This window comes from Henckelia pumila, chromosome 3 (genome assembly GCF_033568475.1).
Source record: "Henckelia pumila isolate YLH828 chromosome 3, ASM3356847v2, whole genome shotgun sequence".
NCBI lineage: Eukaryota > Viridiplantae > Streptophyta > Magnoliopsida > Lamiales > Gesneriaceae > Henckelia > Henckelia pumila.
Genome location: NC_133122.1, coordinates 43227582 through 43371760, shown reverse-complemented (window position 1 = coordinate 43371760; position 144179 = coordinate 43227582). Strand labels below are relative to the sequence as shown.

General features: G+C 35.0%; 9 protein-coding genes and 1 non-coding gene across 14 annotated transcripts; 3 read left to right on the top strand and 7 right to left on the bottom strand.

Annotated features, from left to right (window-relative positions):
* Positions 1–21481: 21481 nt before the first annotated feature.
* Positions 21482–22015, top strand: LOC140888585 (uncharacterized). The gene has a single exon (XM_073296277.1). The coding sequence runs from the start codon at positions 21482–21484 to the stop codon at positions 22013–22015; it is 534 nt and encodes a 177-aa protein (XP_073152378.1).
* Positions 22016–26521: 4506 nt separating this feature from the next.
* On the bottom strand, positions 26522–26950 carry LOC140888584 (protein AGENET DOMAIN (AGD)-CONTAINING P1-like). Its single transcript, XM_073296275.1, has one exon. It carries the CDS (start codon positions 26948–26950, stop codon positions 26522–26524), a length of 429 nt encoding a protein of 142 aa, XP_073152376.1.
* Positions 26951–38965: 12015 nt separating this feature from the next.
* Positions 38966–39400, top strand: LOC140888583 (protein AGENET DOMAIN (AGD)-CONTAINING P1-like). Its single transcript, XM_073296274.1, has one exon. The coding sequence runs from the start codon at positions 38966–38968 to the stop codon at positions 39398–39400; it is 435 nt and encodes a 144-aa protein (XP_073152375.1).
* A 3047-nt stretch (positions 39401–42447) lies between these two features.
* Positions 42448–44238, bottom strand: LOC140888582 (uncharacterized). Its single transcript, XM_073296273.1, has 5 exons — positions 43156–44238; positions 42964–43035; positions 42770–42850; positions 42599–42669; positions 42448–42484 (listed from the first exon to the last, which is right to left on the bottom strand). The coding sequence occupies exons 1-5, from the start codon at positions 44236–44238 to the stop codon at positions 42448–42450; spliced, it is 1344 nt and encodes a 447-aa protein (XP_073152374.1).
* Positions 44239–83733: 39495 nt separating this feature from the next.
* On the bottom strand, positions 83734–84228 carry LOC140888581 (uncharacterized). Its single transcript, XM_073296271.1, has one exon. It carries the CDS (start codon positions 84226–84228, stop codon positions 83734–83736), a length of 495 nt encoding a protein of 164 aa, XP_073152372.1.
* Positions 84229–84920: 692 nt separating this feature from the next.
* On the bottom strand, positions 84921–89820 carry LOC140887977 (glutamate receptor 3.2-like). The gene is made up of 6 exons (XM_073295628.1): positions 88926–89820; positions 87335–88674; positions 86983–87260; positions 86421–86452; positions 85951–86345; positions 84921–85612 (listed from the first exon to the last, which is right to left on the bottom strand). Exons 1-6 carry the CDS (start codon positions 89179–89181, stop codon positions 85130–85132), a joined length of 2784 nt encoding a protein of 927 aa, XP_073151729.1. The 5' UTR covers positions 89182–89820; the 3' UTR covers positions 84921–85129.
* A 914-nt stretch (positions 89821–90734) lies between these two features.
* LOC140890979 (uncharacterized) lies at positions 90735–102894 on the bottom strand. Its single transcript, XM_073299175.1, has 16 exons — positions 102596–102894; positions 101579–101712; positions 101011–101068; positions 99873–100088; positions 98399–98671; positions 97185–97319; positions 96967–97092; positions 95891–95935; positions 94250–94357; positions 93742–93884; positions 93540–93663; positions 92555–92629; positions 92053–92412; positions 91854–91946; positions 91614–91749; positions 90735–91200 (listed from the first exon to the last, which is right to left on the bottom strand). Exons 1-16 carry the CDS (start codon positions 102821–102823, stop codon positions 90929–90931), a joined length of 2526 nt encoding a protein of 841 aa, XP_073155276.1. The 5' UTR covers positions 102824–102894; the 3' UTR covers positions 90735–90928.
* Positions 102895–104061: 1167 nt separating this feature from the next.
* LOC140890882 (F-box protein At3g07870-like) lies at positions 104062–106958 on the bottom strand. 3 transcript variants are annotated; one of them, XM_073299023.1, is made up of 3 exons: positions 106891–106958; positions 106130–106227; positions 104062–105538 (listed from the first exon to the last, which is right to left on the bottom strand). In XM_073299023.1, the coding sequence occupies exon 3, from the start codon at positions 105509–105511 to the stop codon at positions 104159–104161; it is 1353 nt and encodes a 450-aa protein (XP_073155124.1). In that variant the 5' UTR covers positions 105512–105538; positions 106130–106227; positions 106891–106958; the 3' UTR covers positions 104062–104158. The 3 variants fall into 3 exon arrangements, with proteins under 3 accessions (XP_073155124.1, XP_073155123.1, XP_073155121.1); XM_073299022.1 differs by having other exon boundaries at positions 104062–105621; positions 106104–106227; positions 106891–106955; XM_073299020.1 differs by having other exon boundaries at positions 104062–105621; positions 106891–106955.
* A 13457-nt stretch (positions 106959–120415) lies between these two features.
* LOC140893914 (U1 spliceosomal RNA) lies at positions 120416–120576 on the top strand. Its single transcript, XR_012153474.1, has one exon. It is a non-coding gene; the product is annotated as a U1 spliceosomal RNA (small nuclear RNA).
* LOC140886914 (uncharacterized) lies at positions 120445–128348 on the bottom strand. 3 transcript variants are annotated; one of them, XM_073293831.1, is made up of 10 exons: positions 128065–128348; positions 126664–127042; positions 126293–126517; positions 125928–126187; positions 124413–124624; positions 123766–123891; positions 121989–122165; positions 121515–121652; positions 121221–121283; positions 120445–121127 (listed from the first exon to the last, which is right to left on the bottom strand). In XM_073293831.1, exons 1-10 carry the CDS (start codon positions 128237–128239, stop codon positions 120951–120953), a joined length of 1932 nt encoding a protein of 643 aa, XP_073149932.1. In that variant the 5' UTR covers positions 128240–128348; the 3' UTR covers positions 120445–120950. The 3 variants fall into 3 exon arrangements, with proteins under 3 accessions (XP_073149932.1, XP_073149931.1, XP_073149933.1); XM_073293832.1 differs by having other exon boundaries at positions 120960–121123; XM_073293830.1 differs by having other exon boundaries at positions 120445–121283.
* Positions 128349–144179: the final 15831 nt, after the last annotated feature.

The following is a 144179-nucleotide window of genomic DNA, read 5'->3' as shown; positions in this document are numbered from 1 at the left end:
TCCATCCGACACAAGTCTTTGAATTCTTTATTTAGAGATATGACCTAAACGCTTATTCCATAAGGTGATGGAATCTTTGTCATTTAATTTTTGTTTTGTACCACGTGAACTTGTGTGCAAGGTTTCATTAAATGAGGTAATAGTGTCCAATAAATATAGGTTGTAATTTAATGATAAAGAACCAGTACCGATGAGATTTGAATCTTGAAAAAGACTAAATTTATTATTTCCAAGTGAACAAGAATAACCAAATTTGTCCAAAACAGAAATTGAAATTAAATTCCGTCTAAAAGACGGTACAACATAAGTCTCTTCTAAGTTCAAATAATGACTTGTCTTTAATAACAACCTAAAAGTCCCTATAGCCTCAACTGCTACTGTTTCTCCATTGCCCACATATATGAATCTTTCAGCATCATTTGGTCGTCGGCTCCACAGGCAACCCTGCATAGACACACTTATGTGATTAGTAGCACCAAAATCTATCCACCAAGTGTGTTTAGGTACAAAACTCAAATTAGCTTTAGAACAAACTAAATTGAGAAGCGAACCTTTCTTGACACGCCAATTGGCGTACTTGGTACAATCTTTCTTTATGTGATCATTTTTACGACAAAAGAAACATCTAATTTCTGAATGTTGTTTCTTTTCTTTCTTGTTGCTTGATGTCCCAATTGCAATTTTTTTCCTCGCTTTCTTTTCTTGTCCTTAAAGGCAGTTGCTAAGTTCGCACTTTCAACTCTTTTTCGCTTTATCCTTTCCTCCTCTTGCACACAGTGAGATATGAGCTCGTTAAGAGTCCATTTATCCTTTTGAGTATTGTAACTCACCTTAAAATGACTGTATTGCATAGAGAGAGAAATCAAAACTAAATGCACCAGCAAATCGTCAGATAGCTGTAACTTTAGTGCTTTTAGTTTGGAAGCGACATGAGACATCTCCATTATGTACTCTCTTATATTTCCCTTTCCTTTGTATTTCATGGATACAAGGTTAGCCAACAGAGTACTTTTCTCAGCCTTTTCATTTTTCGCAAATGCTGTTCTATTTCCTCAAGGAACTTAGTGGCAACCTTCTCTTCGGACATAGAGCCCCTAAAGGTTTCAGGAATAGAGCGTTTCATGATCATAAGACTCATGCGATTAGAACGATCCCATTTTTCTATGTTCGCCTTTTCAGGGGCAGAATCTCCTTCAATAAGAGATATAGGTCGTTCTTCCCGAAGCGCAAGGTCCAAATCCATACAACCCAAAACAATCATGACATTCTCTTTCCAATTCTTGAAGTTTGTGCCATTAAGCACATGAATAGAGTTGATACTAGCAGATATTGTAGAAGCAGAAGTATTGACTGAACAAATAACAAGATAATATATCATGCTCACATTTAATAATCATATCATATTCATAAAATAAATAAATAAACATGCATATGATAGATCAAATAATTCACATAATGGTGGGCCCTAATCAAAATACCTAACACAACATTGATATTTAATCTTTGGACAAAATATCAATTGCAAATGGTACTCTTGATATGGTAACAAAGTGCTTATGTAATTAATTTATTCAAACAATAAGCCTTTCTTTGGATCGATTTATTATTCATCATGTAAACATAAAAAAATTACTGCACTAATATTAAGAGAAATATGTCTATTATTTGGTCAAATAATTATCTACCTTTGGGTTGATAATTATTATACATAAATAATAAGCATACATTATCATATTTCAAAATAAATAAATCTACATTATAGAGGTTACTTTGGAAACATATAATTTTGATGAATTTATAATGAAATATCATAACAAAATAATCCAAGATCGGACACTTTATATGAATTAAATAAATTTTTACATACAAATTATATCTTAATTCATAATGATTGAACATGGATAAATTAAAAATATTCCAATCCATGATATATATAATAAACAGATCACCGGGTAAAATTAAATAATTAATTTAATTGTAAAGATATTATTAGAGTTAATTATTAACTAATTAATTCAATACAATACAATTAATTAATATTTATATATATACACTATGTATATGTATATATAACCGTATCCTAATCCTCCACTTTCACCAACACAAGAGCCGCCGCCGACCTATGCCGGCCAAAAAACGGCCGATGACCGCCGAACTACGAACAGTGCCCATGGCCGTCCAACCACTGTCATGGCCTTACCACCCATTAATCTGTCTCCGATTGGATCTGTTCATGGCGGTAATGCATCGCCGGTCGCTACGACTAGCAGGCCGGGATTTATCCCAAAAGAGGATTGACCACAAAACCATTTTCCATATGGTCGAAATCGACCCAAAATCTGAACAAAACAGAACTGGAAACCAATCGTGTGGCACGAAAGGTCGCGATTTTCCGGCTATATACGCGACTGGTTTTCGGAAATCGACAGCGAATGGTAGAAAACGTATGTGTTGCCGGCCAGTATAATGATCGATTGTTAGAACCAAGTTTTATACTCGGTAATTACAAACCCATGTATGGCAGTGATGCGTGGAGAAGGAAGGAAGAAAAGCAACCATAATAAATACACGTTAACAGTACAATGCAATTGTTCAATTCATCCCAAAATAATTCAACAGGAATGACGGCTCTGATACCACTTGTTAAACTTTAAATTTCATAACAGGATCTTTAGCATTCACATCAAATTATCAGAATTATTGTAAAACATACCCGAATCCATATTGTCGAATTCGTTTGGATGAAGCTTTCCATGACCAAATCTTCTTTATTTTTTTACTGATCAATCTCACGTTAATCTAGTATAAAATATCTTGAACTCTCTCTTGAATGGGGAGAAAGAATAACGATCAATGTATTTATAGATTTGGTTTGGGGACTACAACCTTTCAACGTATCCGTTCAATGTACCCTTTCAAAAGAGGTCCATTGGTGACACCCTTTCATTAGAATCCCATCAATCCTAATATATGGTTTCTACACATTAAATTTCATACATATAAATAAATATTGGGCCAACTTTATAAATCACTTATTGGCCCAATTAAATTAGATAATATATAATATAATTGATATCTAAATATGCAAGCCCAACATTATATAGAATAAAATTCTAACAATCTCCCACTTGGGCTTCATATGTATCTTGACCAATTATATTATATAGACTTTAATGCGCAAAAATAACTATCTAATTTCCTTAGCAACAATCAGGTCCATTTCTTATATCCGTATGGAATCAAAACGATCTTTGTTACATTTATTCGTAACTAGATCCATCAATGGTCACCTTACTAATATATCAATGACATAAATCATGTATGGATGTGTATCATGAAAATTACATGCAATGTGATCAACATGTCTATTTTCAACTAGTCCAACTTTATTCTTTAAAGAGATCAAATAAACCATAAGTAATATTCAGAGTTTAAGAATTGAACCATATAATTTATTCTGCAGAATACAACCATAAAAATGTATATAATAATATTAAAATTTTAAATATATATTCATTACATATTATACTAAAATTTTAAATGATTATTTAAACCACAATACTTACTAAATTTAATTATTAATTTTATACAAATTGTGAGACGATCTTATAGATTTTTAAGCGTAAGATAGGTTAACTATGCTTATATTTATAATAGAAAACAAAACTTTTTTGCTGAAAAAGTAATATTATTTCATAGTTGACTTGAACGATTACATATTATTACATATTCATCACATAAAATTATTCGAAAACTGTGTCACTGTAAAGATAATTCCCAAGAACAGCATGCGAGAAAGAGAATACAAGCACATCAACTATACGAATGCAGAAAACTAAGAACACAAATACACAAGAATTTACTTGGTTCAGATATTACTATCCTACATCCAAGGTTCTTGGGTTACCCCCAATAAGAATCCACTATATCGACAAAGTAATTGAATTACAACCACTCTTCCACATTCTTCACAGACTATACAACCGAGCCTTACAGATGCTATAAACTCAAGAACAGAAGGAAGATAGCACCAGACTTCGAATTCAGAGATCTTTCGTCTCTAATGCTATGTTCCAGAAGACTCTCGTGTTTCTTGAAGGAAGCAGACTTTCAATAGCTCTTGATTCTCACTCAACCAACTTAACTGCTGATTCACTTATAAACGATGGTTATAAGCCTTCTTCTTTAAATCCCAGCAGTTGGATGAATATAGATTAAATACTTTTAATCTCAGCCATTAGTAATTACTAATTGAGTCAAATTAGTCTTCACAAATCTCCACTTATTTGGATCAATTTCCTTACATGTCAGTGGTTCTATTAGGAGTTCCCCAATGTAACAGTAATCAGTGTTCATTCCAAAACATTTAGCATGCCCAAAGCTTCTTTGAGCTTGCCCACTCGAATCACTTTTGTCAGCATATCAGCTGGATTAACTTGTGTGTCTATCTTCTTCACATGAATTAGATCCCTTGAGATAATATCCCTCACAAAGTGTAGCCTCACATCAATATGTTTTGTTCTTTCGTGAAACATAGCATTCTTGGATAGGTGAATAGCACTTTGGGAGTCACAGAAAATAGTTGCTGACTTCTGTTCCTGTCCCATTTCAGTTACGAATCCTTTAATCCACAATGCTTCCTTCACTAGTTCAGTGAGTGAAATATACTCGGCTTCGGTTGTCGAAAGAGCTACTACATGTTGTAGACTTGACTTCCAAATAACCACATTTCCTCCGACTGTAAAAACATATCTCGATAATGATCTTCTTTTGTCAAGATCAGCGGCATAATCTGAATCACAATATCCAATCACTTTGCAAGATGATTGTGATTTTCCTAAGTGTAATAATTTCATATTAGTTGTCCCTTTTAGATATCTAAGTAACCATTTTACAGCTTGCCAATGCTCCCTACTTGGTTTGCTCATGAATCTGCTCACCAATCCCATGCCATAAGCTATATCCGGCCTTGTTGATACCATAAAATACATGATGCTGCCTACTAAATTTGTATAAGGAATATTCTTCATTTGTGCAGATTCATTTTCAACCTCTTCATCTTTGACATATCTCAGTTTAAAATGTGCACCAATCGGAGTATTTACCTTATTTGCATCCTTCATGCCAAAAACCTCGACAACCTTTTGTAAATACCTTGCTTGAGATATTGACAACGTCTTGAGCTTCTTGTTCCTTAAAATATCCATACCTAAGATTCTATTTGCCTGTCCAAGGTTCTTCATGTCAAATTCAGAGCTGATAAGAAGCTTAACTTCTGAATTTCCTTGGAATCTTTGCATGCTATAAGTATGTCATCGACATAGATAAGTAGGTAGATGTAGGACTGATTTGGAAGCTTCAAAAAATAGACACAACTATCGAATTTTGATCTTTGAAATCCCTTTTGAAGCATAAATTCATCAAATCGGCAATACAATTGTCTTGGTGATTGCTTAAGGCCATAATTTGATTTTTGTAACAGACACACTTTCCCTGCTTCCCCTCGTTTGATAAATCCCTCGGGTTGAGTCATTAGAATCTCTTCTTACAAATTTCCATGCAAAAAAGCTGTCTTGACATCTAATTGTTCCAATTCCATGTCATGGATAGCTGTAATGGCCAATATGATCCTAATAGAAGTGTGCTTAACAACTGGGGAGAAGACATCATGGTAATCAATACCTTCAACTTGGGAAAAACCTTTTGCAACCAATCTAGCCTTGTATCTAGCTGCCTCTACTCCAGGAATCCTTGATTTTATCTTAAATACCCATCTGCATCCAATGACTTTCTTGCCTTGATCTCTATCAACCAGCTTCCAAGTATTGTTCTTATGCAACGACTCAATTTCTTCTTCCATAGCTTTCTTCCATTTCGGCCAGTCCTTACTTTTAAGAGCTTCATTGTAACTCATTGGCTCTTCCAATTCAAGTAGGTCAGCCACATTTAGGGAGAAAGCTGTAAATTCAGAGCTTGCATATCTGGGAGGTGGTCTGATTTCCCTTCTCACTCTGTCTCTTGCAGGAAGATAATCATTAAGTTGCTGGTCTTCTGAAGTCTCATTATGATTTCCTTCCTCATTTAACACTTCGTGAGTTTCAGTGTCAACAACCTTTTGATCAAGATCGGAGTTAACATCATATGAGTTATCAGATTTACTTTGATTTTCTCCACCTTGATTCTAATTTTTGGCAGCTCCAGATTCTGAGAAGATGTCCAAATCCATTTGCTCCACCTGAAACTCAGGATCTTTCTCAGCTTGTTTAGAACTGGCTGTTGCTAGTTTATTCATGTTAGTTTTATAAGAATCACTTTAATTAAAGATTACATCCTACTAATTATACATTTAAGATCATATAATAACCAAATTTTGTAACCTTTAACTCCATTAGGATATCCTATAAAAACTCCCTTCAAGGCCCTAGGATTTAATTTGCCTTGATTAACATGAACATATGCAATACATCCAAAGATTTTCAAATGATTATATTCTGGTTTCAGTTTAGACCATTTAAAATCGGAAACCATAAAATCTATAGCTGAGGAAGGTGATCTATTTATAAGGTAGCAAGCTGTTGAGGCTGCTTCAGCCCAAAACTTGCTAGGTAACCCACTTTCACTTAGCATCCATCTAACTTTATTCATAATGGTTCGATTCATGCGTTCCCACCCCATTTTGTTGTGGTGTATAAGTGATGTACTATGCCTTGCAATACAAAATTCCTTGCAAAAATTATCGAATTCATGATTACAAAATTCCAAGCCATTATCAGTTCTCAATCTCTTAATTTTATTCCCTGTTTGATTTTATATCAAGGTTTTTCATTCAACAAATTTATTAAATGCTTCATCCTTAGTTTTGAGAAAGTAGATCCACACTTTTCTTGAGTAATCATCAATTAAGGAAATGAAATATTGAGATTTTGACAGTGAGAGTGGTACCTTTCGTGAACCCCACAAATCAGAGTGTATGTAGTCAAGAGTTGATTTAGTTTTGTGAGTTCTAATACTGAATTTCAGCCTATGAGACTTACCAAGTATGAAATTTTCACAGAACTCCAGATTGTTGATCTGCTTTGGATCCAGTAGGCCTTGCTTGCTAAGCTCCTGTAGTCCTTTGAGGCTTATGTGACCGAGCCACTTATGGCAAAGCTCAGTTTGATACTTGCTAGCTACCACTGTATTTGTTTCGGCTGTGATAGAATTTGCTCGTAGGACATACAAGCCTTGTTCCAGAATTCCTTTCATTACTACTAAGGATCCTTTAACAACCTTTAGAATTCCATTTTGAGCCTTGTAGTTATAGCCTTTTTGATCCAAAGCGCCTAAGGATATCAGATTCCTTTTGAGATCAGGGATAAATCTTACATCAATTATGATCTTTACTGATCCATCCTCCATTTTTAACCTTATAGAGCCAACTCCATGAACCTTGCATGACTGATTATTCCCCATCAAGACTTGTTCAGCAGTAACTTCTTTGAAATCAAAGAACCAATCCTTTCTAGGTGACATATGGTAAGTGCAGCCTGAATCTAGAATCCACTCCTCCTTTGGATCATTAGAGGAGATTGTTAGAACCTCAGCTTCTTCGAAGTCTTCAAGAACATTTGATGCTTCGGTTACAGGGGCAGAATCATGTCTAGTATTAGACTTTCTTTGAGGACAATTTCTTCTAATGTGTCCTTCTTTCTTACAGAACCAGCAGGTTTTCTTTGGCCGAGACTTTGATCTTGATTGCCTTCTGCCCTTCATACCATAATCCTTCCTTTCCACAGATCTTCCTCTAACATTTAAACCTTCTCCAGTAGGTTTGTTAAACTTTCCAGTTGCTTTCAGATCCAATTCCTTCGAATAGGCTGCTCCAATGACTTCTTCAAGGGTTAAAGTTTCTCTCCTATACTTGAGAGTGTCCCTTAGTTGATCATAAGCCTTAGGCAAGGAGTTTAGTAAGAAGATAGATTGGTCTTCCTCATCAACTGTAACATCCAAGTTCTCCAAATCTGACAGCAGCTTTGTAAACTCATCTGTGTTTTCATCTATGGATTTATTCTCATCCATTTTGAATCCATAGAACCTTTGTTTCAAGTAGATTTTATTGGGAAGCGTCTTGGTCATGTATAGTTGTTCCAGTTTCATCCACATCTCACGGGCAATCTTTTCCTTCACAACTTTTCTGAGGATTTGATCGCCTAAACTCAAGAAAATTGTGTTTCTTGCTTTCTTGAGGATCTCCTCTTTATTTGTGATTGAATCGGACATCTTAGTTTCACCCTTTAGAGCTTCGTCCAGCCCCAAGTTTCCCAGGTGAGCCATCATCTTTTCCCTCCAGAGATTGAAATCGTTTTTTCCATCAAAATTCTCCACCTCAAATCTTGACGTTGGCATTTTGTGAGATTTCCCCGGGCCAGTAGACATCCTCTCAAGAAACCAATTCAATAACTTCACTCAGGCAGAAAGTCGAAGACCTCAGGAGCAGAACAAGATGAATCCCTTGATCAATGAATAACCAAGCTCTGATACCAATTTGTAAAGATAATTCCCAAGAACAGCATGCGAAAAAGAGAAAACAAGCACATCAACTATACGAATGCAAAAAACTAAGAACACAAATACGCAAGAATTTACTTGGTTCGGATATTACTATCCTACATCCAAAGTTCTTGGGTTACCCCCCAATAAGAATCCACTATATCGACAAAGTAATTGAGTTACAAACACTCTTCCACATTCTTCACAGACTATACAACCGAGCCTTACAGATGCTATAAACTCAAGAACAGAAGAAAGATAGCACCAGACTTCAAATTCAGAGATCTTTCGTCTCTAATGCTCTGTTCCAGAAGACTCTCGTGTTTCTTGAAGGAAGCAGACTTTCAATAGCTATTGATTCTCACTCAACCAACTTAACTGTTGATTCACTTATAAACGATGGTTATAAGCCTTCTTCTTTAAATCCCAACCGTTGGATGAAGATAGATTAAATACTTTTAATCTCAGCCATTAGTTACTAATTGAGTCAAATTAGTCTTCACAGTCACGAAAGTTTCTTTGTTTTAATAATAAAGGCGGGGTGGTGGAGTAATGTGGTTGCTTTGCTTGCACAACTAATTAACCGGCATCAATTTTACGCCACGTTGGTTCTAACTAAATGGGGTAAGTGAGACCCTACCTATACAGACACTGCCTTTACATGAATCTAACTGTTGATATTTATCAATAAATGTGGGGTCCATGATTTTTTAATGGACCCCGCATGTATTGATAAATTATGACCCTTAGATCTATCATGGGGGTAATGCCTGTATAGATAGGTTGAAATGATCCAACTAAATGGATATGAGTGTGTCAGAGATTGTAAACCATAGAAAACATGTGCATTTAAGGGAAAATTCTATGCCACCCTCCGGGGCAGTGCCCGAAGGGTGATCTAACGGTCCCGAGCCGTGACACATCACCATGATGTGATGTGCAAAATGGCCCGAGACCTTTGGATTTGGCAGACCGGGTAATACCGGTCTGCCAGCATAGAATCTCCCGCATTTAAGTGACGTCCACTGCTATTGTACCCGATTTAAATCATTTTCCGTAAACTTAAGAGTTTTTTTTAATTATTATTTAATATTTTTCATATTTTATATTTCGACACTTTTTATATCTTTTCTGGCAATATTACTATAATTTTTCTATCCAAAAATATGAAAATAACCCAAATGACATCTGTCTATTTAATATAAATAAAATTTTTACATTTTTCATCCATTTTTTATATGTACATCAATTGAAATCATGTTCGGACTTGGAAACAATTTCATAAAACTTTTTCTAATGTATCTTCGATAATGATCGATTCACGAAAATATATATACATATATATATATGAATTCTATTCTAATATTTTAACCTTTTTTGCACACGTTAAACTTATATAAAAATTTATTTACATATAATTATAATTAATAAATCATATGTTATTTAAGTACTTCTTTTATAACTTTATCATGTGTACACAAATTAATTAAAAGTTTAGAATATATGTATGTTTTGTATATGAATTATTATTGATAAGATTTGAACAATTTTGTGAAATTTTGTAAAATTTAGAACATGATTTCAGTGTTGTATATAAAACGAAAAGTATAAAAATATTATATTTTTAATAAATTGAATGAGGGCATTTAAGTCATTTTCATATTTTTGTCAAACCATGCATGCCTTTTAAGATGCGTGTAAAAATATTTTGAAACTATAAAATTTTAGACTCGGATGTGGAAATAGTAAAGGAATATTCTTTAAAAAAGCTTCTACACATTACCACAATCAAATTTGGGTCACTTATAAAATAATATTATTTTTTATTTAAAATATAAGTAGGGTTGACATGTCTCACGGATAAACAAAATAATATATTTTAATTGTTTTTATTTAATTTTTTTGTTTCCCTAATAAATAACAAATAAAATCAGATCTAGCAAATACTAAGGTTTTCTGATAATTTTTAGACAAAATATTTATCTCTAGTATATTTAGCAGGGTTAAAGGTGGTTGTGTACACGTTTTTCAAATTCTTTGAATAAGATGTTGTCTGTCGCGTATATTAATTATGCCACATTGAATTGTGATTAATTGGTTATTGATATTTATTAAGTTGAGCGAGTACATACAATGTCTTGGATTAAAACATGATGCCACGACACACCTAAATTTTATGGCACGGCAAAAGATTAATGCAAAATAATAATTGTGGCAAGGGACAGAACATGTTATGAAAATAATAACTATTTTGTGTCTCGATTTATATTCATGAGATATGTCGATTCGATTTATATATGTTATGACAGTAATACATTTTCACGAGTCAGGTTATATGTACGTAATCCGTATCACAAAATTGATCCTAGACGATTTTATTGGAGTTTTTTGTTACGCGAGTAAGTCTTTTGTGAGACAGTATCACGGATCTATATCTATGAGACGAATTGACTTGACCTATATTACAATGAAAAGTAATAAAAAAAAAGCTATTTTATATGAAAACTATTCAATTGATATTCAACATCAAAAATTAATACAACTTTTTATGGTCAAGAAGGAAAATCAAAATATATCCAAGCAACACGTACAATTCGAAGAAGATAAAGCAAAGTTCGCCAGACGAGCAGACTTGTTAGTTAGTCTGCGCATATGTTGGATCGATCCCAAGCAACCATCATCTGCCAGAATTTTTTCGGCCAAAGCAATTTTCCTCGATCATCCCAAATAATCACCCCAATATAGAACGACCCAAGCGCTCATTAAATCCCTCATCTGCATCCAAACGAAAAAGTCCTAGCAATGTTTTAACCCACATAGAATTTGTCACAACTTCTGGATTAATTTCAGGCAGAATAATCATATTTGATCATTCATGGATAAGCATCATGTCGTCTAAAACAAATTTCTCTCCAAGCCTAATTAATAATAATGGGAATGTTGATCAGAGTCGCATCATGTCGTGGTCTAAACAAATTTCTCTCCAAGCCATCCATGTTAACACAACAAACAAACCCAACTCTTCAATTGTCACCGTTTTCGAGAGGTCATACCAATGATATATATGACAAAAGAGACCATCTATGATCTATGAAAAATAATATTTTAGTTTTTTTAACATAAAATAATAATATTTTTTTATGGATCGATCAAATAACATATATTTCTTACAAAATTCACGTGTGAAACCCTTTTGCAGTAGTTTTTGGTGTATACAAATTAATATATAGGTATATTTTACTCTTCACTAGGTTAAACTTCATTTAAATTACTTAGATAGTGTTTGAGAGAGTTTCTAGGAAGTAGTTCTCAACTTTTCCTTAACAAAATTTCAAAATTTTGTTAATGAAAAGTTGAGAAGTGCTTCCTAAAAACTCTCCCAAATACTACATTACTAACTTTGGGGAAAAAAAAAAAAAAAGCTTTTTGGGAGCTTGTCTGTCCCTTTAAATTTGCACCTGTTTAGGTTAAACTAAGTTCACATCTTATTTTTAAATGTATTCTCATGTTTGTATTACTGATCGAATAGTATAAATTTTCCCATGTATAATTTTAAAAATAATAATTTTTAATATATATCAATGTTTACTCCATATTTTCAATTTTAATTCTCTATATTATCAAATTTCAATTTTACTCTTGAATTTTTTTTCTTATCGATAATTTTAGTCATTTTTCATCGCAAATGATGACTATTTACGTCAACACTATATCAATACCACATCGGCAAAATTTTTACTAAAAGAATCGAGTTCAAAAACTTTTTTTACAAAAATCATGAAATTTATGTAAAAATATTTCATATTGGGGAGTACCGCGTACCCTAGCTACCCTTTACATATGTCGGTATTGACGTATTTTGTGTCATAATGTTATTATGGTTAAGCTTTTAATGCAAAACTGCCAAATATATCTACCAACTTTGACCAAGAGATTCATCGCTCCCTAACCATTTAATTTATTAAATGGTGAAATTAATAAAACCTTTGCGCCCATATTAATTGAATACAACATGCTCATTATTACGTTTAAGCAGGATTATTACGTCCAAATTCGCCTTCCGTTTATCGCAATCTCGGCTAATTAATTATGTGACAAGCTTCGTCCATACACACACAACAACGATGTCGACCATGGATCCGATTTGTTCGAATTCGAGATTATCAAAACACTAAAGTAGTTTTTGATCTAAAAAATAAGTGTTTATGTATTTTTTTAACACATTTTTTATATAATATTTGTAATATTTGATGTAGACACGCATCCTAACTTTCCAGATAGCATAGTTGGATCCATCCAAGATTGGAGGACGTTGAGCAGTTCCTGAATAAGGTATCTCCATTGTGATGTCCTGTCAAACACAAAAATAGAATCACACTCAGTATCGTTGTAGTAGCCCGTAACCAAAATCAGTAATTAAGGAATTAATCATAATTACTTGGGTAGGGTTCGGAAGCTCCGATCAGGATCGAAAGCTCCGAACAGGATCGGAAGCTCCGATCGATATTACGTCAGGCATGACGTGTGGCAAGATCGGAAGCTCCGATCAGGACCGGAAGCTCCGATCACCCCTATCCGGAGTCAACAAGTGATATTTTGACACGTGGCAGATCAGGATCTTCGAAAGCTCCGATGGCAGGATCGGACGTTCCGATCGAGGTTTGGACGTTCCGATCAAGGATCGAAAGTTCCGATCGTTGTCTATAAATAGAAGGCCGGGGCTTCACTTTTATTTGTCAATTCCGAGTTTTTCTTTCCATTCTAGTCCTTTTTGGAGCTGTTCTAGTCTTCTTAGGCTTAGTCCGGAGGTCGGCGAGACATTCGGGAGTCGTAGCGGAGTTGTGCCCAAGTTCTGGAGGCATCGACATCAAAGGGATAACGACGGACGAAGGTATAGCTTTTGCTTCCTATAAATATTTAGGAGTATACAATAGCTTAGTTAAGGCTTTTAGAGCACTTTAATGATAGTAGTATCATTTGGCAGTGTAGAGCAGACTATAGGCGTGGACCTAGAGTTGGTAGAGCTTGCACTGTTTTGAGGTACGAAAGTACTGTTCGAGATATCCTGACTGAGTATGCATGTATTATGTGACTGCATGATTTATATGCCATGATATTATGCTGCATTCATTTGCATCTTGCTGTATCTCTTTCGAGATGTCTGTTAGTAGGGTTGTACCTAGTGGATGAACTTCCATCGATTTGGGTCCGGCGTATCCACGGTTATCTCGGTATGGGAGCCACCTCCTGAAGCAACGGCACAGCTAGCTACATACCAGGGCCCGGTCTGTCTCTGTTATCTGATCCTTGACCTCGAGTCTATAGGGAGTTCACTTTGCATGCATGTATACTCATACTCTCGTACTGAGCGTTTTATGCTCACGTCTCGTACTCTGTATTTTCTGGACACCCTATTCCATGGGGCAGGTTTGCGAGGGTGGATCCAGGAGGGGCTAGTCAGTGGTTGGCCAGCTGGGGCTTCGTCTAGGTTTTATTACTGTTGTTTGGGTTTATACAGCTATTCGATTTGGTTGTATATTATTGGATAAATTACAGATTCCTTTACTTGGGATTGTATATTGTTTATGATTTCCGCAGTTTTATTCTGATATCTGTTTAATTAATTTAATTGCATGCATAAGTTTTGTTTAGTAGGTGATCCGGGTAAGGGTCACTACATTTATGGTATCAGAGCATGCAAAAGAATTCTTGGGATTTAGTCTCATCATGAGGTATTTTTGTAGATGGCAAATCGTGACGACCGGAGTTCTCATGACAGTGTTGGTGGGCGTTGGGGTGATGCCGACCGGGAGCCTCGTCGAGAACGGCGTCATCGTCATCATGACGACGAGCGTTTCACTGTGCGTCGATTCTTAGCTATAGGTCCTAAGCCCTTAGTTGGAGGTGAGTCACCGGAGGATGCGGATAACTGGTTAAACCGCATGGAGACGACTTTTCAGACTTTCTAATGCACCGAAGAGCAGAAGGTGGAGACCCTTGGCTATCTTCTGGATGGGCATGCGCGCAGGTGGTGGAGGTTTACTTCTGCATCTTTTGTTGCAGCGAGAGGAGTGGCCACCTGGGCCGAGTTCCGCACAGCTTTCCAAAAGCGGTATTTTCCTCCTGCACTCCGACAGTCGAAGGCAGTCGAGCTACTGAGTCTGCGACAGGGAGCCATGTCTATTGATGAGTATCAGCAGAGGTTCTTTGATCTGCTATCCTATTGCCCCGAGATTGCTGATAGCTCAGAGATGAAGTATAATCTGTTCCTTCAGGGCCTTAACCCTGAGATCCATGACCGTGTGGCGGTTGGCGACGACATGTCCTACGAGGGTTTGGTGAGCCGTTGTCACCAGGCGGAGGACAGCATTCGGCGGAACAGGTCTTTCCCTCAGTCGAGGCCTGCTAGTTCTTTGGGTCCCCGTGCCCAAAATTTCAAGAAGTCTGGATCTTCTTCTTCCTCTGGTTCTGGAGGTGTTGTCCGTTTCGGTAAGAAGGACAAGTGTGATCACTGTGGGAAGAACCATCCATCCGACAAGTGCCGTAGAGCTTCTAGAGCTTGTTTCCGTTGTGAAGAGACTGGTCATATCCGGAGGGATTGTCCACTGTCTGGGGGAGGCGGTTCTGGTTCTGGTTCAAGATCGGGCTCTCAGGCCACCGTTCAGCAGAGGTCGCAGGGACAGTCTGCTGGGAGTTCTCATTTGAGGCCACGAGCTTCTGGCCAGGTGTTTGCCCTAAGACATGATCAGGCTGTGGAGGAGAATGAGAAAGTCATCGCAGGTACATTTCTGCTTTATGGTATACCTGCTCTTGTACTTATTGACACTGGTGCATCTCATTCCTTTATTTCTGCACGTTTTGTTAAGAGGCATAAGTTACCATGCATTGCACTAGACGTAGTAATGCATGTTTCTACTCCGATGGGCCAATCTTCTTTGGCTAAGCGTCTAGTGATGGGTTGCCCTTTAGAGTTCGAAGGGAACATTCTGTTAGCGAATCTCATGGTCCTAGCGATGGACGACTTTGATTGCATTCTGGGAATAGATATGTTGACTACCTATCGAGCTTCAGTGAACTGCTATTAGAGATTAGTACGCTTTCATCCAGAGGGGAGTGAGAGTTGGTTTTTCTATGGTGAGGGAGCGCGACCCCCGATGCCTTTGGTATCAGTTTTGAGAGCCTGTCGAGCTCTAGAGTCTGGCAGGGAAGGCTACCTTATCAATGCAGTTGATTTGTCCGCTGAGAGTATTGGGATAGAGAGCATTCTTGTTGTGGATGAATTTCCAGATGTATTTCTTGATGAGATTCCGAGTTTTCCTCCTGCTAGGGAAGTCGAGTTTGGCATAGAGTTGATACCGGGTACTTCGCCTATTTCTAGAGCACCGTATCGTCTGGCTCCGTCAGAAAAGTTGAAGAATCAGCTACAAGATCTTTTGGACAAGGGGTACATTCATCCTAGTGTATCTCCTTGGGGAGCTCCTGTTCTCTTCGTGAAGAAGAAGGATGGGTCGATGCGGCTGTGCATTGACTATCGACAGCTGAATCGAGTCGCTGTGAAGAACAAGTATCCGTTGCCTCGTATTGATGACTTTTTTGACCAGCTGCAGGGCACATCAGTTTACTCCAAGATTGACTTGAGATCTGGGTATCATCAGTTGAGAGTCCGTGATCAGGACGTAGCCAAGACTGCATTCTGTACTCGCTATGGGCATTACGAGTTCCTAGTGATGCCATTTGGTTTGACTAATGCGCCGGCTATATTCATGGATTTGATGAACCGTGTCTTCAGGGAGTATTTGGACAAGTTTGTCGTGGTCTTAATTGACGATATCTTGGTGTATTCACGTAATACGGAAGAGCATGTTTCTCACTTGCGGTTGGTACTACAGACTCTTCGAGATGAGCAGTTGTACGCCAAGCTGAGCAAGTGTGAGTTCTGGATGGATAGAGTGGTCTTTCTTGGCCATATCATATCCAGAAAGGGGATTTCTGTTGATCCAAGCAAGATTGAAGCGGTACTTAATTGGTCGCATCCGACGACAGTTGCTGAGATCCGTAGTTTTCTGGGTCTAGAAGGGTATTATCGTCACTTCATTCTGAACTTCTCTCAGTTAGCTCGACCGTTGACGCAGCTTACCCGCAAGGGTGTGGATTTCGAGTGGTCCTCCGAGTGCGAGGAGAATTTCTGTGAGCTTCGACGGCGGTTGACTTCTGCGTCGGTGTTGGCATTACCTTCAGGATCTGGAGGGTATGTAGTTTACACGGATGCTTCTCTTCAGGGGTTAGGTTGTGTCCTGACTCAGAATGGGCATGTGATCGCATATGCTTCTAGACAGCTGAAGCTTCACGAGGACAACTACCCAGTCCATGATTTGGAATTAGCAGCCATTGTGTTCGCTTTGAAGATCTGGCGTCATTATCTGTATGGCGAGAAATTTGAGATCTTCACCGACCATAAGAGTCTCAAGTATTTGTTCACTCAGGCGGAGTTGAACATGAGGCAGAGACGTTGGATGGACTTGCTTAAGGACTATGATTGCGAGATTAAGTACCATCCGGGAGCTGCTAATCTCACCGCTGATGCTTTGAGTCGCAAGGTGCGACTATCCGCACTTCAGACTTGTTCGATGTCTAGTGCGATCAGTGACTGTTGTACTTCAGGTTATACCTTCAAGCATAAGAAAGGTATGCAGAGTATCCAGATGTTTGCGATATTATCTGAACCAGCCTTGTATTCGCGGATCCGAGATGCTCAGATGTCTGATTCGAAGACCCAGCGTTTAGCTCGTCTAGCTAACGAGGGTAGCTCGTCTGGATTTCATTATCAGTCAGATGGCTTTCTGTGTTTGTCTGGTAGGCTTGTGATTCCGCAGGATGAAGAGTTGCGAGAGGAGATTTTGTCTCAGGCGCATCGCACTAAGTTGAGTATTCATCCTGGGAGCAACAAGATGTACAAGGATCTACGTACTCATTTCTGGTGGAAGGGAATGAAACGCAATGTTTATCAGTTTGTTTCGAGATGTTTGGTGTGTCAACAGGTCAAGGCAGAGCACCGACGACCTGGAGGATTGCTTCACAGTCTGTCTATTCCTGAATGGAAATGAGAGTTTATAACAATGGACTTTGTGACCCATTTGTTGGTATCCCCGAGGAACTGTGATGCTATCTGGGTTGTGGTGGACCGACTCACCAGGTCAGCGCATTTCATTGCCTATAGCCGAGAGCACTCTGTGGATCGCATGGCACGGATGTACATTCAGGAGATCGTTCGACTTCATGAAGTGCCTGTGAGCATTGTCAGCGATCGGGACCCCAGGTTTACTTCTAGATTCTGGGGGAGTGTTCAGCGTGCGATGGGTACTACTCTCAGTTTGAGTACAGCTTATCATCCGGAGACTGATGGTCAGTCAGAGCGCACTATCCGTACCTTAGAGGATATGCTTAGAGTGTGCGTCATGGATTTTGGTTCAGCCTGGTAGGATCATTTGCCGTTGATCGAGTTCCCTTACAACAACAGCTATCACACTAGTATTGGGATGTCACCTTTTGAGGTGTTGTATGGGCGACGTTGTCGTACTCCACTCTTCTGGGAAGAAGTGGGGGAAAGACAGGCTGAGGGACCGGAGTTTATCCAGCAGGCGATAGATATTGTTGATCAAATCAAGAAACGGATTAAGACTGCACAGGATCGTCAGGCCAGCTATGCTAATATCAAGCGTAGGCCATTGCAGTTCGATGTCGGGGAGAAAGTATTTTTGAGAGTGTCACCTTTTTGCAAGATTCTCAGATTTGGCCTTAAGGGCAAGTTGTCTTCCAGATTTATCGGTCCGTTTGAGATCTTGGAGAGCATTGGCGATTTGGCTTATCGACTAGCTTTGCCACCGCATCTATCCAGTATTCACGACGTGTTCCACGTATCTCTGTTGCGACGGTATGTGGCGGATGAATCTTATATTCTACAGCGGTCTGAGGTTCAGGTAGACAAGGATTTGACTTATGTTGAGAAACCTCTTCGTATCCTGGATTATAAGGATAAGGTTTTACGGAACAAAGTCATTCCTTTAGTTTTAGTTCAGTGGCAGCGCCGAGGCACTGAAAAAGCTACTTGGGAGCTTGAGGACAGGATGCGTAAAGACCATCCTGAGTTGTTTTGATTTCATTCTTTAAGTTGTATTCAGTTGCAAACTCTGTAAACGTTTGATTTGAATAAAGAATGTTTCTGATTTCTGTATTTGCATTCGGTACTTAAGATCTGATTTCGAGGACGAAATATCTTAAATGGGGGAGAATGTAGTAGCCCGTAACCAAAATCAGTAATTAAAGAATTAATCATAATTACTTGGGTAGGGTTCGGAAGCTCCGAAGGTGAGTTCGGAAGCTCCGATCATGATCGAAAGCTCCGAACATGATCGGAGCCGATCGATATTACGTCAGGCATGACGTGTGGCAAGATCAGAAGCTCCGATCAGGACCGGAAGCTCCGATCACCCCTATCCGGAGTCAACAAGTGATATTTTGACACGTGGTAGATCAGGATCTTCGGAAGCTCCGATGGCAGGATCGGACGTTCCGATGGCAGGATCGGACGTTCCGATCAAGGATCGGAAGTTCCGATCGTTGTCAATAAATAGAAGGCCGAGGCTTCACTTTTATTTGCCAATTCCGAGTTTTTCTTTCCATTCTAGTCCTTTTTGGAGCTGTTCTAGTCTTCTTAGGCTTAGTCCGGAGGTCGGCGAGACATTCGGGAGTCGTAGCGGAGTTGTGCCCAAGTTCTGGAGGCATCGACATCAAAGGGATAACGACGGACAAAGGTATAGCTTTTGCTTCATATAAATATTTATGAGTATGCAATAGCTTAGTTAAGGCTTTTAGAGCACTTTAATGATAGTAGTATCATTTGGCAGCGTAGAGCAGACTATAGGCGTGGACCTAGAGTTGGTAGAGCTTGCACTGTTTTGAGGTACGAAAGTACTGTTTGAGATATCCTGACTGAGTATGCATGTATTATGTGACTGCATGATTTATATGCCATGATATTATGCTGCATTCATTTGCATCTTGCTGTATCTCTTTCGAGATGTCTGTTAGTAGGGTTGTACCCTATCCTGTTAGTGGATGGACTTCCATCGATTTGGGTCCGGCGTATCCACGGTTATCTCGGTATGGGAGCCACCTCCTGAAGCAACGGCACAGCGTGCTACATACCAGGGCCCGGTCTGTCTCTGTTATCTGATCCTTGACCTCGAGTCTATAGGGAGTTTACTTTGCATGCATGTATACTCATACTCTCGTACTGAGCGTTTTATGCTCACGTCTCGTACTCTGTATTTTCTGGACACCCTATTCCATGGGGCAGGTTTGCGATTGAACGAGGAGGGTGGATCCAGGAGGGGCTAGTCAGTGGTTGGCCAGCTGGGGCTTCGTCTAGGTTTTATTACTGTTGTTTGGGTTTATACAGCTATTCGATTGGTTGTATATTATTGGATAAATTACAGATTCCTTTACTTGGGATTGTATATTGTTTATGGTTTCCGCAGTTTTATTCTGATATCTGTTTAATTAAGTTAATTATATGCATAAGTTCTGTTTAGTAGGTGATCCGGGTAAGGGTCACTACAATCGTCAAGTGAATCTCTCTGACGCCAATTGTAAGGTTTGGACAGTCTGTAATCACAGAAATACCAGAAATAAATATTCGAGAGTGTGAATCATTCAGTGTTGTCAACACTTCACGATAACACTATGCAACAGAATAATTAACTAACAGTAAAAGTAAATAACACACAGATAATTATGCACAAGTATCAAATACTTGTGCGATGCCTTATGGCGAAATAATCACTAGAAAATCAAATCAGTTTACAAAACCCAACTAGTGATTGTTTTATGAAAAACTACTTTTCTCAACAGATTGAGAAAATAAACGACTTCCTAAAAACTAGTAATACTAGAATAATAAACCAATAGGAAGTTCTAAGCCGAAAAACAAAAACCAAAAAAACACTTTCTGAACAACACTTCACTCGTGTGTTCTTCAGTGTTTCCAACACTACTCGGCAACACGACGTAGCAGTAACAAACAGTCCAGAAATTCTTCAACAATTGATCTTCAAAGCTCTAGAATTTCTGCAGTAATTCTCTATGTATTTTGCTCTCTACGTTTTACTCTCTTGATCTCTCTATCTCGTTCTCTCTCGTTCTTCTCCTAATCGATCCAAGCACTCTTATAAATAGATCTTCGATATATTTCCATAAATAAGAACCTACAAAGCATGGAAACATTATATCATCAGAATCAAATATTTCGAATCAAGATATAACTGATATTACCAATTTTAACATTTGTTCTAAGAAAGGAAAAACTATAATTATAAAAATTGAATGCAATAATGAAATAATTAAAAGACATGTGCACGACATGTTCTTTCAATAACAAACGAGGTACATTGCCAACACAATCTACCTCTCAAAATGACCAGGCAAAAACGCAAAATGCTCCAGTTAGGGAATCGGAGAAGTCAACTGAGTTAATGCCCTTAGATAAAGGTAATCGTGACATCCTAAGCAATGATATTAATCTTCTGGACAGTAACCCATCTTCTACTTTGGAACCCTCGTCCAAAAGTTTGGTTGGGAACAGGGGAACTCAAGAAACAGACATTGGCAAAGGCAAAAATATTTTTACTCCGGACTTTTCAGAGGAGGACAAGTCAAAAATCAAACCAGAGAACCAGATGTTATTGGTCATACCTCAAAGCGATCAAGATCTAGTGAATGAATCGGTTTCAGATAGTTCAATAAACAGAACTAACCCAAGGCTTTGGAAACGTCGAACTAGACATTCTCATAATACTAAACAAAAATCGGAGAAGAATCTAAATTTCAGAGGGACGAAGAGGCCGCTGGACCGTTTGACTGTAACAGAGGATTCCAACGCTTTTCATTATATATGAGTTGCATTGTGTGGAACGCTCGGGGGCTTATCGTCAAAAAGAATCCCTCCCTTGTCTTCATCTATGAGACAAAAATAAGGGAACATCACAGTAAGAACTGGAAGCACATTCTTGGTTTTAATGGCTGTTTTACGGTAGATTGCCAAGGGAAACGGGGTGGTCTTATACTGATGTGGAAATATCCTTTGAATGTGATTGTAAAGTCCTTCTCAATGAGGCATATCGATTGTTATGTGGAAGAGGGTGAGAATAAATGGAGATTCACGGGCTTCTACGGAAACCCGGATTCCTCTAGTAGACAAGCATCATGGACACTACTTAGACGATTATGCAATATGGATAATATGCAGGGACTTCCATGGCTTGTAGGAGGAGACTTTAATGAAGTCTGCTATGATAGTGAGAAGTTTGGTGGACAAAGTAGAGCTTTTCGTGAAGTATTAGAGGATTGCTCCTTACAAGATCTATACAGTGAAGGAGAGTTTTTCACTTGGTCGAGAGGGCAGCAGCTTAATATTAGAACGCCTTGACAGATTCACTGGAACTTTCGAATGGAGGCTTCTCTACCCAACAACCTTAGAATTTTATCACTCGGATCACCGTCCTATTTTTCTTGAGTTACGAAGGGATATTTGAGGTGTTCCGAACCAACCTGTACATGTCTCCAAACCATTCAAATTTGAATCATTTTGCCTTCTTGAAGAGGATTGTGGCGCAGTGGTTGAAGTTGGCTGGAATACAGTCGGACCAGGAGCAAATTTCCATGATCGTATACTTTGAATTTCACTTTTAAGATTGAGTTTTTTAGTTATTCATATCTTATATTGAATCTTTGAAATACAAGATTTGAAAATTGTCCTTCCGAATCATTTTTTACCAGTCATTCTGTTATTGAACTTTTTTTGCTTGTATGCATCTGAAATTGATATAGATGTATGCACATCAACTTAAAATGATACGTAGATGATTATCAATATTGACCTCTTTACATTCGACAACGAATAAAAAAAATATTTTTTTATTGTTAACTGGGTTTCAAGATAAGAGCAGAAGTGGCTTTAAATTGTGAGCATATGAATTAGTCTTGCTCGGAGGAGCATTCTACATATATAGTTTAATTCTTGCAAGGAAATGTTGTTCTAATTATAACATAAATATCAATCAAACCAAAGGTTCTATGAAATATGGCAAGGAAACATGTATTCATCGATATATACATGGAATGTTTTTCCAAAATCACAAAAAATTCTAGATCCGATATGAATAAATGTTAATATGACATATTAGTAAATACAAACGTTATATTTAAGGAAGTATTTCAAAATTTATAATATAATTTGTTTATTTTCTAATTATATGATATATATAATTAATATTTCGATTATTCGTTCAAATGTTTATTTTTATTATTTTTTTATTATTAATTGTATTGTATAAAAAAACATTTCGTGCATCGCACGACATATTTTTGTTTTTAAAATTTTTTAACGTTATTCTTATTACTCATTGTAAAATTAAATTTGTTTGCATTTTAATTTTATAGTCAAAATTTTCATTTTATCCAATTTAATTATATTATATACAAGATATAGTTCGTGCATCGCACGAGTGAAAAAGTAATATAAATAGCATTCTAATTGGATATATTAAATTATTAACGTATGGTATGTGATGCGAATCACATTATGACAAAACAAACCCTATAGGCATTGTTTGGTTTGATGTATTATTAATCTCATTCAATTTCGCGTTATTTTCATCATATGATTTATCAATTTATTAATTATTAATTTTATATCAATTAAATCAAATAAATTATAATCTATTCATCAAATTAAATAATGTATTAACTATTATTTCTTATTTATTTTTTAATTACATTATATTACTTAACGGTGCCCATATATTTATATATTTATATATATATATAAATGATATGGTGAGCAACCACCGTGAGCACCCATGTGAGGACCTGCTGATGTGTCACTCACCTATTGGATGTACATGATGTCACGTCAGCAGGTGCTCACATGGATGCTCACGGTAGTTGCTCACCATATCATTTATATATATATATATATTGTCATGGACCCAAACTTGTCATGTAAGATCAACTAGCGACTTGGTTAAGCAAAATTATTTTACTTGTGTTTTATTTTACGTTTTAAAATTTCGTTGCACTGCGTTGTCGTTGGTGTTACAATACTGCCTGTTTTCAAATAACAAACCACACACGTCGCGATTTTCAAAATGATTATTTTTATATTATCATAATATTGAATTAAAAATAATATTAGTGCATCTATATGTTTGTTTTTTAAATTTGAACTATACGTTATATGATTTAGTTTCGGAACTTGACGAGTAATTATTTTGTTTTTTTTAATTTGTCTATATATTTTATTTTATTTACATTATGTTATATTTAAATTCTCAGTATCGTTAATTATTTAATTATTTTCAGAGTTTTAAATAATTTTATGAGAAATTTATGCAATTTAAAAATTAATAAATTGATTAATACAAATTATACAATATCGAATTGAAATTAAATAATACACTTTTAAAAATGATAAATTATTAAACGTTAAATCATAACACGATTTGCGTTGTTTATATAAAAAAAATGAGAAATTTAAAAAAATTTGTCGTTGTTTTTAGGATTGACAACGAATTATTTGGAATAACTGATATATTCAAATAAAATTTTATATATGTTTGCGTTGTATTAAATAAAAATTATAAATATGAATTTATTTAACTTTGCAAGAGGTAAAATAATAAGATGCAAATAAAATTATTAAATATATATGTATCATTTTTATTTTTATTTTTTTTAGTTTGATACATATCAATTTTTTGATCTATCACCACTGAAATTGTTGTTTATACTCGGAAATGCGTAAAACACCGGAAATCATCATATTTCTGAACCATGCATACACGTAAAACAATTGGAAACACTAAACAATATATTAATTTCTTTCCGGAAATCCTTATAAATATTATATATTTAAATGATTATTTTTATATTATAATAATATGGAATTAAAAATAATGTTATTCTGTAAATTCTCTTATTAAAATTAAATTAGTTACCATTAATCTTTTGTTATGTCACAATGTTATTTTTAATTTTTCGAACCAAAATATAACGTAAAAATATAATCAACCAAAAATACCACTTTTCATGTTTTCAATCTAATAAACATAAATATTTATTTATTTATTTTTAAATTGAATGTGCTGAACAAATCTCATCGGTTATCACAATGTTTCTCTCTATTTTCTTTCTGTTTCGACAGAAACGTTAACCATTTTCAAAATAATAAATTATTCGGTAAACGAAATTTCAGATAAGATACAATTTATTTCTTGAATTTCAAAACTAACTACTAAGAAGCTAAATTCGAATGAAGTGTTAATTCAATCTTTATATTATGAAGTGTAGAAATATAATAATTTTCTCTATTTTTTCGTAGTTAAGCTTATCACGTGAAACACACGTGTTTATTTTTACTAGTGTACATTAAAACATGGCAAAATCATTAAAAAGGATGAAGCCGAGAGAAATTCACTTTTTGAGATATAAATTATACGAAAACGAAGAGTGATCACCGAATTTTTAAAATAAAAAAACAAAAACAAAATCGAATCCAATTGACCGATTTTTTTAAAAATTAAAATCGAATTTTTGAATTAAACGAACTGAATTTCAAATTAGATCGATTGATTCGATTTAACCTAATTTATTACCATCCCTAATTGCTAGTGGACGTCTCTTTATTACATGGTGGCTCGAATTAAGCAACTCACATGCTTTAATATTTTGGATTTTTTTTTTTAAAAAAAAAGCTATAGTAATTTTAATTTTATGCAAAAAAAAAAAAATCGCTATAAAAAATTAAAAACAAATACGGATTCCCAAAAAAATCAACAAAATTTGAAAAAAGGACTGCATGCAAGGTTGGCTATAATTATTCGAATTAAACCCCAAAAGAATAAATTAAAAAAAAATTGGTCAAATCCAAAACTAATAATTCTTTTTTTTTTTTCGAAAACTAATATTCTTAATAAAAGGCCGTGAGTAATTTACAAGGTATGAAAGAATTGAGCTTTTTTACGGGCCAGATCTATATAATTTAAACTTTGGATCCATTATTAATTGTCCATGCCCATTTTCATAATCGCTTTTACGATACAAACAAATACCCATTTTCATGAATTTTATTTACAAACAATGATCAAATAACGCGCGGAAAGATAATTGGCAGGAATATCAGTAATTTGAATAAAATTCTTAACCCATGCAACAATCTGCACGTACGAGAAAAAGTTTAAACAAACCTCCAAGAACATGCAAGTACAAAATCCAAAATAATCGTGATCTTCCACTAGGGTTTTGTATTCCACAACGTACTGTTGCTTCGTGGTAGGAACCCAAGAATCCCTCCTCTTTGCTTGCGATTTCTACTCGGTCTCCTTGTTGAAAATACATGACGACTTTTTTGGATTTGAATTTTCTTTCTTTCTTCTTTCTTTTTTCTTTTTTCCCTCGATTGTGGGAGGATATAATTGTTTGGGTTTATGGGAACTTTTTACGGTTTTTGTTTGAGTATTTATGGAAGTTTTGGAAAATATAGCAATCTTTATATCGTAATAATATTTAAGCGATACAAATTATACTTTTCCTGTGATTATGATTAATGAAAATTCATGATATAAGAACAATAGTTTTAGAATAAGCTAGGAAAAAATTCGTCATCATTCCTTAACAAAATAATTGGACAAATCTAATTAAATACATTCGTCGAGAGAGAATTTTGAGGAACCCACATTGGAGTACTGAATATACTATTTTTAATGGAATGATCAATATTATATATATACGGCAAATTAAATTCATAACAACAATCAAATTATTATTATTAATAACAAAAGGTATGTAACATAAAAGTACATACTAAACACACCGATTGACATTATAAAGAAAAAAAGTTTAAACAAATTTAGAAGTAAAAAAGTGGAATTCAGCTTCAAGTTGAAAGGGCAGACATATTCTTCCATCTTCCATTGTTCCAATCTTGATGAACTCTCAATTTCTTCGCATCGTAGCCAATCTCCACCCCGAAAATCTCAAAGTAAACATAATACTTTTCTTCATTGAGATCCGCTCCACTCACGGTCCCGACCCACCATCCGTCGTTATCGAAAGCGTCGACACGGTCGCCGAGCCTGAATTTGGCCTTGTACAACACGGGGGGCCGTGGCCGGACTTCGGTGGCGTCGGCAACCTCTCGAAGTGGCGTGGACATATCATGATCTTCAACGAGGGTTTTGTACTCCACCACGTATTGGTTATGTCTCGAAATCGGCGCGACAATGGTGGCCTTGTAGTAGGAACCCACGAACCCATCCTCTTTGCTTGCGACTTCCACACGGTCTCCTTGCTGAAAATACATCATCTTCGAATGTGCGAGTGTGAAATTAATTTGTTGGGGTTAATTATATTATATATGGGAAAATGTGGCTTTATGGTTCGGGGGATGTGCTATTTATAGGTCATGTACTTAATTTGTCGAGTATTATAATTATACTAGTATTCTTTTTTGGAATGAAATCTCCAAATAGATTGGGACACTTCCCGGATATTTGGAATGCGGATGAATTATTTTTTAAATTAAAATATTTTAAAGATAAAAAATAGAAGTTGAAAGCTGTATGTATTTTATGATGTAAATCATTAATCAATTGAGCGTCGATTTTTATTATTTCAATGTCCGACTCTTTAATTTACAAACATATTTCTTGATTTTTGTATTTTCCATTTTTATAATATCTTTTAATAATTTGTTCGGCAAGTATAACTGCTACCTCAATTCAATATCCCCGCTCGTAGCTATATATTTATAATTTATATAATAACTTGCATAACAATTAAAACGTGAGAAACTTTTGATTTCAGAGATAAAAATAAACATTTTTTTTTAAAAAACAGCGGATTAATAACTAAGTTACTAAGATATCCTAACTAATTAAGGAGTTTATTGATTCGACATACAGTAATCTTCGTGGTATATATATATATATATATATATATCAAGTAGGAATATTAGTAATTTATAAAGAAAATTGATAATTTAATAAATTAATTATTTCTTTTATTTTTTTAATTACAGATAACATATAATCATGTGCGTGTTCATACTTTCTACATTTAATTTAATTTTAATTTTAAATAGATAAATACATATTTAACAACTCAAATTCTACCATTCAAGTTTCCTTATTTAAATTATGTAATCAATACCGATTAGTTTTGATAAAATTGTGACCTAAACACAACTTCTTACATCAAAATGGTAGTAATCATGCATGTGTTCATACTTTCTACATTTAATTTTATTTTTAATTCTAAATAGAACAATATCCTTCGATATGATTTGAACAGGGTCGCGACCATGCATCTTCCATTATTTTATTTTCTTGCATCAATTGGGATTTTGCATAATATTTCCAACAAGAAGATAATTGTGACACTTCCCGTATCTTTTGGGTAAGTGATCTGATTTAGGAGCGTATATTTAATTGGACAGATAATTTGAAAATTATGAATTTAGATAATATTTATATTTTATAATATACTTAAATGTTATAACAATAATTTATTAATATAACAACCTAATTGAATTTTATATGTAATATATATCTAAATCATTTCTTTACAAATATCTCTACTTTCGTTTTTATTTTTATAATTTCTTTGAAATGTTTTTTGGAAGTTGGAACGCATTATTATATTTATTCCATCAATTTATCCTCATACCATACGATGTAAAGTGAAAATAGGCCCAACTGGTATGAAATCTTCGCAACGTAACCTTGGACCCGATTCAAATCCTTGGATTTCCGTACCCGATATAAAAACCCAACCCAAATTGCCTAGACCAAATGGATCGGGTCAGAATCTCAAGTGCCTGATTGAACTTCAGGTTTTAGCATCAAGGAAGAAAGCCTTCAAATAATATTGATATTGGCACAATGTTATGGATTATGCCGGAGCGATCATGACGATAATAATTGCGGAATAAATAATCAATAAGGACACCAAGGATTTACATGGTTCATCCAAAATAGGCTACGTCCACGGAGCTGCTGCAAATATTTATAACCGGAGAAATATTACAAGTGTATACAAAACACTATATCTCTCACACAATCCCAACCCCCGAGTATTACCGAGAAAATATTTCTTTAACTCACACAAGAGAACACTCAAGAAAACCAAGAAACTCTATTCTTTCTTTTTTTCTTTTTCTTTCTATTTAAGAAGCTGTTTTGCTTCTTGTTGGGATATATAGGAGCTCAATTTATAGAGCTCCTCTCCGCGTTAAATTAAATGCTATGCATTTAATTCCTTGTCCAACCAATAAACTCTCACATGCCATCATTTGCCACCTAACAAATCTCCCACTTGAAGACTTGATTTCAATCATGACTTCACACAGTCAATACAGCAGTTCATGCCTCTTCTCTTATATTTGCAGTCCATGTCGTCTTCATGGCTAACTCCCACTTGATTGAATCATCATTTTGCATCGCTTCTTCAAAGGTCTCCGGTTCACCTTTATCTGTCAGCAAAATATAATGAAGTGTTGGAGAGTATTTCTGAGGTGGTCTGATTGTTCTAGAAGATCTCCTGAGTTCAATTTCTGGAGTTTTCGGTTCATCATCTTGTGCAACAGTTTCTTTATCTTTCAGGTTACTGGTTTCCGACTCATTCACAAGAATATCCATCAATGGTATTTCATCCGTCTTCTTGACTTCAGGACATTCATCACCAGCTCCAACGCTTGACCTGTCCTTATACATCACATACTCATTGAATATTACATCTCTGCTCTGAATGATCTTCCGATTTTGGTCATCCCAGAACCGATAACCAAACTCATTATCTCCATAACCAATAAAGAAACATTTCTTTGATTTCGGATCAAGTTTTGTTCTGCTAGCTGAATCAATGTGAACATATGATAAACATCCAAACACTTTCAAGAAAGAAAGGTTTACTTCTTTTCCGCTCCAGACTTCTTCAGGTATTCTGTAACCAAGCGGTACCGAAGGTCCTCTGTTGATCAGATAAGCTGCAGTGTTAACTGCATCAGCCCATAATGATTTCGGCAGTCCAGCGTGCAATCTCATGCTCCTGGCTCGCTCATTCAGGGTTCTGTTCATTCTCTCAGCTACACCATTCTGTTGAGGAGTACCGGGAATGGTTTTCTCCATCTTGATCCCGTTATGTGCACAATACTTTTTGAACTCAACATCTTCATATTCTCCTCCGTTATCAGACCGTAAGCACTTCACCTTCAAGTTAGTCTCATTCTCCACCATGATTTTCCACCTCTTAAAGGTCTCATAAACATCAGATTTTTTTTTCAGAAAATAAACCCAAACTTTCCTGCTCGAATCATCGATAAATGTGAGATAATATCGTGAGCCGCCAAAGGATGTCACAGAAGATGGCCCCCACATGTCAGTATGAACCAGCTCCAACTTTGCTGCTTTTGGTTCTCTACCGCCTTTCGAAAAGCTCACCATTTTCTGCTTTTCAAGAACACAACTTTCACACAGTTTGTGTTCAACGGTTTTTAACTCCGATAGCTTCCCTTTTGATATCATCATCTTCATTCCTTTCTCACTCATATGTCCAAGTCTACAATGCCATAGACTTGAGTTAGCTCAAGAATCCACAACTGCTAACATGTCTCTGCAACTGTAAGTCATTTACAGGGTTCCAGTTTTTGTTTCTCGAGCAATAATCATGGCTCCTTTGCTCACTTTTCAAGAGTCATCACCAAAGGTCACTTTATGGCCTTCGTCATCGAGCTGTCCCACTGAGATCAGATTTCGGGTCAACTTTGGTACATGTCTGACTTTATTGATTTTCCAGACAGATCCATTTGACATTTTCAACCGGACATCTCCCATACCAACAATCTCCAAAGGTTTTCCATATGCCAAGAAACTTTTTCCGTAATCGCCAGCATTGTAATTATCGAATACATCGTGATTACCCATGGTATGAAACGAGGCTCCAGAATCCATAACCCAAGAGTCAACAGGGCTTTTCATGGATAACACTAAAGCATCGTGTACTTCATCAATCACAACATTTGAATTGTTTGTTGATTTGTAGTTTCTTTTCAGGTGGCCAATCTCACCGCAGTTCCAGCACTTCAACTTCTTTTCAAATGTAATTTTATCTTTACCATTCCTTGACTTGGACTTGCTCCGCCATCGGTTAGAACCTTTTTCGCTACTCCTTCCTCTACTTCTATTTTCGAGATTTAGGGCAGATCTCGATGATGTTGCTTCTCCCGAATCCATCCTGCGAACTTCTTCACCAAGGATTCGATCTCTGACATCATTGAATTGTAACTTTCCTTTTCCAGCAGAATTGCTAACCGCTGCCCGCATCGGCTCCCAAACATTTGGTAAAGATGCCAAAAGAATAAGTGCTCGAATCTCATCATCAAATTTGATTTCAACCGATGTTAGCTGGAAAATTGCATTTATTTGGCATTATTATGTGACATGATGTATGTTTTACCGCTTTCTATACTCATATATCATGTGCACATACACAGCTGGTGGTTCAAGGCAGAACTAGGGAGCTGGAGCCTTGATGAGATTTTATACCAAGATTTTTTTAGCTGTATAATGTTTACTTTTGTATCACTACAGTATTAAGCCTAGACTTATTTTACTAAGCTGATATATAAATTATGGATATGTTTCTGCACGTTTTTACTCTGTTAAGCATTTTGCTTTATTAAGTTATTGCATGCTATTAGTTGCCAGTTAGTAGGTGATTCCATGCAGGGTCACTACATTTTTGGTATCAGAGCATGCTTAGATTTTGGGATTAGTACTTGGGATTTAGAATTAGTCTTGAATAATTTTTGCGCATTTGGGATTTTTAATGTGCAATTCTTTTCAGGATATGGCTGACGAGAGTCACGGTAGTGTTGGCCAGGGAGGTGGTCATCATCATCGTCATCATCGTCATGATCAGCATCGTCCTCATGAGGGTAGACGTTGCTATAATATTAATAAGTTCATGCAGGTAGGACCGAAACCCTTAGTGTGAGGCGAGAATCCTGAACAAGCACGGAGTTGGATGTCTAAACTCGAGAGTACGTTTCGAGCTTTTGAGTGCACTGAGGAGCAGAAACTGGAAGTTCTGGAATTCGTTCTAGAGGATCGAGCACGTTTTTGGTGGGATTCCAAGGCTGCTCAGGCACGTACTGAGAGAGGACAGGTGACTTGGGGGGATTTCTGTCAGCAGTTCCAGAAACTGTATTTTCCTCCGGCTGTTCGCCAAGCACGATCTATGGAGTTGCTTACTCTGAGGCAAGGATCAATGACTATTGATCAATATCAGCAACGATTTCTTGATCTGCTACCTTTCAGTCCTCATATCAATGAAAGTGATGCATCGAAGTATGATCTCTTTCTGCAAGGCTTGAACCAAGATATCTACTCACAAGTTGTCATTTGTGATGATCCGGTATCTTATGAGACTTTGGTGAACCGTTGCCGTCTTGTGGAGACCAGCAATAGGCGGGGACAGTTGATGATGTCAGCACAGCCTAGTGGATCTTTTGAGCCTAGAGCTCAATCTGTTGTGCCATCTGGACCTACGTCTTCTTCTACTCCTACTACTTCGTCTAGTTCTCGTGGTTCACGAGGTACATTCCGTTTCGGGAAGAAGAAGAAGAAGGAAGAATTTTGTAGCCACTGTGGAGGGAAGCATCCTGCAGCTTCATGTCGGAGAGCTACTGGTGCTTGTTATATTTGTGGTCAGCAGGGACATCTGCGGAGAGATTGTCCTCAGCGCATGGGTTCTGCTAGTGGATCGGGATCACAGGTTGGATCTCAGGCTTCTACCTTTCCACGTCAGCAGCCAGCACCACAAATTTCTTCTGGTTACCATCCACAGACTCAAGGGCAGGTGTTTGCTCTGTCTCAGGACCAGGCTACTGAGGGAAGCGATCGCATGTTGGCAGGTACCTTTTTGTTGTGTGCTATTCCTGCACTTGTTTTAATTGATACTGGAGCATCGCATTCCTTTATTTCTAGCCGTTTTGTCAAGAGACATAGATTACCTTATGTATCATTAGATATGGATTTAGTTGTATCTACTCCGTTAGAGCAGGAGGTAGTGACTAAGCGTCTAGTGATGGGTTGCCTTCTAGAGTTTGAGGGTAACGTGTTATCGGCTAATTTGATGATATTAGCGATGGCGGACTTTGATTGTATTTTGATAGCTGGTATTTTACCCCATCTATGCAGTTGATATGTCCATGAGTAGTCTTCAGACTAATGAAATATCTCATATGATTCAAAAGTGTTGTTCATTGAGTTTTACGCTCAAGCACAGGAAAATTCTGGTGGAAATGAAGCGAAGTGTTTATCAATTTGTTTCGAGATGTTTGACGTTCTTCTGTCTTGGACTTTGGCTTATCTTGGATCGAATTTCTACAATAACAGTTATCATCGTAGTATTGATAGGCATTGTACGGTCGACGATGTCGTACTCCGTTATTTTGGGATGAAGTCTGGGAACGACAAGTCGAGGGTCCTGAATTGGTGCAGCAGATTGTAGACAAGGTAGATTTGATCAAGCATAGGATCAAAGTTGCTCAAGATAGACAAGCCAGTTATGCTAATATTCGCCGCAGGCCACTTCAGTTCGAGCCTGGTGAATATGTGTTTTTACGAGTATCACCTTTCAGAAAGGTGATGAGATTTGGTGTGAAAGGCAAGTTGTCTCCTCGTTATATTGGGCCTTTCGAGATACTGGAGAAGATCGGAGATGTTGCTTATCGTTTGGCTTTACCGCCATCTCTTTCCAGTATACATAATGTTTTTCATGTGTCGTTGCTTCGACAGTATATAGCTAATGAATCTCATGTGATTCAGTCTACTGATATTCAGCTAGAGCCAGATCTGTCTTTTGTTGAACGACCAATCCGTATCCTAGACAGGAAGGAGAAAGTTCTTCGGAACAAGACTATACCACTTGTGATGGTACAGTGGCAGCGTCGAGGCGTTGAAGAAGCAACTTGGGAAACAGAGAGTCGTATGCGAGCAGAATATCCTGAGTTGTTTGCTTTATACTTTTGATTACCATGTAAAGATGTAATTACAGTTGTTGTAATAAAACATGGTTTGATGATTCATGTTGTTATCTTAATATGTCTTTAGATTTTATTTCGCGGACGAAATATCTAAAGGTGGGGAGAATGTAGTAACCCAGATTCCATTTTATGATAATAATATGTTAAATATGATTAAGGGTTATTAATTAAACAAACCAGAGCACAAGTCAAGATCAAAAACACATGGTATGAGAATGAGTTAGGGTTGATGGATTTGACCATCGGCTCGGGTCGGACATGGTTGGCATCAAGAGCTTGGCCGTGTGTGTGACTTTGACTAGGGCTCGGGCATTGAGCTAGAGCTCGGGCATGGAGCTTGGATTGAGCTCGGGTCTTCCTTTGGGGGCTCAGGTCGGTCATGATGGGAACCAAAGGAGGGTTCGGCCATGAGGGGTTCAGCCAAGGAAGGACATGGCTCGGGTCGGGACTTGGGTGCTCAAGAAAATGGAGGGTTTGGACTTAAGATCTCGGCCAAAAGAATTTGTAGCTCGGGTCGGGTCTAGGAGTTCAATAAAGTGTTGTGCAAGGCCAAGGTAGTGTTCGGTCATGGGAAGAGCACATTGTGTTCAGGTCGGGAATGAACACTTGTCAACAAAAACAAGCCTGAACCCTCAAGGACAGGCAGGCAGGTGTGTGAACGCTTGCATGTGTGACTGCTGGCGCCTAAGCATGAGCTGTCAAAAATGATAGTGACTCAGCTCAAGCCTTTGATACGTGGCGTGCATACATGAGCTCGGACGTCTCGACATCGACTCGAGAATACCGAACACCCTAGTTTATTTTGTCTATAAATAGGCCTTATTATACCTGATTATAGAGCCGCTCAGCTCTATACTCGATAGTCTGTCACTGAGAGTACCGCGACGGCGGGGGCATTTATGTCTGTCTACTCTGGTGTATTAGACGAGTGTGGTTGCACCCAGAGGTTGATCCGTGCGGTAGCAGCACTCATGTGGCGTCGGTACTGAGCATGACTTTTCAGATGACCCTTCGTCTGTCATCATGTTGCATGCATTATATACATATGTTTACTCATGTCTATGTACTGGGCATTAGCGCTCACGTCCTAGTTGTTATCTTGGACACCCTATTTCACGGGGCAGGTCGTAGGATGGACGGAGCTGGTGGTTCAAGGCAGAACTAGGGAGCTGGAGCCTTGATGAGATTTTATACAGCAAGATTTTTTTAGCTGTATAATGTTTACTTTTAAGATTTTCGATATGCTTGTATCACTACAGTATTAAGCCTAGACTTATTTTACTAAGCTGATATATAAATTATGGATATGTTTCCGCACGTTTTTACTCTGTTAAGCATTTTGCTTTATTAAGTTATTGCATGCTATTAGTTGCCAGTTAGTAGGTGATTCCATGCAGGGTCACTACAAAAACAATCGTGTTGAATTCATTGATGTGTGCCATCACCGAAGCACCTTCTTCCATCTTCAAGTTGAATAAATTTTTCATGAGGAACACTTTATTATTTGCTGATGGCTTCTCGTACATGTCTGACAAAATGGACAGTATCTCCTCCGTAGTTTTTTCCTCCGCCACATTGTGTGTCACGTTCTTTGTTAGGGTCAATCGTATTACCCCTAACACTTGTCGGTCAAGAAGCTCTCACTCATCATCCTCCATCTTTTCTGGCTTCACCCCGAATATAGGTTGATGTAAAATAAAATCCATCAAACGTTCATGACCTCTAGCGATTGCCCCCACTCAACCAAAATTAACCTAATGTATGCTCCTTAGGAAGCATTTTTTGAGTTTTTCATTCACAATATTTTCAAATTTTGTAAAAGAAAAACTCAAACGTACATGTAGATCGAATGATACAACATGCATGTCAAATCTCACGGATAAAAAAATAATATATTTTAATTGTTTTTATTTAATTTTTTTGTTTCCCTAATAAATAACAAATAAAATCAGGTCTAGCAAATACTAAGGTTTTTTGATAATTTTTAGACAAAATATTTATCTCTAGTATATTTAGTAGAATTTTTTCGGCCAAAGCAACTTTCCTCGATCATCCCAAATAATCACCCCAATATAGAACGATTCAAGCGCTCATTAAATCCCGCATCTCCATCCAAACGAAAAAGTCCTAGCGATGTTTTAACCCCAAAGTAGTTTTCGAACTAAAAAATAATTGTTTATGTATTTTTTAACACATTTTTTATATAATATTTGCAATATTTAAAAATAAGTAATTATAAATTTTTTATTAACAAATTACGAGAGACTCGCATACTTTCCAACGATAAAAGTCTAAACCCAGACCAGATAAATAATTATATTATGAGTTTTCTAAAAACTCTCTAATATCGAACATGTGTATTCATGACATGCAACAATTATTAAATATTCTTAAAAAGGTTCAAATTCAAGTTCTTCTTGTCGCCAAATTAAGACGATCAAATTAAATAGGCAACAGCTATTATCATTTATCTCCCTATATCTTTAATTCATAGATATAACCTCGAAAAAAAAAATTTGTGGATATCACTTGATGTCATGTATGAAATCAATGATGTCACGTAGCGTGAGATGAAATTAAGTTAACCAAAAAATGAAATAACATGATATAAGTAAAAACTTGTGTTCATTTTATTTTCATCTATTGTACCAAATGATATTAACTAAGCGAAGAAAAATATACAAATCCCGGATAATTATATATTAGTGAAACCAAGTCTTAAGTATTAATTTATATTTTTATAGGAGTCAATGCAAGAATTTCCATTAAAGAATAATCGAGGCCTTTTAGCTGAAAAAAGAAGGGAAAGTTAGGTTATTTATTTTTTTCTTCAGCCAAAAGAGTTGTAAAAGGAGGAAATTCATCATTGTATTTTTTTCACCCGCAACCAAGTACTTAATTTACTGGTCCTTTTTCACTTTTTCTGTAATTAAAAGGAGGAAAGTTTCAAAAAAAAAAAAAAAGGAGGAAATTTTATATGTTTTATTTTTATTTATTAGGAGGGAATATTAATATGCACTATATACTGAAAATATCTGGAATAAAATGCCTCTTTAATTTTAAAATTTAAACATTATGAAAAAAATATAAATTAATCAAAATTAAATTTGTATTTTATCTCATACATTTATTCTAATTACTCATAAGTCATACGACTCATACCACTGTTTTCATGTTAGAAATTTAATATAAAAAAATGTTTTTAAAAGTAAAAGAAAAATATTATAGTATCCACCGCGAGGTCCGCGAGTTCCAGCTAGGACATATAGTTAACCATATTAGAAGATAGATCATTGTATATATATATATTTTGCTATATATATTATATCCATCCTATTTGTTGTTTTGAAGTCAATTTGACCTTAAGAAAACCTATATCATACAAAATTGAAATTCTTTTATCATGAATTTGGATCGATAGATTTGAAAGGACGCTAGATTTGTTTGAATGACCTAAATTTAAGCGGATTTCATAATTCAATTGTCGTCTCGCGCGTCGCTATATCTATAGCGTTTTGAAGTTCTTCGAACGACCTCAATTTTTTTCCAGGAGATTGGAGTGAAAATAGGAGTACGTACTCAAGGTTCTGATGCCAATCAACAAGAAGCACACTCTTGCCAAGAAATATATATAATCTCATGTCCAATTCAAACAAAAAAAACCAATTTCAAGGAATATAAATCCCAAACATAAAAAATGTCTTTTTCCATTCTCAGAATTGTAATATTGTATGAATGGAAGGAGTTGGTGTCATGACTTGTGATCATTCATAGAATATTAAGAGAGTAAAACATGCATAATGGTTATATACTATTATTTCTAGACACGCGCGAGATGTTTGCACATGCAAAAACTTTCTTATGTAAAAAAATTAAAAATTATATACGATATTCTTGGGAGGTTTTTTGATAAAAAATTTTAAATGATAGATTATTGAATTAGGATATATAAGAGTTACATATATGGCTGATAAAAAATATCGAAATGTCGTCATACCGCCTTTATCGTACAAAAAAAAAACCAAAAATATCGAAAATTTCGGTATACCTCATACCGTACCGAAATTTTCGGTATCGTTATCAGTATAAGATTTTTGAATTTTCGGTATTTCGGTATACCGGAAAAAAATCGGTATAAAAAAATCGATATACACGGTATCATACCGATACCGTACCGAATTTTGATATTCGGTACGGTATCGGTATGGATTTATGTCATACCGAAATTTCGGTATACCGGCATGTCGGTATACCGAAATTTTCGGTAAGGTATCGATATCGAAAATTTCGGTATCGAAATTTTCGATACGGCATGCGGTATACCGTACCCGTACCGAACCACCCCTAGTTACATAAGATTCAAATAAACTTGTGTGATGATAGATTTACAATAGTATATACTTTTTGGAATTAATAGTGATTGTTAAATGAAATGAGTTAGGTAAATTTGGTAGGCAACATCAAGGTTTGCCATTAGTATAAATAAGGTCTCACGTTCAAAGATATAGTATAGATTTATATTTAAAATTTTTAGTTTGGAGTCATCCATTTGATCCGGGCCGGGTCCCTAATGTGTTCGATGATTACATTAAGGACTCGGATTGTAGAATTTGAATTATTTTAATATGTATTTATCTTGATTCAAAAAAAAATGTATTTATCTATTTAAAATGAAATTTAATGTATAAAGTATGAACGCATGATTAGTACGTACTACCATTTTTCGTGAAAAATATAAATGAAATAATTCAACAATTATTTTATATAAGCTATCGATATTTTTTATTAACTATATACTCATATTCCTACTTGATACATATAGTCATATACTCACGAGGATTACTGTATTCGAATCAATAGCCTCCTTAATTGGGATATCTTAGTAATAAATAAATTGATCCGCTGTTTTTTCAAAAAAAAAAAAAAAAAATCGTTGATTTTTTAAAGATTTGTAAATTGAAATGATAAAAATCTACCTGCAATTGATTAATTCTGCATACATCAGAAAAAAAATCGCTTTTCAAATTCTATCTTCATATTGTATTTTAAAAATATTTTAAATTTTTAGTTACTCACATCCAAATTATCCGGGAAGTGTCCCAATCGATATCTAGTTGTTGGGAGATTTCATCCAAAAAAAATCCCTAAAATAAAAACCTTCCATATATAATAATAAATAAACACACACTCGACAAAGCCTATAAATAGCACATCCCCGAACCATGCATAAAATTTCACACTCGCGCATTCGACAAGAAAATTAAGCATTGGAAGATGATGTATTTTCGGCAAGGAGACCGTGTGGAAGTCGCAAGCAAAGAGGATGGGTTCGTGGGTTCCTACTACAAGGCCACCGTCGTCGCGCCGATTCCGAGACACAACCAATACGTGGTGGAGTACAAAACCCTCGTTGAAGATCATGATATGTCCACGCCACTTCGAGAGGTTGTCGACGCCACCGAAGTCCGGCCACGGCCCCCCGCGTTGTACAAGGCCAAATTCAGGCTCGGCGACCGTGTCGACGCTTTTGATAACGACGGATGGTGGGTCGGGACCGTGAGCGGAGCGGATCTCAATGAAGGAAAGTATTATGTTTACTTTGAGATTTTCGGGGTGGAGATTGGCTACGATGCGAAGAAATTGAGAGTTCATCAAGATTGGAATAATGGAAGATGGAAGAATATGTCTGCAGGCCCTTTCAACTTGTAGGAATTCCACCTTTGGTTTTTATTTACAACTTCTCGTTTCGTTTCAACTTTTTTTCTTCTTCTTTTTTTTACGTTAATTGATCATGTGTTAAAGCTCGCACTTTTATGTTGCAAAGTTTTTGTTATTAATTTGATTGTTGTTGTGGATTTTGTCTTATAATATTGACTATCGTATTGAAATAGTATATATATTAATGATTATTGAATGGAAGTCCCACGAATGACCTTTAATTTTCTCTAGAATGTATCTTAGATTTGGTATATTTGACCTATTTTATGTTTTATTAATCAATTTTATGAATGATGATGATTTTGATCTTTGTTTACTCTAAAATTGTGGTTATTATGAATTTCATCATTTATATTATAATTACAAGAAAAAATTTATGTATAATTTATCTTATCCAATCTCACGTTTTTTTGTCATATTATTTATTCATCTATTAATTATTTATCATACATCAATCAAATCATTGAATTTAAATTACTATATTATCCTTTATAAATATTAAATAATATTATTCATAATTTTTAATTATTAAAAAAACAAAATTTTAATTTTATCATTTTATCTAAAATTTAATCAACAAATTAAATCAAACAAACTATAATCTATCAATCAAATCAAATAATATTTTAACTATCATTTCTTATTTTTTTATTTTTTTATTACATTATATTACTTATCTCTATATTACTTATCTTATCTCTATATATATTTTCTAAGGTTGTGTTTACTTTAAAGTTTAAATGATGGGATTGAGCAAGGATAAAAATTAAAATATGATTACTTATAAGATAATTTGATAGGATATAGAGTGGTTATAGATAAATAATAATAGATTAAAAAATTTTTCACTCTCTTTCCTTGTAAAGATTTATAATCCCAAGAAAAATTTAGGACTAAAAATCATTTGTGAATCCTATCATTAACGGGCCGAAAGATTTATACTCATTTTCAATTTTGCAAGTAAACATAGGATTAGTCGGTATTAATTATGTATTCATTTATCAAAACAAGTAAACGCAACCTAATTGTTTTATAAATGTCATTTTATTTAAATTTAAATTTCCTTGCATTATAAGATAAGAAAAATATTTGTTGTGATTTTGTGTCATCAGTTTCTTTAAAAACGACTCATCTGTCTTAATGTCTCAATGAACAACCTTCTTTCATTTATCAATTATCACCACCACATTTTTAAAAAAAAAAAAACTAAAAATAAAAATTGTGAAATACAATTTTTTTGCTTTCGACCCCAACATTTTTTCAACACTCGACAACAAAAATCAGCAAATATATTCTAACTAACTTACTGCAACTGTTGATATTCACATGTTATATTAAAGCAACAAACATCCTATACAGATGAACTACAAGGAAATAATAACAGGATCAACATAATTAGAAAACGTTTCCTTTTTTGTCTTTCCTTGGCTCATCAAGAAATTCTAGATGAATTTGATTTCGAATATCATTCAAGGAGAGTATGTATCGTCATCATGCCTCTCCGAAAAAAGGCTTGGCTTGTTATTTTCGATTCCATTCAAATATTGAATCTCTGCACTTCCCCTGGATGGTTCTCCCATGTCCTTTCTTCTCAACTTGTTTTTACATTCTTCTTCCTTTTCATCAATGAAAGATACATACATTTGGATTCGTAAGGACCGTAAACTGCTATGCGTAGAGGGTTCTGATTATGAGCAATGCTACATGTACAACCAAATTTGTACAACAATTTTTACACCACAAAAAATTCAATACAAAATTTTAATTTATCAAATCTCACAATACATTGAATGCAAAATATCACGATATCATATCAAAATCTCACGAGATAATAGCAAAATATCACGATATAATTATTGTAAATATCGTTGTACGATATATTGGTTGTACCTCTAGCATTATTTTCTGATTATTCAGACAAATATCGTTTGAACTTGTTCACGATCGAGCAACAATGTAAAAAAAGTGATACAGAGCATACTATTCCGCATATGATGAAAAGTCCAGAGAAGCTTTGTAGTTGAAAATGATCAGAACTTGATCAGAACTTTGTACACCACAAGTTCTTCTTTTCAGCCATTGGTCATGTATCTTTCGAAGTTCTTCCTTCTCTAATAAAGTTAAAATGGTCGTTAACAAGTCGATGGCTAATGGAGAGTGGGTGAGGGGATTGTCATAATTGAATGAAAATTGTTCTTTTAAAATAGAAAATTATATATCAAATTTTAGTAAGAATATATTTTTTCTCAAAATTTTTTCAAATAAATAATAAATATACGTGATTAATCTTAATAGTTATAATTTATATAATAACTTGCATAACAATTAAAACGTGAGAAACCTTTTGATTTCAGAGATAAAAATAAACATTTTTTTAAAAAACAGCGGATTAATAACTAAGTTACTAAGATATCCTAACTAATAAGGAGTCTATTGATTCGACAGACAGTAATCTTTGTGGTATATATATATATATATATATATAAAGTAGGAATATTAGTAATTTATAAAGAAAATTGATAATTTAATAAATTAATTATTTCTTTTTTTTATTACAGATAACATATAATCATGCGTGTGTTCATACTTTCTACATTTAATTTAATTTTAATTTTAAATAGATAAATACATATTTAACAACTCAAATTCTACCATTCAAGTTTCCTTATTTAAATTATGTAATCAATACCGATTAGTTTTGATAAAATTGTGACCTAAACACAACAACTTACATCAAAATAGTAGTAATCATGCATGCGTTCATACTTTCTACATTTTATTTTATTTTTATTTCTAAACAGAACAATATCCTTCGATTTGAACAGGGTAGCGACCATGCATCTTCCATTATTTTATTTTCTTTGCATCAATTGGGATTTTGCATAATATTTCCAACAAGAAGATAATTGTGACACTTCCCGTATCTTTTGGGTAAGTGGTCTGATTTATGAGAGTATATATTTAATTGGACATACAAATAATTTGAAAATTGTGAATTTAGATAATATTTATATTTTATAATATACTTAAATGTTACACTACAGATGCAGATTCAGAACTAAAGTAAACTGAAGTCTGAATCATTTTATATCAACACAAAGAAATCAATGACAAAGAAAACATCGATTATTAAATGCTCGTATATTAATTTTATTTGCTGGATTCTGGCATTGCTGGAACTGAGCATACATTGAAGGTGGTGGGACAACATCATTAGCGGAATTTGAGTGTCCCCTGAAGCTAAAGTTGTTTGGAGTGTACTGGAATTATTTTTAACCTATTCAATAACACATAAAAAGAGAGTGTTAACACAATTAATTTAAAAATATATAGATGAATATCAGATTACTAATTAATTACAGCGTTCATGATTTCAGTTTCAATTTGAGATGATATGCTTGTTTTGTTCATAGTTACAGCCGTAGATGCATCACCAAACACCTGCAAGTGTCGATAAGATAAAATTCTAATTAAAAATACCATGATAGTATGTTGAAAATTAAAATTACTATTAAACTGAAATTTATAAACAAAATTTTATCATATTTACTTACATTTAACATATCAAAAGAACTTGAGGATTGTCCAATAAGTACATCCTTATGGAGAGACGATTTCCTCCTCACCTAGATCATCAAGTTCATGTGTAACACTTAGGAAACACGATGGACTATTAATCGTGTTAATTGACTTTGAATTTGGTCCTCTTCTTCAAGTCCTGTTTCCACATGTGTCAGATTTTTTACTATACCAGTGGGAGGACAAGTTCTTTTGTTATGGCCTTCGGCCCCACACCGACTACACTTGAGTGTATGTTGTTGTCGTTTCATCTTATTGGCATTTTCAATCAACTGCGGTTTACCCTTATTTCTCTTTCTTCTCTTTTGTGGTTGTTCATCACTTTCCCTACATCTTGCTTTCTTAGGCCTACCAACACTTCTTTCAAATATTGGTGGAAGTGGAGAAATATAGTTAGAAGCTTGCCACTCACGCCTACCATTTATAGGTATAATAACAGGAGCATACACTTTTTTATAGGTCTCAACACTGTAATATGGATGTGTGAAGTCATGGTAATCCAGCATTTGTGTGTAGATAGCACATAAAGCATGATTGCATGGAATTCCAGACAATTCCCATTTCCTACATCCACAGGTATGATTTTTCAAATCTACACTATATTTGGTTCCAAGTGCATCAAAGCATGAAATTTGATAATGAAATGCATCAGCTTTAATAGGAAGACAATCTCCAACTTTTTTACTTGTCTTTTCTATGATTTTTTCAATCTTGGGACAAAGTATCCCTTTCCACTTCTCTTGAGCTCTATCTCTATTAGTTTGCATTCTTTGCATTAAATACTCCAGTATCCATTCCAACATAGAAATTAATGGTTTCTCCCTTGCTTCCAAAATGACACTGTTGAAAGACTCACATCCATTATTAAGTAGCATGTCACACTTAGGAAATTCTTGAAAGTGTGATCTACTCCACTGAGTAGGTGTCTTATCATTGAACCATTGGTAGGCATTTTCATCGAGTTCTCTGAGTTCTTTCATTTTTCTATCAAATTCATTAACAGTTGATGCCCTAGCACACTCCCACATAGCATGTTTGAATGCTTGTCCCCTAAAACCGGCGTTTCGGAAGTTGGCATGCATATGCCTAACACAAAACCTGTGTTCAGCATTGGGAAAGACTTCTCGCATTGCTTGGATAAAGCCTTTCTGTTTATCTGACATGAAGGTCCATTCATAATCCCTCTCGATTTTGAATTCCAACTTTAGCAAAGACAAAAACCAACCCCAAGTTTCTCCAGTCTCTTTCATAACCACAGCATATGCAATGGGAAAAATGTTGTTGTTTGGGTCAACACTTACAGCTGTCAAAAGAACTCCAGCACTTGACCCTCTCAAATGACATCCATCAATCCTATGAAAGGTCTACAACCTGTACTTGGTCAACAGCTTTTCTTTGGCAATATAAGCGATAGTAAGAAACATTGCATCTCAAATCTGCAATTGCATCAAATCTAGATGAACGTGAGAATGATTTAATTCAAAATAAGGATCGATGCAAATGAAAGCGAAAAAACACAAAAAATAAAAACACATAAAGATTAAACATTTCATACCATATTTCGGTGGTGGTAGATGAAGATCGGCTACAGCCCGAATCCGCATTCGTGTAAAACAAATTATCTTATCGTGTAGAATTACTTCTCTTCTTCTTAAACCTTTAGGATTTGTCGAGAGTGAAAAACAAAATGGATTGCTTACGTTCTATGCATATAAGATATGAAAGGTTATAGGACCAATATATCAATTTTCCCTAAATGTTATAACAATAATTTATTAATATAACAACCTAATTGAATTTTATATTTAATATATATCTAAATCATTTCTTTACAAAGATCTCGACTTTCGTTTTTCTTTTTTTAATTACTTTGAAATGTTTTTTGGAAGTTGGAACACATTATTATATTTATTCCATCAATTTATCCTCATACCATGTAAAGTGAAAATAGGCCCAACTGGTATGAAATCTTCGCAATGTAACCTTGGACCCTATTCAAATCTTTGGATTTCCGTATCCGATATAAAAACCCAACCCAAATTGCCTAGACCAAATGGATCGGGTCAGAACCTCAAGTGCTTGATTGAACTTCAGGTTTTAGCATTAAGGAAGAAAGCCTTCAAATAATATTTGATATTGGTACAAAAGTTATTACAACTCAAAAAAATCTAATACAAAAATTCTATTAATAAAAAATCTCATGATAAATTCAATATATAATCTCACACATAATAACAAAAATTACAAATATCATAATATAATTGTTGTAATATCGATTTACGAGACATATTTATGAAAATTTTAGCATTATTCAATAATATTACCACACTTAGGGCTTGGCATTTATGAGACAATTTTAAGCTAATTGATGACCGCAAACTCACAACAAATATATATATACTTCTCGTAGCTTATCATGCAAGGCAATTTAAATTTTAATAAATATATATGTCACTTGTACAAGTATGAAATAATTGGAGAAATATTATAATCGAAAATGAAACTCTCTACAATATATTATATTAGCCACGGTTTTAGGCACAGTTTTGGCCGTGGCTAAAATTGAAATTTTTTGGTAATGATATAAGACTAGTAACAATATTAATACTCATGTAATCATTATATATATAATACATGATAAAATAATATCCACAACATGTTCCATCAGACATGAATTCTCCGCATGCAGGCTGAACAAGTGAGAGCTTCGATGGTTCCATCAGACATGAATTCTCCGCACCCGTCGACGGCGTTTCCTCCCATGGAGGCTGCATGGTTCTTGAGGCATTCTCTGTTAATTGATATATCCCTTTCTTCAAGGGTAGAATATTAATATTTAATTTGTTTGTGGGGATTTGGGAGTACTACTGGAGAAGGGATTATTGAAACCTTAAAAATATGAGATGATATATTTTATGTAGGAATAGGATCATAATAACTGAATAAAATAATCTCGTGAAGTTCGAGCTAGATTCACCTATATTAAAACAATGCAATCCAAATAAAATTTTTAATGAGTTCGTATCATGATATGAATCTCGCGATTTCAAATTAGCATATGGGAAATTTTTTAACTTACTGAATTTTAATTTTTTATTCAGGTAAAAAAAAAATCGTTTTTTTATTTCACGTCGTATTTGCAAACAGATATATGCTACTTCCGGTTAAAATATAATATTTTTGTTACGCGAGTAAGTTTTTTGTAAGACTGTATCACATATCTATATCTATGAGACGAATTGACCTGACCTATATTACAATAAAAAGTAATAAAAAAATATATTTTATATGAAAACGATTCAATTGATCTTCTACATCAAAAATTAATACAACTTCTTATGGTCAAGAAGGAAAACCAGAATATATCCAAGCATGCAACACGTACAATTCGAAGAAGATAAAGCAAAGTTCGCAAGACGAGCAGACTTGTTAGCTAGTCTGCGCATATGTTGGATCGATCTCAAGCAACCATCATCTGCCAGAATTTTTTCGGCCAAAGCAACTTTCCTCGATCATCCCAAATAATCACCCCAATATAGAACGACCCAAGCACTCATTAAATCCCGCATCTCCATCCAAACGAAAAAGTCCTAGCGATGTTTTAACCCACATAGAATTTGTCTCAAATTCTGGATTAATTTCAGGCAGAATAATCATATTTGATCAATGGATAAGCATCATGTCGTCTAAAACAAATTTCTCTCCAAGCCTAATTAATAATAATGGGAATGTTGATCAGAGTCGCATCATGTCGTGATCTTAACAAATTTCTCTCCAAGCCAACAATGTTAACACAACAAATTAACAAACCCAACTCTTCAATTGTCATCGTTTTCGAGAGGCCATACCAATGATATATATGACAAAAGAGACCATCAATGAAAAGTAATATTTTAGTTTTTTTAACATAAATAATAATAATTTTTTATGAATCGATCAAATAAGATATATTTCTTACAAAATTCACTCGTGAAACATGGCCTTTTGCAGTAGTTTTTGTGTATACAAATTAATATATAGGTATATTTTACTCTTCACTAGGTTAAACTTCATTTAAATTACTTAGATAATGTTTGAGAGAGTTTCTGGGAAGCAGTTCTTAGCTTTTCCTTAATATCAAAATTTTGTTAATGAAAAGTTTGAGAAGTATTTTCTAAAAGCTATCTCAAATACTACCTTACCAACTTTGGGCCGGGGAAAAACAAAAGCTTTTTGGGAGCTTGTCTTTCCCTTTAAATTTGCACCTGTTTAGGTTAAACTAAGTTCACATCTTATTTTTAAATGTATTTCCATGTGTGTATTAATGATCGAATAATATAAATTTTCCCATGTATAATTTTAAAAATAATAATTTTTAATATATATCAATGTTTACTCCATATTTTCAATTTTAATTCTCTATATTATCAAATTTTAATTTTACTCTTGAATTTTTTTTCTTATCGATAATTTTAGTCACTTTTCATCGCGAGTGATGACTATTTACGTCAACACTATATCAATACCACATCGGCAAAAATTTTACTAAAAGAATCGATCGAGTTCAAAAACTTTTTTTACAAAAATCATGAAATTTATGTAAAAATATTTCATATTGAGGAGTACCGCGTACCCTAGCTACCCTTTACATATGTCGGTACTATTGACGTATTGTGTGTCATAATGTTATTGTGGTTAAGCTTTTAATGCAAAACTGCCAAATATAACTACCAACTTTGACCAAGAGATCCATCGCTCCCTAACCATTTAATTTATAAATGGTGAAATTAATAAAACCTTTGCGCCCATATTAATTGAATACAACATGCTCATTATTACGTTCAAGCAAGATTATTACGTCCAAATTCGCCTTCCGTTTATCGCAATCTCGGCTAATTATGTGACGAGCTTCGTCCATACACACACAACAACGATGTCGACCATGGATCCGATTTGTTCGAATTCGAGATTATCAAGAGACTAAAGTAGTTTTCGATCTAAAAAATAAATGTTTATGTATTTTTTAAAACATTTTTTATATAATATTTATAATATTTAAAAATAAGTAATTATAAATTTTTTATTAACAAATTACGGGAGACTCGCATATATACTTTCCAATGATATAAGTCTAAACTCGACCAGATAAATAATTATATTATGAGTTTTCTAAAAACTCTCTAATATCGAACATGTGTATTCATGACATGCAACAATTATTAAATATTCTTAAAAAGGTTCAAATTCAAGTTTTTCTTGTTGCCAAATTAAGACGATCAAATTAAATAGGCAACAGCTATTATCATTTATCTCCCTATATCTTTAATTCATAGATATAACCTCGAAAAAAAAATTCGTGGATATCACTTGATGTCATGTATGAAATCAATGATGTCACATACCATAAGATGAAATTAAGTTAACCAAAAAATGAAATAACATGATATGAGTAAAAACTTGTGTTCATTTTATTTTCATCTATTGTACCAAATGATCTTAACTAAGCGAAGAAAAATATACAAATCCCGGATAATTATATAATAGTGAAATTTGTTGAAAATATATTATATTATATTAGAATTGTTGAAAATTGAATTGTATTATTTTGAAAATTAGTGTATGATAATGTAGATGATGATGATTTAATTTTTGGACTAATCTCTCATTGAGATATATAAATAGGTCTCTCCATTTGTGTAAAAAAATACAATTTGAGAGAATAAATTTAAAGTGTGGAGTTTGAGAATATTTTGAGTTTTTGAGTTTTATAAATTTTACTTTTCACAACACGTTATCAACACGATCGCTCGAAGGTTTTCTATAATTTCCGACGCTCCAAAATACAAGAAGAAGTCAAAAATATTCAACAAGTAAGAATTTTTATTTTACTGTTTATATATTTTTATTGTGTATATATTAATATATAATATCATGTTATGAATTTTTTAAAAAAACTTGTTATAAATCCTGGGAGGATGTTAAGACGACATCCCACACTCCCGGTAAGGGATACGACAAGTATAAAAGCCTCTAAGGTTTTTAAACATTATAATCATATTTGTATAATGTCATGTTATTATATAAAAGGTTGTCTATGACACCGATCTTATAATAATGTGATATGATATACTATACCTGACTTTATACTAACTATATTGGTATAATTTCACAATATTATATAAAAGGCTGTCTACGACACCGATCTTATAATAATGTGATATGATATACATAATTATTTAATTATGATTATCATTATATACATTGTATCATTATCACAAATTTTTATTCAACACATACTCGATTTTTCTTTACCCCCAACGGTCACAAACGGCTAGTTTTTGGCCTATAAATATTTTCACTCAAACTCATTTTCAATCACACCAAAATTTATTCTTCATCTCAAAACATTTTCTCCTCGGTTTTTTTTTTTTGAAAAAGAAGAAGATGGAGTTTTTGGCTTTTCTAAGGATTTTTTTCATAACGATTATGATCATCATGCTCACGAGTTTTGTACTCACCAGCGATATTCCACCACATGTTTTTTCTCTATTTGTACACTTACTTATACTCATCATTTATCCATTATTTTGTATTGTCATATTAATGGAAATTAACTAATAAAATGCATTGTTATTTTTCTAGTACCACCATGTCAAACTTGGCAAAGCTTGAATTCGTTGCACTCGATATCACTGGAAAAAATTATATGTCATGGACTCTTGATGTTGAGATGCATCTTGATGAAAGAGTGGGTGCCCGGTTTGCCAACTTGTGGCTAAGGGCTTTTATGACTCTATGTAAAACAATCTTTTGTTTAATATAATTTACACTTTTATAATGACATTGAATTTATCTTTCTTCATATTATTATATTATGATATACTATTGTTGTTTTGATAAAGACCTTGAATATACTATAGTGTATGTAAGATGTGGTAGCACATGGGGATGGCTATCATGAAACACATCTTATAGTCACTGTATATTCTAAACTGTTCCTAGTCAATTGAGCCGTCCGCAAATAAAGATAAGGATCGCTCGAGATTGAGACTAGAATTTGCGATGCCGAGTACCACGTTTCATTGGTATGGAACATAGAGATGTTCAAAGCATGTAAATGGATATTCATATGATGAATGATCGAACTACCCTATTCGAACTTTTCAAGTGGTTATCACTTATCGAGTGGATAAAGTTCGCGATTTTGGTTATACACCATTAGTCCTTATTACTTGAAACATCATTGAGACTCTATATGCTAGTACTGTACTTTGACTCATTTACCGACTCTATTGGGGTCATCAGGTGTCGGGATTGGGTACAGTTACGACACATATAGGAGTCGATGCTTTGTTGTCAAGGATTCACCACATACTTGCGAGTGTGGATATCTTATGCGATCTGAGGAGATATTAGTGTGACGAATCTCTGGCCAGAGTACATGATGTGTTTTAGGTTACTTGGTATTCCTAGTAACACATGTGATGTCACTAATAGATCTCCAAGATGTTATGCATAGTTATCAAATCTCGAACGACTCTCGATGCACCAATGGTTGTTGATTCGATCGGGATATTTGGTTGAAGGGACCGTACTGTACGCTAACTAAAATCTACTGGTTATTGCAGGCACTATCAGTAATACCTAGAGAATCATGGGGCGATGTTGCTAGGCGCTCTTACCATGATTCGATGGGTAAGTCGGAAATTGTTGTTCCGAGTCACAAGGAGTTGTGAGCCCACGGCTAGCTGTATTCCTGAACCATTGAGGGTTACACAAGTAATGGATTACTAAAACCCCGTAGAGATAGTTAAATTTAAAGAGTTAAATTTAATGAAAGAGAAGTTGGACTTCTTAACTAAAGGGAGTGGGATTTCCTAAAATGACATAGGGATGGGCATTTTTGGAAATCACTGAATTCGGATTCAGAAAAATTATCTTGACTCTAAAAGATGCAGAAATGGTTTCTGTGCACATTGGTGAAATCAGTTTATCAATCGGAGTCACGATGAATTTTATATTAATTTCTATAACAACAGGCTTGGCTTGTTGGGCTTAAGTTATGGATTGTGGGCTTTAAGGAGTTAGAGTCCTGATACAATTATAACTAAAAATTATCTATAAACAGAGGTGTTGGGTTCAAAAATCACACACATTATATATTGCAATTTTCGAATTTCAGCCTATATTATTCAAGGGGATTTTCGAAATCCTCTGTCCCTTTTGGAGAAAATTCAGGTTGTGATTTTTGTGAAAAATTACAATCTGAATTAACAGATCATATCTGTTTATTCTCTACGCAAACTTCTGATTGATTTCTAGTGCAGTCAATCAGAGGGTTCTGTTTTTCATTCGTGGACCTAATTCCGGAGTTAGATCATGACTGTCATCGGTTCCCGGGATTTACAAGAAGAGCAGATTAAATTCTGTTGGAGTCCACGATCAAGCCTTTGCTTGACGAGGTAAAAATTTAACTGTGTTTTATTTTTACTTGAACAAATTTAATCGTAAAAGTTTTGATACCCATATATGGAATCGTTCTATATAATAAAATAAAAATTTTAAACTTCCGCTGCATCGGGTATCAATTCTTAATTGATCTGAACACCGTTTTCCAACAGTGGTATCAGAGCCAGGTTGCTCAGATCAAACGATTAAATTAATCGATTGTACAAAATTTTTAAGCCTCGGTTTTTGAAACAAAACGAAAATTTAAAATTGAATTTTAATGGGAAAATCGGGCAGCGAGTCCATCGCTGCCCAGGGCAGCGACGGGCTGCCCAGCCCGGGCCCCTTTTTGGGGCGCGGGATGCCTGGATTATCCCGGGCAGCCCGGAAAAATTATTTTTAATTTTTAATTAAAATTTTAATTTTTTGAAATTCTAGTTTTTTATCCGATCGAAAATTGTTTTTGATTGGTTCACGAGGCATCGGATCGAATTGTTCGAGTCCGAAAATTTTAAAATTGATTTTTGGATAAATTTGAATTTTTGGAAAATTTATAAATTTTATCCGTTAAATTAAATTTTATAAAATTAATTATTTTGGTACAATTGATGATAAGATATGATCTTATGGATGGATAAGATAAAATATGATTTTATCTTTTAAATTATGATGTCTTTGCATGTTTATCCAATTATTTAATTATTGAATTAATTAATTGATAAAGGATGATCGATTGCCATGACCAATGTTTTAGGTGTATGTTAGGTGATTTACATTTGTCTTATTGTTGTTGGTGTTTATTAATGGGCTTGGTTTATAGCCCAATATGATTGTCATATGTAATAAAAGTGGGCCTGGTTTATGGCCCGTTCCCACCCCTAAAAATGTATCCCATATTTGTCATCGAAATTTATTGTAAATTTATTAGACTTAATGGGAGACAAAGATTTGAAAAAATGGTGGGCCCAGCAGACAATGAAGACCGAAGAAATGTAAATTGGAAGCACAATGTAATAGGATTGCATTGCATACTTGCATATCACCTAGGATTGAACTTAGACTCGTGATTGGCAACCACGGGTCGATTAGTTAATGTGATCGATCATCCTTAAATAATATATGATATTATTGATGTATGCATATTTAGACTAAATTATATGAATCCTGCAAGCATACATAAATTGCATGATGAGACAAATTTTCAAAATTAAAAATCTCTCATTTTAAATATGATTTAAAATTGATATCAAGATTAATAAAAAGGGAATTTAAATATTGTTTAAATGTTCCTACCTTACATCAACGATCAATGTATGAGATGTTACCCGCGGATACGGTCCGGCTCATATTATTGGGGGGGCCCGTTCGTCGAAAAGTTGTACATTGGATCGACACATGTTGTAAGTTGGGTGGAACTCCCATGGGATTGGCTCATATTATTGGGGGATCCACATGACGACCGTCCATCACAACTTAATATTGATGGGTTATCTTGACATGTCACAATAAACGGCGTCATATTATTGGGCCCTTATTGGACATGAGGTAAAAACATGGGGGTTACTTTGAAAGTATTGGGCTCTACCTTTTGAAAATTATGGTTGGCTGATATTATTCGGGATCATGATTTGTCAATTGGACTCCATGTTCTCACTAAGGAAAATAGTTTCCCGTTTTCACTAGAGGGTAGTGAAATCGTTAAAATAGTGGGAGTGTAATTCATAAAATAAAATTCGCCATATTTTATGTCTTAGTAAATTAATTAAACAAATCACTGATTATTGTCTGGTTCCTTTTCAGTATTATATTACGATGAATCCACGCAATCCACTGTTTTCAATTCTCGAACAAAACAAATTGGCTGGCGCAAACTATACGGAATGGTTCCGTAAGTTGAAAATTATTCTTACTTCGGAAAAAGCTTTCTACATGTTAGAGAAGCCGCCTCCGAAGGAAGCCTCGGCTAATACAAGTCCGGAAGAGTTGGCCAAACTTGATTTATGGTGGGACCATGATATCAAGGCCAAATGCTACATGCAGGCTTCGATGTCTGATGAGCTTCAAAGGAGATTCGAGGATGCCGTGAATGCTGCTGACATTCACAAGAACCTCAAGGAACTCTTTGGAGCTCAGTCAAGGTCGGAGAGGTATGCCACCGTCAGAGAGCTCATGACGAGCCGCATGCGAGATGGGACTTCGGTTCGTGAGCATGGGGTGCGCATGATTGGGCTCATTGAAAAGTTGGTAACACTCGAATTAACTTTGGAGCATGAACTTAGCGCGGACTTGTTGCTTCTATCACTTCCTTCATCATTTGACGGTTTTGTGATGAACTTCAATATGAACAAGATAGAGGCCACCCTTGAAGAGATGGTCAATATGCTTGTCATATATGAAGCCACACTAAAGAAGGATAAACAGGTACTCTTGGTTGGCTCCTCTCTAACTCTAAGAAAGGACCAAGTGGAAAGGGTAAGAAACATTCTGCCCCGCCCAAGAAGATTGTACCAAATAAGAAGGGAAAGGCCAAGGCTTCAATTGGGATAAAAGATGAAAACGTTTGCCATTACTACAAAAAACCCGGTCATTGGAAACGTAACTGCAAGGAATACCTCGAACAGTTGCGAACTGCAAAGGGTATGTTTTACATTGAAATAAATGTTTCGCTTAATATTTCTTCTTGGGTATTGGATACCGGATGTGGATCTCACATTTGCAATGATTTGCAGATGATGACAAGAAGTCGTAAGCTAAGGATGGGTGAGACCCAACTAAGGCTCGGAAATGGTTCTAGAGTCGAAGCCAAAGCTATTAGAGACATTTATTTAGTTTTGCAGAACAATTTTAAGTTATTTTTTAGAGATGTTTTATATGTTCCGGATTTGGTCAAAAACATTATATCTATTTCTATGCTTGATAGAGATGGTTTTTCTTGCAATTTTGTGAATGGGATTTGCAATATTTACAAGAATGAATGTTTGATTGGAAATGGACAACTTGAAAATGATCTATATAGCTTAAAATTAAAAGATGTTCCAATTAATTATGTTGATAAACCGGTAACAACAATTAAAAGGAAGGACGATAGTCAAAACCCGGCAAACCTTTGGCATGCTAGGCTAGGTCATATTTCCTCAAGGAGGATGAACAAGCTAGTGGGAGAGGGCATGTTTGATATGTCTGATATTAACTCTCTACCTACTTATGAGTCCTGCCTAAAGGGAAAAATGACTAAATCTCCTTTCAAAGGGAAACCTGAGCGTAGTCAAAATCTGTTAGATTTGATCCATACAGATGTTTGCGGTCCATTTAGGATTGGTACTAAATGTGGCAACACCTACTTCATTACCTTTACTGATGATCATTCTAGGTATGGATATTTATATTTAATGAAATATAAGTCTGAAGCATTTGAAAGGTTCAAAGAATTCAAGGCTGAAGTAGAAAACAAACTAGGTAAAAGTATTAAGGCACTTCAATCGGATCGAGGCGGAGAATACTTAAGTACCGAGTTTTTGGACTATCTAAAAGAGAATGGGATTCTCTCTCAGTGGACTCCTCCTATGACACCTCAGCTTAATGGTGTTTCGAAGCGTCGCAATCGAACTTTGTTGGACATGGTTCGATCCATGATGAGTTTCACTGATCTTCCACCTTCGTTTTGGGGCTACGCACTTAAAACGACGGTATTGTTGTTAAACAATGTCCACACTAAAGCAGTAAATAAAACACCATACGAGTTATGAAATGGCAAAGCTCCTAAGTATTCGTACTTGAGGATTTGGGAATGCCCTGCTTACGTGAAGCAGACAGTGGGAGATAAGTTGGATAGTCGATCCACCTTATGTTATTTTGTAGGGTATCCAAAGAATTCAATCGGATATTATTTCTATCATCCTGTTGAAACAAAAGTGTTTGTTTCAAGGAATGCCACCTTCTTGGAGAAGGAGTTCTTATTGGATAAGAAAGGCAAGATGATGGAACTCGAAGAAATTCTAGAAGAACCCGAGATACAAAATAGCGATCCTACACCTCAAGAATCATCACAAGACACGCCTATTACTAGGAGATCCGAGAGGACTTCTAGGCCTCCTATTAGATATGGTCTTCTTCTTGAAGGGGGTCAAAGTGAACCCGACATTGGATGTGATCCAAGAAATTTCAAGGAAGCAATTTTTGATGCGGATTCGAAATTATGGCTTGAAGTTATGCAATCGGAAATAGACTCGATGCATTCAAACCAAGTTTGGTCTTTAGTAGATCCTCCCGATGGAATTGTTCCAATTGGGTGCAAATGGATCTACAAGAGAAAGCTTGGACCTGATGGAAAGGTATTGACCTACAAGGCACGATTGGTGGCAAAAGGTTATACTAAAAAACAAGGAGTTGACTATGATGAAACCTTTTCACCAGTCGCAATGTTCAAGTCCATAAGAATCCTTATTGCCATAGCAGCATGGTATGACTATGAGATATGGCAAATGGATGTAAAGACTGCATTTCTTAATGGAAACATTAAGGAAGAGATCTATATGATGCAGCCTGAGGGATACACATCCATGGGAAGCGAGCATAATGTATGCAAGCTTCAGAGATCAATCTATGTGTTGGAGAACGCGGCGATCAGATCAATCAGAATTGATATCCGGTGCAGCGGAAGTTTAAAAATTTTATATGGAACGATTCCATAATGGGTATCAAAACTTAACGATTAAATTGTGTGTGTAAAAATTAAATAACAATTATAAATTTTTACCTTCAATCTCAAAGCGAGATTATGGACACCAACAGATTGCTCTGCTCTTGTTGTATATCCCTGGAACTAATGGACGAACTGTTTTTCAATTAGGTCCACGAACGGATAATTAATCCCTCTGATAGATTACACTAGAAAATCTATCAGAAGTTTCTACGAAGAGAATTAACGAATTTGATCCGTTAAACCAGACTGTAATTCAAAATTCACAGACTGGATTTTACCGAGCAGAGGGGGAAAGGGGGCGGCCACTATTGAGAGAAAATAACTAGGTTTTCGAAAATTTGTGACCTGTTGTGTGTAATTTCTGTACTGCAATAACTTATTTATAATGTAGGCCGCTAACAGCTTAGGGCCCATTAGTCATAAGTTCAAGCCCGACAAGAAAAACCCGCATGTTCAGAAATTAATATAAAATTCATCATGACTCCGATTGATAAACCGATTTCACCAATGTGCACAGAAACCATTTCTGCACCTTTTAAAATCAAGATAAATTTTTCTGAATCCGAATTCAATAGTTTCCAAAAATGCCCATCCCTATGTCATTTTAGGAAATCTCACTCCTCTACTCATAATTAAGAAGTCCAACTTCTTTGTTCATTAAATTTAACTCTTTAAATTTAACTATCTCAACGGGGATTAAAAATCCATTACACTGTGTGACCCTCAATGGTTCAGGGATACAGCTAGCCGTGGGCTCACAACTCCTTGTGACTCGGAACAACAATTTCCGACTTGCCCATCGAATCATGGTAAGAGCGCCTAGCAACATCGCCCCATGATTTCCTAGGTATCACTGATAGTGCCTGCAAGAACCAATAGATTTTGGTTAGCGTACAGTACGGTCCCTTCATCCATATATCCCGATCGAATCAACAACCATTGGTATATCGAGAGTCGTTCGAGATTCGATAACTATGCAATACATCTTGAAGATCAAATAGTGACATCGCATGTGTTACTAAGAAACCATTTCTTAAAACACATCATGTACTATGGCCAGAGATTCGTCACACTAATATCTCCTCAGATCGCATAGGATATCCACACTCGCAAGTATGTGGTGAATCCTTGACAACAAAGCATCGACTCCTATATGTGTTGTAACTGTACCCAATCCCGACACCTGATGACCCCAATAGAGTCGGTAAACGAGTCAAAGCACAGTACTAGCATATAGAGTCTCAATGATGTTTCAAGTAGTAAGGACTAATGGTGTACAACCAAAACCGTGGACTTTATCCACTCGATAAGTGATAACCACTTGAAAAGTCCGGATAGGGTAGTTCGATCATTCATCATATGAATATCCATTTGCATGCTTCGAACATCTCTATGTTCCTTACCAATGAAACGTGGTACTCTGCATCGCAAATGCTAGTCTCAAACTCGAGCGATCCTTATCCTTATTATCGGACGGCTCAATCGACTAGGAACAGTTTAGAATATACAGTGACTATAAGATGTGTTTCATGATAGACATCTCCATGTTCTACCACATCTTACATACACTATAGTATATTCAAGGTCTTTATCAAAACAACAATAGTATATCACAATATAACAATATGAAGAAAGATAAAGTCATTGCCATTAATAAAAGTGTAAATTATATTAAACAAAAGATTGTTTATACAAAGAGTCATCAAAGCCCTTAGCCACAAGTTGGCTCACCGGGCACCTACTCTTTCAATCTCCCACTTGCCCTAAAGCCAACTAGTCATACTACGTAGACCCATTGCTTCGCGATGTTTGTCAAATAATGGTCCTGGCAAGGGCTTAGTAAGTGGATCAGCGATATTGTCTGCAGAGGCCACTCTTTCGACAGTGATGTCTCCTCTTTCCACAATCTCCCGGATGATGTGGTATTTCCTCAGTACGTGTTTGGATCTTTGATGAGACCTTGGTTCCTTTGCCTGAGCAACGGCACCCGTGTTGTCACAGTACACCGGGACTGGACCAACAACTTCAGGAATGACGCCCAACTCTTGGACGAAATTCCTCATCCAAACGGCCTCTTTAGCAGCAGCTGATGCTGCAATGTATTCTGCCTCAGTGGTGGAATCCGCTGTGGTGTCCTGCTTGGAACTCTTCCAAGAGACAGCACCGCCATTGAGCACGAATACAAATCCAGATGTTGACTTCGAGTCATCCACGTCACTTTGGAAGCTAGAGTCGGTATAGCCTTCCAATTTTAGTTCTCTTCCTCCATATACCATGAACATATTCTTAGTCCTTCGTAAGTACTTAAGAATGTCCTTCACGGCTTTCCAATGCATTTGACCGGGATTAGCTTGATATCTGCTCGTGACACTCAGAGCAAATGCTATATCCGATTTGGTAGATATCATCCCATATATGATACTACCTATGGCTGACGCATATGGTACATGTGTCATTTTCTCTATCTCTTCATCCGTCTTGGGACACATAGACTTGGATAGAGAAACTCCATGACACATGGGTAGATGTCCTCTCTTGGACCCATCCATTGAAAACCGTTTCAATATGGTGTCGATGTAGGTTGATTGAGTGAGTCCTATCATACTCTTAGATCTATCTCTATAGATCTGTATCCCTAGAATATAGGATGCCTCACCCAAATCCTTCATCGAGAATCTACCTGATAACCATATCTTTGTTGACTGCAACATCCCTACGTCATTCCCAATGAGTAGGATGTCATCAACATAAAGTACTAAGAATGTCACAGCATCCTAAACTACTTTCTTGTACACGCATGGTTCCTTCGGGTTCTTGATGAAACCAAAATCCTTTATTGTTTCATCAAATTTCTGGTTCCAACTTCTTGATGCTTGTTTTAGACCATAAATTGATCTCTGAAGCTTGCATACCTTATGCTCGCTTCCAATGGATGTGTACCCCTCAGGCTGCTTCATATAGATTTCTTCCTTAATGTCTCCATTAAGAAAAGCAGTCTTCACATCCATTTGCCATATCTCATAGTCATACCAAGCAGCTATGGCAATAAGGATTCTTATGGACTTGAACATTGCAACTGGTGAAAAGGTTTCATCATAGTCAACTCCTTGTCTTTGAGTATAACCTTTCGCCACCAATCGCGCCTTGTAGGTCAATACCTTACCATCAGGCCCAAGCTTTCTCTTGTAGATCCATTTACACCCTATTGGAACAATTCCATCGGGAGGATCTACTAAAGACCAAACTTGGTTTGTATGCATCGAATCTATTTCCGACTGCATAGCTTCAAGCCATAAATTTGAATCCGCATCAGAAATTTCTTCCTTGAAGTTTCTTGGATCACATCCAACATCGGGTTCATCTTGATCCCCTTCAAGAAGAAGACCATATCGAATAGGAGGTCTAGAAGTCCTCTCGGATCTTCTAGGTATAGGCGTGTCTATCAATGGTTCCTGAGGTGTAGGATCGTTATTTTGTATTTCGGGTTCTTCTCGAATTTCTTCGAGTTCCATCATCTCGCCTTTCTTATCCAATAAGAACTCCTTCTCCAAGAAGGTGGCATTCCTTGAAACAAACACCTTTGTTTCAGCAGGATAATAGAAATAATATCCGATTGAATTCTTCGGATACCCTACAAAATAACATAAGGTGGATCGACTATCCAACTTATCTCCCACTGTCTGCTTCACGTAAGCAGGACATCCCCAAATTCTCAAGTACGAATACTTAGGAGCTTTGCCATTCCATAACTCGTATGGCGTTTTGTCCACTGCTTTAGTGTGGACGTTGTTCAACAACAATACCGCCGTTTCAAGCGCATAGCCCCAAAACGAAGGTGAAAGCTCAGTGAAGCTCATCATGGATCGAACCATGTCCAACAAAGTTCGATTACGACGCTCCGATACACCATTCAGCTGTGGTGTCATAGGAGGAGTCCACTGAGAGAGAATCGCATTCTCTTTCAGATAGTCCAAAAACTCGGTACTTAAGTATTCTCCACCTCGATCCGATCGAAGTGCTTTAATACTTTTACCTAGCTTGTTTTCCACTTCAGCCTTGAATTCTTTGAACTTTTAAAATGCTTCAGACTTATATTTCATTAAATATAAATACCCATACCTTGAATAATCATCAGTAAAGGTAATGAAGTAGGTGTGGCCATATTGAGTACCAACTCTAAATAGACCACAAACATCTGTATGGATCAAATCCAACAGATTTTGACTACGCTCAGGTTTCCCCTTAAAAGGAGATTTAGTAATTTTTCCTTTTAGGCAGGATTCACAAGTAGGTAGAGAGTTAATATCAGACATATCAAACATGCCCTCTCCCACTAGCTTGTTCATCCTCTTTGAGGAAATATGACCTAGCCTAGCGTGCCAAAGGTTTGCCGGGTTTTGGCTATCGATTTTCCTTTTGTTTGTTGTTGCCGGTTTATCAACATAATTTATTGGAACGTCTTTTAGTTTTAAGTTATATAGATCATTTTCAAGTTGTCCATTTCCAATCAAACATTCATTCTTGTAAATATTGCAAATCCCATTCACAAAATTGCAAGAATAACCATCTCTATCAAGCATAGAAACAGAAATAATGTTTTTAATCAAATCCGAAACAAATAAAACATCTCTCAAAAGTAACTTAAAACCGTTCTGCAAAATTAAATAAATATCTCCCACAGCTTTAGCTTCAACTCTGGAACCATTTCCGAGCCTCAGCTGGGTCTCACCCATTCTAAGCCTGCGACTTCTTGTCATCACCTGCAAATCATTGCAAATGTGAGATCCACATCCGGTATCCAATACCCAAGAAGTAGTATTAAGTGAAACATTTATTTCAATATAGAACATACCCTTCGCAGTTCGCAACTGCTCTAGATATTCCTTGCAGTTACGCTTCCAATGACCGGGCTTCTTGCAGTAATGGCAAACATCCTTGGATTTTTCCATGTTTGAAGCCTTTGTCTTGTACTTCTTCTCGGGTTCGATTTTCTTGGGTGGGGCAGAACGTTTCTTACCCTTTGTACTTGGCCCCTTCTTAGCAGAAGAAGAGGAGCCCACCAAGAAAGCCGTTTTATCCTTCTTTAATGTGGATTCATATGTCACAAGAATATTGACCATCTCCTCAAGGGAGGCCTCTATCTTGTTCATATTGAAATTCACCACAAATCCGTCAAACGAAGAAGGAAGAGATAGAAGTAGTAAGTCCACGTTGAGTTCATGCTCCAACACCAAATCAAGGGTTACCAACTTCTGTATGAGCCAAATCACTCGTACCCCATGATCACGGACCGAAGTCCCTTCACGCATGCGACACGTCATTAGCTCCTTTACAGTAGCGAACCTTTCAGCCCTCGATTGAGCCCCAAAAAGTTCCTTGAGTTGTACGTGAATGTCAGCAGCATTCACGGTGTCCTCAAATCGCCTCTGGAGTTCATCAGACATCAAGGCTTGCATATAGCATTTGGCCTTGATATCATGGTCCCACCATGTATCATGTTTGGCTAACTCTTCCGGACTTATGTCAGCTGGTGCTTCCTTCGGAGGAGATTTTTCTAACACGTAGAGCATCTTCTCCGAAGTCAAGACAATCTTCAACTTACGGAACCATTCCGTATAGTTTGCGCCAGTCAATTTATTTTGTTCGAGGATCGAGAAAAGTGGATTACGCGAATTCATCTTTATGAAATACTGAAAAGAAACAGACAAATATCAGTGATTGTTTAAGCAATTTACTAAGACATAAAATAGGCGAAATTTATTTTATGAATCTCACTCCCACTATTTTAACGATTTCACTACCCTCTAGTGAAAACGGAAAACTGTTTTCCTTAGTGAGAACATGGAGTCCAATTGACAAATTATGGTCCCGAATAATATCAGCCAACCATAATTTTCAAAAGGTAGAGCCCAATTGCTTCCAAAGCAACCTCCACGTTTTTACCTCATGTCCAATAAGGGCCCAATAATATGACGCTGTTTATTGTGACATGTCAAGATGACCCATCAATATTAAGTTGTGATGGACGGTCACCATGTGGATCCCCCAATAATATGAGCCGATCCCATGGGAGTTCCACCCAACTTACAACATGTGTCGATCCAATGTACAGCTTTTCGACGAACGGGCCCCCCCAATAATATGAGCCGGACCGTATCCGCGGGTAGCATCTCATACATTGATCGTTGATGGAAGGTAAGAACATTTAAACAAATTTAAATTTCCTTTATTTATCTTGATATCAATTTTAAATCATATTTAAAATGAGGGATTTTAATTTTGAAAATTTGTCTCATCATTTTTAAAATTTTGTATGCTTGCCGGATTCACACAATTTTGTCTAAAACATGCATACAACAATAATATCACATATTATATAGGATGATCGATTCCATTTCTAATCGACCCGTGGTTGCCAATCACGAGTCTTAGTCCAATCCTAGGTAATATGCAGTCTGCAATGCAATCCTATTACATTGAGCTTCCAATTTATTGTCTGCTGGGCCCACCTCCGTCTTCAAATCTTCATCTCCCACTAAATCTAATGTATTTACAATAAATAACAATGACAAGTAGGGGATACATTTTTAAGGGGTGGGAACGGGCCATAAACCAAGCCCACTTTTATTACATATGACAATTCATATTGGGCCATAAACCAGACCCATTAATAAATCCAACAACAATAAAAACAAATGTAAATTCCTAACATACACCTAAAAAATTGGTCATGGCAATCGATCATCCTTATCCAATAACATTTAATTCAAAATTAATTTATTGGATAACATGCAATGGCAATTTAAATTTAAAAGGATAAAATCATATTTCATATGTAAAATCTTATTTTACATACAAAATCATATTTTATCTTTTTATCAAATAAAATCATATTTTATCTATAAAATCCAATTTTATACATAAAATCATATTTTACTCAATATATCCATAAGATCATATCTTATCATCAATTGTACCAAAAATAATTAATTTCAAAATTCAATTTAACGGATAAAATATTTAAATTTTCCAAAAATTCAAATTTATCCAAAAATCAATTTTAAAATTTTCAAACTCGAACAATTCGATCCGACGCCTCGTGGACCAATCATAAACAATTTTCGATCGGACCAAAAATAGAATTTTAACATATTAAAATTTAATTTAAAATTAAAAAAAATTAATTTTTCCGCGGGCCGCCCGGGACACTCCCGGGCTACCCGCGCCCCAAAGGGCTCGGGCCGGGCAGCCCGGCTGCCCCCCCCCCCCGGGCAGCGATCCAATCGCTGCCCGGGTATTGCCCGAAATTTTTTTTTTTATTTTTAAAATATTTATTTTGTTTCAAAAACCGAGTCTTAAAAAATTTTTGTACAATCGATTAATTTAATCGCTTGATCTGAGCAACCTGTCTCTGATACCACTGTTGGAGAACGCGGCGATCAGATCAATCAGAATTGATACCCGGTGCAGCGGAAGTTTAAAAATTTTATATGGAACGATTCCATAATGGGTATCAAAACTTAACGATTAAATTGTGTGTGTAAAAATTAAATAACAATTATAAATTTTTACCTTCAATCTCGAAGCGAGATTATGGACACCAACAGATTGCTCTGCTCTTGTTGTATATCCCTGGAACTGATGGACGAACTGTTCTTCAATCAGGTCCACGAACGGATAATTAATCCCTCTGATAGATTGCACTAGAAAATCTATCAGAAGTTTCTACGAAGAGAATTAACGAATTTGATCCGTTAAACCAGACTGTAATTCAAAATTCACAGACTGGATTTTACCGAGCAGAGGGGGAAAGGGGGCGGCCACTATTGAGAGAAAATAACTAGGTTTTCGAAAATTTGTGACCTGTTGTGTGTAATTTCTGTACTGCAATAACTTATTTATAATATAGGCCGCTAACAGCTTAGGGCCCATTAGTCATAAGTTCAAGCCCGACAAGCAAAGCCCGCATGTTCAGAAATTAATATAAAATTCATCATGACTCCGATTGATAAACCGATTTCACCAATGTGCACAGAAACCATTTCTGCACCTTTTAAAGTCAAGATAAATTTTTCTGAATCCGAATTCAGTGGTTTTCAAAAATGCTCATCCCTATGTCATTTTAGGAAATCTCACTCCTCTACTCATAATTAAGAAGTTCAACTTCTTTGTTCATTAAATTTAACTCTTTAAATTTAACTATCTCAACGGGGATTAAAAATTCATTACTCTGTGTGACCCTCAATGGTTCAGGGATACAGCTAGCCGTGGGCTCACAACTCCTTGTGACTCGGAACAACAATTTCGACTTGCCCATCGAATCATGGTAAGAGCGCCTAGCAACATCGCCCCATGATTCCCTAGGTATCACTGATAGTGCCTGCAGGAACCAATAGATTTTGGTTAGCGTACAGTACGGTCCCTTCATCCATATATCCCGATCGAATCAACAACCATTGGTATATCGAGAGTCGTTCGAGATTCGATAACTATGCAATACATCTTGAAGATCAAATAGTGACATCGCATGTGTTACTAAGAAACCATTTCTTAAAACACATCATGTACTATGGCCATAGATTCGTCACACTAATATCTCCTCAGATCGCATAGGATATCAACACTCGCAAGTATGTGGTGAATCCTTGACAACAAAGCATCGACTCCTATATGTGTTGTAACTATACCCAATCCCAACACCTGATGACCCCAATAGAGTCGGTAAACGAGTCAAAGCACAGTACTAGCATATAGAGTCTCAATGATGTTTCAAGTAGTAAGGACTAATGGTGTACAACCAAAACTGCGGACTTTATCCACTCGATAAGTGATAACCACTTGGAAAGTCCGGATAGGGTAGTTCGATCATTCATCATATGAATATCCATTTGCATGCTTCGAACATCTCTATGTTCCTTACCAATGAAACGTGGTACTCTGCATCGCAAATGCTAGTCTCAAACTCGAGCGATCCTTATCCTTATTATCGGACGGCTCAATCGACTAGGAACAGTTTAGAATATACAGTGACTATAAGATGTGTTTCATGATAGACATCTCCATGTTCTACCACATCTTACATACACTATAGTATATTCAAGGTCTTTATCAAAACAACAATAGTATATCACAATATAACAATATGAAGAAAGATAAAGTCATTGCCATTAATAAAAGTGTAAATTATATTAAACAAAAGATTATTTATACAAAGAGTCATCAAAGCCCTTAGCCACAAGTTGGCTCATCGGGCACCTACTCTTTCATTCTCAAACAAGCATCAAGAAGTTGGAACCAAAAATTTGATGAAACGATAAAGGATTTTGGTTTTATCAAGAACCCGGAGGAACCATGCGTGTACAAGAAGTAGTTAAGAATGCGGTAACATTCTTAGTACTTTATGTTGATGACATCCTACTCATGGGGAATGATGTATGGATGTTGCAGTCAACAAAGATATGATTATCAGGTAGATTCTCGATGAAGGATTTAGGTGAGGCATCCTATATTCTAGGAATTCAGATCTATAGAGATAGATCTAAAAGAATGATAGGACTCACTCACAACCCGGATTTTCTCCAAAAGGGACAGAGGATTTCGAAAATCCCCTTGAATAATATAGGCTAAAATTCGAAAATTGCAATATACAATGTGTGTGATTTTCGAACCCAACACCTCTATTTACAGATATTTTTTAGTTATAATTGTATCAGGACTCTAACTCCTTAAAGCCCACAATCCATAACTTAAGCCCAACAAGCCAAGCCTGTTGTTATAGAAATTAATATAAAATTCATCGTGACTCCGATTGATAAACTGATTTCACCAATGTGCACAGAAACCATTTCTGCATCTTTTAGAGTCAAGATAATTTTTCTGAATCCGAATTCAGTGATTTTCAAAAATGTCCATCCTTATGTCATTTTAGGAAATTCCACTCCCTTTAGTTAAGAAGTCCAACTTCTCTTTCATTAAATTTAACTCTTTAAATTTAACTATCTCTACGGGGTTTTAGTAATCCATTACTTGTGTAACCCTCAATGGTTCAGGAATACAGCTAGCCGTGGGCTCACAACTCCTTGTGACTCGGAACAACAATTTCCGACTTACCCATCGAATCATGGTAAGAGCGCCTAGCAACATCGCCCCATGATTCCCTAGGTATTACTGATAGTGCCTGCAAGAACCAGTAGATTTTAGTTAGCGTACAGTACGGTCCCTTCAACCAAATATCCCGATCGAATCAACAACCATTGGTGCATAGAGAGTCGTTTGAGATTCGATAACTATGCATAACATCTTGGAGATCTATTAGTGACATTGCATTTGTTACTAGGAACACCAAGTAACCTAAAACACATCATGTACTCTGGCCAGAGATTCGTCACACTAATATCTCCTCAGATCGCATAGGATATCCACACTCGCAAGTATATGATGAATCCTTGACAACAAAGCATCGACTCCTATATGTGTCGTAACTGTACCCAATCCCGACACCTGATGACCCCAATAGAGTCGGTAAACGAGTCAAAATACAGTACTAGCATATAGAGTCTCAATGATGTTTCAAGTAATAAGGACTAATGGTGTACAACCAAAACCGCGGACTTTATCCACTCGATAAGTGATAACCACTTGAAAAGTCCGAATAGGGTAGTTCGATCATTCATCATATGAATATCTATTTGCATGCTTTGAACATCTCTATGTTCCATACCAATGAAACGTGATACTCGGCATCGCAAATGCTAGTCTCAATCTCGAGCGATCCTTATCCTTATTTGCGGACGGCTCAATTGACTAGGAACAGTTTAGAATATACAGTGAATATAAGATGTGTTTCATGATAGCCATCCTCATGTGCTACCACATCTTACATACACTATAGTATATTCAAGGTCTTTATCAAAACAACAATAGTATATCATAATATAACATTATGAAGAAACATAAAGTCAATGCCATTATAAAAGTGTAAATTATATTAAACAAAAGATTGTTTTACATAGAGTCATAAAAGCCCTTAGCCACAAGTTGGCTAACCGGGCACCCACTTTTTCAATCTCCCACTTGCCCTAAAGCCAACTAGTCATACTACGTAATCCCATTGCTTTGCGATGTTTGTCAAACAATGGTCCTGGCAAGGGCTTAGTAAGCGGATCAGCGATATTGTCTGTAGAGGCCACTCTCTCGACACTGATGTCTCCTCTTTCCACGATCTCCCGGATGATGTGGTATTTCCTCAGTACGTGTTTGGAATTCTGATGAGACCTTGGTTCCTTTTCCTGAGCAATGGCACCCGTGTTGTCACAGTACACCGGGACTGGACCAACAGCTTCAGGAATTACACCCAACTCTTGGATGAATTTCCTTATCCAAACCGCCTCTTTAGCAGCAGCTGATGCTGCAATGTATTCTGCCTCAGTGGTGGAATCCGCTGTGGTGCCCTGCTTGGAACTCTTCCAAGAGACAGCACCACCATTGAGCACGAATACAAATCCAGATGTTGATTTCGAGTCATCCACGTCACATTGGAAGCTAGAGTCGGTATAGCCTTCCAACTTCAATTCTCTCCCTCCATAAACCATGAATAAATTCTTAGTCCTTCGCAAGTACTTAAAAATATCCTTCACGGCTTTTCAATGCATTTGACCGGGATTGGCTTGGTATCTGCTCGTGATGCTCAGAGCATAGGCCACATCCGGTCTGGTAGATATCATCCCATACATGATACTACCTATGGCTGACGCATATGACACGTGTGCCATCTTCTCTATCTCTTCGTCAGTCTTGGGACACATAGACTTGGATAGAGAAACTCCATAACACATAGGTAGATGTCATCTCTTGGACTCATCCATAGAAACCTTTTCAATATGGTGTCGATGTAGGTTGATTGAGTGAGTCCTATCATTCTTTTAGATCTATCTCTATAGATCTGAATTCCTAGAATATAGGATGTCTCACCTAAATCCTTCATCGAGAATCTACCTGATAACCATATCTTTGTTGACTGCAACATCCCTACGTCATTCCCAATGAGTAGGATGTCATCAACATAAAGTACTAAGAATGTTATCGCATTCTTAACTACTTTCTTGTACACGCATGGTTCCTCCGGGTTCTTGATAAAACCAAAATCCTTTATCGTTTCATCAAATTTCTAGTTCCAACTTCTTGATGCTTGTTTGAGACCATAGATTGATCTCTGAAACTTTCATACATTATGCTCGCTTCCCATGGATGTGTATCCCTCAGGCTGCATCATATAGATCTCTTCCTTAATGTTTCCATTAAAAAATGCAGTCTTTACATCCATTTGTCATATCTCATAGTCATACCATGCTGCTATGGCAATAAGGATTCTTATGGACTTGAACATTGCGACTGGTGAAAAGGTTTCATCATAGTCAACTCCTTGTCTTTGAGTATAACCTTTTGCCACCAATCGTGCCTTGTAGATCAATACCTTTCCATCAGGCCCAAGCTTTCTCTTGTAGATCCATTTGCACCCAATTGGAACAATTCCATCGGGAGGATCTACTAAAGACCAAACTTGGTTAGAATGCATCGAGTTTATTTCCGATTGCATAGCTTCAAGACATAAATTTGAATCCGCATCAGAAATTGCTTTCTTGAAGTTTCTTGGATCACATCCAATGACGGGTTCACTTTGATCCCCTTCAAGAAGAAGACCATATCTAATAGAAGGCCTAGAAGTCCTCTCGGATCTCCTAGTAATAGGTGTGTCTTGTGATGATTCTTGAGGTGTAGGATCGCTATTTTGTATCTCGGGTTCTTCTCGAATTTCTTCGAGTTCCATCATCTTGCCTTTCTTATCCAATAAGAACTTCTTCTCCAAGAAGGTGGCATTCCTTGAAACAAACACTTTTGTTTCAACAGGATGATAGAAATAATATCCGATTGAATTCTTTGGATACCCTACAAAATAACATAAGGTGGATCGACTATCCAACTTATCTCCCACTGTCTGCTTCACGTAAGCAGGACATCCCCAAATCCTCAAGTACGAATACTTAGGAGCTTTGTCATTCCATAACTCGTATGGTGTTTTATTTACTGCTTTAGTGTGGACGTTGTTTAACAACAATACCGCCGTTTCAAGCGCGTAGCCCCAAAACAAAGGTGGGAGCTCAGTGAAGCTCATCATGGATCGAACCATGTCCAACAAAGTTCGATTGCGACGCTCCGAAACACCATTAAGCTGAGGTGTCATAGGAGGAGTCCACTGAGAGAGAATTTCATTCTCTTTTAGATAGTCCAAAAACTCGGTACTTAAGTATTCTCCACCTCGATCCGATCGAAGTGCATTAATACATTTACCTAGTTTGTTTTCTACTTCAGCCTTGAATTCTTTGAACCTTTCAAATGCTTCAGACTTATATTTCATTAAATATAAATACTCATACCTAGAATGATCATCAGTAAAGGTAATGAAGTAGGTGTTGCCACATTTAGTACCAATCCTAAATGGACCGCAAACATCTGTATGGATCAAATCCAACAGATTTTGACTACGCTCAGGTTTCCCTTTGAAAGGAGATTTAGTCATTTTTCCCTTTAGGCATGATTCACAAGTAGGTAGAGAGTTAATATCAGACATATCAAACATGCCCTCTCCCACTAGCTTGTTCATCCTCCTTGAGGAAATATGACCTAGCCTAGCATGCCAAAGGTTTGCTGGGTTTTGACTATCGTCCTTCCTTTTAATTGTTGTTACCGGTTTATCAACATAATTAATTGGAACGTCTTTTAATTTTAAGCTATATAGATCGTTTTCAAGTTGTCCATTTCCAATCAAACATTCATTCTTGTAAATATTGCAAATCTCATTCACAAAATTGAAAGAAAAACCATCTCTATCAAGCATAGAAATAGATATAATGTTTTTGACCAAATCCGGAACATATAAAATATCTCTCAAAAATAACTTAAAATTGTTCTGCAAAACTAAATAAATGTCTCCTATAGCTTTGGCTTCGACTCTAGAACCATTCCCGAGCCTTAGCTGGGTCTCACCCATCCTTAGCTTACGACTTCTTGTCATCACCTGCAAATCATTGCAAATGTAAGATCCACATCCGGTATCCAATACCCAAGAAGAAGTATTAAGCGAAACATTTATTTCAATGTAAAACATACCCTTTGCAGTTCGCAACTGTTCGAGGTATTCCTTGCAGTTACGTTTCCAATGACCGGGTTTCTTGCAGTAATGGCAAACGTTTTCATCTTTTATCCCAATTGAAGCCTTGGCCTTTCCCTTCTTATCTGGTACAATCTTCTTGGGCGGGGCAGAACGTTTCTTACCCTTTCCACTTGGTCGTTTCTTAGAGTTAGAAGAGGAGCCAACCAAGAGTACCGGTTTATCCTTCTTCAGTGTGACTTCATATGTGACAAGCATATTGACCATCTCTTCAAGGGTGGCCTCTATCTTGTTCATATTGAAGTTCAGCACAAAACCATCAAACGATGAAGAAAGTGATAGAAGCAACAAGTCCGCGCTAAGTTCATGCTCCAAAGTCATGTCGAGTGTTACCAACTTTTCAATGAGCCCAATCATGTGCACCCCATGCTCACGGACCAAAGTCCCATCTCGCATGCGGCTCGTCATGAGCTCTCTGACGGTGGCATACCCCTCCGACCTTGACTGAGCTCCAAAGAGTTCCTTGAGGTTCTTGTGAATGTCAGCAGCATTCACGGCATCCTCGAATCTCCTTTGAAGATCATCAGACATCGAAGCCTGCATGTAGCATTTGGCCTTGATATCATGGTCCCACCATAAATCAAGTTTGGCCAACTCTTCCGGACTTGTATTAGCCGGGGCTTCCTTCGGAGGCGGCTTCTCTAACACGTAGAAAGCTTTTTCCGAAGTAAGAATAATTTTCAACTTACGGAACCATTCCGTATAGTTTGCGCCAGTCAATTTGTTTTGTTCGAGAATTGAAAACAGTGGATTGCGTGGATTCATCGTAATATAATACTGAAAAGGAACCAGACAATAATCAGTGATTTGTTTAATTAATTTACTAAGACATAAAATATGGCGAATTTTATTTTATTAATTACACTCCCACTATTTTAACGATTTCACTACCCTCTAGTGAAAACGGGAAACTATTTTCCTTAGTGAGAACATGGAGTCCAATTGACAAATCATGATCCCGAATAATATCAGCCAACCATAATTTTCAAAAGGTAGAGCTCAATTACTTCCAAAGTAACCCCCATGTTTTTACCTCATGTCCAATAAGGGCCCAATAATATGACGCCATTTATTGTGACATGTCAAGATAACCCATCAATATTATGTTGTGATGGACGGTCGCCATGTGGATCCCCCAATAATATGAGCCAATCCCATGGGAGTTCCACCCAACTTACAACATGTGTCGATCCAATGCACAGCTTTCCGACGAACGGGCCCCCCCAATAATATGAGCCGGACCGTATCCGCGGGTAGCATCTCATACATTGATCGTTGATGGAAGGTAGAAATATTTAAACAATATTTAAATTCCCTTTTTATTAATCTTGATATCAATTTTAAATCATATTTAAAATGAGGGATTTTTAATTTTGAAAATTTGTCTCATCATGCAATTTATGTATGCTTGCGGGATTCATACAATTTAGTCTAAACATGCATACATCAATAATATCATATATTATTTAAGGATGATCGATCCCATTAACTAATCGACCCGTGGTTGCCAATCACGAGTCTAAGTCCAATCCTAGGTGATATGCAAGTATGGAATGCAATCCTATTACATTGTGCTTCCAATTTACATTTCTTCGGTCTTCATTGTCTGCTGGGCCCACCATTTCTTCAAATCTTTGTCTCCCACTAATTCTAATAAATTTACAATAAATTTCGATGACAAATATGAGATACATTTTAGGGGTGGGAACGGGCCATAAACCAGGCCCACTTTTATTACATATGACAATCATATTGGGCTATAAACCAAGCCCATTAATAAACACCAACAACAATAAGAAAAATGTAAATCACCTAACATACACCTAAAATATTGGTCATAGCAATCGATCATCCTTTATCCAATAATTAATTTAATAATTAAATAATTGGATAAACATGCAAAGGCATCATAATTTAAAAGATAAAATCATATTTTATCTTATCCATCCATAAGATCATATCTTATCATCAATTGTACCAAAATAATTAATTTTATAAAATTTAATTTAACGGATAAAATTTATAAATGTTCCAAAAATTCAAATTTATCCAAAAATCAATTTTAAAATTTTCGGACTCGAACAATTCGATCCGATGCCTCGTGAACCAATCAAAAACAATTTTCGATCGGATCAAAAATTAGAATTTCAAAAATTAAAAATTTTAATTAAAAATTAAAAATAATTTTTCCGGGCTGCCCGAGACAATCCCGGGCAGCCCGCGCCCCAAAAAGGGGCCCGGGCTGGGCAGCCCATCGCTGCCCGATTTGCCCATTAAAATTTAATTTTAAATTTTCGTTTTGTTTCAAAAACCGAGGCTTAAAAATTTTGTACAATCGATTAATTTAATCGTTTGATCTGAGCAACCTGGCTCTGATACCATTGTTGGAAAACGGTGTTCAGATCAATTAAGAATTGATATCCGGTGCAGCGGAAGTTTAAAATTTTATTTTATTATATGGAACGATTCCATATATGGGTATCAAAACTTTTACGATTAAATTTGTTCAAGTAAAAATAAAATCACAATTAAATTTTTACCTCGTCAAGCAAAGGCTTGATCGTGGACTCCAACAGAATTTAATCTGCACTTCTTGTAAATCTCGGGAACCGATGACAGTCACGATCTATCTCCGAAATTAGGTCCACGAACGAAAAACAGAAACCCTCTGATTGACTGCACTAGAAATCAATCAGAAGTTTTATGTAGAGAATAAACAGATATGATCTGTTAATTCGATTTGTAATTTTTCACAAAAATCACAAGTCGAATTTTCTCCAAAAAGGGATAGAGGATTTCGAAAATCCCCTTGAAAATTCTAGAGTGTATTTTCAAAAATTGCAATATAAAATGTGTGTGATTTTCGAACCCAACACCTCTATTTATAGATAATTTCTAGTTGTATCAGGACTCTAACTCCTTAAAGCCCACAATCCATAACTTAAGCCCAACAAGCCAAGCCTGTTGTTATAGAAATTAATATAAAATTCATCGTGACTCCGATTGATAAACTGATTTCACCAATGTGCACAGAAACCATTTCTACATCTTTTAGAGTCAACATAATTTTTTCTTAATCTGAATTCAGTGATTTCCAAAAATGCCCATCCCTATGTCATTTTAGGAAATCCCACTCCCTTTAGTTAAGAAGTCCAACTTCTCTTTCATTAAATTTAACTCTTTAAATTTAATTATCTCTACGGGGTTTTAGTAATCCATTACTTGTGTAACCCTCAATGGTTCAGGAATACAGCTAGCCGTGGGCTCACAACTCCTTGTGACTCGGAACAACAATTTCCGACTTACCCATCGAATCATGGTAAGAGCGCCTAGCAACATCGCCCCATGATTCCCTAGGTATTACTGATAGTGCCTGCAAGAACCAGTAAATTTTGGTTAGCGTACAGTACGGTCCCTTCAACCAAATATCCCGATCGAATCAACAACCATTGGTGCATCGAGAGTCGTTCGAGATTCGATAACTATGCATAACATCTTGGAGATCTATTAGTGACATCGCATGTGTTACTAGGAACACCAAGTAACCTAAAACACATCATGTACTCTGGCCAGAGATTCGTCACACTAATATCTCCTCAGATCGCATAGGATATCCACACTCGCAAGTATGTGGTGAATCCTTGACAACAAAGCATCGACTCCTATATGTGTCGTAACTGTACCCAATCCCGACACCTGATGACCCCAATAGAGTCGGTAAACGAGTCAAAATACAGTACTAGCATATAGAGTCTCAATGATGTTTCAAGTAATAAGGACTAATGGTGTACAACCAAAACCGCGAACTTTATCCACTCGATAAGTGATAACCACTTGGAAAGTTCGAATAGGGTAGTTCGATCATTCATCATATGAATATCTATTTGCATGCTTTGAACATCTCTATGTTCCATACCAATGAAACGTGGTACTCGGCATCGCAAATGCTAGTCTCAATCTCGAGCGATCCTTATACTTATTTGCGGACGGCTCAATTGACTAGGAACAGTTTAGAATATACAGTGACTATAAGATGTGTTTCATGATAGCCATCCCCATGTGCTAGCACATCTTACATACACTATAGTATATTCAAGGTCTTTATCAAAACAACAATAGTATATCATAATATAACATTATGAAGAAAGATAAAGTCAATGCCATTATAAAAGTGTAAATTATATTAAACAAAAGATTGTTTTACATAGAGTCATAAAAGCCCTTAGCCACAAGTTGGCTAACCGGGCACCCACTCTTTCAATTTCTATATGGGGACATGCAATTTTACATGCTGCGGCATTAATTCGCATCAGACCAAGTGCATATCATAAATTCTCCCCATTGCAACTTGCATTTGGTAAAAAACCAAATATCTCTCATCTAAGAATTTTTGGATGTATGGTGTATGTGCCTATTGCACCACCTCAACGATCAAAAATGGGTCTTCAAAGAAAAATCGGTATTTATATCGGTTATGATAGTCCATCAATCATTCGATATCTTGAGCCTCAGACAGGCGATGTGTTTACAGCACGCTTTGCTGATTGTCATTTTAATGAAGAAATATTCCCAGTGTTAGGGGGAGAAAAGAAACACATCGAAAAATAAATCACATGGTATGTACCATCATTGTTACATTTGGATCCAATGACCAAACAATGTGAAAAAGATGTACAGCAAATTGTACATTTGCAAAGAATAGCAAATCAAATGCCAGATGCATTTGCAGACACAAAAGGGGTGACAAAATCATATATACATGCTGTAAATGCCCCAGCTCGAATTGAAATTCCAAAGAAACAGATTGAAGACACTCATGATGTCATTAAACGCCTGAAGCGTGGAAGGCCAGTCGGTTCCAAGGATAAAAATTCTTGGAAAAGAAAAGGCATAGAGAAGCACGATGATCATAAAATAGAAAATGGTGTTCCAGAAGAAATACCTGATGATGAAAATGTTCTGTCAGAACCACAAACTGACGAGAATCGTGAAATCTCTATCAATTATATTAATACTGGAAAAATATGGAACCGAAAAGACATAGAAGATATTGATGAAATATTTTCTTATAATATGGCTTGTGACATCATAAATAAAAATGAGGATCATGAACCAAAATCTTTTGGTGAATGTAAAACTCGTCATGATTGTCAAATGAAAAGATGTCATCCAGGTTGAATTGGATTCGCTGAATAAACGTAATGTTTTTGGACCTATAGTCCTCACACCTGAAGGTGTAAAACCTGTTGGATACAAATGGGTTTTTATTCGAAAGCGAAATGAGAAAAATGAAATAGTAAGATATAAAGCTAGACTTGTTGCACAAGGTTTTTTTCAAAGGCCTGGAATTGATTATGAAGAAACATATTCTCCTGTTATGGATGCAATTACGTTTCAATATTTGATTAGTTTGGCAGTGTCTGAAAATTTGGAAATGTGTCTGATGGATGTTGTTACGGCTTACTTATACGGATCACTTGATAGTGATATATACATGAAGATCCCTGAAGGATTTAAGATTCCTGAGGCACAAAGTTCAAAACCCAGAGAATTTTATTCTGTAAAATTGCAAAGATCATTATATGGGTTGAAGCAATCTGGCCGAATGTGGTATAATTGGCTAAGTGAGCACTTGATGAAAAAGGGATATGTAAATGATTCAATATGCCCTTGTGTTTTCATCAAGAAAACAACATCCGGATGTGTAATCATTGCTGTATATGTTGATGATTTAAACATCATTGGAATGAATAAAGAAATTCAAGAAGTTATGATGTACTTGAAAGAAGAATTTGAAATGAAGGATCTTGAAAAAACCAAGTACTGTCTGGGTTTGCAAATCGAACAAAAAGAATGTGGAATTTTTGTTCGCCAGGCAAATTATACAGAAAATATCCTTAAACGTTTTAATATGGATAAATCAAATCCATTAAGTACTCCAATGGTTGTAAGATCATTAAACATAGAAAAGGATCCATTCCGTCCATGTGAGGATGATGAAGTTATTCTTGGTCCAGAAGTACCATATCTAAGTGTCATTGGTGCCCTTATGTATCTTGCAAATTGCACTAGACCTGATATATCTTTTGCTGTAAATTTATTGGCAAGATTCAGTTCATATCCAACAAAGAGGCACTGGAACGGAATTAAACATATATTCCGTTATCTACGAGAAACGACAGATTTGGGACTTTTGTACTCAAAAGACACCAATCAAAGTATCATTGGTTATGCTGATGCTGGATATTTATCTGATCCACATAAGGCACGTTCCCAAACCGGATATGTATTTACTCGTGGAGGCACCGCAATTTCTTGGCGTTCACAGAAACAAACACTCGTAACAACTTCATCAAATCACGCCGAGATTATTGCATTACATGAAGCAAGTCGTGAATGTGTGTGGTTAAAATCAATGACACAACATATCCAAACTTCTTGTGGATTATCAGTAGACAAGAAGCCTGTGACGTTGTATGAAGACAATGCTGCATGTATTTCTCAAATAAAAGAAGGATACATCAAAAGTGACAGAACCAAACATATCCCCTCAAAGTTCTTTGCCTACACTCAAGAGCTTGAGAAGAATAAACATATTGATATCTGTTACATTCAATCAAGTGAGAACTCATCAGATCTCTTCACAAAGGCACTTCCCACGACGATATTCAGAAAGCATATATACAACATTGGGATGCGTAATCTACGGAATATGTGAAGAATCACTCATATTAACATGAGGGGGAGTTTACGTGGCTGCACTCTTTTTTCCTTGCTATGGTTTTTATCTCACTGGGTTTTTCCTAGTAAGGTTTTTAACGAGACAACATAAAACACGTAATAAATACAATCATCATATGACGATCATCACAAGGGGGAGTGTTGAAAATATATTATATTATATTAGAATTGTTGAAAATTGAATTGTATTATTTTGAAAATTAGTGTGTGATGATGTAGATGATGATGATTTAATTTTTGGACTAATCTTCCATTGAGATCTATAAATAGGTCTCTCCATTTGTGTAGAAAAATACAATTTAAGAGAATAAATTTAAAGTGTGGAGTTTGAGAATATTTTGAGTTTTTGAGTTTTATAAATTTTACTTTTCACAACAAAATTAACCAAGTCTTAAGTATTAATTTATATTTTTATAGGAGTCAATGCAAGAATTTCCAGTAAAGAATAATCGAGGCCTTTTAGCTGAAAAAAGAAGGGAAAGTTAGGTTATTTATTTTTTTCTTCTGCCAACAGAGTTGTAAAAGGAGGAAATTCATCATTGTATTTTTTTCACCTACAACCAATTACTTAATTTACTGGTCCTTTTTCACTTTTTCTGTAATTAAAAGAAGGAAAGTTTCAAAAAAAAAAGAAAAAGAGGAGGAAATTTTATATGTTTTATTTTTATTTATTAGGAGGGAATATTAATATTCACTATATACTGAAAATATCTGGAATAAAATGCATCTTTAATTTTTAAATTTAAACATTATGAGAAAGATATAAATTAATCAAAATTAAATTTGTATTTTATCTCATGCATTTATTCTAATTACTCATAATTAAGTCATACGACTCATACCACTGTTTTCATGTTAGAAATTTAATATAAAAAAAATGTTTTTAAAAGTAAAAGAAAAATATTAGTTATCCACCGCGAGTTCCAGGACATATAGTTAACCATATTATAAGATAGATCATTGTATAATTTTTTTTTTTTTTTTTTTGGCTATATAACCACCCTATTTGTTGTTTTGAATCATACAAAATTGAAATTCTTTTATCATGAATTTGGATCGATAGATTTGAAAGGACGCTAGATTCTTTTTCCAGTCCCAGAATTGTAATATTGTATGAATGGAAGGAGTTGGTGTCATGACTTGTGATCATTCATAGAATATTAAGAGAGTAAAACATGCACAATGGTTATATACTATTATTTCTAGACACGAGATGTTTGCACATGCAAAAACTTTCTTATGTAAAAAAATTAAAAATTATATACGATACTTTTGGAAGGTTTTTTGATAAAATTTTTAAATGAGAGATTATTGAATTTGGATATATAAGAGTTACATAAGATTCAAATAAACTTGGTTGATGATAGATTTACGATAGTATATACTTTTTTGAATTAATAGTGATTGTTAAATGAAATGAATTAGGTAAATTTGGTAGGCAACATCAAGGTTTGTCATTAGGGCATCTCCAACCCTGTGAAGCAGGGTTTCTCTCCAACCCTGGACGCTACTTTAAAGTAGCGTCCAATGGTTTTTAACCCTGCGTCAGATTTGACGGGAGACCCCTGCGCCACATTTGGCGCAGGGGTCTTTCACTTTTTTTTTTAAATTTTTTATTGTTATTTATTATTTATATAATAAATAATTTTATTAAATTAATATAAAATAATAATAATTTAAAAATAAAATTTTAAATATTAATAATGATTTGTAATTCGAGGGCTCTTTTACTTTTGTTTTAATTTTTTTTTTTTGTTATTTTTTATTTATATAATAAATAATTTTATTAAATTTATATAAATTAATAATAATTTTAAAAAAATTTAAATATTAATAATGATTTGTAGTTATGGTATTATTTATGGAATAAATATTTTGTGTTATAATAATTAAAATATTTAATAATTTTGGAGAATATTAGACAATGTAAATAAATAATACGAATTATATGATTGAATTAAACATTCAACATAAATTTATAATAAAAATACAAATTCAAATACATAACTAAGCATTGAAACACACAACTGAAATTAAAATACAGAATCAAATACTGAATAAATGCAAAGATGATAAACCAGAAACAAACTAAATCATCAATAATTTGGAAAATCTGATCCAGAACCAGATCCTCCAATATCACCAAAATATTGGCCAAATGAGTTGCCTTCTTATTGACGACGTTCTTCTTCTCTTTTCTGCATAATTCTTGCTCGATCATTCTCAACAATTTGGCGCAGCACAGGATCTCCAATTGTGCTAACATCCATGTATAAAATTTTGTTTTCCTCTTGATGTTTAGCCAATGCTAATTGTTCTTGACGAAGTGATATTTTTTTCTGCTCATTTTGCAATGCTAGCATCCTCATCTCACGAGTATCGCTACATCCCTGTTGTAGTACACTGAGAATCTCGCGATGTCCTTCCTTCATCGAAGAAATTAATTCTGAAACATGTTCTTCTTTTTTTTTCTTTAATTTGGATTTTTTTACTCCAAGAGGTCGGTTAGAAGTGCCACCTGCATTATCATCACTACTTAAATTAATTTCAAATGAATTGATTCCTTGGGAACCTGATATCGGAGATTCTGGTCCTTGAGTATCCGACTGTGATGAATCCAAATTTGTGACTTGTTGTCTGGGTATTGCCTTCGGTGCACTGTCTTCGGCCGAGAATTTCTCCATTTCTTTCAAGATAGGCCACACATGATCAAATTTGAATCCTTTTGTAAAATTTTTATCTTGCATCATCAAATCTTTTGCGCGGTTCAACTGCACATAATATCCAACTCGTATAAATTAACGTATAATATCCAGTGCTATTTAAATAAAAAATACTTACAATATCTTCTTCAGATGCGCCACTTGGGTTGAGTTTCTCAATAATACTAACACAACCACATAACTTTCTAACTGCCCGAAGGATAACTTGCATGCGACATTGCATTGATCTTTTATTGCGTTCTTGCATTCTCTCTGATTTGCCAACATTGTAAGCTTCTTCAATGCGACTCCAAAACCGCTCTTTTGATTGATTTATACCGATGATAGGATTTTGTGACACGTCAAGATAAACATGACACAACAATTTATCTTCTTCAATAGCATAATTTGTTGATCGGATACTAGAATCCATCGAGAGACTATGAACACATAGATTATTTGATTGAAGTTGTATTGTTTGATGTTAACCAAACACATATGATCTATTAATAGTAAAATATGTATCACCTACCACACATCTCACCTACCACCCCACTTCACCTAACACTCACCTCACCTACCCCTCACCTCACCTCACCTACCCCTCACTCACCTACCTCCTCACCTAACACTAATATCACCTAACTCTTTTGCATCACCTACCTCATTCACCTCACACCATACCACTATATAAGCTCGCGATATCTCATATTTTCATACAACTATTATATCGATTCACTCTAAATTTAAATGAGTACATCTTTTATCAATAATGCAATGTACTCTAGCTCATCGTCTGACAATGAGGATGATATTCTATTTTCGGATAATAGAATGGTAGTACAGAGTACTATACTTCGAGAAAGAGATTTAGTTGCTGCCTACGTGATCCAACAAGACCAAAAAGTCACACATGGAGGGTCAATTCCAGGTCACATATTAATCCGACGTGACCGAGAAATTGCTGATCAAAGTTTGTTCAACGATTATTTTTTCGAGAATCCAGTATATAATGAAGCAATGTTCAGACGACGATTTCGAATGTCTCAAAATATGTTCCTCCGGATAGTGGACGCAGTAAAAAATCATGATACTTACTTCGTACAACGAAGTGATAATGTCGGACGGCTCGGGTTATCGACTAATCAAAAAGCTACAGCTCCATTGAGAATGTTAGCATATGTCTTACCTGCTGACTGATGAATACATCCAAATAGGTGAATCTACTGCAATTCAGTGTATGAAACGTTTTTGTCAGGCTATAGTGAACGTTTTTTCAGAGCAGTACTTGAGATCGCCTACTGCCAATGATGTTGCCAGACTTCTCTATATTGGAAAACAAAGAGGTTTTCCTGAAATGTTGGGAAGTCTCGACTGTATGCATTGGAAGTGGAAAAATTATCCCACTGCTTGGGCTGGACAATATGCAGGCCGTAGTGGTTCTCCAACAATAATTTTAGAAGCTGTGGCTGATTACGATCTTTGGATATGGCATGCATATTTTGGTATGTCTGGCTCCAATAATGATATAAATGTTTTAGAGTAATCCAGTCTATTTTCTAATCTTGCAGATGGAATTGCTCCCCCAGCTCACTATACTATTGGAGGCAAAGAATATGAAACTGGGTATTATTTAGCTGATGGTATCTATCCTAAATGGTCAACTATTGTACAAACTATCTATGATCCACGTGGTCCAAAGAAGCAGTATTTTGCGATGAAACAAGAGTCGTGCAGAAAAGATGTGGAGCGTGCATTTGGCGTTTTTCAATCACGGTTTGCGATTGTGGCATCTCCAGCACGTGGTTGGAAGAAAAATCATTTGCATGATATAATGAAATCATGTATTATAATGCACAATATGATCATTGAAGATGAACGAGATCTCAGTGCACCAATTCAAGATGCGAGGGAAACACCAACTCCAGTTGTAGAAATTGCTGCCAATGATCATGTCAGATTTCAAGAATTTCTCGGTCGCTATAAAAAAAATAAAAAACAAAGACGCCCATTATGCATTACGAAATGCTTTAATTGACTATTTATGGGACGAATATGGTCATTCAAATATTTGAATTGTATTGTTTTGTTTAAATTTATATCATGTACTTTTATTTTATTTCATCATTTGGAATAAATTATGTTTAATTTCTTATAATATATTATTATAATAATTCAAAATTAATATATATATTATTTTAGTAATATTATTTTTATTATTAATATTATAATATTAATATAATTAATTAATGAAAATTTTTAAATATATATGTTTATAAATAATAAAAAGTAATCTAAAAAAGTAAAGTAAAAAGAATATTCCGAGAATATTCTTTTTAGAGTAAGATTTGAAGTAAGTGGGTTGGAGATGAATGTTATATTTGGTGCAGAAATTGCACTATTTTAGAGTAGAACTGCTTTAAAATGAAGTTTTGAATTGGAGATGGTCTTAGTATAAATAAAGTCTCACGTTTAAAGATATAGTATAGATTTATATTTAAAATTTTTAGTTTGGAGTCATCCATTTGATCCGGGCCGGTCCCTTATAATGTGTTCGATGATTACATTAAGGAAACTCGGATTGTAGAATTTGAATTATTTAAATATGTATTTATCTTGATTCAAAAAAAATGTATTTATCTATTTAAAATGAAATTTAATGTATAAAGTATGAACGCATGATTAGTACGTACTACCATTTTTCGTGAAAAATATAAATGAAATAATTCAACAATTATTTTATATAAGCTATCGATATTTTTTATTAACTATATATACTTATATTCCTACATGATACATATAGTCATATACTAACGAGGATTACTGTATTCGAATCAATAGCCTCCTTAATTGGGATATCTAGTAATAAATAAATTGATCCGCTGTTTTTTCAAAAAAAAAAAATAATAATAATCGTTGATTTTTTAAAAGATTTGTAAATTGAAATGATAAAAATCTACCTGCAATTGATTAATTCTGCATACATCAGAAAAAAAAAAAATCGCTTTTCAAATTCTATCTTCATATTGTATTTTAAAAATATTTTAAATTTTTAGTTACTCACATCCAAATTATCCGGGAAGTGTCCCAATCGATATCTAGTTGTTGGGAGATTTCATCCAAAAAAATCCCTAAAATAAAAACCTTCCATATATAATAATAAATAAACACACACTCGACAAAGCCTATAAATAGCACATCCCCGAACCATGCATAAAATTTCACACTCGCACATTCGACAAGAAAATTAAGCATTGGAAGATGATGTATTTTCAGCAAGGAGACCGTGTGGAAGTCGCAAGCAAAGAGGATGGGTTCGTGGGTTCCTACTACAAGGCCACGGTCGTCGCGCCGATTCCGAGACACAACCAATACGTGGTGAAGTACAAAACCCTCGTTGAAGATCATGATATGTACACGCCACTTCGAGAGGTTGCCGACGCCACCGAAGTCCGGCCACGGTCCCCGTGTTGTACAAGGCCAAATTCAGCCTCGGCGATCGTGTCGATGCTTTCGATAACAACGGATGGTGGGTAGGGACCATGAGCGGAGCGGATCTCAATGAAGGAAAGTATTATGTTTACTTTGAGATTTTCGGGGTGGAGATTGGCTACGATGCGAAGAAATTGAGAGTTCATCAAGATTGGAACAATGGAAGATGGAAGAATATGTCTGCCCTTTCAACTTGAAGCTGGATTCCACTTTTTTACTTCTAAATTTGTTTAAACTTTTTTTCTTTATAATGTCAATCGGTGTGTTTAGTACGTACTTTTATGTTACATACCTTTTGTTATTAATAATAATAATTTGATTGTTGTTATGAATTTAATTTGCCATATATATAATATTGATCATTCCATTAAAAATAGTATATTCAGTACTCCAATGTGGGTTCCTCAAAATTTTTTTTTTTTTTTTTTTTGAAAGGGAAAGATTAGATTCAATATCAGAAAGGTCGATCAAATATTACAGTTTTTTTCAAAAAGATAGGAATAGCATCCTTAAACAAGATATTACATTTAAGCTGTAAACATCTAGAAGCTAATAGATGGGCAACTTGATTAATCTTTCTCGAACAATGAATGATCGAAGCATCAACAGAGTTTGAACAAGCTGTTTGTATTTCTTGCGCAACCGGATCATCCTGAGCAAAAGGATTAAAAGATTGAATGGATTTTATCACTGTCAACGCATCAGATTCAACAATCCAATGAGATTCTTGGAACTGGATAGCCATACGCACACCTTCCTTAACAGCTAACAATTCAGCAAAATGAGGAGAGAAATTTTCGGAAAGATATTTAGCAATCGCAAATAAAATATTACCCTCGTGATCACGTCCCACAATGCCAATCGCAAAATAATCCATAGATTCAACAACTGATGCATCAACATTCACTTTAATAGAACCAACTGGAGGAGGAGCCCAAACATGAGTCATAAGAACCCGATCTCGAAAGCCGATATGTGAAGATGAAGCTTTCCTCAAAATTCTCTCTCGACGAATGTATTTAATTAGATTTGACCAATTATTTTGTTAAGGAATGATGACGAATTTTTTCCTAGCTTATTCTAAAATTATTGTTCTTATATGAATTTTCATTAATCATAATCACAAGAAAAGTATAATTTGTATCGCTAAATATTATTACGATATAAAGATTGGAACAATGGAAGATGGAAGAATATGTCTGCCCTTTAATTTTTATTTTTATTACAACTTCTCGTTTTGATTAACTTTGTTTTTAATGTTAATTGATCATTTGTTTAAGTTATAGCTAGCACTTTTATGTTGCAAAGTTTTTGTTATTAATTTGATTGTTGTTGTGGATTTTGTCTTATTGAAATAGTACGTTGTTGTAGCAATATATATATATATATATATATATATATATATATATATATATTTCTAATTGTTTTATGAATGCCATTTTATTTAAATTTAAACTGCCTTGAATGATAAGGTAAGAAAATTATTTGTTATGATTTTTGTGTCATCAGTTTCTTAAAAAAACGAGTCAATCTTTCTTAATGTCTCAATGAACAACCTTCTATCATCTATGAATTATCACAACCACATTTTTTAAAAAAACTAAAAATAAAAATTGTAAAATTTTTGCTTTCGACCCCCAATCAGCAAATGTTTTCTAACTTACTTATCGCAAATCCTGATATATATTCACATGTTATGTTAAAGCAAGTAAGCAACAGACACCCTATACAGATAAACAAGGCAGTAATAACAAGATCAATATATAATATATATAGTGACAAAACGTTTTCTTTTCTTTCTCCCCTAGGCTCAGCAAGAAATCCTGGATGCATTTGATTGCGAATATCATTCAAGGAGAGTATGTATCGCCATCACACCTCTCCGGAAAACCGCTTGGCTTGTTATTTTCGATTCCATTCGAATGTTGAATCTCTGCACTTCCCCTGGATGGTCCTCCCATGTCCTTTCTTTTCAACTTGTTTTTACATTCCTCTTCCTTTTCATCCGCGAAAGATAGAAACCTTTGGATTCGTAGGGACCGTGAACTGCTATGCATAGAGGGTTCTGATTCATGAGGCAAATATCGCTTGAACTTGTTCACGATCGAGCAACAATGTAAAAGAAGTGCTACAAAGCATACTATTCCGCATATGATGAAAATTCCCGAGAAGCTCTGTAGTTGAAAATGATCAGGATCTTGATCAGAACTTTGTAGGCCACAAGCTCTTCTATTCAGCCATTGGTCATGTATCTTTCGAAGTTCGCCCTTCTCTGATAAAGTTAAGATGGCGGTTGACAAGTCGATGGCTAATGGGGAGTTCCTTGGAAATGCCTAGAAAAATTGGATTAACAAAGGTTATCTCGTATCCAAGAAAAGACAGGTAAGTAAAAGAACGAAAAAGTAGGGGGAAATCAATCCCTAGAACTTTGCAGCAAGGAAATGTAAAATTCCATCCAAACAAGTCATGAAGAAGTTCATTCTGTCACTACTATTTCGTATCTATTCTCGCTTCATGGAACTGTTAAACCATATTGTTCGAGAAATTTGTTAATTCAATCTTACAAAATGACGTGGGACACGATCATTACACCCTGTGATGACAGTACACAACGATCGAGTGTGACAACTAAGATTTTCCATGTTTGTGTACGTAGTTCAGAGATACTTACAAATCCCCATCCACTTTTTGTGAATTCTCGTCCCACGACTTGGAACTTGCAGAAGTTTGAGAGAAAGAAATCCACATACGGACGCTCATCTACAACAGCAGCAACTCTTCCAGTGCTTAATGCATCCGCATATTCTTCGGGTGAGCCAAGTGGAACAAGCCTAGATTTAGCAATGTTGAGGTTTTCTCTAAGATAATTTTCAACGAAGGATCCAACTTGGAATCCAATATGATAATTGCTTGTGATCAAGGACTCGATTCCTCTAATGGATGGAGTCAGCTGTTGAATGGTCAGGATCGAAGTTAAGCTAGCAGTGTAGCTTGACGTGATTATTAAAACCACGAAAAGCCAGATTATTAGAATCATTCGACCAAGTGTGCTCACTGGTTTTTGTCCTGAAATATAAATAATGTCTGAGTTAGTACAGTTTCCACCTCAAAGACACCGGTCTTAAATGATGGGGTACCTACTATGAGAAAAGAACATGGTTGAGAAGCCAAACCTGCGAGGTGAAAAACCAGACATTAATATGTTGCAGCACTATACCTTGATTTGTTGACGCATTATGCCCGTAATATCGGGTCACAGTGCCCAAAGTTAGAGTAGAAAATTATGGCACAACTCAAATATTTTGATCAGGTGCCTTAACCCTTGCCTGAGGTAGCATCAAAAGCTAAAGCCTGCAACGTAACCATTAAAGGCGCAAGGGACACCAATGCGCCAAAATATGTTGGAGCTGAGACACTAGGCGAGGCATGCACATTATAAGGGTGAAGCACATTGAAAGAAAAAAATATGAAAAAATGAAATATATCGAACAAGCTACCAATTTTTTATATACTCAGGAAGTTAAGCACGGTAGTCAGTATCTAGGCTCACTTTTGACAACTATGCTGATGATACCGATGCTATTCAAATCTTTTAGACAATGAAACAAATCATGTCAAATTTCCATCGATACATCGTATATGAAGCCACACGGTACAACAGGACAATTACTGCCACCTAGCTACTATGTACTATACCACTTACCACAAAATTGTGATTATCTGTTTCTTGGGTGGACCACGAAAGTCGTCATTCAATCTGTGTTCAAGAATCCAAACCACTATCGCAATAATAAGGAAAAATGATGCTGTGACAAGCCACATTAACAAAGTAAATGGTTGCATAAAAGTCCAAGCACTAGATTTCAACTTCTTGACGGGTGTCAAGACAACTAATCCGGACTCTATATAAGGCTGAGTGAAGTCCACAACCTTTGTACGGCTGGTTACGATAGCAATGTCACCAACAACTGCATCAAAAACCTGAGAAGTCTAATCATGTCAGAGTAAACAAAATCTTTTGTTAATCCCACATTATATTAGCAACACATACTCACATTTAATGTGATCCCGTTCACAAGATCTGAGTAGCTCGGATTCTTGTGTCCATCTCCGTACAAGATGAACTCATGAGGTACCGCATATGGAAGTAATTTTATGGCTGCAAGAAATACGTCGATGCAATATCCGTGGATCTCATTTGCATTTTCATCCTTCAAAACAAAAGCTTTGAAACCTACCCTGTTCGGAATTCCGATTCTTAATTGCCTTCCATTGTGTGGAAAAACCCAACCCCGTGGCTTCACTGTTGTTTCTCCTGGCCATGTTACATTGTACAATTGTTGGTTTGAACTTGAACGATTAGGTTCTTTGGAGTACAAACTTTCCGGTGGCACAACAGAAAGCCCAGAGTAGTTAGACCAGTAGCCAATTTGCTTGTAATTCCTCCCATTCACATTGAGTATGTCAAAAGATGAAAGTATCACATGTTTATCTGAATCAAATGCAATTTGTCCAGTTAAACCATTCATGTTGGCCTGTAGTATGTTGCTAAGCAGCTGTTCCCCTTGGATAAACTTGCTTACGGAACCAAGATCCGATGTCCCTCCCCCCACACCATTCAAATTTGAGTGATTGGTGAAGGAAATTGTTCCACCATGGTCCAGCAATGCTTTGACAGCTTTAGCAATAATCCAGACAGTATCATATGCATATAAGCCATAAGGGTTCAACCCAATGGAGCCATTGCTTAGTTTGTTCCAACGGGCCACGAAGGCACTTTTCTTCTCAGAATCTGGGGTGTGGGGCCGAACTGTAAGAACCCCTTGAATAGTTTTCAAACTTTCAGTCGAAAGTCCTTCCGAATCTAATACAGTAGACAACCAAGCAGTACTAATCCAAACATATCCACTCTCCATCATGTCAAGTTCTCGAGCCACATCAAATATCCTAAGCCCAATCACAGCAAACGAGTGTACCACAATCACTCGGGATTCCATTGATCTTACCTTAGCCAATTCATTTGTAATTTCATCACGAGTAGCTAAGGTTTCAGGAGAAAGAACTGCTTTATAAGAGATTCTACAACGTCTCTCGAAAAGCTTATCCCCTAAAGCAATTATGCTTCCCCGGCTTTGCTCGTCATCAGTGTAAATAGCGATAACCTCTTGATAACCAAAATAACTTATCATATCAGCTATGGCCGTCATTTGGAAAAAGTCATTAGGCGCTGTTTGGATGAAGTAAGGATATTGAAGAGACGAAAGACTAGGATCCAATGCCGTAAAAGACAGCAACGGGACATGAAGTTCTTTTGCCAGCTGTGACAGGATATGAGCCATTCCAGAGCTCTGTGGTCCTATAATCGCTACTATATCCTTCTTCATATATTGCAATCCTGGGTATTTCGAAGGAGATTGAATCAAGTATTGGGATCAACAAGTCTATGCAATGTCGAAAAAATTTGACTATAACCCCACCCTCCATCTCAATAGAACTATTATATTTATACGTAAACTATCTAGAAAGCAACTTCCACACACTATAAATTTTTTCTAGTTTATGCAAACTTCCCAATACCAAATGCAACAAAATACGAACATAAAAAATATCATATACAATTTTTTAAGAAAGGATCACATGGAGTACCTCCCATGATGCTTAAAAAGCTACTTTGATTTGCATCATGAGTGGAAAGAACTAGTTTGCTCCTGCCCAAAATCCTAGCATCAGAATTCACATCTTCAACAGCAGCTTTCATTGCAATCTTTGCCACCCTCCCGTTGATCGTACCAAACGAAAAAATGGCCCCAATTTTCACAAACTTTGGCCCTATTTCTGCCGAAATCCCCCCAGTTAAATGCACACACAAAAGCAACACTACCCACGAGAAATTCAAATCCATGCTGCTTTCAGATTATGAACCCACAAAATGCATAAACTAAATATACTTTAAAGGTTATACAAACACCCAAAATTAGTGATCAAGATCAAGAAAATGCTACTAAAGGCTCTCAAAATAAAAGAAAGTACCGAACTTTGTATGGGTTTTCAAGATAAACAGTTAAATCTCATATAAAACAAGCCCAAGAAAACTTGAACTCTCTCCCATGGAACAGAACATAATTACAAATAAAATAAAATAAAATAAAAATCTCGAAGAAGGGCCACAGCACAAGTTACTCATCAAGAAGCAACAAATCCCGTGGAAAACACTTTTTTGAAAAATTGTACGTGAGAATATCCTTCTCAAAAGTTGAATACAAAGGCATAAAAAGGTGAAATTTAGTTCACTAGTTTTCAAAAAACGATTTTCCATGTACTTATATCTAAAGATGAAAAAGATATGTAACATCCCATGTTGATCAAAAGGACTGGAAGTGGAGTAATGTCGAAATGATGAAACGAGATGAAATCATGAAAAGAAAATCAAGAAAGTGACGTTCAGAAGTGACAAAGATTGAATCGCCTAGAACATCGCACTATCGTATGAGGTGTGTGTTAGTGCGTTCGTGAAGACAAATACACATAATGAATTGGTTTGTTGTTGACTTGTTGCTTCACTTTCCTCGCCACTTCCATTGATACAAAAAGAGTGGAGTGACCATGGGTAATGCAGTTTGCAGACTATTGCGTTAGTTTGTAGATTTACTCAGTCCACATGAAGATAGCAATTGCGGTTTCCCACGTCACAAAAAAAAAAAAGAGTGAAGTGGAGTGGAGTGACCTTTTTATATTCTATAAAAAAAAATCCCATTGAAAAGGATATATATTTTCTTTCAAAGAAACTCAAAAAAGATTATGTATTGCACAAAAACAAAAGAAAAAAAATTGACGAAGCCCATTTGATAAAATGTCCTTCATAATAAAAATTTATAATTGTATTAAAGTCTTACTATTAATATAAATTGAATGGAGAACAAATAAGTTTGTATATGAAAACGAATGCAAGTGACTACTTCAAAAGTGAAAAATAATCTAATAAAAGCTTAGTGATTATATTATCATATTATTATAATTAATTTCAATATAGATATTTTTAGGAGGTTATTTTTAAAAAAAATCCTTCCTTAATTATCGTATAATATTAACTGAATTTAATATATTTGTGTTATTGTAAAAATTACCTAAAGGATATAACTGGACTTTAACATAATTAAAAGATGACTTTGAAAATTAACTATAACTATAGGTAATCATTGACATGACATATTACAATTTACATGTCTAACGTATCTTCTCATGACATCTTATTAGTCGGCTTAAGAATAGCCCAAGAATGATGATTACACACATTCGCTAATTTCTTTTACTATTCCTTTCCTTTCTCCTTTTACTTGGAACTTGTAAGCAAAGAAATTTTCCTATCTGATTGATAAATCTTGTAATTTTGTATCTTACTCCTCTTTAATAACATTACAAGTTATGCTGTAAAAAAAAATCTTATCTAATATAAAATTAAACAATGGTGTATTTTTCTTATATATTGTCTGGGAAGTTTTGTTAGCCGAGTGTAACAAAGCATAAATATAGCAAACGACTCAGAACATCAGCTTATCGATATCTCAGAATCAAATTACCATATCATCAAAAGAAGAGAGGTATTGTCTGTCACTCGTAACCGATCGCATTGTTAGCAAGAAAATCCATATTCAATTTTTCAGGAAAATCTTCCTGAACTCATCATTAGATTTGGGGATTTCATCTCCCTCTTCCCCAACTCCTTTGGCTGGCGGTTTACCTCTGTTGCTGCCGGTCCAACCCAGGGCTTTCACGTTTCTTGGCACTGCAAATGTGTTCCTTCCTGTTAGTTGGACATCCTCTTTACGTGCCTTACAGACTGACTGTGGTTGAGAGCCCCTTCTCCCTTTGGAAGCCTCTGGCGATTCCAATTCGCCCATGTTTTTTGGTGCGTTGGCATATTCTGTCATTTTAAGAGAAAATTAGCAGATATATAATTTCCAGTAGGAGCCAAAAAAATTCACGGTCAAGCGATAGATGAAGTAACATAAAAATTTTCTCAACTAGTCATTAGAAACGTTGTCAGAAACAGATAATATGGGAAAAAGGAGTATTCGAAACCCCAAAAAATGGTGCCCCATTTTCGTCTACAAAAGAATTCTGAAGAAGAAATAACATAACAATATCTGGGCGTACAAAGAGGAGGTAGACTGGACTAGATTTTGTTTGGCCAAAAGTTCTACTTAAATTGCAGTTCGAAAAATCAATGATTTTGAATCTACCCACATAAAGGCAGGCACAACAGATTGATGCATAAGAGATGATATAACATAACAGATTTTCTAATTGCTACACTCATGTGAACAAGATGCACACCAGCTGCTCTTTTCTTTCGGCCTTGATGTGGATCTGATTTCAAAATGCTCAACCTCTTGCCGAGCAAACTTCGCTTGTTCTTTTCCAGACCCGCAGCAAGGTGAGCATCGTCAGTGAAATCAACATACGCCAATCCCTTCATAAGATCACAGGTAAGAACATGGAGCGCAAAAAATATATTCTCTACTAGACCAGATAAATGATAGAACTGTCAAGCAGACGATTACTACTGAGACATACCCTTGATTTTTTTGTGAATTTGTCAAGAAGTATTCGAATATCCACCACTCCTCCATCAGCACCAAAGAAATTACACAGGTCTCCTTCAGTTGCCTGCGCAAATCATCATTACCAATTTGATCTACCAAAGAATTACATTATTTACTCTTGTACATCCCACCACTAAACAGTTTATTAACATGATTACAAAATGATATACCTCTAGGCTGAGGTTTGATATAAAGGCTGTGCATTGATCGTCAAAAGGAACGGCTTTTTTAGGAGAGTGATCCTTTGTTTCCTTGTTCGAACTTTCCACCTTGTTGTTATCTACTTTGGCAACCTCAGTTACTTCAATCGGGTATCTGGTGTGACCTTTATCATTTTCATGTGTCTTAAACTTTTGATCCATGTCTTTGCGACGTTTGCCTGGAGGCTGCTCATCGATTGAATTAGAAACAGGCTTTCTCTTCTCTCGAGCATTCTTCTTAGAATTTTCTTTCTCCTCTGTCGCTGCACCAATATTTTTATTCTCCTGCTGCAACGCAAATAACTGCAGCTCTTGCAGACGTGGTGTGACCTGCAACAGTGTGAAAAATGAAAAATAAGAACAGCTTAATCATAGACCAGTATATTAAGTAAATGAACGTCACCAAAAACCCGGACAAACAATATGTAATGCAACACAAACAACCAAAGCTACACGCAGTATATATTAGTACCTTTTGAATAGCGGCATCAAAACTTTCCAGAGAACCATATTCCCTCTCAAACCGAACCCATGAATGGCATATGTCCTGAAGGATTCTGTTTTTAGAAAAGGAAGGTATCATCTAATACAAAGACATTATAACACTGACATACATATGCTTTGATTAAACAACATTTATAATTTTAGAAATGACTCTACCGAGACAGAACAGGTAATGAATCTAATGCGGCACTCATCCAAAAGAAAATAAAGCTGAGAAATGCCAACTTTCTAGATTATAATCTTGCATGCATACCCTGTCCCCAAACCCTAATGGCCTTTTATTCATCGGGATTGATTATTTATTCACTGCAAATCAAATAGCCATAGTTAAGAAATCTAAAAGGATATAGGGAGAGTCCTAAATCCTTGTTGAAATGCAAATATGGTTAGTGTGGATACATATCCAAGACCTATAGAAAGTCTTCAAATTCAATCAAGATTCCAAATTCATATTAGAATCAGTATTGATACACATTGCGAGTACAAACATCTTACTTTCCTTTCTCCCATCCCTTTTCACCAGAATCTTGCCGCACAAGCAACGATGATTAAGAACAGCGTCACATCCTCAGGTAGAATCATCATTCATAACTTATTCAGTACAATGGTTTGTCCAACCAGGCAACCACCGCATGAGTTTTGAAGAATCTTCAACCATTATTCACCCAAACTACCCCACGGCCGCATCATTCTTTCGTTTTTTTTTTGGATAAGAAACGTTATTATTATTACTATATCGATGATAGGGATAATTACAAAGAAGAAAAAAAATATCCAAACAAAAACCAATGGACAATTTTCAAACCCTGGAGGCGAAAGATAAGGAAATGCAAAGAAGTAATATAGTGAAAACTTCTACCGTATTCAAGTGGGCTTGAGGATCTTAAAATGTATCAGAAGGGAGGTTCTCTAAAGAATTAAGATGATGAACATAACAAAATTAAAAAATATACCTCCGAGCCAGTCCCAGGGAATCTTTTACTGTAGCATTTCTTATAGAGTGATCTGGCTTCGTTTATCTGGCCCATCTCAATTTCCATTGCTACATAACCTCGCCAAGCTTCCAGCATGGACCCACTGAAGAAAAAACATATAAGATAAACTGAATAAAAAGAAAAAAAAATCACTTACCATGAAAGCATTAAAAAAAAAGACCTAATTTTGAGCAAGCCCTCCCAGACACCACGTGCTGCAGTCAAATCTTTTCCCAAATTTAACTCTAAACGAGCCCAATAACTATGCATAAGCAACAAATTGTCTGTATTCTTGAGATCATGGGCCAAGTGATCTGATGCTCTCTGAAGCAAGAACAAGAAAAAGAAAATTAAGCCTGAATAATATAAGATACTAACACACATAAAACTCTGATTAATCCTGAAAAAATATCAATCCTGAACAGTACAAGATACCAACAAAAGCTCCCACTGACCTTGAAAGCAACTATGGCAAGCAGGAACAAATATCATCAACAACAAAGTTAAGGATAACAGAAACATAATTCATGTAACGTTGCAAATCAAGCAACTAAAATAGGATTAATTACTGCAACCATGGAAAAGAGGAAGGGGCCGAGTTGAACTCTGTAGCAGATAAGATATGGCAACGTAGAAACAGTGACAACTTAAAATAACAGTACAAGAGTTAATAAGTCAGCAATTGAAACCTGAAAAACATTCCGTATAACCAAATAGTCCATGCCATTCTCTTTTTGTAATGATGTCGAAAATCTCCTTCTCAACCCATCAACCCTAGTGAGATATATATTCAGGTACTGCGACAATGAAACGAACCCCAAGTCAGAAAAGTATCATCAAAATAGCACAACGAAGAGAAGACAGGAGGCAAAAAAAGCAGAGCTTCATTTACAGCACTCAAATAGTCCATGAACTAAAGAAACTCGCAATTTATTTTCGCAAAAATTTCCGCAACATTCAGATGCAGAATTAACAGACTGAATGCTGAAAAGTAACTAGCAAATTATGTCTTGATCTTCTATTGTTTACAAGTTGTAAGCAACTTTTGCATCATCATATCCTTCATCCACGTAAATTGTGATTTTGGTGTCCATTCATTAGAAAAAAGAAAAGGAGAGTCAACAATAAGAAAAAGGCATGAAATTGCCTTTTCATGTCGCTTTACCAAATTGCAAAATTGTTTCCATTGATCTGATATGGACACCCATCCCATCATCCCAGGACCCAGTGTGAAACCCAAATCGAAATTGCCTAATACTTTCTTACTGTTAAAATCACCTGTTCCCAGTGATTTTAAACAACTATTCTCGAGACAAATACTTGGAAAAAATCTACCATGCAGTATATTTCCAACATATCCATCTGATTTACATCTCCCTGGCATTTAAACAATCATGTAAAAAAAAAAAAGAGCAGCACCTCCAAAGCAGGATACCATTCCATGCCTAATAATTTTTCTTTTCAAGTCATTATGTCTCCCAAGTTATCAGGTTATGCAAATCACCACTAAGAAAGCAGTAAACCAGTTTTAATCAAGTTTAACGTTAGCAACGAGCCATTTATTGTGGTTGAATGAAAGACATGACTCATCGTGAAACCACACAGAATTTGATGTTTTTGGAGTTTGTCCAAAACAGGGAGGAAGCATAGAGTCGGCTCTAATATTATTCAATTTATATTTGAATTTAGTAAACTACAGTTGAGCTTGAATATGTTCATATATTTTTTCGAGGTGTATCCAAGCCTAAATTATATTGTTCAACAACTTTCATGCATCTCACAAGCTCTTAATGCTTTAGTTAATATTTTATAACTACACTAAAATTTCCATGAGCGCAAGATATTATCATATTAAATCTGAATTTGAGTATTATCTTGATAAAGCTCGATAAATCCAATTTGAACCAAAAGATTTCAGCTCAAAGTCAAACATTAAGTTGCTGATATGAGTAGGGTCATGCTTAGACTTTTGTTGTTAGCAGATCATTTGTCCGCCTATGGTAAATAATAGATTTCCCATAATTAATATAATATTGTTTCTTAAAAATTAAAAAAATAAAAAATTACGTTGTGCCAAACCCGAGTCCATATTGTCATTTTTTGAGCAATTGTTTAGCCAAATAGAAGGTATTCAAGCTCGAATATGCAAAAATGCCTGGTATTCTCGATTTCATTCGTTTGCATCACTTCGTCCTCCAAAAAATTCTATCATGACACGAGGACTCAACAAAAGAGACACTAGGACTCAAAAATAGCTTTTCATGGCTTTCAATTAATTTGGAAGTGAAGCATTTACTGTAACACATAGTCTCAAAAAGATGTTATTGTACCTCATCACAACTGGTGAAAGAGTACCGCATCGATTTCTCAAATGCCTGGATGATGAGAATCACAAATCAAAAGAGGAAAATGAAAAGTGAAGCAACCTCAGAACACTAAGGCGAATAGAGAAATAGAATCTTAACAGCAAAACAATTATATTGGCCAGGGAAATCAGCCTGTACAATAGTCTAAAATACATTTACTCCAATATAAAGAAAAGAAAATCATACAAGCATCCATGATATGCCGTGCAAAACACTGTCCCGTTTCATTTTCCATTTAAGAATGACCAGTAGCATCTCAAGCAACGAACATGCAATTAGTAGCCAATTATTGCTATTAACTCAGTCGCATTCATTGTAGACAATAAACCAAAAAAAGGAACAAGCAACGAGAGATCTCCAGTATCACAAAACCCATTCCCCCACTCAGCTCTTTATAATTATTTTAATTTTCCAGGATCAGGATTATATGATTGCCACAGAGATTTGAAGATCAACAAACCTTTGATACGACTTTTCGCTCATTTATCGTATAACAGAGAGGAGGAAAGAGAGAACATTGCTTAAGGGTGAGGAAATCCAAAGTTGGGACATTCTAAGTAGCCTGCGCTATGAACACAACTACACGTATAAGCAGCGAGTGAGTAACCATTCTAGAACAAGTTTTGCAAAATAATAACAGCGTGGCTTTAGGAAAATTATTACAACAGAAAAGGTTGAATTATAATGCAGAACAAAGGCATGTTCACGAGGTCCTTAATTCTTTGCTAGTCAAGCAGCAGCCAAGGTTGTAGGGTTGTAACAAACATTCATCTTAAAAAATACTTCAGTAAACCTATAGACAAAAGCACTTATTAAGAACACAAACCAAAATGTAAAACAGAACTTCGGCAGGCCAAAAAAGATAACAAGAAAAACTGTTAACAGGAGTAACTTGGATATGGTTAATAAACTGGTACAAAATTCACACTCCAAAATAAAACCACCAACACAACACACAAGCATTGGTATTTGATGACCAATCCACACCTGTTTCATCAAGATATTGAATGAGGATTTACAACATACAAGTAGAAACATACCGTAGATAACTCTTCTTCAGAACCATTACTGCGCTCTATGGAGCGCAAGTAGCGAACCCACGTTTCTCCAACCCAGGGACAGTTCCTTGTGGCCCTGTAATAAACATCCCTCACAATTCTCGATGTCTGTAATATTAGGTATGCACAATATAAATGAGATCGATATATCCGAAGGACAAATCAATAGAAGAAAGGTACTTAAAGGAGAAAAAGAAAACCTTGAATGTCTTATCCAGGTATTGAGTATAATCAAACCACAAATCACTAGATACAGGAAACTCCGCAAGGGCACGTTCATACAAGATCTGTATGCGGGCAGGATCCCCAAAAGCATGCTCAAATTTCAAGTACACCTGTACAAAACCAAAAGCCATAATTTCATCAAGGTACTCAGCATGTAATGGAATTACTTCAGAGTCTATCTCTATTTAAGTAACAAAAAATTAACTTTATACAAATAAACATATATAGTTTGGTAACATTAAGAAATGCACGCACAAAATCTCCACAACTTGCACAGTTTACCGCTTCAAATTGCAAAAAGACAAGATTTCACATAGTAAGAAGAGTGTAGATGACTTGCTAGCTTTTTACCTTCTAAATACAATGTAATGCAATTAGCATTGTATGCATTAAGAAGATTGTGATTTATCTCATCAATTTTTTGGTGATTAATAGTCTTAATCTTTTAAACAGGTGTATGTCTATGTATCTCTAAACAAACACACACATATTCAATCTTCACTTAATAGTACCCTGCCAGTATTGTATTATTAATCTATCTATACAGCCAACAACGGAAGGGAAGAAAAATATTATCACTTCAATAGAAAAATAGCCAAGTCTTTCTAATCCTTGAGAAACAATCAAGGCAGACAGCTGTAGGAATAGCAATGAACTAACCAAATCGGTTTCCCAAGAGAAGAAAACCGCAAGGAGAAAGGGGAACTTCGGTTTTTCTGTTTTTGGACAAGAAAGAAATCCATGAAAAGACTGACCGCGAACCGAAAATGAGTAGATCAAAGAGCATGTATGAAGTAAGAAAAGCTAATCCACTTGACAGTTAAATGCCAAAGAAACTCCACTATACTAAAAATCTATGCCTCTTCCCATGACACAGAACTGTAGCACCACTGGCACGGTTCCTATTACCATTTTTTCATGAGTCATCTCAGATTCCACCAGTTGACCAACTCTTGGAACAAATGTCGAATTTCTAGAAGTACAAACATTTTTTAGGTAACAATTTAACTTTATGTTGGATAACAAGTTTTCCTCATTGTTGGGCCGACAGAGAAGTGGATTTCATGAAGATCATCATTTCATAAGTTCGGAAATTAATAAGGCGGAAAAAGAGTAAGAGTTCTTCCGTTCAAATAATGGCGGGGGTATACATCAGAGTGGAGGAGCAATAGATTTAGTCATGGGATACCTTGTATTCTTGAAGTTTTTCTGAGTTAACATCCTTTTGGGAAACTTGTTCCTCAAGATGAGCACGAACATTCAACATCTCTAAGGCCTTTTGGTATGCAGACGCAACATTTGATGAAAGGCCATCCAATTCACCACCGGTAATATCAATCGAGCTCCCTTGACTGACTTCCCAGGCCTTGTAAGTGTGAAGAGTGGATCTTATGTCAGCGAGGGGAACAGACAACTGACGATGGAATAAATTTCGTATGTGTTGGACCTGTTTTTCTTTCAACTGCAAATTACAACACCCACATTAATGATGGAAAGTTGTCGCTTTCAAGAAGAAGCTTAAATCATTTGCGGAAAAACAAAACACATCAAATAATTAAGAAAACTAACTAGAAACAATAGCTAAAATGCAAGAACAGACAGAACGTAGATTAACATGATTTATCTCCCATCAGATTATTTGAAGAAAACAACTTTCTAGTCACAAACAGGACGAGATCTTCTGATCAAGACTCAAGAGTGGCAGGTATTGGGTATTTAGCTTGACCTTCTGATCACCATGACGCAAAGAAACAATATTGTTTTTGAAAAAAGAAATCTGCCCCATAAACATAAAACTACAAATTGTCAACGCGGCCCTAGAAAGAGATCGGCATTTTCTCTTCCAAGCAGGGGGCACTAACTAAAAAGTAATCCAAAAAATAAGTACGATATTTTGTCATTCAACACTTTCTTGATGAACCACCACAACAGAATGGTGCCACCTTGGCCTCATTCCCCCTCCCCCAAACCCCTATTTCTTTTATTTCTAAAACTTTTGTGAATAATTTCTACATGCAGCCACACAACCCCAAACAGAAACGAAAGGCACACACCTGTAACTGACAATTGAGTTTGATCGGTTCAGTTAGGAAATATCAAGTCGTTTATAACTCAGGCGAAAAATTATGGCCCAAAGAATGGGAATGGAGGTCAAGTAGCTATACTAAAACAAACCGTAAATAGGCAAAATTTTCCAATCTCTTGGGCAATTTTATCTTAAATGAGAGGTAAAACCATCTCATGCCAGCTATATTGACCAAGTGATGCACTATGCATTGGGATAACACTTACAAAAAGCAATTACAGCACTCTAAAGCTGTTATATCACGGTCAGTTCAAGGAGAATAATTGTAAAGACTAAGCTTTCAAGGGTTCTGGTGAATTTGATCAACCTTGTAGGATTCATACATCACTAAATGCCACTGAAAGGCAAATATGGGACTAGTGCAGTCAGAAGAAAAGCATACGAACAATCTACAACACAAGCCTTGGCGATCTGATAAATTATAGAGATGCATTTATCATAAAACTGAAACAAAGGAAATACAATCAAATAAAAACACCCGAAAATAGTAGTCACAATATTTTTCAGACACTGCACTCTAATCCAGTACAAAGCCAATAACAGAAAGGGGCAGAAAAATAAAGCAGATAATTCTTACCCCAGATTCCATTTCATCAATAGTGAGAAAAATTGCTTCTTCAAACTCCCTGTATGATTCCCATATCCTGTGACCTTCAGCAATGTGCAACCCAGCAGCAGTAAGAGCACGCTCGAAGAGATTCCTTGCCTTTGATATACCAGCCGCAGAACACTCACGGACCGATATATCATGCTCTTGAACAAAATTTAAGTAATCACACCACAGGGAAACAGACTGAAAAAACAATCAGCAGTCAGCTTTTTCACTTGTAAAAACTATTCAGACACATCTAAACAGCGTGGGACCAAACAACAGTGTTACAGCAATATTCCATTGAGAAATATAAGCTAACTTCTCTTATTGCCCTCCTCATATACAAAATATAAAGTTCTTATGTTTTTTTACCATTTGCAAGCCCTTTAATTTAACTTAAAATATAAAATAAATAACTTCTGAATCATTATTTTTCATATCACCTATTTCAGAATCTTTTTAATCAATCAGAGAAAAAGACAACAAACACTTTTAGGAAGTGTATTCTAACAAAACGATAAATCTGATGTAACTTAATAAGATGGGCACATTCGAAATTGGATATAATTATACAGCTATATAGATACAGTGTCCAATTATCTGTCGGGGCTTTAGTAGACCTTAGCATCAAATTAGCATGTCCAAGCAATTTTTCATTGCATTGGCAGCCAACATCAATTCGTATCACTTGGATTCCACCACTCCAATAGTCCAATTTAATTTTTCTGAATGTCAGCCGTCCAAAAAGGTCTAAAAAAAACGATAACAAAGCTTGCCAAAAGACCAATAGAGAGGAACGCGCGCTTCCATATTTTTATAGAACTACTACTACTATCACTTTCTATAATCAGCATGCTTTACATAGATCATCATTCAGTAAACCATTCCACTGACGTATTTCCAAGAATATTAAGCAAGCCAAAAAGAAACAAACCAGTCTTGTATAGCGTCTGGTTGATTTCAACCTAAGATCAGGTGTAACACTTGACAATACAAGCTTGGATACATCTGATCTAGTTATACTGTTTTTGCATGATTAAAGAGAATTTAATAATAATACAAAACACAGTACTCAAATTTCATTGACAATTGGATCATCGTGTGACAGAATTAAACAACGAACCAGATAATCAGACACTCCTCGCTCATAAAGCTTCTCAACTGAAGATAACGCCTCCATTCTACAAAATTAATGGAAATAAAATCATGAAAACATACATGAATTACTATAATGCAAAAAGAATCAAGCCACCGTTTCCATGGATTCCTAAAATAAATTAATTGACATGAAAAAATACATATCATAAATATAGGAATGGAAAAAGATAGTATTAAAACTTTCGGTAAGTTACATAAAGATGAAGATAAAGTAATTTATTGCAGATGATACAAAGTTAGCAAGAAACAAATCAAGACATGGGTGGAGTCTTATCTTGCAGGTTTTTAAAAAAATTGCACAAAAAATACAGCACCGTGATGTAATTCCAACTAACCATATGAGATCAGAAAGACTACATTCATGACAAACAAAAATGTAACAAAAAGTACAAATGATACGGATAATTGTGTACCAAGGATGGTCTTGATTAGAATACAAATTGGTGCATGCATGACATTTTCCAGTAAACATTTAAACAAGAGTCTGAAATGAATTAAAGAGGAACGGAGGAGAAAGTCTGCAGAAAACATACCTAGAGCTTATGGTAATTTCATCTTTAGCCCATTCCCTCCACATTTCAGGATTCATTGGGAACTCCACAATCATTTCTTCCCTAGCCTTTCTCAGCTTCTCTATGTCCCCTTCCTTCCTAAGGAGCTTTATATACTGTGAAAACGGAAAGGGGATCACAAACTAATCTATACAACAATGGATACTCCAAGTTTTCAAATTTTACGTAAGCAAATAGATGAAGCGGCATTATTCATATTCCATAATGCACCCATACTTGTGTGCTACCTGAAGAAACTTTCAATAATTTCCTGTCAGAACGTTATGTGTCATTTCAAACCAATTTATGCAATCAGAGAGGGAAAAAGAAATGTGTCCGAATAAAGAGGGCAGTTTATTTCCAACCGCAAAGAAGTTAAAAGCCCTGAATATAAAACAAGCTGCAAAGCCTGGTAACAATTTGAACACGTGTAAAAACTTAATCATGACACAACCACAAGCCTGAGACCCCACATCAGGATCCGGCCATGAAAACTTGAGACCTTTTTCATTTTTCCCCCCACCAACCCAAATATCAAGTCCATAGCATCTCCACAAGACCAGTCCAATAACAACCCAAAAAACTTCCAAGGAAAAACTCAGTAACAGAAAGAGCAGAGAGCCAGGGACTGAAAATTTTAATTTAAGCTAATAAATAGGCAACTCAAAGTGCTGCATATTCCAGTGGAAAAAGGAGAAATTCGATTAGGAGCCACTTCTATATTGTTCGCATAACAGAAATAGAAGCCTCGACTCACTTCACCGTTACAATCAAATTTGAAGTTTAACATGCTAATCAGACCACGAACTAGTTTCGACCGTAACAGGGACGAAAGTTATAGAGCACCGGAAAGTTAAGATTCCCATGAACCTGTTCCCCAATTATAACCATAAAGCTAAAAAAAATACATAAGTAAATACACCCTCCCACGCATAGTATTAGCACATCAACCATCGCATACATTCAGTTAACAAAGAGCACAAAAACTCGAGTATTTACTTGGACATGAGCATCGTAATTTAGTTGATTACTGCTTAACTCCGTTTCTAGGGCTTCAATTTGTGCCTTCGCCAGAGCCTCGTCTTCGGAGTCGGAGTCGGAGCTGGAGTCCGAGCCCGAACTATGGCTAGGGTTACGAGCCTCGGGTGTGGAGTGGTCTTCATTCTTATCCGCGGCCTCTTCTCCGCCGGAACATAGAGCTTCGTCGAGATTTTCAGCTTCCGCCATTTTCAGACAGCAAGCAATGGAGTGACGGAATATGAACAAACGCCAAATTTTAACAAATATGACATTTGTTTCACAGTGATCTTTTAAATTTTTTTCATATATGTTTGATTTTTGTTTTTCTACTTTAGGTCATTTTTCAAAACAATTTTTTGATTGTTACAATTTTAAATATCATTTCAAAATATATTCCATGAAAGCTAAATGTAATCACTTTGTGATGCAAAGATTTGATTTTGCACAATGTTATTTTGGATAAAATTGATTAAAATTATATAAATCAAAAGATAAAGTACAAAATTGATAATTAAAAAAACAAAATTAAGAAATATATATACATGAGAAAATATAATTTTCTCAATCATGTATAAATAGCTCAGATATTCGTTCCTAATCACAAAATAATAAAATAATGTTTTGAAGAGCTTCTAGGAAGCACTTTTCAGTTTTTCTTTTTTAAAAATTTAAATTTTGTCACTAAAAATTAAAATTTTATCAAAAAGAAGCTGAAAATTGAAATTTTATCAAAAAAAAACTGAAAAATGTTTCGTAAAAGCTCTCTCGAACACCACCTAAGATGTGACAATAAGCATGCTTTAGAGTTATAAAATACATGTTATAATCGTTGTCTTCTTGAAATGTAACATTCATAACCTACACAATTTGCCAATTGATTAAATTGGATGTAGCTAGATAGAGGGGACATTTGAATCACTACAATGGAAAATCGAAATCCTCTGTGAACTTGGTGGGAATGTGGGAGTGAAGGGATGGGGATTTTTGTACGAATCTAAGAATGCAATGAGTGAAAAATGATTCGGCCATGAAACTACCAACTGATATTTATGAAGGATTTCGAGCATTTGAAATTTGAAGGTCAGTCAAACTGGTTTTTAGTAATTGTCTAATTGTGCGTGCAAAGTTTGTGCAGTTTTGTTATGCGAGCTTATTTTAGAAAGAAAATTGTTAAAATATAGATTGTCAGTGACCATCGGAAGGCCTATAAATTTGAGGCCGAAAACAATAACATGAAAATTAATTAACATATTTTTTAAAAATATTTATGTATATGCACACATTGCGTGCAAAAGACGTTTTCATATCCCTAACATTCACTAGATAATATAGTTGTAATTTTATACTAAGCTGCACCATTTTTTTTCTATCAAGAATTTCAAAAGTATACATTTTCATATAAATTGCAGAGCATAGAAAGTATAGAAAGTATTTTAGGACTGATCTAAACAAGAATAAGAAAACTGTACATTAAATAAGTAAAATCACAACCATTCACAACAACGAAAAAATGTTGAAGCAGGTGGCGACTAAACTGGTGTATCAACTAAAAGACGTTACATTTTCAAGTTTCATGCCCCTCACTTTAGGACACTTTGCTCCCACAACATCCTTAAGGGATATGAAGCTGAAATCATGAGCGGTGACCTCCCTTTTCCGGCGTCCCATTGCTCTCAACTCCCTGAAAGTTTTTTTGGTAGGACTAAAAGAAACAAGAGATTCTGAACTAGATATGAACCACAGATCGCCATTGTTCAAAAATTTAATAGGTCGCTGCAGATCCTCAACCTGCAATTTAATGTAAAACTTTGTGTCAATGCTGACGTGTCTGATCCATGATTCTTTAACTCCATATTCTCTCATCAACCAAACCTCGAAATCAGCATCCTCGTAGATGTAGCAGATGCAGAGGCAATCTTTTAGGACCCCAATGTTGATCCAGGAGATCTTGTTCACATATTGTAGACTGAAGTGAGCAGGAGGTGGGACAAACTCGAATGTTTCTGTTGCCAAGTTGAATGAACTTACAAGCTCGCAAGGTTTGTAACTGTCGGTTATCCAGTGGAGTGCACCATTTAGAAGGGGATCAAATGATTTAAGTTTTGGCCTAGGGGCATTTTCAATGATTCTCCATGAATCTGCACCAAGTGTGTGTATTTTAGCTATCATTCTTTTCGATTCTGCAGAAGTCACGGGGTCGATGGGCGTAAGGTACATGAAACTGATAACCTTATACTTCTTAGTCTTTCGGCAATATCCAAATCCGGACTGGTTTGCATAAGTACAAAGGGGAGCTGAGACAACCAGGCTAGGAAGCTTCATCATTTCACAGCATATAGGGTTGCATATTGCATAGAAGGGCTTTGGCAGTGATTCGATATACAAACAGAGCAGTCCATTGCATGATCCAACAAAATCAAGTCTTTGGATGTGAAAACCGATTTGAGCACTAATCTGACATGCAATATGTTGCTTACTGCTAAGGTCATGATTGAAACTTTGATCATCACTGGAGCACAAGGATATACCAACTTCATCGTGATTAAAGGTAAGGAAGCGAAGAACCGCACGATTCTGCCAGTTATCATGAAAAAATAGATGGGTTGTTAAGGTGGATGATCTGGCACAATGTAATTCGATAAAATAAGAATCCTGGAGAAGTTCAAGAAACGCCTTGCAAACACATCGACATCGGAATATACTCTTCAGCGGAAGCCTAGAAAAAATATCACACAATATATGGACTGGCAACTCACATACAGGTAAACTTAATCCACTTATCACCGCTGCAGTACTATGACTACTATCACAAGGTTGTTCATCAATTCGCTTGTTCCATCTTCCCTCTTTATTCATAAAACGTTTGCTGCGTCTCTTGCCACCTTCTAACTCCATTCAAAGAACTAAGCACAGCAGGCTTCACTGTTTTGAGAGAAGAGTATGAGTACCCTCGGCGCTAGAAATCAATCTTGCTTCCCAATTTAAGACAAACCCTCTGACATTTACTGAATCAAGACACACTGATAAGTACCATGGGATCAAGCATGAGTAAAAACATTTACATTAAAGACATTGTTTTGCCCCTCGCTCCCTAAACTAAAAAAAAAAAACACTGCTGAGAGCAGATAAAATGCTATTTTGATGCAAAAAAAAAAAAAAAAATCCTCTCTTTGCTGTGCCACTGAAATTCAGAGGAGTTTCCAAGATTTCTCCATGATCCCAATTCCAAAACCGGATCGGCAAACACGAACTTCTACAAATTTCCAGCTACCATAAAAAAATCATGCGCCAAAATAAAAACGAGAGATCCGTGTATTTTATTTTTTCTATATAAAAACCCAAATCCCATTTAAATTCCAGATGAAATGACAATTTCACATATGCCAAAAGAATCAAACAAACATGATCTCAATGACTTCATCGCACTTTTTATTAAAAAAATTGGAATCACCACGAGATCCCGACCATATAATTTAAAACATTAAACCTTGATTACGGAAAATTTCCGCGAACCTTCAACAGAAATCCATCGAAAACCTTCGTGTCGAAATTGGTCGCTGAACGGAGAGACTTGTGAGAGAAGTATTCTGAGTCGGTGTCGGAGTGGTTGGCTGGGAGGAAATTAAAAACCCTTTCAATATATTTTATATTTATATTTATTATGCATATGTATATATTACATTATCTATATTTATATTATTAATTAATAAAACTAGTCACGGACACACGTTCGCGTGTGACATAATATAAAAATATTAAAAAATTTATATGCATACCGATGGTCCTGAAAGCATAAATAATTAAAATTTCTATTGAAGTTGAGTAATTATTTGAAAATGAAAGACTAAAAGATGTCTATTACAAAGAAATGGATAATTATTCTAAAAGAATGAAAAATTAATTTTTTTAAAAAAATGCAGTTATAATTATATTCACATTAATACCTCTCAAAATTTTCTTCTCAATACTAAAATCAAATGGCTAATATGTTGTAAAGTTTGACATAAGCATAATCAGCAGTATAATTAAATAAAAAAATCATCTCCCAAACATTTTTAATTAAAACACCATTACAAATATATATTGCGACCAAAATATAAGTTATTAATCTCAACTTTAAATTTTTGTACAATTTTGAGCACTGGATTTAGTGTGAGCATATCTAACAACTATTCTTTCAATTGAGGACAAATCATATTCAAATTGAAAAGTATCAAATTTTATAAATATCTCTAAATAAAATTCTGAAGTAAGTGAAGAATTAATGTTATTACATATGCTAAACTTTGTCGATGAATTCCTCCATCATCTTTAATTCTCAAGCATGTCAAATCGTCGGGGGGAAACCTGCATAAAATAAACGAAAATGTGAACAAATTACTCAAATAAAACCAGAAAGTATTATCAAAACATATATGTGCAAAAATCAAAGTATACTAAACCTTGCCTTAAGTTCAAACGAAGGATCTATGAATCATAGGTACATGAAAACTGAAAATAAAAAAACCTCATTTAGGAGGAAAAGAAAACTAAAAGATGACAGAAGGGAAAATAAAGTACTGCATTTAAGAAGATTGGTGATAAGATGAAAATATGAGAGAGACATCGGCAACTCTGTGAACGAAGCCAAGGCCTTGTCTTTGCCACAACAAACACTCCACGTCAAGTTTATTGACAACAGCCGCGCCACGAAAATTTGAATGAAATTATATCTTATTTTTTGGCCTCCTTCGTTAACTGGAAGTTTAACACTAATTGTTAGTAAAAGAAAATAAAGAGAGAAATCTATATAATATCTCCTAAGAATATGAGAATTGTAGATACCTGAAATATGAGCAGAAGATTTCTAGATTTGGATGGAAGAGAAAATGAAAATGAAAGAAAAAAAGTGCATGATGAAGAGAAGCAGAGAACGTGGATAGTGGGATAACATTTTAGAGAACTAAAAATATATTTATTTACTAAATTAACTGATTTCACATTTTTGTTGGGATAAACATAATCTGAATTTTTTTTAAAAAAAAGGTAATCTAATAGATAATCGGTTTTAGAGAAAATTAAGAAATTGTAATCAATGTGGATTGAGAGCAAGAAGACACGTTTCAACTCCAAATTGGGTGTGTGGTTTAAAATTTAAATTTTTAATGAAGTGTAAATTAGTCTTAACATTAATTTGGACATAACAGTTAGTTTAAGATGCTTAGCAATTATTAAATAGTAAGGATAGTAAGGATAACAACACTGTTAAGTTCGTTGCCTGTTCAAAATACATAATTCTAGTTTTATTTACAATCATTGAATGATTATTTTGTAAATAATTAATATTATTACTTAAAATTATTTTTATTATCTTACGAGTGTCATTTATTTCAAAATTAAATTTTATTATAATATTAATATTTCATTCGTCTCACTTTATTTAAGCTGCATTTTTTTTTTCATTTATATCAATTATATAGTTCAATTTTTCATATTTAGTGTTATCTCTCCAACTAATTTACCAATTTTTTTAATTAAATTAATAGCAGTAACTACTTATACAAGTTTTTTACCTTATTAAAATCTTCATTAAATAAGGATAAAATGAGAATTTGTTTAAAAATTTATATTTCTAAATACTTTCTTGATTTACATGACGCAAACCTAAACGAGTGAGACGGATGAGTATTATTATTTTTAAACGTTTACTTTTCAACGGTTATCTTGCAATCACTACATTATATTGATTGAAAATTACATTAATTGACGATAGATTTACATTAATTGACAGAAAATTTGGAAATTTATGTGGATATTGTGTAGAAAAATTGAAAACATCGGAAACTTGGTGGAATTTATGAATTTTGGAAAGATGCATTTTCTTTTTACGTATTTGTAGAATTCATGAATTTTCTAAAAAAATCATCTGTTATTTTCATCCATATCGGAAAAAAAAAGATTATATAAATAAATATACAAAATGAAATTAGTATGGTAGAGATAGTAATAAGAGATTTTGGGAGTGATTTATAATATAATTTGTACAAATTTATGAGTAGTTATAGATGATTTTTTAAATTTTTTTATTAACATAACCGTTAACTATTGTGTTATTCATTCAAATTTATTGAAATAAATTGTGAAAATTTTAAAAATATACTTTTTTTTTAAAAAAAAAGAACTATTGGTTATATTTTAAAACATAAAATTTAATTTAAATTTGTTTAATATAAAAGGGGAGTATTTTTCTTTAATAAAATTGTACGTGTTCCTTTGAAACCGTAAATTAGATTCTACATGTACAGGGACTGACCCAAAGAATATCTAAAAATATTTGCATTTTTTTTTTGGTTTTACAATACAATGATTTTATATTAAAGTAGTGCGTAAACATGTATGGTAAAATTTTTCATTATGTTTTTTGGGTGGTATGACATCCACTCACATTGCTTTTAACACCAATGGGGTGTTAAAAAAAAATGCAAATGTTTTTATGTTTTTAAGAGGGTGTTCGGATTGATGAAGCACATGAGCGTTTGACCATTGGTCAAAAGTTCAGTCTCCATGCTAACATTTTATTTGGTGAGTATGTCATATTAGGGGAGTAACTGTGCGGTTTTTTCGGTTTTTTTTTTTAAAAAAAATCAAACCGAATTGCCATATGCGATCGGTTAATATTTTTAAAAAATATAATCACAGTTTTACATGTAGAATTAATTTACGATTTCGGCGGTTGCGGTTGTTTGCGATGTTTTTCTTTTTTGAATGATAAATATTATAACATATATTCAAATTGATTCGAAAACAATGACAATGTAATGTTTGTCAAATACAAAATATAACTCAAATAGTAAAAAAATAAAACTAGATAAAACAATAACCAAGATTCAAAACTAAGTTAATAATTGAGTACAACAAGATACTCGCAACAAAATGATATTTGCAATATGTCGCCATTTTTATCTTAGTTTCAATCTTGAAACAAAATATTTGTAAATGAGTAAATATTCTAACAAGTAAAATACTAATTTGAAGAATATTAAAGAAGGATGTGATTTTCTTTGTAGGAGGAATAATTTTCAAGAGAGTTGAAATATATTGAATGATAATTTCTTTAATTGAGTAAGTTGTTTATAAATTATTATAATCTTAGACCAAAAACTATGGCAAGCAGTTTAGGTGTTGTGGTTTGGTGCGGTTCAACCGAACGATGTATGTGGTACGGTTTATGATTATTGTTTTTCATCGCGATTTTTAGAAATAAATTGAAAAATTAGTGCAGTGTAATTTTGTTTGGGCGGTTAAGGTGGTTAATAAAAAAATTCGATAACTCCTATGTCACACAACATTTACATCTTATCCAGTGCAGTTTATCTGACTAACGTGATTTGCATTTATTTACGTTAATCTAAGGGTTTACTTAGTACACATTGAAGGATAGAGGTTGCGAAATGAGCCTTGAAAAAAAGTTTTAATAGTAATTATTTTGGTGAAGTGTTTTTCTGTTGGAAAAAACTGGCGAGTTCCCAGACCAATTACGATTGATACCCGGTGCAGCGGAAGTTTAAAAATTTTTCATGGAACGATTCCATGGTGTGGGTATCAACCATACAACGATTGAATTATTTGTGTGTAAAATTTAAATAACAATTAAATAAATTTTACCTCAAATCTCGCAACGAGATTAATGGACACCAACAGAACAATTCTGCTCTTGTTGTCTCTCCCTGGAACCGATGAACGCCTTCAATCAGGTCCACGAACAGAGGTTTAATCCCTCTGATAGATTGCACTAGAAAATCTATCAGAAGTTTTCTGCGAAGAGATTACACGAATCTGATTCGTTATTCCTGACCGCGATTCAAAATCACAGACCGGAATTTTCTCGGGCAGAGCAAAGGGAGGGGACGGCCGAAAACGTTTTTGAGAGAGAAGGGTTTCGAAAATCCTGTCTCAAAAATTATGACCTGTTGTGTGTAATTTCTGTACTGAAATAACTTATTTATAATGCAGGCCACTAACACCTTAGGGCCCATTAGTCATAAGCTGGGGCCCGACAAGCAAAGCCCGCTCGTTCAGAAATTAATATAAAATTCATCGTGACTCCGATTGATGAAACGATTTCACCAATGTGCACAGAAACCATTTCTGCACGTTTTAAAGTCAAAATAAATTTTCCTGAATCCGAATTCAGTGGTTTCCAAAAATGTCCATCCCTATGTCATTTTAGGAAACCCTACTCCCTTACTCTTAATTAAGAAGTCCAACTCCTTAGTTCATTAAATTTAACTCTTTAAATTTAACTATCTCAACGGGGATTAAAACTCCATTACACTGTGTGACCCTCAATGGTTCAGGGATACAGCTAGCCGTGGGCTCACAACTCCTTGTGACTCGGAACAACACTTTCCGACTTGCCCAACGAATCATGGTAAAGCGCCTAGCAACATCGCCCCATGATTCCCTAGGTATCACTGATAGTGCCTACAAGAACCAGTAGATTTTGGTTAGCGTACAGTACGGTCCCTTCATCCATATATCCCGATCGAATCAACAACCATTGGTATATCGAGAGTCGCTCAAGATTCGATAACTATGCAATGCATCTTGAAGATCAAATTAGTGACATCGCATGTGCTACTAAGAAACCATTTCTTAAATCACATCAAGTACTCTGGCCAGAGATTTGTCACACTAATATCTCCTCAGATCGCATAGGATATCCACACTCGCAAGTATGTGGTGAATCCTTGACAACAATGCATTGACTCCTATATGTGTCGTAACTGTACCCAATCTCGACACCTGATGACCCCCTCAGAGTCGGTAAACGAGTCAAAGCACAGTACTAGCATATAGAGTCTCCATGATGTTTCAAGTCGTAAGGACTAATGGTGTACAACCAAAACCGCGGACTTTATCCACTCGATAAGTGATAACCACTTGGAAAGTCCGGATAGGGTAGTTCGACTATTCATCCTATGAATATCCATTTGCATGCTTCGAACATCTCCATGTTCCCTACCAATGAAACGTGGTACTCCGCATCGCAAATGCTAGTCTCAAACTCGAGCGATCCTTATCCTTATTATCGGACGGCTCAATCGACTAGGAACGGTTTTAGAATATACAGTGACTATAAGATGTATTTCATGATAGACATCTCCATGTTCTACCACATCTTACATACACTATAGTATATTCAAGGTCTTTATCAAAACAACAATAGTATATCATAATATAACAATATGAAGTAATATAAAGTCATTGCCATAAAAGTGTAAATAATATTAAACAAAAGATTGTTTATACAAAGAGTCAACAAAGCCCATAGCCACACAGTTGGCTCACTGGGCACCCACTCTTACAATCTCCCACTTGCCCTATAGCCAACTAGTCATACTACGTAGACCCATTGCTTCGCGATGTTTGTCAAACAATGGTCCTGGCAAAGGCTTAGTAAGTGGATCAGCGATATTGTCTGCAGAGGCCACTCGTTCGACACTGATGTCTCCTCTTTCCACAATCTCCCGGATTATGTGGTATTTCCTCAGTACGTGTTTGGATCTTTGATGAGACCTTGGTTCCTTTGCTTGAGCAACGGCACCCGTGTTGTCGCAGTACACCGGGACTGGACCAACAAATTCAGGAATGACGCCCAACTCTTGGACGAAATTCCTCATCCAAACGGCCTCTTTAGCAGCAGCTGATGCTGCAATGTATTCAGCCTCAGTGGTGGAATCCGCTGTGGTGTCCTGCTTGGAACTCTTCCAAGAGACAGCACCGCCATTGAGCATGAACACAAATCCAGAGGTTGACTTCGAGTCATCCACATCACTTTGGAAGCTAGAGTCGGTATAGCCTTCCAGTTTGAGTTCTCGTCCTCCATAAACCATGAACATATTCTTAGTCCTTCGCAAGTACTTAAGAATGTCCTTCACGGCTTTCCAATGCATCTGACCAGGATTAGACTGATATCTGCTCGTGACACTCAGAGCAAATGCTACATCCGGTCTGGTAGATATCATCCCATACATGATACTACCTATAGCTGACGCATATGGTACATGTGTCATATTCTCTATCTCTGCATCAGTCTTGGGACACATAGACTTGGATAGAGAAACTCCATGACACATGGGTAGATGTCCTCTCTTGGACCCATCCATTGAAAACCGTTTCAATATGGTATCGATGTAGGTTGATTGAGTGAGTCCTATCATTCTCTTAGATCTATCCCTATAGATCTGTATCCCAAGAATGTAGGATGCCTCACCCAAATCCTTCATCGAAAATCTACCTGATAACCATATCTTTGTTGACTGCAACATCCCTACATCATTCCCAATGAGTAGGATGTCATCAACATAAAGTACTAAGAATGTCACCGCATCCTTAACTACTTTCTTGTACACGCAAGGTTCCTCCGGGTTCTTGATGAAACCAAAGTCTTTAATTGTTTCATCAAATTTCTGGTTCCAACTTCTTGATGCTTGTTTTAGACCATAAATTGATCTCTGAAGCTTGCATACCTTATGCTCGCTTCCTATGGATGTGTACCCCTCAGGCTGCTTCATATAGATTTCTTCCTTAATGTCTCCATTAAGAAAAGCAGTCTTCACATCCATTTGCCATATCTCATAGTCATACCATGCAGCTATGGCAATAAGGATTCTTATGGACTTGAACATAGCAACTGGTGAAAAGGTTTCATCATAGTCAACTCCTTGCCTTTGAGTATAACCTTTCGCCACCAATCGCGCCTTGTAGGTCAATACCTTACCATCAGGCCCAAGCTTTCTTTTGTAGATCCATTTACACCCTATTGGAACAATTCCATCGGGAGGATCCACTAAAGTCCAGACTTGGTTAGTATGCATCGAATCCAATTCTGACTGCATAGCTTCAAGCCATAAATTCGAATCCGCATCAGAAATTGCTTCCTTGAAGCTTCTTGGATCACATCCAATGTCGGGTTCATCTTGACCCTCTTCAAGAAGAAGACCATATCGAACTGGAGGTCTAGAAGTCCTCTCGGATCTTCTAGGTGCAGGCGTGTCCAGCAATGGTTCCTGAGGTGTGGGATCGTTATTTTGTATTTCGGGTTCTTCTCGAACTTCTTCGAGTTCCATCATCTCGCCTTTCTTATCCAATAAGAACTCCTTCTCCAAGAAGGTGGCATTCCGCGAAACAAACACCTTTGTTTCAGCAGGATAATAGAAATAATATCCGATTGAATTCTTCGGATACCCCACAAAATAACACAGGCTGGATCGACTATCCAACTTATCTCCCACTGTCCGCTTCACGTAAGCAGGACATCCCCAAATCCTCAAGTATGAATACTTAGGAGCTTTGCCATTCCATAACTCGTATGGTGTTTTGTCCACTGCTTTAGTGTGGACGTTATTCAACAACAATACCGCCGTTTCAAGCGCATAGCCCCAAAACGAAGGTGGAAGCTCAGTGAAGCTCATCATGGATCGAACCATGTCCAACAAAGTTCGATTACGACGCTCCGATACACCATTAAGTTGTGGTGTCATAGGAGGAGTCCACTGAGAGAGAATCCCATTCTCTTTCAGATAGTCCAAAAACTCGGTACTCAAGTATTCTCCACCTCGATCCGATCGAAGTGCTTTAATACTTTTACCTAGCTTGTTTTCTACTTCAGCCCTGAATTCTTTGAACTTTTCAAATGCTTCAGACTTATATTTCATTAAATATAAATACCCATACCTAGAATAATCATCAGTAAAGGTAATGAAGTAGGTGTGGCCATGTTGAGTCCCTACTCTAAATGGACCACAAACATCTGTATGGATCAAATCCAACAGATTTTGACTACGTTCAGGCTTCCCCTTAAAAGGAGATTTAGTCATTTTCCCTTTTAGGCAGGATTCACAAGTAGGTAGAGAGTTAATATCAGACATATCAAACATGCCCTCTCCCACTAGCTTGTTCATCCTCCTTGAGGAAATATGACCTAGTCTAGCGTGCCAAAGGTTTGCCGGGTTTTGACTATCGATTTTCCTTTTGTTTGTTGTCGCCGGTTTGTCAATACAATTCACTGGAACGTCTTTTAGTTTTAAATTATATAGATCGTTTTCAAGTTGTCCATTTCCAATTAAACATTCATTCTTGTAAATACTGCAAATCCCATTCACAAAATTACAAGAATAACCATCTCTATCAAGCATAGAAATAGAAATAATGTTTTTAATTAAATCTGGCACAAATAAAACATCTCTCAACAATAATTTAAAACCATTCTGCAAAATCAAACAAACATCTCCAATGGCCGTAGCTTCAACTCTGGAACCATTCCCGAGCCTCAGCTGGGTCTCACCCATTCTAAGCCTGCGACTTCTTGTCATCACCTGCAAATCATTGCAAATGTGAGATCCACATCCGGTATCCAATACCCAAGAAGTATTAAGTGACATGTTTATTTCGATATAGAACATACCCTTTGCAGTTCCCAACTGCTCAAGATACTCCTTGCAGTTGCGCTTCCAATGACCCGGCTTCTTGCAGTAATGGCAAACATCCTTGGATTTTCCATCGTTTGAAGCCTTTGTCTTTTGCTTCTTCTCGGGTTCCACTTTCTTGGGTGGGGCAGAACGTTTCTTGCCCTTCATACTTGGCCCCTTCTTAGCAGAAGATGAGGAGCCCACCAAGAAAGCTGGCTTATCCTTCTTAAGTGTGGATTCATATGTAACGAGCATATTGACCATCTCTTCAAGGGTGGCCTCTATCTTGTTCATATTAAAATTTATCACGAATCCATCAAATGAAGAAGGAAGAGATAGAAGCAGCAAGTCCACATTGAGTTCATGCTCCAACACCAAATCAAGGGTCGCTAACTTCTGTATGAGCCAAATCACTCGTACCCCATGATCACGGACCGAAGTCCCTTCACGCATGCGGCACGTCATCAACTCCTTAACAGTAGAGAACCTTTCAGCCCTCGACTGAGCCCCAAAAAGTTCCTTGAGTTGCGTGTGAATGTCAGCAGCATTCACCGTGTCCTCAAATCGCCTCTGGAGTTCATCAGACATCGAGGCTTGCATATAGCATTTGGTCTTGATGTCATGGTCACACCATGCATCAAGTTTGGCCAATTCCTCCGGACTTATGTCAGCTGGTGCTTCCTTCGGAGGTGCTTTCTCTAACACGTAGAGCATTTTCTCCGAAGTTAAGACAATCTTCAACTTCCGGAACCATTCCGTATAGTTGGCGCCAGTCAGCTTGTTTTGTTCGAGGATCGAGAATAAAGGATTTCGCGAATTCATTGTATGAAATACTGAAAAGGAAAAAACAGACATATATCAATGATTGTTTAACAATTTACTAAGACATAAAATAGGCGAATTTAATTTTATGAATCTCACTCCCACTATTTTAACGATTTCACCACCCTCTAGTGAAAACGGGAAACTTTTCCTTAGTGAGAACATGGAGTCCAATTGACAAACTTATGGTCCCGAATAATATCAGCCAACCATAATTCTCAAAAGGTAGAGCCCAATTGCTTCCAAAGCAACCCCCATGTATTTACCTCATGTCCAATAAGGGCCCAATAATATGACGCCGTTTAAAGTGACATGTCAAGATGACCCATCAATATTAAGTTGTGATGGACGGTCGCCATGTGGATCCCCCAATAATATGAGCCGATCCCATGGGAGTTCCACCCAACTTACAACATTTGTCGATCCAATGTACAGCTTTCCGACGAACGGGCCCCCCCAATAATATGAGCCGGACCGTATCCGCGGGTAGCATCACATACATTGACCGTTGATGGAAGGTGGGAACATTTAAACAATATTTAAATTTCCTTTATTTATCTTGATATGAATTTTAAATCATATTTAAAATGAGGGATTTTATTTATAAAAATATTTGTCTCATCATTTTTAATTTATTGCATGCATTGCCGGATTCACGCAATTTATGTCTAAACATGCATACAATCATAATATCACATATTATATAGGATGATCGATTCCATTTCTAATTGACCCGTGGTTGCCAATCACGGGTCTTAGTCCAATCCTAGGTAATATGCAGTATGCAAATGCAATCCTATTACATATGCTTCCAATTTACATTTCTTCAGTCTTCATTGTCTGCTGGGCCCACCATCTTCAAATCTTGATCTCCCACTAAATCTAATGTATTTACAATTAAATAACAATGACAAGTAGGGGATACATTTTTAGGGGTGGGAACGGGCTATAAACCAAGCCCACTTTTATTACATATGACATTCATATCGGGCCATAAACCAGGCCCATTAATAAAACCAACAACAATAAAGACAAAATGTAAATTCCTAACATACACCTACAAAATTGGTCATGGCAATCGATCATCCTTATCCAATAACATTTAATTCAAAATTAATTTATTGGATAACATGCTGTGGCAATTCAAATTTAAACAAGATAAAATCATATTTTATATATAAAATCACATTTCACATATAAAATCATATTTTATCTCCATATCAAATAAAATCATATTTTATCTATAAAATCCAATTTTACAAATAAAATCATATTTTATCTAATATATCATAAGATCATATCTTATCATCAATTGTACCAAAATAATTGATTTCAAAATTCAATTTACGGATAAAATATTAAAATTTTCCAAAAATTCAAATTTATCCAAAATCAATTTTAAAATTTACGGACTCGAACAATTCGATCCGAAATCTCGTGAACCAATCAAAAACAATTTTTGACCGGACCAAAAATAAAATTTTAAATATTAAAATTAATAAAAATTAAAAATTAATTTTTCCCGCGGGCCACCCGGGACACTCCCGGGTCGGCCCGCACCCGGGGCGCGGGCCGGGGGCAGCCCGGCTGCCCCCTTAGGGCGGCGCCGTGCGCTGCCCTGGGCGGCGCCGAGCGCCGCCCTGCGCAGCGCCCAGCGCTGCGCTGGGCAGCGCCGAGCGCCGCCCTGCGCAGCGCCCAGCGCGGCGCTGGGCAGCGCACAGCGCTGCCCTGGGCGGCGCCGTGCGCCGCCCTGGGCGGCGACGGTCGCCGCCTTGGGCGGCGCTGTGCGCCCCCTTTGGGCGGCGCCGTGCGCCGCCCGGGGCAGCAACAATTGCTGCCCCACCGGGCAGCGATCCAATCGCTGCCCGGGTTTTGCCCCGAAAAAAATTTTTTATTAAAAATATTTATTTTGTTTCATAAACCGAGACTCAAAAATTTTGTACAATTGATTATTCAATCGATTGATCTGAGCAACCTGGCTTTGATACCACTGTTGGAAAAAACTGGCGAGTTCCCAGACCAATTACGATTGATACCCGGTGCAGCGGAAGTTTAAAAATTTTTCATGGAACGATTCCATGGTGTGGGTATCAACCATACAACGATTGAATTATTTGTGTGTAAAATTTAAATAACAATTAAATAAATTTTACCTCAAATCTCGCAACGAGATTAATGGACACCAACAGAACAATTCTGCTCTTGTTGTCTCTCCCTGGAACCGATGAACGCCTTCAATCAGGTCCACGAACAGAGGTTTAATCCCTCTGATAGATTGCACTAGAAAATCTATCAGAAGTTTTCTGCGAAGAGATTACACGAATCTGATTCGTTATTCCTGACCGCGATTCAAAATCACAGACCGGAATTTTCTCGGGCAGAGCAAAGGGAGGGGACGGCCGAAAACGTTTTTGAGAGAGAAGGGTTTCGAAAATCCTGTCTCAAAAATTATGACCTGTTGTGTGTAATTTCTGTACTGAAATAACTTATTTATAATGCAGGCCACTAACACCTTAGGGCCCATTAGTCATAAGCTGGGGCCCGACAAGCAAAGCCCGCTCGTTCAGAAATTAATATAAAATTCATCGTGACTCCGATTGATGAAACGATTTCACCAATGTGCACAGAAACCATTTCTGCACGTTTTAAAGTCAAAATAAATTTTCCTGAATCCGAATTCAGTGGTTTCCAAAAATGTCCATCCCTATGTCATTTTAGGAAACCCTACTCCCTTACTCTTAATTAAGAAGTCCAACTCCTTAGTTCATTAAATTTAACTCTTTAAATTTAACTATCTCAACGGGGATTAAAACTCCATTACACTGTGTGACCCTCAATGGTTCAGGGATACAGCTAGCCGTGGGCTCACAACTCCTTGTGACTCGGAACAACACTTTCCGACTTGCCCAACGAATCATGGTAAAGCGCCTAGCAACATCGCCCCATGATTCCCTAGGTATCACTGATAGTGCCTACAAGAACCAGTAGATTTTGGTTAGCGTACAGTACGGTCCCTTCATCCATATATCCCGATCGAATCAACAACCATTGGTATATCGAGAGTCGCTCAAGATTCGATAACTATGCAATGCATCTTGAAGATCAAATTAGTGACATCGCATGTGCTACTAAGAAACCATTTCTTAAATCACATCAAGTACTCTGGCCAGAGATTTGTCACACTAATATCTCCTCAGATCGCATAGGATATCCACACTCGCAAGTATGTGGTGAATCCTTGACAACAATGCATTGACTCCTATATGTGTCGTAACTGTACCCAATCTCGACACCTGATGACCCCCTCAGAGTCGGTAAACGAGTCAAAGCACAGTACTAGCATATAGAGTCTCCATGATGTTTCAAGTCGTAAGGACTAATGGTGTACAACCAAAACCGCGGACTTTATCCACTCGATAAGTGATAACCACTTGGAAAGTCCGGATAGGGTAGTTCGACTATTCATCCTATGAATATCCATTTGCATGCTTCGAACATCTCCATGTTCCCTACCAATGAAACGTGGTACTCCGCATCGCAAATGCTAGTCTCAAACTCGAGCGATCCTTATCCTTATTATCGGACGGCTCAATCGACTAGGAACGGTTTTAGAATATACAGTGACTATAAGATGTATTTCATGATAGACATCTCCATGTTCTACCACATCTTACATACACTATAGTATATTCAAGGTCTTTATCAAAACAACAATAGTATATCATAATATAACAATATGAAGTAATATAAAGTCATTGCCATAAAAGTGTAAATAATATTAAACAAAAGATTGTTTATACAAAGAGTCAACAAAGCCCATAGCCACACAGTTGGCTCACTGGGCACCCACTCTTACATTTTCCAGATCTTAAAATGATCCTTCACATATTTTTGTTTTAACAAATACAATTTGTTCTTAAAGTTAATCTTTAAAAAAGGAAAAATCATTGTAAAAAAATTGAAAAACAAAATATACACCATACACGGTATTCATATGATTAGGTTACGTCTACGCACAAGTGTGTACATAATGACTAATACAAATAATGTATATGCACTCATGTACATATGAAAGATTGCTAAAAAAATAAAAAAACTTTTGGGTGACATCTGCTTTGTGGTTTAAACTCTAATTTATTGTACCGTGAATGCTCTGGTGTTAAATGAGTGTTTCATTTTGAGTCATTTATCAAGTATATTAATTATTTTTATACAACAATTATTTCATAATTAAATATTAAGTCTAGTTTTTAGCTGTATTTGTATTTATATAAATATAATATATAAATAATAAGCTCCATAATTATTGTACTTATCGTTATCAATAAATATCATATCCCAGGCAAAAGATTTGGAAATCGAGTGAAAGCAGGCACGCCGCACGCACCTCCATTTTCATCACAGAAAGGTAAATAAAGAAAAGAGAAAAGGGTGGTTTTTACAAAATGGTTATCCCACATCGTTTCTGAGAAACTAGGAAAACAGGAGCTTGAGTATAAAAATAAACCGAGGCCGATTGTGCTACATACTTACCTGGACGGGATCAATGGGCGATCAACAAGGCCCATGGTCTAGGTTGGCGACCTCTATTGCACTTTGGAGGGGCGCCCGCCTAAGGTCGGCCCAAGTGGTCGAGCCTACGTCATAATTTGTGATAGAGGGGGCCTGCGTTCGCGCGGCCCCTGCCAAATCTTAGTACAGATTCCCCGGTTGTAGTCGTGATTGTTTTTATATTTATTTTAGTAGAGAGTGCGTGAATTTCTGAAGGGAAAAGGTATGGTTTGAGAGGTTTTGAAGGGAAAGAAACGAGGAGAAAAATCAAAACGGACTTCGAGAAATGGAATCAAACGCACGATAACATTTGTTTTCAAACAAAGTTTATTTGTTTCTCTTCTTTCTCCAACTCCCAAACTAAAAAATACATCATTTCTCTTATCTATCATTCCTGTTTTCCTTTCCTACTTCCAAAACTAAGCCAGAAGCAGAAAGAATTAAAAAAGAAACTTTACAACCTGTATCATTGTCACTCTACCTTGCCTTGGGGCAAAACAGGGTAGTTTTCATACTACAACAGTAGTTTTTTTTAAATCAACAATACTTCTTTTGTCAGACATGATTCTCTCAGTCGCTCTCCCAGAAGCTTGTGTATTTTTGCTGATAATGCTTCTTCTTCCTGAGTTTCTCGCCACACTTCGCTGCATTATACGAACCGGAATTCCGCCCAAATCGAAGTCTTCCTTGAGTGATTTTGTCAAGAATCTCAGCTCTGTATCTGATAATTGAATCTTCCCACTCATAAATGCTACAAAAGTAGGTGGGCGAGCCTTTACCTGAGTGAAATACTTTATCTTCGGTTGGGAAGAATTGTCTTTCCAAGAATGCCGACTCATAACCTACACATGAATCCCACATCTATATAATAAATTTTTATTACGTATGTCTTCAGTGAGACGGTCTCACGGATTGACCGGATCCATATCTAGAGTGAAAAACATTATTTCATAGGTCGCGTAGGAGATTCGTCTCACAAAATTGAACCATGAGACAGTCTCATACGACTTTTTGTGAATTAATTTTGTGTTATTATTCCAGTGATGCAAATGAAAGGGAGGAATCAGCAAAACCTTGCGTAGCCAGCGGTTAAGGCGAGCTGTTGGCAATCTGAGACACCATTTCTCATACGTTTCAACGACCTGGCGCATCACAGCAATCCGCCCTTTTCCCTCAAGTGCAGAAACAAATACCACAGGTATCCCACTCACCTGCATGCCGAATTACTTCAATCATGCAAGGATGATAATTCAAATATGACAATAATCAAATATTTGGCATTCCAGTGATTTCCCTTATTTATAATCTTCCAAGAAGGTAAAGTCTTGCACAATATTAAAGAAGAAACCATAATGTAAAAATAAATTGAGTTACTGAAAATTAATCAAGTAACAGGGAACACAATACCTCTGCAAAATTTAGGAAATTTATTGCAAGGAAACAGGAAAACTTTCCAAACCTCTAGTCTTAATGTTTAAAAATTTACATGAGTGACCAACTAGGAGAATACTTTTACTATTTTTTTTCTACACTGAGTAGCGAGAGACCTGTGGTATAAGCGTTTGAATTTCTTCAGACACAACATTGACGAGGCTCTCATAATTACGCTTCCCTTTCAAAAGATCAATCTTGTTGACAACAACGACCAAGCCTCGCCCTTCTTCCACTGCTCGTCTTGCTATAACTACTTCACTATGCTTCATGCTTCGTCTACCACTTGCAATCTAATCAACACAAAGCCAAAAGGATGATGGAATATGTCACATTTATGATCACAGTTCAAAAAGCTCAATCATGGTACAACTTATCCGCCTCACCTCAATGTAATGCATGGTATTGAAGGACTGCAAACAACTAAAAAGAAAAATGTAAAAGGACATGGTTTATGCAATCCCAAAGTAGAACCATAACCGGAAAGCTGAGACTTCATACTTGCAACCTTGAATAAGTTGAGATGTAAAATAAATTAATCTGCCAATAGGAATATGAAGAGGCCTCAACTTTATGACACATCGATTATTCTCTTCTTATGGTTTGGAGGTTTAAACATTTGTCAAATGTTTGAAAACCGAAATGTAATCTTGAGTTAAATAAGCACGAACCTCATGACAAAGCACTCTACATTGTAGATATCCACACACAAATAAAAACAGATTCATTAATATATAATTGGAAAAAGAAGGGCGAGATTCCTTGACTACCCCAAGTTTTTCTTCGTCATTGTATTTCAATGAATTTGATGCATGATTAAGGCATACATCTTTTCTGATGAGCAGTCGAAAAACTATTTTGCACCCATCATAATCATTATTATTAATTTGCAAGTATAATTCAAGTAAATTTCGCTAATTAACCTAATAATTAACAAGAATGTGTACATACAGAAAGAAAAGGTCACTTGTCCTACACGAATGTACTCAAGCTACTGACCGCCCTATAATAATTAACAAGAATATGTGCGTACAGAAAGAAAGGATAAAACTTATCATGCACAAATATACAGAGCTACCGAAGGGCATGGAAAGGAACTGGTTCTGCACGTTTCCCAAGCGAAAACAATATTACTGTTTGGTAGAATTGTTGGAGAGACAAGTATAAGAAAATTAAGTATTTTAAGAAAGATCATTATTTGCATTCCACTTTGTACTACTCTCACTCCAATTAATAAAAAATGGAATAATTTTATTTCCAAAGTGAAGTTTATATAAAATAAAGAGTGCCAATAACATTGATCTTTAAGAAATAGAAAAGAAGATTAATACACTATTATGTTATAGGGAAAAGTGTTTTAGGAAACAAAGAGACATACCAAAGAGATCAAAATAGTTACTATAGGAGGAGGCTCTTAATTAATAATACAAGTATATGTGTAAAGAAGGGAGCAAAGAGAGAGAACTAAATTGTCACAAAATCACATTTTCTGGATTCCTGACCGTAACAAGAGTATGCTTCTTTCAAATGGTTGCTCGATATGGTTCAAATATGCAAACTTAATGCATTCTTGAAGGTCGGCCAATTGATTTGGTGTCTAAAAATAAACTTTAGTCTTTATGCAATTGAACAACCCCTCATTGAAATACAACCAGCAATGATGCATTTCAGAGGTTTCAGAGGGTGTATTTTACTATTTTCCATGAATGTCACTCCTTAGACTAACAAATCAATTTCTAAATGATATTTTCATCCCTCAAATCAAAATCCCTATAAACCAATGCTGCTCTTAGTAGGTTGCAGCACGATACAAGAAGTGAAAGTGAACAAAAGAGCACCATATAAGAATGTCAAATAAAACAGACCAACAAATGTCAACTAAATCTGACAAACCTCTTCAGCATCCAGAACCAATGCAACCACATGGGCTCTCATCAGATGTTTCCTTGACTGCATTACACTCAAAGATGATGGTCCTTTCTCCTGTCTCGTTCTCCCCAACCAACCTGCAGTGTCAACCTGAACCAATTTTTTTTTTAACCAGAGAAAATTGTGCATAACCAAAACTTGAGAAAAAATTCATTTTTGTGAAACGAAGACAGGGTGCGAACAGCACATATTCTATGCATTATATTACAAGAAGATATGCGTATTAGAGGATAAAGTAATTGTACGCAAGCATTAATCCCACTAAATTGATTGCATTAGGGAAGACAGTCAAGAGACTGCTGAATCACTTACCACATGGAGAATAGTACCCAATACAACAGAAGACATTTTATCAGCCATTAGAAAGAAACAATAGTTAGGTTCATTAGAATGAGACATAAATGTCTGGCATACTTGAAACCGTAAGCTTGCATGGATAAATATCAATAAGTGAAAATGAATGCCGCAGTAAACTCGGTATTTTGGGCAAAAGGCATATCACTGCAATGAAAGAAGATAACATCGTGCCATTTCCATTTAATGGCATAAAATAAGACGCTGCCCCTTGCTTGCGTCAAGTAAACAACAAGAGTAAGAAATTTGAAGCTCACAAGGAATATGTTTCTCCCTTCATACTGAAATTGAACTCGTACTGAGTCTCTGGTCAGACCAGCTTCTGGTCCAACTAAAACACGATTTTCCTGTAATATCGAATTCAGAAGAGTTGATTTCCCGACATTTGGTCTCCCTACAATTGCCAATTGCATTGGAAGCTTAGAATGAACATCCTCATTTTCTGAAGAGCATGTGTATATTTCTTCTTCTGGAAATGGAAACACAACATACTTTATGTTGATGATAAACTTTCAACTAATTAAAATATTTAAGAAACAGATAGTGTATTCAACAGGCCGCACTATTTTAAGTCACAACACAACCGGCAGACTGTGGGCAACCTTTTGAAGAATTATTTTAACAACCCATTTACTACACATTAGAATATTTTAATCCCAGGACATCACATGTTAAAGAGGTGCTAAACACTAAGAAATAGTTAAATACGGTCAACTAGAAAGCAATAGCCATGGCAAGTTCCTTCTATGCATTTGAGTTACCATTTTCAAATAAACTAAGGGTAACATCTTCGGAACATTCAAGCTTCCCAAATTTCTGTAAGTCATCTAATTATCTACACGAGATGTAACCTCTCCATTTAATTAGATGGGAGATGACATTGAGTGTTTTCATTTCTTGATCCTCGGAAAATGCACTCTGAATCCAATACCAGTAAAATTTACTAGGGATTGCATTCCATTTTTCCTCCAACTCCGAAAAATCCTTGATCTTAGACATTTAGTGACTCTTTTCCATTTAACATACCATACCTGTTGTTTGGATAATCAAGCAAAGTTGTATACTTGAAACAATAAGCTGCATCAGTTACTTGTCTACGTTGGAAATGTTCTATTCTTAGAACATAAATAACAAGTTTTTTTTATTAAAATAAAGTCTACTAGCGTTTGCACAGCTCTTGTATTCTAAAGTTTCCACTACTTGATCAGAAATATCTTCAAAATTTTAGCAGTTTAGGGGGAAGATTCTTGGAAATCTGACCAAGTTCATTGGAGGATCTCAAAAGCCAGCCATAAAGAGCACACAGGTAGCCGGACCACCAAAGTGAGACTAAAAGGAGAATCTCCTATATGCTACTTTCAGACTACAGCTGTCTATGTTTCGGATCAGTAAAAAAGAAGTTTAAATGGGATCATCCTTATCAAATATTATAATTAATTAAGGTTTACAAATATATATATATATATACATATAGAAAATCAATATGATATGATAAGAACTAATCAATGTAGTATGACGTCCGACAATTCTTAATAACCAGAAAGTTGGCTGCAGAAATAATCCCTTCAGTCACATGAAAAAGTTACTTAGACATATGAAGGCTAGAATCAAATATAAATTTGTTGTGTGCTAACAAGCATAAAGGCAGCCATATCTGCCTATCTGGTCAGTTAGAGAAGGAAAGAAAGCAATAAATGAAATCAAAAAATATAATGGAGAAATTCATTTCAATTTAGACGGAAGGCCCAGAAATTGATTGATTAAACAATGACCAGTTATGAAGTGGAGAACATAGTTCTCAAGCAGTGGCCTCAAAGCACTATATAGCTCTGCCATTCCCATTCCAGTTTCAGCAGACAACGCGATGGGGTCCCCAAACCCGAGTCTGTAAGCTTCACCAGCAGCAGAAGCAAGAGACCCAGTAATTTCATCAAGCAGCTCAGCTTTGTTCATGACCACAATGATTTTAAGTCCACTGGCATGTTTTCTTAACCACTTTCCAACATCCAAATCCATGGGCTGTAGTCCATCTCTAGACTTGATAAAAATTTGAAAAGCTAATTTCGTGAGGGAGGAAGCGAAAGAAAGCAATGCAAAAATAGTAAACAATATTCTAAAGTTTATCAACAAGATCAACCTGGCATCTATCATAAAGAGTGCAAAGTGGGCCCTTTCCAGAATATTTCCAGTCATTGTCGCAGTTCGGCCAAGAACAGAACCTGAAGAAGCCTCCGCCTCCAAGCCAGCTGAATCCAAAACACGAAACCGCAAATCTCCCAATTTAGCAACACCATCTCTTATATCGCGTGTAACATGGTCATTAGGAGTGTTGTACACAAGAGCCTCCCTCCTTTGAATCAAACTATACATCCAACAAATCAACTTAAACTGCCCATCTATTATATCTCAAAAACTAAAAAAGTTCTCCTTGTTCCAAAAATAAACCATATGAATTTTAGATGTTCCCTTGACTTCAATTTATCAAGCCAACTATATCGAAAAACTAACCGATTAAATAATGCCGACTTTCCAACATTGGGGCGTCCGATGAGGATGACAGTTGGAAGCTTTTCAATATTAATTTTGGTGAAATCAACTGATCTTAGAGACACAGGTTTAGCAGTTGGCTCGTCAACATAATAATTATAATCATCAATGACCTCGAGCTTCTCCAATTTTCTGCTAGCATCAATAGAGGATAACGACAAAGTAGAATCCAACAGTTCATTTGGGATTTCATCTTCTAACATCGTACAATAATTGGCCACATGTCTCCTCAAAGAAGTATGATATACAAGGAGTTCTCTTCCACAACTAAACCCCAAACCTGTTACTCCAACGCCTTTTTTTGTCACTGCGTTCAATACCAATCCCAAAATGCACGATCCTGAAATACAGGGGAAAAGAATTCAAAATCTCAAACACCTTGAAATAGAGGTTACAAACATATCATTAACACGGGAAGACGAGACATGATTTAAACTCTATTCCTAACAAAAATGGGCAACACGTGATTTGGATGGTTATTCAACAAATATGTTCAGTTAAGTGCATAAAAGTATATTCAAAACGTAAAAAAACAATGAATCAAGAGGCAGAGTAGTTCTAAATTTGAGAAAGTGAATCTATAACTATCCCAATTTTAGCTAAGGCGGCTTTGGCAAGCCGCAAAGAATGTTAAGAAGATACTAAAAAATGGAAAAAAGAAAGAAAAACCTTAATAGTCATTCTATGTTTCACTTTGGATTTTTACTACAATTCCTATCGATCCCGTCACCTTGGAGAATCAACTTGTCCTCGAGGTGAATATCATAGCAAATGACCAAACAAATGACAACTCGGGATATTTTCTTTACGTCTCACCTATAAATCTTTGAGCCCTTGTGCATCTACGTCCGATGCTTACAGAAGAATCCATGGACAGGTGGATAACAAATGTTTTTAATAACCGCTCTCCTTTTTTCTAGGTTTTCTTTTCTTTAAAGTAAATGGCACCGAATTTGAAGAACAAAAACCCAGTTAACATCTGTCTAACCTAAACTCATCCTCTTCGGTCTATTCTCTTCCTCTTTATTGACCATGTTTCTCATGGTTCAGAAAACGGTGGATAGAAGAAATTGTTCAAGGAAATATTTAATTGATTAGCGAAAGGTCCCAAAAAAAACCATTGAGCCTCAATGCAATGACAGCGGCATTGTAGTTACTACTACTAATAGAACCGAATTCAGCCAAATCATAACTGTACCTTTTGGTGGCATCACACTTCAAATCGATTAAACCAAATACAACTCCAGTCCAACACCTTAAATGCATTATTTGCACGTATAGGTACATAAACACGACTAACAATCAAAATGCAATGACTTTCTCTGAGTGAAATTCAAGAAACAAATTGGAAGCAGAAATTACCGTTCTTGTAAATGATTCCACGTCTAGCATTTAAAGGGGTCCTCTCACAATCTCTAAAAGAATTGGATATTGGGTTGTTTATGAAATTTTGTGAGCGGCCGAGACTTGACTCTAAACCAACAAGGCAACGATGGCTTCTGCGAGCAGAAACAGCATTAAACCTTGATGCAGACATTCCCACTCTAAAACTTTGAAGACGCCGCCATAGCTTTCATCCCAAACTTTGAAGTCTTATCGTATCAGTTTTGATGCTGTGGGATAAAAAACCTTTCTTCACTGTCACTGAAATTCATCGGCAAAGCTCAGCTGAGCAGCTGACTGGGGTTTGGGTAAATCTCAAAGGTAGTGGGTTAGGCCCGTGTGGCGACCCAGACTGACATAACTGGGTTGGGCTAGTAATTTCATGGTTAACATGGTGAGTCGGCCCACCTCATTCCAATTCAGCCCGTCAAATCTGAAGCAAGATTGGTTTGGCTCATTAGAAATTAAAGTTCACAACAAATGAAAAATACAAAGTTTGCAACTCGAAAGTTATTTTGTGAAATCCTTAAAAAGAAAAAGCGTGTTTGATTCCATGGATTTTATGAAATTTGGCGAAAGTTTACAATATATATGTAAAATAAAATATTGTAAATATTATATTCGATCATATTTAGCAATCTCACTTCATATAAACTCTTCAATAGAATTTAATTAATAAATAATAAATTAAACAGAACATTTAGAAGTAGAATAATTATATATTATATCAAACCATATTAACTTTTGAATACCACATTAATCTACATAATCATTTTTATTATATATTTTATCTGTTCCGATTATATAGTTCTATTTTTTTCACGCTGATTAATAGAAATCAATGGAAAATCAAATTGTATAAGTCAATAAGGGAATTGAAGGTTCTAGATCCATGTAGAATGATCTAGAACATTATGAAAAAAACATTAAGGTTCTAGGTTCGTGCGAAAAATTCTAGAACATCGTGTACAAGACTTTAACATTCTATGTTCATGTGTAATGATTTAAAATATTGTGGAAAGAGTTGGGTCTAGAAAACATTAGTGACATTCTAGCAACACGTGAAGACTATGAGAAAAATTTAGACGGTTCCACAACACACATATATATGCAATACAATTTAGAATACTCTACGGTGTAGAGTAGTGTGACCTTCATTAGAAAGGTCTATAAATGCTTATGACTTGTATATATAAAAATGTAGGATGAAACAAAAGTTAAATATAAATAATGTTCAAAACAAAGAGAAATGAAAATAATATATTTTGGGTGCATGTACACATTTTGTAATATATATTTTAATTTTCACATGTTATATAATAGTAATGATCATTTACGTGCACAACACGTATTTCATATTAGTTTCATAAACATAGCAATACAGTGAGTTTCCTTTGTTTTTGTGTTTATTCATTTGTGATTGTATATGTTTGGAAGAGTTTGATTCCATAAGTTTATTTGCTAAAGTATTTGCCGGTAGATTAAAGTATTTGCTAATGCAAAATTACTTTTCAAGTGTAATAACTATGTTTAGTGGCATCTTTGGTGTTGATGTAGAAAAAAATTACTTGTGTATGACATGTTGCTTCCGCCAAGTCCGGATTATCAACGAATCCTTGTATGTTCCCGGTGAAGATCTTTAGTGGGTTGTTCCTACGCCACAAAACAAAGTTAGAGGAGCCGGGAGGGTTCCCGGCGAAGGCACTCCGACGCTCAAGGCAGTTATTATTCAAGGAATAATAATTGAGAGTAAAGCGATATAGTGCTTAAGAAAGTGTGTACCTTAATAATAAGGTGACTTGAGCTATTTATAGATATTCGGAGAGTTTTCACGGGCTTGAGCCTCTTATGGGCTTTTGTAGAATTCAAGGTCTGCTTGAATTAAATATATATAATATTTAAATAAGTTTGAGCCTCAAAAATATTTGGAGTGGACCTTCATGATTGGGCTCAGGCCCAGTTGATTTTTTAGGTTTAACCCATCAGGTGTCATTCTTCTAGTTTTGTGATGTCTGCAGAATTCAGAAACTTGTTCAGGTTATGGCGAATCTATTGCTTCTTGATCTGTTGTTTTTCATGATTGTTATATAAAACTAACACCGTCTTTATATGTTTTACATGTTTTTTTTTTTAAAAGTTGTCTGCCGTATTATTATTCCTCTGGTTTTAGTACGAATTTCATGGATTTTGAATCAACTGCAGAACTTTACAAGGAAAGTATGTTTGAATTTCTGCTATCTACTTACTCAACCATTAGCATCCAAGATATTGTTTTTTCCTTGGAATGAATGAAGATGATGTGAATAAACTGTAAGCTCCCCGTCTTTCTTTATAGAACTTGTATTTTACATAAATGTTCATATGGTTAATAGGTTGTGCTACCTGGATCCCAGCTCTATAATGCTCACCGTGAAGAAGCCGGTGGTTGCCGCAGAGCAGAAAGTGGCTGAGGTTACTGTGGACTCAATTTTTTATGATGAATATATTCCACGCAGAACTGGAATCCTTTGTGCACTGACTACATGTATTTTTGTCATATTCCACTTTCTTCAACATTTACTTTTATTTTTTTCGTGCATATTTGGAACGATCATAATGGGATCAACATATTATCTTTCTTTTGTTTAAGAGCTCGAATAATTTTATTTAACAATGCAACCTTTTCAAGTTTTTCTTGTGTGTTTATTAATTTTGCCCTTTTGATAAATTTCATAAAGTTAGCAATCCAAGTGAGTTTCCTTTTTTGATTTTGTGTTTATTCATTTGTGGTTGTATATGTTTGGTAGAGTTTAATTCCGTATGTATATTTGGGCATCTAAATGGAAAATGGGAAGTGATGATTTCGCGTGTCACGTTGCAACTTCTTTCCCAAACAATGGGTAGGTATGACAATTTTTTCCACGGGTTAGGGGACTTGCGGGAAAAAAACCAGAACAGGGTGAGTATGGTAGAGTTTTTCGGGTATGAGTTAGGATTTGAAAATTTTTAAAAATCTCCGAAACATATTGAGGCGGGTATGGGGATGTTATCTCCATCCCCAAACCCGCCCCAACAATAATAATAATAATAATAATAATAATAATAATAATAATAATAATAATAATAATAATATTGAAGTATAAATATTTTTTATTTATCAAATTTTATTAAATCTTGAATATTATATAAATTATATTAAATATTACAATTAAAAATAATAATATTTGTTAGTTTGTATTATTGTTATGCATTATATATAATAATGCATACACTTATGATAACGTAATTTTTATAATATAAAAATATTATTTGATTACGTAACATAAATAAACTATTAAGATTAATAATGTATATTTATTATTTATTTGAAAATTTTTTTGGAAAAAAATATATTCTTACTAAAATTTTGATATATAATATTCTATTTTAAAATAACAATTTTCATTCACTTAAAAAATAATCTTGATTGATTGGGATATTTTTTATTCAAGATATTATGATTAATGTTAAATTTTTATTTTAAAATTTTTATTTTTTACACTAAATTTTTTAATATATATTTTAGAAAAAAATTGACTAATAATATATATATATATATATATATATATATTCGAGTATGGGGATGAGGATGAAGATTCAGTCCCCGCGGGTATGGGGATTGGAATCTTCGATTAAAAATAATGGGAAATGGGCAAGGATGGAGACGGTTTTGTATTTGGGGCATCCCGTCCCCGACCCGCCCCATTGTCATCCTTAACAACGACATAAACTTGTTTCTACAAGACATAAAGCAGAGAGTGGCTGTGTAAGGCCCAAAAATATTAAATTATTAATTATGGAATTTGAGAATTAAATTTCATATTATGGGCTAATATTGATTTGAGAAGTTATGAAAATGATAGATTTAATTTCCGAGCCAAAAATATTTAATTTGAGAATATACGGAGTTTGAGAATTAAATTCCGAGAATTCTTAAATTAAAAGAATAAATATTCGATTTGAATATTTATGTGATTTAAGATTAAATTTCATGTTTCGGGAATTAATATGATTCTTTCGAAGATGAAACCCGATCAGAGACTGATTTGCAAATATCGAAGTTGAAGGGCTAAAATGCAAAAGGTCGGGATTATTTGATTAATTCGAATTTATTTAATTTTAATCCGAGTATATTTAATTTGAGAATATTTAGAGTTTCGATTTTAATTCTAATATTCTTAAATTATTTTGGATTGAAATTGAATTCAAAAGAAGGCCGAGGACTGAATTGCAATTAATGAAGACTTGAGGGATTAAATTGCAAATACTACAATACATATCCGATTATTACATGTATTATCAGCATGTTACGTGGATGGCATATGGAATTCAGAAAAGTGAGAGTAGAGGAAGCCGAGAGCTCTTTTCCTTTTGAATTTGATATGTTCAAATCGCCGTAACTTTTGATCCGCTCGTCCGATTTTGATTCCGAAAAGTGTTTTGGAATCCTTGCAACGAGGCCTTCGATTTGATGTAAGGATTTTATTATCTCGGCATGTTTTGAAGAACGAAATTTGGCAGTAATCAGTACTTTTGCATAGCTTCATGTTATTAATCTTTTATGTGTTTCGTTGTCGAGACCGGATAGATGATTTATTGTTATATGAACTTATGAGTATTTCAGCATGTATTGGACTTGTTAGCATACGATTATAGCTGTTGATATGAGAAGTATGAATGATATGAAATGATTAGAAGTTGAAATGAAGTTAGATTCAAATTCGATATTTCGTCGTTTATCGATTTTCAATCGCTATGCCGTCGATTGATGTTTTTAAGCTGTTTAGATAGCCGATGTTTAAGCTGAGATGTTAGTTGAGATGTTACTGATGTTGTATCATCTGGATACTTCATTTTCAGTATTGATAAGAGGCGACGATTCGAGATTTACGACTTTGAACTGAAGAATGAATTGAGGAAGTTTGAAGTGAATTGGGTTGATGATTTGATAATGTTTGAGTATGGTTCTGTGAATTTCCAACTTGTGTTCAATCTACTACACATTTGATTATGCTAGTACATGATTTATGCAAGCTGATATGTGTAAGGTTAGGTGGTGCAAGATTGATATATTGAAATTACCGAGTTTGATACCGTTAAATTATCAATTCAAGAACTGATTTGATTTCGAGTCTTGTGGATTGAGTGGAAAACATTATGAGTTCATGGCTGATTATTGAGATGAGATGTTCTTTGAAATGATATAGCATTTTTATTTCTCAGTTTCAGACTTGTTTTGAAGATTAACGACGCATAACTCCGAATGAGAACCGAAGAAGAAGAAGTGGAAGTTTGAAATGGATTGAATGAAGATATATTGATGAATTCGACTCGATTCTGAAATGACTGAATTGAACGAAGCTTGATGTGAATGTTTTGAGGTTGTATTTCAGATTTGAAGAATTCAGAACAGAAGAAATATGAAGGTAAAAATGGACTACTACTTGAATGAGATTAAAACTCGAGATGGTTTGTATCAAGTTCCCTAAATCACATACTTATTTGATTACTTGCTCTTATGTGACTTATTGAATGAGTCTATGATATTAATGAATGCTATATTGATGTATATGTTGCATTCATCTTGTGAGACCTATCCTTTGATTTTGAAATGAACGGAGTCGTTCGATTAGAAGATTTGAGGAACTATATATGTATGGCCTGGGTGGTTGAGTTAGCCTAACGTCTGATTTGCATGTATAGTGGCTTCAAAGTCTAGAGAAGCAAGATAAGTAGCCCCACCTCGATCGGGAGTGTCGGTGGTTTAGTTACGATATCTTCTTCTAAGGATCCCAACCGACGAAATGAGAGATTTCTTGAGAGAAGCCTGTTTTTAATCATGCATTGTCTTTTATTTATATCATGAGTTTGATATATAACTTGATTTGCATATTAGTTGCTTTTACTGGGAAATATATTTCTCATCGGAGTTATCCGGCTGTTGTCGTGTTTGTATGTGTGCATGGCAACAGGTGATTCAGGAATAGGGCAAGGACAGGCTTGACGAATCGAGACTTGAGAGATTAGAGTGATGATCCGGTGTAGATGTTTTTATGCTGTCAACCTTTGTTGGTTCAAGAACATTGATCTGGTAGTTGTTAGACTTGAACTTTTGGTCTAGAGATTCTACTACTTCGAGATGTATAACACATGATCATGTTGAGTTTGAGTTTTTGATGTTATCATCTTCTCTTGTTCTTATCTGGTTTTGTTGGAAGAAGTTAGATATCACAAACCTTCATTTGACAGCAGAAATTCAGATTTTTAGCAGCGGGGCAGAGTGCAGCTCGCTCGAGCGAGCCAAGAGGTCTTGGACCCGAGCGGCTCTCGCTCGAGCAAGAGGTGAGGCTCGCTCGAGCGAGCCACCTTTGTAAAAAAAAAAAAAAAAGTTTGGCTTTGATGTTTGCCTTTAATTCATGAACATTGAATTATTATTTTGATTTGAGAGATTAAGAACCGGGTCGTCACAGGCTGCAACAACAACGACGCCTGGCTCGTGTTCGTGGCCTTTTCCCGGGCCACAACCAACCGATTTAATCGGTCTGATAGGTAACATGAGTAATTTACATTTGTAAGTATTTGTTTTAATCCAAATACTTTTGATCATCGTCTTGACTTCTAACTTAAATTGAATTTTGGCAAAAACGAAATTATTCGAAAGATAAAAGTGCTTTCGACTCTGGTGAGGTCGTTGGAAAATATTGAAATGCACATTGATAGTAGATATATACTAATATTTTTTTGACACATAAGATAATTAGATTTTTTACCCTCATTTTCACATGGAAATACTTATAAGTAAACTTGTATTTTTTTTACAGTAGTATTATTTTTCTTCATAGTTGTATCCTTAATTTCTTTATCTTTGTTTTGTTTATTTTATATTATTTATTTATTTAATTAAATTTTATTTAAGTTTTTTATTCGATAGATACATGATTTTATTTTAACCTATTGTACAAGAGTCCATATAATATTCAATAAATAACAATATCAATTGCACATAAAGTTGATTAATAAATATTCATTATTTTTAAATTACAAATAACTAATTTTTTATATTTTGTTTGTTTGTTTGTTTATTAAACATTAAAATTAACAAGAACAATTATTTATTTTTATATAAAAAAAATCATAAATGTTATTTTATTAGTTAGAATACAATTTTTTGAAATAAAGAAGATTTATTTCTATCTAAGAAACAGAATTTTTAAATGATATTTTTAAATTTCAACCAAACATATAATAAGAATTTCAACTATATATTTTAATAATAAAATTGCAGTCTCATATAAATTCCAAAGAAAATACTACAAAACCATTCACAATAATGAAAAAATATTGAAGCGAAAATATCACCAAAAATACTCTACGGTTTGAAGCCCGTGAATGCTCACCTGGATCCCACTTCGAGAATGCTCACCGTGAAGAAGCCAGTGGTTGACGCAGAGCAAAAAGTGACTCAGGTTAATGTGGACTCAATTTTTTATGATGAATATATTCCACGCAGAACTGGAATCCTTTGTGCACTGACTACAGGTAGTTTTGTCATATTCCACTTTCTTGAACATTTACTTGTATTTTCTTCGTTCTTATTTGGATCGATCATAATGAGATCAACATATTATCTTTCTTTTGTTTCAGAGCTCGATAATTTTATTTAGCAATGCAAACTTTTCAGGTTTTACTTGTGCGTTTATTAATTTTACCCTTTTGATAAATTTCATAAAGTTAGCAATCAAGTGAGTTTCTTTTTTTGATTTTTGTGTTTATTCATTTGTGGTTGTATATATTTGACATGGTTTAATTCCGTATGTCTATTTGGGCATCTAAATTGAAAATGGGAAGTGATGATTCTGCGTGTCACGTTGAAGCTTCCTCCCCAAACAATGGGTAGGTATGGAAATTTTTTCCACGGGATAGGGACCCGCGGCAAAAACCCAAAACATGGCGATTATGGGGGAGTTTTTCCGGGTATGAGTTAGGATTTGAAAATTTTTAAAAATCTACGAAATATATTGAGGCGGGTATGGGGATGCTTTCTCCTTCCCAAAACCCGCCCCAATAATAATATTAATAATAATATTAATAACAAATTCAACAACAATAATAATAATAATTTTGAAGTATAAATATTTTTTATTTATCAAATTTTATTAAATCTTGAATATTATATAAATTATATTAACTATTAAAATAAAAAAATAATATTTGTTAGTTTGTATTATTGTTATGAATTATATATAATAATTCATATACATATGATAATGTAATTTTATAGTATAAAAATATTATTTGATTACGTAACATAGATAAACTATTAAGATTAATCATGTATATTTATTATTTATTTGAAAAAGTTTTTGTAAAAAATATATTCTTTATAAAATTTTGATATATAATATTCTATTTTAAAATAACAATTATCATTCACATGAAAATAATCTTAATTGATTGGGATATTTATTATTAAAGATATTGTGATTAATATTAAATTTAATTTTAAAATTATGAATTTTACACCAATTTTTTTAAATATATATTTTACAATAAAATTTTACTAATAATATATATAAATAAAACTATATATATATATATATATATATATTCAGGTATAGAGATGGAGATGAAGATTCAGTCCCCGCTGGTATGGGGATGAGGAATTCCTGATTAAAAATAATGGGGAATGGGGCGAGGATGGAGACGGTTTGTATTTGGGGCATCTTGTCCCCGTCCCGCCCCATTGTCATCCCTAACAATGAGCATAAACTTTTTTCTACGAGACATGGAGTAGAGAGAGTGGCTGCAACAACAACGATGCATGGCTCCTGCCCGTAGCCTTTTTTCGGGCCATAAGAAACCGATTTAATCGGTTTGACAGGTAACATGAGTAATTTACATTTGTAATTATTTTTTTTAATCTAAATTCTTTTGATCATCTTCTTGACTACTAACTTGAATTGAATTTTGGCAGAAACGAAATTATGCGAAAGATAAATGTGCTTCCGACTTTGGTTGAGGTCGTTGGAAAATATTGTAATGCACATTGATAACAGATAATTAGATTTTTTTGACACATAAGATACTTTACCCTCATTTTCACATGAAAATAATTATAGGTAAACTTGTATTTTTTTACAGTAGTATTATTTTGCTTCATAGTCGTACCTTAATTTCTTTACCTTTGTTTTGCTTATTTTGTATTATTTATTTATTTACAAAAATTTTATTGAAGTTTTTTATTCGATAGATACATGATTTTATTTTAACCTATTATACAAGATTCCATATAATGTCCAACGAGTAACAGTATCAGTTGCACATAAAGTTGATTAAGAAATATTCATTATTTTTAAATTACAACTAAATAAAATTTTCTATATTTTTTGTTTGTTTGTTTATTTTACATTACAAATTTAGTCTATAAATTAACAAAAACAATTATTTGTTTTATAAAAAAAATATAAAAATCATAAAGGTTATTTTATTTGTTAGAATACAAATTTTTGAACTAAAAAAGATTTATTTCTATCTAAGAAACATAATTTTTAAATGATATTTTTAAATTTCAACCAGACATACAACAGGAATTTCATCTATATATTTTCATAATAAAATTGCAGTCTCATATAAATTCCAAAGCAAAGACCACAAAACCATTCACAGTAATGACAAAATATTGAAGCGAAAATATCACCAAAAATACTCTACGGTTTGAAGCCGGTGAATGCTCACCTTGATCCCACCTCGAGAATGCTCACCGTGAAGAAGCCGATGGTTGACGCAGAGCAGAAAAGTGACTTAGGTTACTGTGTACTCGATTTTTTATGATGAATATATTCCACGCGGAACTGGAATCCTTTGTGCACCGACTACATGTATTTTTGTCATATTCCAATTTCTTGAACATTTACTTGTATTTTATTCGTTCTTATTTGGATCGATCATAATGTGATCAACATATTATCTTTCTTTTGTTTCAGAGCTCGATAATTTTATTTAGCAATGCAACCTTTTCAGGTTTTTCTTGTCCGTTTATTAATTCTGTCCTTTTGATTAATTTCATAAAGTTAGCAATCCAAGTGAGTTTTTTTTTTTTTTTTTGTGTTTATTCATTTGTGGTTGTATATGTTTGACAGAGTTTATGTCTATTTGGGCATCTAAAAGGAAAATGGAAAGTGATGACTCTGCGTGTCACGTTGCAGCTTCCTCCCCAAACAATGGGTAGGTATGGCAATTTTCCCCACGGATTAAGGGACTCACGGGAAAAACCCAAAACATGGCTAGTATGGGGGAGTTTTTTCGGATATGAGTTAGAATTTGGGAATTTTTAAAAATCTTCAAAACATATGGTGGCGGATATGAGGATGCACTCTTCATCCCCGAACCCGCCCCAATAATAATAATAATAATAATAATAATAATAACAACAACAACAACAACAACAACAACAACAATATTGAAGTATAAATATTTTTTATTTATCAAATTTTATTAAATCTTGAATATTATATAAATTATATTAAATATTAAAATTAAAAAATAATATTTGTTAGTTTGTATTATTGTTATGCATTATCTTTACTATGTTATAATACACAAACCCATTAAACTAACTGAATTTGGTCCAAAATGTCACTCTTTATTTTTCCATGTTCTTGAAGAAACATGGCAAAATAGAAAATTTTTAGAGAAAAAAAATTGTTTCTGCGAAACCACAACCCATTTCCTTCATCTCACGTCTCCACTACTCCAATATTTCTCTTCATTTTTCTTCTTTTTGAGAAATTTATGAAGGTCATTTGTCTTCATTTTCCCCCCACCGTTCACAAGCTACCTTAAATTTTAAATTGAACAATCCATTTGGTTATTCAGATTCTCCAAAAATTTCAAGATTTGTATAGATACGATCTCCTAACATCAAATTTTTAAAAGGTTGTTTCCAAATAATCTATTCTACTATCTTGGTATCTATGCTTTAATTTTAAATTTTTTTATATTTTATCATGTTTTTCCCACATTTATTGAATGGAAATCAATTTATATATGTAATGGATTTGAAATAACATGAAAATTTTTGTAGTTTTCGGGACCGTTAATTTGCTTTCTGAATTCCCTATTGAGTGGGTTTGCATACGGCTTTTTCATGTTGATTTCAGGTCGGTCCAACGTCATTTGTGAAAACATTGGTATATATTCAACTTTCCATTGTATAATATTGTTTTTATTTTTTTCTCACTGGACATGCATCTTATTTGATGTTCTATGTCTTATGATTTAGGTTTTGTGGAAAGCTCTCTGAAGGGGAAGCAATTCATGAGAGGTTGAATGATTTCTTTTCTTTTCTTATTCTTAATTCTTTCCTTATTTTATTTTATTTTATTTTTTTAATGTAGAAAATTTCTATTGAACGCTGAATTATGAATACAAGGATTCTTTCATGTAATTGTAAATTAGTTTGATTATTGTTTAAAATTGATTATAAGTAACACGCTTGTTTGGTTTATATTGAATATTAAAAATATTGGTTTTTCCATCATAAATAGGAATATTATTTTCCTCACGTTACTCACGTACATTTATCATTCCTCTTACTTTATATTAAAATTTCGTTAGTTGGCTTTTGTTATTTTATCTTTATCAGTCTTTGTTATCAAGTTTAGTGCATCATAAACTTGAAATTGAATTGTAAAACTGTATTTTATCATTTTATGTGGGAGTTTTTTTTTTCTATTTAGATTAAAATATATCGTTCTTCATATATTTGAATTTTCACTATAAAAATAAATTTTAAAGTTGCAAATTATATGTGCTTATATCTTGTCAAAATAATTTTTATTACAATCATAGTTATTTCCTTTTATTTTTTTGTCATTCTATTCTCATTTATGTTTTATTTATTAACATGTTTGGTCATTTCGTAAAAAAATAAATAAAAACATGTTTGGTCATTGTTTCTATAAATTTATGTTTAGTGTATATATTAAAAACATCGTGTTGAGTATTTGAATTATTTATTATAAGATTTACGATAATAAAAATTCATGCTAATAAATTTTATATCTTAATAAGATGTCACAATATCATATTCAAATATTTTGATATACACGCAACGCGTGTGCATCGTGACTAGTATATAATAATGCATACATGTATGATAACGTAATTTTTATAATATAAAAATATTATTTGAATACGTAATATAAATAAACTATTAAGATTAGTCATGTATATTTATTATTTATTTGAAAATTTTTATGAGAAAAATATATTCTTAATAAAATTTTGATATATAATATTCTATTTTAAAATAACAAGTATCATTCACTTAAAAAATAATCTTGATTGATTGGGATATTTCTTATTAAAGATATTGTGATTAATATTAAATTTAATTTTAAAATTATGATTTTTACACCAAATTTTTTTAAATAAATATTTTACAATAAAATTGACTAATAATATATATAAATAAAACTATATATATATATATATATATATATATATATATATATATATATATATATATATATATATATATATATGGGGACGAGGAATTCCCGATTAAAAAAAAAAAGGGAAATGGGGCGAGGATGGAGACGATTTTGTATTTGGGGCATCCCGTCCCCGTCCCGCCCCATTGTCATCCTTAATAATGGCCATAAAATTTTTTCGACGAGACATGGAGTAGAGAGAGTGGCTTCAACAACAACGATGCATGACTCGTGTCCGTGGCCTTTTTTCGGGCCACAACAAACCGATTTAATCGGTTTGAGAGGTAACATGAGTAATTTACATTTTGTAAGTATTTGTTTTAATCTAAGTTCTTTTGATCATCGTCTTGACTTCTAACTTGAATTGAATTTTGGCAGAAACGAAATTATGCGAAAGATAAATGTGCTTTCGACTTTGGTTGAGGTCGTTGAAAAATATTGTAATGCACATTCATAACAGATACTTAGATTTTTTTACACATAAGATACTTAGATTTACCCTCATTTTTACATGAAAATAATTATAGGTAAACTTGTATTTTTTTTACAGTAGTATTATTTTGCTTCATAGTCGTATCCTTAATTTCTTTACCTTTGTTTTGTTTATTTTGTATTATTTATTTATTTACTTAATTTTTATTGAAGTTTTTATTCGATAGATACATGATTTTATTTTAACCTATTATACAAGAGTCCATATAATGTCCAACAAGTAACAATATCAGTTGCACATAAGTTGATTAAGAAATATTCATTATTTTTAAATTACAACTAACTAAAATTTTCTACATTTTTTTTTGTTTGTTTGTTTATTATACATTACAAATTTAGTCTCTAAATTAACAAAAACAATAATTTGTTTTATTAAAAAATATAAAAAAATCATAAAGTTTATTTTATTTGTTTGAATACAAATTTTTGAACTAAAGATTATTTATTTCTATCTAAGAAACAGAATTTTTAAATGATATTTTTAAATTTCAATCAAACATACAATAAGAATTTCAACTATATATTTTTATAATCAAATTGCATTCTCATATAAATTCCAAAGCAAAGACCACAAAACCATTTACAATAATGAAAAAATATTTTCTGCGAAAATATCACAAAAAAATACTCTACGGTTTGAAGCCGGTGAATGCTCACCTGGATCCAACCTCGAAATGCTTATCGTGAAGAAGCCGGTGGTTGACGCAGAGCAGAAAGTGACTGAGGTTACTGTGGACTCGATTTTTTATGATGAATATATTCCACGCAGAACTGGAATCCTTTGTGCACTGATTACAGGTAGTTTTGTCATATTCCACTTTCTTGAACATTTACTTGTATTTTCTTTGTTCTTATTTGGATCGATCATAATGAGATCAACATATTATCTTTCTTTTGTTTCAGAGCTCGATAATTTTATTTAGCAATGCAAACTTTTCAGGTTTTACTTGTGCGTTTATTAATTTTACCCTTTTGATAAATTTCATAAAGTTAGCAATCCAAGTGAGTTTCTTTTTTTGATTCATTTGTGGTTGTATATGTTTGGCAGTGTTTAATTCCGTATGTCTATTTGGGCATCTAAAAGGAAAATGGAAAGTGATGATTCCACGTGTCACGTTGCAGCTTCCTCCCCAAACAATGGGTAAGTATGACAATTTTTCCCACGGATTGGGAGACCCGCTGGGAAAAACCCAAAACAGGGCGTGTATGGGGGAGTTTTTCGGGTATGAGTTAGGATTTGAGAATTTTAAAAATCCTCGAAACATATTGAGACGGGTTTGAGGATGTTATCTCCATCCCCGAACCCGTCCCAATAATAATAATAATAATAATAATAATAATAATAATAAATTATAAATATTTTTTATTTATCATATTTTATTAAATCTTAAATATTATATAAATTATATTAAATTAAAAATAATAATATTTGTTAGTTTGTATTATTGTTATGCATTATATATAATGAATACACTTATGATAACAAAATATTATTTGATTACGTAACATAAATAAACTATTAAGATTAATCATGTATATTTATTATTTATTTGAAATTTTTTTTGAGAAAAATATATTCTTACAGAAATTTTTATATATAATATTCTATTTTAAAATAAAAATTTTCATTCAGTTAAAAAATAATCTTGATTTCGGGCCTTTTTCCGTGCCACAACAAAACGATTTAATCGGTTTGGCAGGTAACATGAGTAATTTACATTTGTAAGTATTTGTTTAGTCTAAGTTCTTTTGATCATCGTCTTGACTTTTAACTTGAATTGAATTTTGGCAGAAACAAAGTTATGCGAAAGATAAATGTGCTTCCGACTCTGGTTGAGATTGTTGGAAAATATTGTAATGCACATTGATAAAATATACTTGGATTTTTTTGACACGGAAGATACTTAGATTGTTTACCCTTATTTTCAAATGAAAATACTTATAGGTAAACTTGTATTTTTTTTTACAGTAGTATTATTTTGCGTCATAGTCGTATCCTTAATTTCTTTACCCCTTTGTTTTTTTATTTTCTATTATTTATTTATTTACTTAAATTTTATTTAAGTTTTTTATTCGGTAGATACATGATTTTGTTCTAACCTATTATACAAGAGTCCATATAATGTCCAACAAGTAACAATATCAGTTGCACATAAACTTGATTAAGAAATATTCATTATTTTTAAATTACAACTAACTAAATTACAGAATTTTTTAATGATATTATTAAATTTCAACCAAAAATACAATAATAATTTCAACTATATATTTTCATAATCAAATCGCAGTCACATATAAATTCCAAAGCAAATACCACAAAACCATTCACAGTAATGGCAAAATGTTGAAGTGAAAATATTACAAAAAATACTCTACGGTTTGAAGTTTCAAAACAATTAATTTTGAGATTGCTCCGAGAGGTCAAACTGGTTTTGTTTTAACTTGGTCTGAGTATTTTAGTTTTTTATGAAAGATGAAAAAAATTACAATAAGAAATTAATAATAATAATTTAATATATTAATTAACATAATTATAGTTAATATCTTAAAACTTACTCATTTTTTTAGCTAAATATTTATTTTTTAAACCAAATATTACTGAATTAATACAATATATATCTAAAATAAAATATTGCAAATATTATATTCGATCTTATTTTAGCAATCTCACTTCATATAAACTCTTCAATAGAATTTAACAAATAAATAATAAATTAACCAAAGGGGAACATTTAGAAGTAGAATAATTATATATTATATCAAATCATATTAACTTTGAATACCATTGTAATCTACATAATTGTTTTTATTATATATTTTATCTGTTCTGGTTATATAATTGTATTTTTTCACGTTGATTAATAAAAATCAATGGAAAATAAATTTGTATAAGTCGAGAAGGGGATTAAATGTTCTAGATCCATGTAGAATGATCTAGAACATTGTGGAAAAAACATTAAGGTTCTAGGTTCGTGCAGAAAGATCTAGAACATCTTGGACAAGACTTGAATATTCTAGGTTAATGTGTAATGACTTAAAATATTGTGAAAAGGGTTGGGTCTAGAAAGCTTTAGTGACATTCTAGCAATA

Excerpts from the sequence above, each read along its gene's own strand:
- LOC140887977 (XM_073295628.1), bottom strand. The coding sequence starts at position 89,181 with ATGGATTTGAATTTCTCGTGGGTAGTGTTGCTTTTGTGTGTGCATTTA. Across the intron at positions 86,453-86,982 it reads CAGATAATCACAATTTTGTG|GTTTGGCTTCTCAACCATGT; the intron begins GTAAGTGGTATA and ends TTCACCTCGCAG. Across the intron at positions 86,346-86,420 it reads AACCATGTTCTTTTCTCATA|GACAAAAACCAGTGAGCACA; the intron begins GTAGGTACCCCA and ends TTTATATTTCAG.
- LOC140888582 (XM_073296273.1), bottom strand. The coding sequence starts at position 44,238 with ATGAAAGAGACTGGAGAAACTTGGGGTTGGTTTTTGTCTTTGCTAAAG. Across the intron at positions 43,036-43,155 it reads CTTGTCCTCCCACTGGTATA|GTGAGGAGGAAATCGTCTCT; the intron begins GTAAAAAATCTG and ends TTGATGATCTAG. Across the intron at positions 42,485-42,598 it reads GTTGTCCCACCACCTTCAAT|ACTTCAGTTTACTTTAGTTC; the intron begins GTATGCTCAGTT and ends AAAATGATTCAG.
- LOC140888583 (XM_073296274.1), top strand. The coding sequence starts at position 38,966 with ATGATGTATTTTCGGCAAGGAGACCGTGTGGAAGTCGCAAGCAAAGAG.
- LOC140886914 (XM_073293830.1), bottom strand. The coding sequence starts at position 128,239 with ATGTCTGCATCAAGGTTTAATGCTGTTTCTGCTCGCAGAAGCCATCGT. Across the intron at positions 127,043-128,064 it reads TGGAATCATTTACAAGAACG|GATCGTGCATTTTGGGATTG; the intron begins GTAATTTCTGCT and ends CCTGTATTTCAG. Across the intron at positions 126,188-126,292 it reads CTCTTTATGATAGATGCCAG|AGATGGACTACAGCCCATGG; the intron begins GTTGATCTTGTT and ends TATCAAGTCTAG.
- LOC140888581 (XM_073296271.1), bottom strand. The coding sequence starts at position 84,228 with ATGACTCATGTTTGGGCTCCTCCTCCAGTTGGTTCTATTAAAGTGAAT.
- LOC140888585 (XM_073296277.1), top strand. The coding sequence starts at position 21,482 with ATGAGTTGCATTGTGTGGAACGCTCGGGGGCTTATCGTCAAAAAGAAT.
- LOC140890882 (XM_073299023.1), bottom strand. The coding sequence starts at position 105,511 with ATGGAGTTAGAAGGTGGCAAGAGACGCAGCAAACGTTTTATGAATAAA.
- LOC140890979 (XM_073299175.1), bottom strand. The coding sequence starts at position 102,823 with ATGGCGGAAGCTGAAAATCTCGACGAAGCTCTATGTTCCGGCGGAGAA. Across the intron at positions 101,069-101,578 it reads GAAATTACCATAAGCTCTAG|AATGGAGGCGTTATCTTCAG; the intron begins GTATGTTTTCTG and ends TTAATTTTGTAG. Across the intron at positions 94,358-95,890 it reads CTTTCACCAGTTGTGATGAG|TACCTGAATATATATCTCAC; the intron begins GTACAATAACAT and ends TCATTGTCGCAG.
- LOC140888584 (XM_073296275.1), bottom strand. The coding sequence starts at position 26,950 with ATGATGTATTTTCAGCAAGGAGACCGTGTGGAAGTCGCAAGCAAAGAG.